The sequence below is a fragment of the Acinonyx jubatus genome, chromosome E2 (assembly GCF_027475565.1).
Source record: "Acinonyx jubatus isolate Ajub_Pintada_27869175 chromosome E2, VMU_Ajub_asm_v1.0, whole genome shotgun sequence".
Classification (NCBI taxonomy): domain Eukaryota; kingdom Metazoa; phylum Chordata; class Mammalia; order Carnivora; family Felidae; genus Acinonyx; species Acinonyx jubatus.
In genome coordinates, this window is record NC_069396.1 from 31731810 (window position 1) to 31875988 (window position 144179).

At 44.2% G+C, this 144179-nt stretch overlaps 2 long non-coding RNA genes across 5 annotated transcripts in view; both read right to left on the bottom strand.

Moving 5' to 3' along the window:
- Positions 1–22438: 22438 nt before the first annotated feature.
- Positions 22439–96932, bottom strand: LOC113595235 (uncharacterized). 3 transcript variants are annotated; one of them, XR_008293504.1, is made up of 7 exons: positions 96600–96932; positions 42403–42491; positions 40250–40557; positions 37010–38335; positions 35138–35277; positions 33567–33747; positions 22439–26049 (listed from the first exon to the last, which is right to left on the bottom strand). It is a non-coding gene; the product is annotated as an uncharacterized LOC113595235 (long non-coding RNA). The 3 variants fall into 3 exon arrangements; XR_003415718.2 differs by lacking the exon at positions 40250–40557 and having other exon boundaries at positions 33567–33750; XR_008293503.1 differs by lacking the exon at positions 40250–40557 and having other exon boundaries at positions 22440–26049.
- Positions 96933–127420: 30488 nt separating this feature from the next.
- Positions 127421–144179, bottom strand: part of LOC128313253 (uncharacterized) — a 20365-nt gene continuing 3606 nt past the window's right edge. Inside the window, exons 2-3 of one of the 2 annotated variants that reach the window (XR_008293694.1) lie at positions 141215–141273; positions 127421–127915 (exon numbers count right to left, since the gene is read on the bottom strand). This is a non-coding gene — a long non-coding RNA (uncharacterized LOC128313253). Of the gene's footprint in view, positions 127916–138572; positions 138900–141214; positions 141274–144179 lie in introns of those variants that run through there. The other variant, XR_008293695.1, reaches the window with a different exon arrangement.

Here is a 144179-nt window from a genome sequence, read left to right on the forward strand (position 1 = left end):
ATAGCAAAGAGGAGCTGCTGAATGGATATACCCGGAGAGGTGAGTGTACAGGCTCATACTGACATTTACGCAAGTGTGGGTACCCCGTGTCCTTGTGCTCACACACCATTGACTCTAAGGCACACCCACTGATTCAATAATAGCCTTTCAAGAAAAAATAAAGAAAAGAGGAAGACGCACTGCCGTATTAAACATACACATCGATCGTAGGGTGCATCCCAGTGTCAGAGATGCTAAAAGGGGGACGCCTGGGTGGCTCAGTCGGTGAAGCATGAGACTTCAGTTCTGGTCATGATCTCATGGTTCGTGGGTTCAAGCCCTGCATCGGGCTGTCTGCTGACAGCTCAGAGCCTGGAGTCTGCTTCCGATTCTGTGTGTCTCCTTCCCTCTGCTCCTCCCCCGCTCACACTCTATCTCTGTCTCTCTCTCTCTCTCTCTCTCTCTCTCTCTCAAAAATAAACATTAAGAAAAAAAAAAGAGAAATGCCAAAAGGTAGAAAACAAACAAAGGCAGATTTTTAAATCTTGGAAATTGAGTGTGTATAATTTTGATAGATCTACTTAAGGCAAAGTAGGCTTTCAAGATGGGTCCCAGAATACAACTCAGCACCTGAAAACCTGTGGAACCATCGTCAAGTTCATAACGTCCTGACTCCTCAGTGGGAAAACTGTCCTTGCTGTAATTCGCAGGGTGGGGGAATAAACACGATGCCCATCTGTAGAAGCTCTGGGCAGGTGCTGTTTCCTGTTCATGTATTTCACTGGATGTGTGTTCTCTGTGTTTGTTTCGTTCTGTTTCTGTTGGACTCAGCTGATTTTCCCACAGGAACCTCACCCCACCTGCCAGTGTCACCCCCTCATACTCTCACCCACCCAGCCTGCTTGGATGATTTGCCTGATAGAAGTGTGTGGACAAGAGCCAATTCATTTAATCGGTTTAGCAAAGCCTGGGACAATTTATTTGCCTGTTCTCAAAAAGACATCCGTCCGCTCCTGCAGAGAAAGCTGAGAAAACCAAGAGAGTTCTAATAGAGGAGGGTTTTCCATTCAAGCAGAGGGGGTGGGGCATGCGAGTATATCAGGCAAGATCTTGGTGACACCATCAGGGACCCTGTGAACCCATCCATTACACAGGATCCCAGCTACAAGAAAGGTGCTGCCTGCTCTAGGGCGGCAGGAAGGAAAGAAAAGAGGCTCTGTTCTGTTGAAGAACAGAGCATGTTAATTACCTCACTCAGGGGATCCTATAAAACATGATGCATATGTAAATGGATACAATGAATATGATTACCGCAGGATTTAATTTTCATAAGGAGGAGCGGAGGAGGGGGGTGGGGTGGAGAGACAAGAGCTCAGATGGCACTCTCTTCAATCTTTGCCCTCATAAGAATCTAACTGGTAGCATCTCTACTGGCCGGCCTCCCTGGTGTTCGTGCCGTCCCTCCCTTGCCTCTCAGTTGCTACTCAGTTATTTGCTTGAGCGAATGAAATCCTTTCGCGCCGTGAAAGATAGGCTATAAGGTCAAGAGAGGCAGGTCGTGGAAGCCAACTCGTGTAGAACGTCTGAGATCTTTTTCGGGAAGGCTACTCGTTGGTGCGGAGAAGTGGGAGTGTGGCAGTGGGCCACGGGGAAACACGGGGGCCAGTTAACCAGAGATGGACAGGGCGGGGGGGAGGAGAGGAGTCATCAGATTCTGATGTATTTTCATTGACATGGGTGGGACAAAACAACACCCAGGGCACAGAACGATGATGCCCCAGGTTTTGGCTTGAGCAAATGGAAGTCCGGTCTTGTCAGTTTTTGATGTGGGAGAACATTCATTTTTTATACGCAGAGTGTAATCTTTGTACCAGTTGAAAAAGGAAACAAGTACCGTTTGGGACAGAGTGAGGCTGACTGACGGAGAACAGAAGAATTCAAGACATGGTGTAGGAGAGAGAAAGCATAAGAGAAAACAAATGTAAGAACGGATTCCAGCTCTTGGCAAATGTCCAGCTGTACGGCGGGCTGGATTCCCCTCGACCCAGAAGGACATACGCACGCAATCATTAAACGTAGTTATTATTGAATTAATTGTGTGTGCGTGTCTCCCCTTCATTCAGGCCACCGTGAGCGCTTTGACAGTTGCCCCCTCTCTAATTCTTTAGCTGACTGTAGTCATTCAGGTAACACTTCTGAACTGTCTGGTTGGGGCAGGCATGGTCACTGGCCCCTACCTGGCCTCTTTGGCTGACTTCCAGAACTGCTTGGAAGGGTGGGCCAAGCAAGGGAGAAAGTATTTTTCTCGTCTTTGCAGGTGGGACCTTCCAGTCTTCACGTTCGCCTTCATGTTTTTCGCCCTCAGAACAGCACGCCTGTCCTGTTCTCAACACTCAGAAGATGCTGCGTGGAATGCCACGATGTCCTTGTCACTGTCTTTGTCTGGTCTGGGTGTCTAAGAGAGAGAGAACAGTCCTGGCATAGTTGTCTTAGTGCACAGTTTGTCCTTGGCGTTAGCGGTGTTAAAGACGAGAAGCCGTAGGCTGAAAAGAAATGTGATCAGCCTTTTTGTTTTTTGTGTCTGTGTTTTTGTGAATGGTGGCTGATGGGATGGTTAGAAGTTCAATGTTACAGGTGACACTGGACTATTTTACAAACCAAAGGCAATCCACATCACTCCTCTGTTCTCTTTCATTGCAAAGGGGATGTGGCAGCCGAATAGATACTGTGATGAGAACTGGTGGTACCCCTTGATTCAAGTTTCCCTTTAGGTCATGATTTTATTGTTCAGTCATTCTTTTAAACCAACGTATTGGGGCGCCTGGGTGGCTCAGTTGGTTGAGCGTCTGACTCTTGATTCTGGCTCGGGTCATGATCCCGGGGTTGTGGGATCGAGCCTCGTGTTGGGCTTTGCACTCAGCATGGAGCCTGCTGGAGATTCTCTTTCTGCCTCTGCCCCTCTTGCAAGCATGCTTTCTCTCTGTCTTAAAATTAAAATTATGAGGAAAAGTCACCCTTTAAAACATAAAAACTAAAATAAAACAATGTATCACTGCCCCCTGGTATGTTTCTCTCATTTTAAGGGGTTTAGTGGAAACAGCAAAGACTCTTCCTGGGTTTCACTTCTTAGTCTGCCAGCGTTGTCCTCATCACTGACTTCCAGGGGGCCCTTTGCGCCCAACATCGGTGTTTTGTGCACGCGGGAAAGAGCATCCTATCCAGCTGCGTGAGACCAAGCATCATCAGGACCCTTGGTCGCTGAGAGGGTTGGGAGACCCAGAAGGCAGCTTTTCTGGCAAGATGGAGACTGTCTACTCCACGGAGTCTTTGCTATTTGAGCCTGTGACTGTTGGGTGTAAGAGGGCGATTTAGAAAGCTATTCCTTTGCCCCAGCAGAAGTCTGCCTCTGAAATTGTGATGCATGAACACCAAGTGCCCAGTTTTTTTCTGGAACGGAGATGAAGGATCAAACAGAAGAGACGGGCTGTTTCCTGTGGACCCTCAACCGCCACACCTTTGTGCCTAAAAGGTATTCGGCATACAAATGTCTTTATGGTTCCCTGGAGTTATTGTGACGAATCGAATCACGTGCCTCCAAAATGCTGTGTGGGGAGTCCCAGTACCTCAGAATGTCAGCTTTTCGGAGATGGGGGTCTTTATAAGACTAATCAAGTTAAGATGAGGACATTAGGCTAGGCCCTAATCCAATACGACTGGAATCCTTATAAAAAGAGGAAATTGGGACACAGATATGCACAGAAGGAAGACAATGAAAAGAGGCATAGGGAGATAATGACCATTTATAAGCCACTGGGAGAGGCCTAGAGCGTATCTTTCCCTTGCGGCCCCCAGAGGGAACCAAATCTGCTGACCCCTTGATGTCAGACTCCCAGCCTCCAGAACTATGACAGAATATGCATTTCTGTTGCGGAAGCTGCCCGTCTGCGGTCCTTTGTTATGGCAGCCCTAGACAATGAAGGTAGTTACCTATGACATTTACTACACTTTGAGTCATTCCATTGGCTCCTCCTAATATGTATCCACTGGTTGGCTGATGCGGTCTTTAGTTCTGTAGGCAGCAGAGTGTGTGATGCCAGGATTACTTCCAAAGACAAATGAAACAGACTACACAGAATGGTTTGCAATGATCATTTTGGGGATCAGCAATTTGGGCTGGGCTCAATTGAGTACTTTTCTGCTGGGCTTTTCTAGGGTCACTCAACTGATTTCAGTCACGGCGGCTCAAAGTTGGGTGGGAAGTCTAAGATGACTTAACTCATAAGACCAGTGTTTGGGGAGCGCCTGGGTGGCTCAGTCAGTTAAGTGTCCGTCTTCGTCTCAGGTCATGATCTCACCGTCTTGTGGGTTCGAGACCCAGGTTGGACTCTGTACGGACAGCTCAGAGCCTGGGACTGCTCTGGATCCCGTGTCTCCTCTCCTGTCCCTCCGCCACTCAGTCTCTGTCTCTTTCTCTCTCTCAAAAATAAATAAACATTAAACAAACGAAAAAAGACTGGTGGTTGGTATTGGCTAGGATAGCTGGGGTTGGCTGTGACAGCTGAATGACCATGTGACCTCTCATCTTCAAGGAGGCTAGCCTGGGCGTCTTTGCATGGCAGTTATAGGGTCCAAGATCTTTATATGCATTCTTAATGATTTCCTCAGGATGGTTTCCCAGAAATGAAATTACTAGGTCAAAGGGAATGCCTCGTTTTCAGGCTTTACCTGGGTCTTACCAAAAACGCATGTTCTTTTAACAGATCCTATGACCAGGTATTGTATCTGTAGTCATTTTCCATTTGTTGATGTTTTCTATAACTCACATTCATGTGTAGAGGGGAAAAAAAGCCACATTCTCTACCTGACTGCATTCAATCAATTCCTAAATTAAGTAGTGCGAGTGGAAATGTAATTCAGTACACACATCCCCAAGGAGCACGTGGACTACAGATTCGTTAAGTGGGCTTCATCCCCCATTATTAAACACATCCCAATTTTCCTAGCTGAAGAAGGGGACGGGACAAGCACTTTTACTCTAATTAAGTTATTGTAGCATTGAAACCAAACAACTGGTCTACAGTTGCCTTTGTTCAGGAAGACCATGAATTTCTATAGTTTCTACACATGTCCCAGACCTGGAGCTCTCATTCATTTAAAATCCAAGAAGACCTGCTGGTGTAAAAACCTGGCTGCCATTTTGTCTCAAGAGCTCGAACAGAACATCGTTCAACCTTATGTCCATCTAGGTTTTCCACTGGTGCACCAGATCGGGTCAAAGTCAGCATAGTGCCAGAGTAGCAAACTTCAGAGACAGTCCTTTCTTTCATCTAAGACCTGCGTAAATAATCATGCCTATCTGCTGGTAGCACAGACACTTAAAGGGGAGAGATAAATAGAAAGTCAATAGAAGAGTTTCTTGGCAACTCCTGGTATCTTCCCCAGGTAGTCAACTTCTCCCAAATTATCTTTGAAGAGGCACAGACAGACATAGGCCAAATATTAAGTGGCTGTGTTTCAATATCATTTATCAGTCAGTCAGAAGAGGAGTTTTAAAAAGTCAAACCTCTAAAATGGATTCTGAAATCCAAATCTTTTGATAAAAGTTCTGGAAAACAGTGCCTAGAAATCTTTTCACCCCATGGTAGGGATGGCGGTGACGTTAGGAAGGCAGGGAGGGCCTATATCCCAAGCTATGTTTTGAGATAAACTGACTTTCTTTATGCTTTTATTTATTTTATTATTTTTTTTCAACGTTTATTTATTTTTGGGACAGAGAGAGACAGAGCATGAACGGGGGAGGGGCAGAGAGAGAGGGAGACACAGAATCGGAAACAGGCTCCAGGCTCTGAGCCATCAGCCCAGAGCCTGACGCGGGGCTCGAACTCACGGACCACGAGATCGTGACCTGGCTGAAGTCGGACGCTTAACCGACTGCGCCACCCAGGCACCCCTCTTTATGCTTTTATAGAATTGAAAACATTCGTTTCCTCGCTGGTAGGCAAAGGTCAAGGCAAACAAAGAGGTAGAAAATACTGCACTTCACCCCAAACCCTTTATTAAGTTTACCTTTAAAATCGCACTGGTGTCTTTCGTCAGTATAAGGCTTTGAAATAGTCTAAGCATTGTGGCCACAGAGACTTAAGTCTCAGTAGAAGTTCAACTACATACCAGTGATGTGACAGGCTAATCACACTCTGTGTCTCAGAGGTACTCATCTTAGGAATGAGAAACTGATCTTCTATTCGAAACGGCTGTTATAGAGTGGATTAATTGCAATTGTATATAAAGCAGGTGATGCCAAGCTAGGCATATAGTACTATGAATTAATCATTATCCTTATTGGTACATTACTTCATTATACTATGTCCTGTATGTAACTAGGTCAGATGTTATTATTCTGGTTTTAGGGGGAATAATAACAGAGAATGGAAGAATTCTCCCAGGTTTGTGCTCCCAGTTCCAGAAAGCCAAAAAGACCTAGCCCCACACAACAGCACTAGCAATGACTTTCATATAGTTGATTGGGCTGATGAACATGACTCATCATGACCAAGACTTCTTTGGGCTGAAACACATATACATATACATATACATATACATACACATATACATATACACATACATATACATATACATATATGATTCATAGTGGAAATAAGCAAGACGCTGAGCATCTGAGTTTAATACAGTATCCCTTGTTTTCCATGACTATTGATATTGGGTATAAGATTCAAAATCAGTTTCAGGACATTGGCCTCCACCGTATCATAAGTGCACCACAGTCTACTTTGGTTCTTTTTATTTATTTTTCATTTTTTAAAAAATGTTTAAGTAATCTCTGCACCCAACGTGGGTCTTGAATTCACAACTCTGAGATCAAGAGTCACGTTCTCTCCTGACTGAGCCAGCCAGGTGTCCCTACTTTGGTTCTTTTTGAAGAATCATCCTAATGTGCAGCCCCCAACAGACCAAATGCAGAATCTGTCCCCATTCCATGTTGGTAGCCGGATGCAGGTTGTTTCTCTCAGCTAGGGCGGCCTATGTGGTAAATCTGATGAAAATGTTAGATCCTCAGTGGAAGCGATGGTATCGTGGGTTAGGCTGGTGACGATTCTTAGGAGTATCTGCTCCTCGTTCGAACATGGGTACTTTTCTTTTGCAAAATCAGAACAAACAACCCGTAAAACTAGATTCCTGGTGTCATTCCCAAATGCACCGTGCACCAAAAGGTTCAGTACTACATTTTGCCTCTTATTGCCATGTGGGTTTTCTTCAACATGGCCGTTTGTACCGGTTGACTCTCACGAGCAAGTCTACTTACTCCTCACAACCACTCTCTGTCCAAGAGATGTGAATGTGTCTTTTTGTTTACGGAGTAGCACAGTCAGGAGCAGAAGCTAGTGACAGAGAAGAAGCGGGGAGCTGTGTTGGTGGAAGGAAGGACAGAAGTTACCCTACTTGTAGGATAGGACAAGTGTGGCTTTGAAGGATGACTTGATCACCATAGACATGCTTTCTGACTCTAAGATGTGGCACATTTCATCAGAAGCTAAAGTAGCATCCTTATCTAGTTCACTTCAAGTTTGGAATGAAATCTTACAAAAAGTAGGTATGTGTTAGGGAGTCATCCATCCTGAAAGGGACATGGAGAAAAGTAGAGTTGTTGATGAAAATGTGTATGTTGGGGCAGAGGAAGTATGGGGGCTTTTTTGACAAGGTAATGGCTAGGCTGAGGGCTCTTTGTGATCCTTCTTTGCTAAACTCCTGGATATGAATCCTGTTTATTACTGAGACAGACAATGCTAGTTACCTAGCCCCCATCTTCCTTAAAAAAAAAAAAAGTGGCATTTTTCCAGCCCCTCCGTGTGCCCCATTATAATTCTTCACTATATCGGACCACTCGCCGTTTGAGGTGAGCGTGTGACTCCGTTGTGGCCAATGAAGCATAAACCAAGAAGTTCGTGGAAAGCTTGTTCTTTCTTGATGGCGATACCGTCCTTCTAATTCCTCTTTTCTTCTTCCTGCCTAGAATAGTGTTGAGGTCAAGCTGCAGGGATATAGCATCCATGAGGTGGTATGTGTATGGGCAAATGCGTTCTAAGAGAGGGCAGAGTAACTAACAGGAAAGATCCTGGGCCACCATCTTGAGCCACACGCTAGCTCTGAGGACCAGTGTTCTGTTATTTGAACTAAATACATTCTGGAGACCATTGATAACATCAGGCAAGACCTGAATTGGTTAGGGTTAAGTATAGCTGCTGTGCACAGCTGCCAAACATCAGTGCATTTTATGCAAAAATTTATTTCTCACTCACGTAACTTCCCAAACTGATATTCTTTTTTTTTTTAATGTTTATTTATTTACTTTGAGAGAAAGCGAGAGCCCACAAGCATGGGAGAGGCAGAGAGAGGGAGAGAGAGAGAGAGAGAGAGAATCCCAAGCAGGCTCAGCACAGAGCCCAATGCAGGGCTCGATCCCATGAACGTGAGATCGTGACCTGAGCCGAAATCAAGAGTAGGACGCTTAACTGATGGAGCCACCCAGATGCCCCCCCAAACCTATATTCTTGATCAACATGGAACTCTTCTCTAAAAACAGTGATTTGGAGGTACGGTCTCGTCCTGTCTGGTGGCTCTGCCGTCTTCAACACGTGGCTTTCAAAGTCACCCTGTTTGTGGGCTTCTGCTACCAGAGTAGGAGGCGAGAGAGTATTGAGGGGTGGGATGGGGGCACTGGGAGGATGTGCGCCAGTCCTCAATGTGGCGCTTGTCACCTCTCCCCTTTGCCCATCGACTGGACTCGGTCCTTTGTCATCAGTGACGACGTGCGAGGCTGGTAAGGCAGTCTATCTGAGGCAGTATGCCAAGGAGGGAGAGAAGATGGTTTTGCGACAAACCAGTTGGCATCTTCGGCGACTGTGAACACCATACATAGTCCATCATTGCTTCATCCTTGGGGTGTTGCCTTGGAGTTCGGAGGGACGGGCTGGCACCTCATTTTTCATATTGGTGATTTACAGTCCGGCTGGTCTTTCTTCGGTATTCAGATGATGGGATGTGAATATAGATAAGCAACAAGGCCTGTAGTTTTCTTCATCTGATAAGGAAGAAGCGAAGGCAGTGGAGGATGGTGGGATCTAGATGCAGGTATTAATTTCCCTGTTTGACTTCGGGGAGGCAGGATGTGGGGGAAGAGAGGAATAAAAATTATTGGAATTTCTTAACTTTCAAAACCACAAACTGTGTCTCACAAAATTGCAAATAGGACATAAACAACAACTATTTGTTTGGCCAGGGTTTTTCACTAACCTTGCTGGAAAGCGGGTGGGGGTATAGTGGTTAGAAAGTCAGCCCGGGGCTCCGAATCCTGGCTCCCCCACTCAGTGGTTCTGTGACTCTGGGCAAATTTCTTAGTCCCCCTGAGCCTCAGTGTCTTTACCTGTGCAAAGGAGTTAGTGAAGCAGTTGCCTTCTAGGGGTGTCGAGAACACTGGATGAGATGAAAGCTATAAAGCTCTCAGGATAGGGTCTGACTTACAGTGAGCATTCAGTAGACATTAGCTGATGGTGATTTGGAATGAATGAAACACTTGATTTAGTTCAGGAAGCACTTAAATGTCAGAAGTCAGCTTAACACTTGTTTGTTTTAAATTTTCTTTCATTGTGGTAAGAACACTTAGCATGAGACCTCCCCTCTTAACTAATTTCTAAGTGCATGATATTGTTGATTAGTATCATTATTCACCCTGGGTGACTGAAACTTCTTGCCCATTGATTAGTACCTCTCCATTTTTCCCTCTCCTCAGCCCCTGGCAACCTTCATTCCATTCTTGGATTCTATGAATTTGACTGTTTCTGATACCTTGCATAGAACCATGCAGTGTTTGTCCTTCTGTGACTGGCTTCTTTCACTAGCATAATATCCTCAATGCCTATCCATGCTGCTGCATACACAGATTTTCGTTCTTTTTAAAGCTCATTGTACTCCATTGTATGTATACAACACATCTCCTTTATGCAGTCATCTGTCCATGGACATTTGGATCATGTCCATACATTGGCTAACGTGAAGAAGGCGGCAATGAACATGGCCACACCAACATCCCTTGTAGATCCCGATTTCAATTTCTTTGGGTAAATGCTCAGAAGTGGGTTGCAATTGAAAGACTTTTGCACAGCAAAGGAAACTGGGAATGGAATGAAAAGGGAGAAAATATCTACAAACCATATGTCTGACAGAGGGTAGATTTCCCAAAAAATAAGGAACTCCTACTACTTGGAAGTAAAAAACAAAACAAACATAACAAAAGAAACTACTGACTAGATTAAACAATGGACTAAGGACTTGAATGGACATTTCTTCAAAAAAGACATGTGAATGGTCAGCAAGCATATAAAAAAAAAAATTGTCAATGGCACTGGTCATTAAGGGAATGCAAGTCAAGACTACAGCGAAATATCACCTTATGCTGGTCAGAATGGCTATCACCGAAAACAAAAACAGAAGCAAAGCAAACAAAAGGCAAGTGTTGACGGATGTGGAGAAATTGGAAACCTTGCACACTGTTGAAGGGAAAGCAAAATGGTGTAGTCACCGTGGATAACAGTATGGAGGTTTCTCAAAAAATTAAAAATAGCGCTACTGTTTGATCCAAAAATCCCACTTCTGAGTATTTGACCAAAACTAGTATTATTATTGAAGAATTACGATTCATCGGCTTGGAGTGTCCAGAGAAAGCCTCTAGATGGTGCTGAAGCAGAGAATCAGCTTGGTACCCAATCTGAGAAGTTCAAACATAGTTGCTTATCATTTCTCCCAAGCCAGGAACCTCCCAAGTCAAAACCGTAGCTGTGTTGGATGAAGTAATCTGGAAAACCCTCTCTACCTCTGTGAGCCCATGAGTCTTTGGAATGGGAATTGTTGGCCATTCTTTGGTTGCTCCCTAAAATAATGTCAACCTCCAACCTAATTTAAATCAAATGAAACAGCATATGTTAAGGACACACAATAATACACACTAAATGCTCAGTAAGTGCAAATTTCCCCTTATTTTCTCTAGCAGGCAAAGAGTATTTCCCTCTATTTCTTTCCTCATCAGCATGGTCGGTGGGCAGCAAAGTTTGAAAATCTATGTATTTGCTTAGTAAAAGTTTGAGGTAAGCAAGGTTTCCCTGATCTATTGATCCGAAAGGCTGTTGGGTGTAGAGATTTCAAGTCTGAGCTCTGGACTCAGACAAGCTTCGAGTTAAAACCCAGCTCATCCAGGAGCTGTGTGAGTCCTCTCTGACCAGCTGAGTTACCTGAGACAAGCCTCGTCCTGTCTCTCAGAGCCAGCTCTTTGTCTGTCGTATGAAGAGGTGGACTGAGTCATCTCCACGGGGCCTTTTGGCCTTAGGCTGTCTTCTTTATGAGTGCAAAGGTGGCTACTGTGGGCAGTAAAAGAGACCATGAGACCACGCGTCCTTCCTAGGGGTGGGAGTGAGTTTTGGTTACTCTCCTACTTATGTATTTGACTATTTTTTCAACCTTCATGGGGCAGCTGGCCCGGTTTGATAGATGAAGACAGAAATCGTCTGAATTGCAAAGTCAGTCCCGAAGGGCAGCGTGGGACTAAGAAACATGAATGTCCCGGGAAAGCTGCTAATTTGGTGCCTCTTTAGACATACTTGTGTGTGTGCATGTGTGAGAACTTGATTTATTACAAAACTTAAAAAATTTCATTACAAATATAATATTCATACACCTCTGCCTTCATGTTCAGATGAGGGTCTTATTAAGGTCCTAAAAATGATGTTTCTTTGAAATATTTGTTCATTAAAAATACAGATAAGTGTGAAGACAAAAACCCCAAAATAATTCACAATTTCCACATAAATCCTGATAATCCAAAAAATAGAAGGATGTGTATACAGTTAGCAAGTGTAAACAGGTCAGAAAGGAACACGATGGAAAGGGAAGTCCCTTCCCCAGTCCTTTTTCACTACCACTAGAAGTTTGCTATGATTCTTCCAGAAACATTTTATGTATTTGCCAGTATACATGTATACATGCACACACACACACACACACACATTAATTGCAGGAAAGGAATTTAGCAAATTTTTTACTTCCACTGAATGTAATCTTATATTTCAACTTATCGTTTTGCTTTTTTTTTTTTGTTTACTCAAAACAGTGTAATGTTGGTTGCTTATAGCCACCAACATAATTTATGCGGGTATACTTAGTAAGTGTTGTTCAAGCTGCCTGTAAAGTTTCTTTATCTAGCCTTTATGATGGTGCAATATTTTAGTATCCCTTGTCCTCTCTTAAGTTCTCTTCTGTAATTTTCTAAATCAGACGTCTTCTTGGGAGGCATATTAAAAGGGTTTAAAATTTGGATAATAAAATAAATTGCTCATTTCCTGTAAACAGCATTCCGGCATGCATTATTCAGTTTCAGAATTATCCTGATTACAACTGCTGACTTCAGGCGCTATGGGTTCTTGTTCTTGGACTTGGTGACATAGATGTATTTCAGAAAAAAAAATCAGTGGGATTTTCAGAGAGGATTTTTGTGTGTTTGTTTTATTTTGTTTTAATCTCCAATTATGGGAACTGTCTACTTTTGTGAGACCAATATCTGTTTTGTCAATTCTGTAAAGAGTCGCATGTGGAACCTTGAATTAACTGGAAGCCACGTTGGCAATCAGGATACGTGGTGTTTTCCGGCCCCTTGCAGAAAGCCAGCCATGGTGACGGCATTGTTGACCTGACCTTAATTAGACTCTTCTTTTTTTTTTAATGGATTTTTTTTAGTGTTTATTTATTTTTGAGAGAGAGAGAGAGTATGCAAGCTTTAGAGGGACAGAGAGACGGAAACAGAGGATCCGAAGCAGGCTCTATGCTGTGAGTGCAGAATCTGACACGGGGCTCAAACTCACCAACCTCGAGATCATGACCTGAGCCAGAGTCAGATGCTTAACCCACTGAGCCACCCAGGTACCGCCTTAATAAGAGTCTTCTTAAGAGCAGGGGCAACCTCTGCATTTTTCTCTGAGTCTGTAGGGAAGGGGTGAGTAGGATTTAGAAGTTCTTGGAAGTATCCAGATTGCTCTGGGGAGTGAGCACAGAACAGAAGGGAAGAAGAAGACATACACGTTCTCCACGTGGGAAGTGCTGTGAGCATGGCACATGGGTCGTCTCCAGTAACAGCCCAGTTGATGCGAAGATTCTGCTCTCAGAATTAGGACTGCGATGCCATGCGGTTCTCACACACCCATCACCTGTGCACCACTTCTGGGATAACCCTGAGACGTGTCCACTCAAGACCCGGACGGGAGAAGACAGCTGTCACTGTAACTCTGAGGAATGCTACAGACACAAACTGTGTTACGTAAAATTACGCATCCGTTCGTAAAATTGTCATAACTGACGGGCGCAATGTGACTTTTCTGAAGCGGGCACTCAGATTGGGCGCAAGGAGCAAGTAATGAAGGGACTTTACAGAGATGATTAACAAGGGCCTCCACTTTTTATTAGACTCATTTTGCTAATCCCTAGAATTAAAGAATTCCAGGTGTATGGAGCCAAGTATGCAAATGATTTCCTTCCGCCTAGCTGCTGATTTCATAAAAGGTTCTCAAACAGAGAAATAAAACACACAGAATGGGAAAGCTTTATGGCACAGTCGAGAATATTGTGCCTTTAAATAGTTCAGACAAGCAGTGTGTGCTGTAAATTTGCCACAGAGACAAATTTGTGCAAAGCTATAAAAAGAGCAGAAGTGAAGCTGTAAGAAGGCGGGGGTGGGGGGGGTGGGGTGCGGAAGGGACTGGAGAACTCTCGAGGCCTCATGGTGGCCAAGGCAGTGTGGATTCAGCTGGGGTGGCCTCCGGGGCAGTGCCAGTGGGGAGCACGTTGGACAGAGTGGGCTTGTCCAACACAGAAACAGATGGAGGAAGAAAAATGGAGACATTTTTATTCAATGTGCTGAAAGCATTGCATTTGCCTGGTGTTTCCAGTTGTAGGGCTTGGCAAACTATAGCCTGAGGGGCCAAATCTAACCACTTACCTGTTTTCCTCTGGCCCAAGACCCTAAGAATGGTTTATGCATTTTCCATCTGTTCAAAAACAAAAACAAAAACAAAAACAAACACCCAAAGCATGGTATCTCATGACATGTAAAATTATATGAGATTCAAACTTCCGGGTCCATAAATAAAGTTTTATTGGAAGGTAGTATGGGTGATCTATGGTAGCTTTATGCGACAATGAGAAAGTTGCATAGTTGCAACAGAAACCGTATGGCCTGCAAAGACCATATTTGCTGTCCAGCCTTTTATAGGAAAAGTTGAAAGACCCCGTTCTAGATCAGTGGTTCTCCAAGCACGGTCTCCAGACAGGCAGCATTAACATCACCTGGGAACATGTTAGAAATGCAGCATCTCAGATCTCCTGAATCAGCCACTCTAGGGGTGGGGCCCAGAAATCTGTGTTTTAATAAGCTCTCCATCCACCACCCCCCCCCCCCAATAATTCTGCTATCCGCTCAAGTTTGAGAACGACTTCTGTAGAGTAGCTTGGCAACTAGAGCCTAATGGGACATGGAAAGTGAAATCCCCATAAGAGTGGGCACAGGTCTTTAGGAATGTGAGAAGTCTTCTGGAGGGATAGTTCACACCGCAGTGGGTGCCCTGGGCTTGCTCCTTAAGGAGCTCTGCTGAAGGAAAGAAGAGGGACCAGATAGATGCTGTTGGAGGGCTAGACTCTCCGCACACATAGGCTTCAGGCGCTATTGTTGTTTCCCATTTTACAGATGGGGCAATAAATAACATGGGCAGAGTCACACGAGTGAAAGGAACAGCTTTCAAGTATGGGTTCTGTGTGGCCTCAGTGTTTGAGTTCCTTCCCCCTTCCCATGGAAACCTTGAATGAGGCATACAAATGCTGCAGGGACTCACCTCGTATCAGGCTCCAAAGAATTACTGGGAGCCGGTGCCTTGGATTTTGGAGTTCACACCCTGCTAAGCACGGCCTCTGCTCTCAGAGCTGGCGTTATGGAGAGAATCATTTTGCCCAGTGCAGGGAGATCCGCGGTCTCTTCGGGAAAATGTCTGGTTATTCACAGTATTTATATGTGTAGAGCACAGAATATTCTATTGTGAAAATATCGAGATAACAACTACTTAGGGAGCATTTTCAGTGAAATATTTACTTGGGAGAACAGGAAACATGTCTAACGATAAAAAAAATGTAGGCACATCTGGGTGAACATTATTTAGCTGCAAGTGTTTGCTTAGATATTTTTAATATACATTTATGCACTTTAAATTTATTTTATTGGGTGAAATAAGGACTTTGGGGAGAAGAGCTAGGGCATAGATTTTTAAATGTTCTGGGCAAATGAATACAGCCTCTGGTACACGATGATGCTCCCAGCTGCTTTTGTTTGACGGATTATCCTGATGCCCTTTGTTTTATTGTAGTGCTAAAGTAATGGGTCTGCCTGGAACAGTTTGCTGACAGATGAGGGCCTTGGTCTGTCACTGAAATCCCAAGAATTTAAAGGGAAATACATAGCAATTCACCCGGGCTCCTACTTATTACCTGCAGTAAAGGGGGCACACATGGGAATTGACTGGCTTTTATTTTAACTTTCAAAGGAGAGATTTCATCTATATTTCTGCAGAGACTGAAGGTGCAGATAGGCAGGTGAATGTCCGCAGACGTGTCACTGGCACATTAATCAGATTTCCTGCTTTTCTAGCAAAGCATCACTTTCCTGAGACAAGTTCTCTCGCAGCTCACATGTGGGATATTTGTAGAGAAGACGTGAGGCAGGGGACCTGGATGGAGAATCTTCCCCTGAGATTTTTTTTTTTAACTTTGCCTTCTGAAAGATTATAGACCAACAGGGAGTTAAGAATACAGAATATTCCCATGTACTGTTCACCTAGCTTCTCCCAGTGTTAACATCTTATGTAACTATAATACATTATCACAACCTGAAACTGATACTGGGACGATACTAGTAACTAGAGTACTGGCTTTAGTGACTATCACCAGCTTCTACGTGCATTTGTGTGCGTGTGTGTGTGCGTGTGTGTGTGTGTGTGTGAGAGAGAGAGAGGATTAACCAGTGAATCTCTTCTGTGGAAGCTTACACTCCTCCTCTCTCCCTCGTGAAGTTAGGCATGGCCATATGACTTGCTTTGGCCAGTGACACGAGAGCAGAAGCCTTCACCAGTTTCCCGTGGCCCTGCCACAGCTACCACAGAAGAAAAGATGCACATGGAGGGGTCATGAGACCAAAGCCACCTTGCGTGGAGATAACCCAACCCGGGAACCTAACTCAACCAGCAACAAAGTTGTCTGGAGTGAAAAATAAACTTTGTTGTGTCAAGCCGCAGAGATTTTGGTGCCATGGTTACCTAAACTAGCCTTTCCTGATTGGTGCAATGCTACAGCCTGGGGCCATTTTGAGAGACGAAGAGAAGTCGCTGGCTACTCTTCTCCCGTGGTGTGTGTGGTCCTTCTAGGATTGTTTGTTCTGTTCTGGTAGAGACTGACCTTCCACCACCGACGGGGTAAAATTGGTCTGGTGTTCCTTCCTGCTTGAGAAATGTCTTCTTCCATTTCCCCTTGCCCCACCTTAGAAAGCCAAGCAGAGCCGAGATGAGGCCCCACCACCTCCTCTGAACCAGAGGCTCTGGAGTATGATCCAAGTTATTGTGATGCATACCTAAGTTTGAGATCCGCAGGCCTCAATGTTCCTTCACTTCACTCTCCATGGCTTATTTGCTGTTTTCTGAATCCTTGAAAGCCTATAACTATTGGAGCTCTGGCTTTTCACCAATATGCGTGGAATCTAGGAATGCCTTTTTTTTTTATTCTCAAGTTAGTTAACATACAGTGTAGTCTTGGCTTCAGGAGTAGAATCCAGTGATTCATCACGTACATGTAACACCCTGTGCCCATCCCAACAAGTGCCCTCCTTAATGCCCATCACCCATTTTCCCCACCCCCACCAACCCTCAGTTTGTTCTTTGTATTTAAGAGTCTCTTATGGTTTGCCTCCCTCTCTGTTTTTATCTTCTTTTTCCTACCCCTTCCCCTATGATCATCTGTTAAGTTTCTCACAGTCCGCATATGAGTGAAATCATGTGATATCTGTCTTTTTCTTCTGGCTGACTTATTTCACTTAGCATAATACTCTCCCGTTCCATCCACATTGTTGCAAATAGCAAGATTTCATTCTCTATCATAGCCGAGTACTAGTCCATTGTGTGTGTGTGTGTGTGTGCGTGTGTGTGTGTGCCACATGCATATATATATGTTCTGGGAGAACATACACCACATCTCTTAATCTATTCATCAGTTGATGGACATTTGGGCTCTTTCCATAATTTGCCTATTGTTGGTAGCGCTGCTATAAACATTGGGGTGCATGTGCCCCTTCGAATCAGCACTCCTGTATCCTTTGGATAAATTCCTAAGAGTGCAATTGCTGGGCCATAGGGTAATTCTATTTTCAGTTTTGTGAGGAACTTCCACACTGTTTTCCAGAGTGTCTGCACCGGTTCCCTTTCCCACCGACAGTGCAAGAGGGTTCCCCTTTCTGCACATCTTCACCAACATCTGTTGTTTCCTGAGTTGTTAATTTTAGCCAATCTGGCCAGTGTGAGGTGGTGTCTCACCGTGGTTTTTATTTATTTTGAGAGGGAGGGAGGGGGGAAGGGCAGAGAGAGAGGGAGAGAAAGAATCCCAAGCAGGCCCCACATGCTGTCAGCACAGAGCCCAATATGGAGCTTGATCCCACGAACTGTGAGATCACGACCTGAGCAGAAATCAAAAGTTGGCACTTAGCTGACTGAGCCAACCAGGTGCTCCTTGAGCAATGCCTTTTAAAGAAAACACAAAACATGTTCTGTTCTGCACTGGTATAAGGGCAAGGATTTATTGAACCTTCATTGATTTTAGCTGAAAGATTCAGGCTGAATGGGACCTGAAGGCCTCTGTCTCATTACTGGGAAGTTCTTCTCCTATGGCCATTTTCTCTCTTTTGCTCTCACATGCTCCAACTCAGATGCAACGTTTAGGATTCATGGTTGGCTGCCTTGCTGAGATTTTCCACCTTAATTCTAGCATAGTCTCAGCATGTAATTATATTTCTGTTTTCAAAGGGGAAGAAATTCTAGGGGCGCCTGGATGGCTCAGTCGGTTAAGCGTCCAACTTCGGCTCAGGTCATGATCTCCTGGCTCGTGAGTTTGGGCCCCACCTCAGGCTCTGTGCTGATAGCTCAGAGCCTGGAGCCTGCTTTGGATTGTGTGTTTCCCTCTCTCTCTGCCCCTTCCCCCCTGACATTCTGTTTCTCTCTCCTTCAAAAATAAATAAACGTTAAAAAGAAATTTAAATGAAAGGAGAAGAAATTCTAATGGTGCAGGCACCAGGGAAAGATTATTATTTTCTACATGAGGATTTCACATCTCCTGGGTGAAGATCCACCAAAGCCACCGTAGCTTTGGCCGTGGTGCTAAACTTCATTCATGATACTGCAGTCCTGCACTTGGATACCTAAACTGCACATTAAGTCTACCCTAGGTACAAAAGGGGGCTGTTCCACAATGCTGTCATATTTATCCACAGGCAGCAAAGTTCTGAGCTGAACTGGTCCCACCAAGCGTCACCCCATCCAAAGCAAAAGTCAATACTTGCAGCTTGGAATCTTCTTAGCCGGCCCAGTGTATAGACCAAGCAGGACCTACAACAACTGAGACTTCCACCCTACTGTGGGCAGCGGGAAGACAAAATGCCATGAGCTAAACTGTAGACACTAGAGTATCATGTTTTGCTTCTATTAGAAAGGAAGAGTTCCAGATGAGGAGCGGTGACATTGTGCCGACATTTGGGTACTGGCTTCTCCTCCAAAGTGATCCTCACACATGGGAATGTTGCAGGTCAGGGCATTATATTGACAGATCCTGGGGACTCTTTACGATATGGCAACCATGCACCGTGGAGGCCCAGTAGAAGAAAGGGCTATGTCTCATTTTTAGTTTTTATCTTTTTACCTGTTATGACAAATGATGACTGTATAACCCAGAAAACTTAAAAGATAAAAAGACATAAAAATAAAGTATAAATTGCCCATAATGGCAAAAATAGAAATAACTCTTATTAAGATGTTGGCACAGGTACTCTCAGTTATATATAAGTATAAGCAAATCAGGATTATACAGAATATACATTATTATGTTAAATCTTTTTCACTAAACAATGCAGAGTGAGCTATTTGCCCATATTATTACAGAATCTCTAAAATTACTTAAATCCCTACGTGATATTTCAGTTGTTTGCTTTTTAAAAAAAATACGTATTTATTCTTTGTTGGACAGGCATTTCCTGGGGCCTGGCTGGGCCCTGGGAATACAGTGGTGAGGAGAGATGCCCTTCAACGTACCGATCTCTCTCTTGTTGGATGTCGGGGTCAGGAATCACACAGACACTCAGGAGCCCCCCACGTCCCACCCACAGGGGCCGTGGCAAACAGTGGCTCATGATTCTTGTACTTTGAGCGAACCTGCTTATACTTTGGAGTTTCCAGGATTCAACTTGCTGCACACAAATTGGAAACTGCGGCTCTGGCTGCCTGCGGGGCGAGGCCTGATGTCTGTATGGTTCCGATCGATGACGAGGTGAGTGTAATAAGCAGACCGCCTCTCCTCCTGGGGGAGCTCACTGATTCATGGCGCCACATCCTGGGTTTCCTTCCAGCTCAGTGCCACTTGCTGGGCCTGGCCATTTATCTTTGACAAAATTTCCACCTGAAGCTTTCCCCAAACTCCACTGTGGCCCACGAGACCCAGACATGTGACGGGGGGAGGCTCACAGGGGTAAATGAAAGGGTCCACGTTTAGAAACTCCCAGCCTCTGCAGCGTGAAAACAGGACACATCACGGGGTGTATTTGGTACCACACCGGATCTTTCGAGGCCCGTATCCTTTTTTTTTTTTTTTTTCAGTAAATTTCACCATTAGTGCTCAATATTCTTTGGGGGCTTGGGCTCATTCTCTGCTGTTTGTTTGGCACAATGGCTGAGGAGTCTGCACTTTCAAGTAAGTTATTCCAAAAGCTAGTATCTTGTTTGATTCCTGGGGATTCAGAATGCATTTCTTTTGGCCCATAAGTATCACGTGAAAAGTAGTGGGTAAGGTTTTGTAGAGGCCCCTCAAATCCACTTGAATGTAGGATGTAGCCAAAGGTAGCATCAGGCGTACAAGAACGAGGTTTCCATCTGGGAGCAGGGAACGGGCAAGAGGGCGTCTTTGCTCTCTGTTCCAGTAGAAGACTAACCCTAATGGAACGTTTAAATAACTTAGACTTGCTTTTGGCTTTTTTCTCCCTTCCTTACCGGGCCCTCCTCCCACCTTCGAGGACTCGCTGACTGTCAGAAACTCTCACTAGAGGACCTCGGCCCCACCTGCCTGCCCCACAACAAAGCCTGCATTTCTTCACCTTATCTGCCTCCTGTGGGCCTTACAAGTACTAAGCTTAAGGGGCTGATGTCTGTTGGCCCTGCCACGGATACAGGATTGTCTCTGGAGGCTTCTGTTTGGTGGATTTCTGGGCGGACCAGCATACCAAGGCAGCACAGTTTAGGTGGAACTTGTGGAAGAGAGTTTTGGCTCTCTTCCTGTGTTGTCTGCCATCTAGGAGAGTTTGCCCTCACTCCTACCTCTTTGTGTCTCCTTCCCTTTCTGCATTCTCCACCAACAGCCTCCCTGAACTGGAGTTAGAACTGGAGTCTGAAGGCTGAGGGGGTTGGGGTCGAGCCAAGTTCTTATAGCTTGTTAGTCACACGGTCATATCCACCGGCGGGGGAGGCCGGGCGACGCAGTCCTTAGCTAAGGGGCCAGGTCCTTAGCATCCTCCTTTACTTATGCAAGTAAGGGAAAATGAATTCTGGAGAGTGTATTAACTTGCTCAGGCTGCCATAACAAAATACCACAGACTGGACAGCTTAAAACAACAGAAGTGTCTTTCCTCGCAGTTCTAGGGGCTCGAAGTCCGAGGTCAAGTTGTTAGCAGAGTTGATATTTTTCTGGGACGTCTCTTCTTGGCTTGTAGACGTTCATGTTCTCCCCGCGCCTTCATGTGGTGTTTCCTCTGTGTCCTGATCTCGTCTTCTGAGGACACCAGTCACACTGAACTAGGGCTCACCTGTATGATCTTAATTGTCACTGTAGAGACCCTATTTCCAAATAGTCACATTCTGAGGTACTGGACATTAAGACTCCAACTCATGAATTTTTGGAGGCACACAATTCAGACCACAGCAGGGGGGTCTGCTATATCCCTTCCCTGCCCTCATGTTGTCCAAATTTGCTTGTTCTCATTGCCAATTAGACTGAAGGCTTTCTGACGGAAGTGGTGATGGCCTTTGGTCTTCATTTCCCTCCACAGCATTTGGCACAGTGCTCTACACCGTGCATGTTCAATAAATGCAGTTGGCTGAGTACCAGTGGTACTGATAATAATAAACGTGGTGATGCGAAATAAGGCAGTAATCGATAAATATATTTACGGATCCTGGGGAAAGCAAAAGCCGATTGGAAAAGGTTGAAATAAAGGAGCAGAAGCCTGAATATTAACTTACTCGTTCGTGTTCTTTGTTAAACAACTGTTGATTTGGTATACATTGCGGAGCATCTTTGTTACAGGTGTTGGGGATACCATGGCGAACAAGGCTTTGTCCTCACAGAAGTTACATTCTGGAGGGACAAACAGTGACAAGTGAATTAATTAAGAAGATAATACCCGCTTGCGATAATGGCTATTCAAGATAGAAGAGAAATAATATGAAATTTAGTTTGAGAACGGCATTTAGGTGTTTCAGAAGGGTTCGCTTGTGGGGAAAGCACTGGAGGCGAGACGTACGGTTGAGAAGGGAGCAGACCCTGGAAGGGTTGAAGGGAAAGCAGCAGGCAGAGACAACAGCGAGGGCCAGGGCCCTGAGCTGGGGACCCACCTGTCTGTTTGAGGAGTAGAAAGAAGGCCGGTGGGGCTGGAGCAGAGTTAGGGAGTGGGGTGAGGTGGGAGGTGCTTAAGCTGGAGGTCAGGAGGACCAGAATGTGCAGGGCCTTGGAGGCCAAAGTGAAGGCATGAATTTTACTCTAAGGAAAATGAAAGCAAAGAACCAATGATGCCCGATTAAACTCGTGGATATACTACTGATAACAACTTCCCTTTCTAAGCCACGGTACACAGAGTACTTCCAAGGCCGCCATTATGGTCATGCTTTTAGTGGATTGAATTTTTTTTTTAATTTTTTTAAATGTTTATTTATTTTTGAAAGAGAGAGAGAGATGGAGTGTGAACAGAGGAGGGGGAGAAAGGGAGGGGGAGACAGAATCCTAAGCAGGCTCCAGGCTCTGAGCTGTCAGCACAGAGCCCAACATGGGGCTTGAACTCATGAACCATGAGATCATGACCTGAGCTGAAGTCGGGCACTTAATTGACTGAGCCACCCAGGCATCCCTGGATTGAATATTTGGATCCCTTGACTTGTGGAGAGGACATAGGTGGGTTATGAGTTCCAGAAAACATCTGAAAATAATAAAACGCCTGCAGTGCTAGTGTAGAACTAGACTGAGTATAGCTAGTATCTGATGTGTGCAAAGGCCCATTGAGATCTGTCTGGGTCTTGGAATTATGATCATTATAAACACCAGCTCTTGTTGTCTAATTAGAGATCAAGTTGAATGTGCAAAGATCTTGAGACAGACCTTAGAAACTGCTTTCAAGAAATATATATGCCGCTGTAATTATAAAATGCTTATTATTTTATAGGTGCATGTATACTTACAAAATTACTTTCAAAAATTATTTTCTGGCGTGACTTCCTTGCCTTTTGTCAGTTAAGCCCTTTCTTGTAAAAGTGCTGGAAAGAGTTCTTGTAAACTGAACCCTTTAAGCATTTGGATGCTGGTGCCTGAGAATTCACTGTGTTGTAATTAGAGTTGGCCACCTTGATTGGCTGCAGAGAATTATAGGAACACCAAGTAACGATGCAACAATTATGCCCCAGCAATTAGCAACCAATAAAGCAGCAGACCTCATTGATATAGCTGTCCTACTTAGTAAAAATATTGGAAAACAAATACCGTGCAAAATAAATAACATGCAGCTAGCTCTGGAAGAGGAGCAAAGTGAACTTGTCTATGGAAGGGGATCTAAGAGCAACGGGGCCTGGGCTGAGGGGGAGCGATTCCTGAGCATGGGGTGGCCGGTCTGACAACCTGGATAACTAATCCATAACCCCTACACCACCACCCCCCCACCCCGTTTGAGTGCTTAGGGTGTATGGAGGGCCATTCTAAGCGTTGGACAGGCTTGGCCGTATTTCATTTTCACCACAATGCACGGAGACAGCTGCACGGTCAGCAACATTTTACAGATGAGGAAACTGAGGCCCAGAGAGATTACACGGTCATAAGGGGCAGAGCCCTGATTTAAACCAGAATTTAAATTAAACCCAGAGTCTGCGTGTTCCCAGCTAGGTCATCCAGCATTTCTAACTGAGCCCGTCTTTGTTGGAGCCCCAGCAATGCTCCCTAAGGATGTCTCCCTCCACTCTCAAAATTTATTGCTACTCAGACTGTGGATAATAGAGCCTTGTTGTAAAAGTAAGTCCTTTTTGACAGACACAAACCATTTAAAGCATGTTTGAAGATGTGTACTCACCACTTGTGTTTTGCCATTTAATTTTCAGCAAACTACACTGGTGATACAGCTGGACATACAGTGGGATCATTGGACTTAGCCACCATTTCTTTTTTTTTTTTTTTAAATTTTTTTTTTAACGTTTATTTATTTTTGAGAGACAGAGACAGAGAGTGAGTAGGGGAGGAGCAGAGAGGGAGGCACAGAATCCGAAGCAGGCTCCAGGCTCTGAGCTGTCAGCACAGAGCCCTCCGTGGGGCTCGAACTCACGGACATGAGCCTGGAGATCATGACATGAGCTGAAGTCGGATGCTTAACCTACTGAGCCGCCCGGACTTGGCCAAGATTTCTATGAATTGAGAACATCCCATTCTGCCCTGGACACTTTACATTGACTCGCTGCCCACTCATCACTGTTCCCCTACTCCTGGACCCATCCAGACCCCTCCCTCTTCACCTCCATTTACCATACTTATTCTCCTTTGTGCCTGGCCCCTCAATACCGTGGCGTCACCCCAGTTTGGTTGTGTCCTTCCCCTAATGTGCTCCAGCTTAGAGGACCTGCTTTATCCTCCTCATTCTAGCCAGCCCTCATAATTCCCTTGCAGGCATACCCCAGATCCACGTAGGAAGAAGAGCCACGTGGTGCTTGAAAGCTTGGGTTTGTTTCTACCCATGTGACCACGGGTGAAATGGTGAATTTCTCTGAGCCTCTGATTCTCCACCTGCAAGATGTAAATATCAATAGCATTTTCTGCTCCGGGTTGGCACAGAGCCACTGATGACATCACGTTCAGTACACGTTCAGGACTGTGCCCTGTATGGTTGTGATATGATTGAACATTGGGTGTGTTCAGTAAATGATAGGTACTAATTAAGAGAAATCTCCGTCCACCCTGTCCTGGCCAGCAGTGCAAGGCTACTCTCCAGCTAAGGACTGAATGGGAAGAGAGTCAGTTGTGTGCGAACAAACATTAAGCCTGTGTTCTTTCTTTTGTCGTCCCCACATCTAGCATAGCTCTCGGAAAACTACAATAATAGCTAGAAGAAAAATCCATGCACATTTATTGAGCACATACTAATTTCTAGGTACTATGGTAAACACTTCATCTGTGATATTTAATCCTCACAAGGATTCTCTGGGGGTAAGTCCTTTAATGTTCCCTGCTTTATGAGAATGAGAAAGCCAAACTTCGAAGAAGTGAAAGGATTTGCACACACAGTGGCAGCCAAGCTGGAATTCAAAGTGAGGATGGTCTGTCTGTAAACCCTGGCTTTGACCATAGAATAAGATGCTTCAGTAAACAGTGTGAAGGAAGGAGGGAGAGAGGGTGATAGGAAGGAAAGAAGAAGGAAGGAAGGGAGGGGGAAAGGAGAAAAGAAAGGACGCCCTCTGCAGTCCCAGGTCTTCTTACACTTGACTGCGCACTGGAAATCCTTTGGCCAACTTAAAAAAAAAAAGTCCTGATACCTGGCTCCTACCCCCCAGAGACTGTAGTTTAATTGGTCTGGTCTGCAGCCTGGTCATCAGGATTGTGAAAGCTCCCAGGGGATTCTCGGGTGCAGTCAAGGTTGAGCCCCGCTGCCTTAGCTGGAGCACATTGCCCCTGTCCTCCAAGGTGGCCGGAGAGCACTTTTCATTAGCACACGTGAGCAGCACCTGAGGCCTCCGATGGCGGCTGCAGGTGCACTGGGCCCCGACAGGGCAGGGGTACATGCAGGGACGGACGGTGTGGTTGATGTAGAACCCGGAGGGGCACAGAGTTCAGGAAGTGGGGTTTATTACAGTCCAAATGACAAAACCTTCTGTGCCGAGCTGCATGCCGACAGTGCTCAGACTGCAGGAGGGGATTGACGCAGTCCCTTCTGGTGAGTGTCCCCCTCACTGTGGTGACAGGGCGCCTTGTGTCTGGAATTTCCTGGAAGATGACTTTTTCAGATTGCCCCAGGCTGGTTGCCCCGATCCACCTCCCGGTCTGGCTCGCTGGGGCCGAGCAGCTGGGCCTGGGGACTCCCGAGCCGGGCTGGGCAAACCCTGGGACTTGGCACCGGGAGGGGAGGAAAGACAACAGCCTGTTGTAGGGGGCGGTGTCTGAATCACTGTGGGAGTCGCTGAAGTTATTCGGACTGCACTGCCAAGGGATATAGCATTTCCTTTGATTCAGGAAGGAAACAGAGCTTTTTTTTTTTTTTTTTTTTTTTTAAATACGAGTTGGTGAGTATTCCTCAGATTCACTGCCAAGCCTGGAACTGGAGGCTGGTCTGCACAATTCCCCAACTTTGCCCTCCATGGAGAGCCATGCAGGTGGTCTGTTCTGTGTCTCTTGGCTGCCACAAGATGCATCAGTACATGGGAGATCTGCCCTCTGCAGAAAGAAACAAAAAATAATCAAACAAAAATAACCATTCTCCGCGCTTGGCCTTGCCATCGGCTCAGAATGTTCTTGAAGCGCATAATAAAAGTGGCTATTTATGTTGCCTGTGTCCCAGATCGTGTGCTAAGTGCTTTTCGTTATTAGATCATCTCACGGTCGCTTGCTCTCCAAGTGGTACATGATATTACCCCCATTTTATAGAAACGTTACTTGAGTTTCCGAGAAGTGAAAATGCATGACTGAAGGTCAGAGAGCTTACATGTGTGTAAAACAGGATCTGGACTAAGTTCTAACACAATACATGTACTCAGTGACCTCACTGCATGGCATGTGTTTCATCTGTCTCTGAATTTCTGGCCCCTTGCACAGAGTCCAGTGCCTAGAAGAGTCACAATAGTGTGGGATGGACGGATGGATGGATGGATGGTCAAAGGAAGCCATTACAATCATTCTGTCCTCAATTCTTTATCTGTGGAGTTGTAAGAACAGAGAAATGATGTGTGTGACCAAGCTTTTAAGTGGGGATGTCCATAGGTAAGGAAAGCTTGCTAACATTCACTAACACACTCAGAAAAGTATATTGAAAGGGTAAAATTTCTCACTGTGGCTATTCAGAATCTACCTATTTCACTGATCAAGCGCACACACACACACACACACACACACACACACACGTCGGAGTGGTGAGACATCAGAGATGAAGGATCTAGAAAATTTTCCAGATGACAGAGGGTGGACGTGAGAGAAGATTCCATGTCAGGACATTCTTTTTTTTTTTTCTTTTTTCTGTGTAGGAATTCAGTGCTTGTGGGGATTGGAGCTGGAGGGGAATTCTGAGGCTGTGTGTGCAATGCCTCGTGCCAGAGATTAGGAAACACAGAGGAGGCTAGCCACTTAGCCTAAGTCACAGAGAAAGTCCGTGAAAAGCTGCAAGGAGCATTGAGGTTCGGATCTGCAGCCTCGCTCACCCCCTTCCTCCTGCCTGGAGCTGGGCTGAGCCTCGGGCCTGGCAGACCCACAACAGCCTGATTGATGCTTCCTCTGCTTTTGTCATTTATTTGCCGTGGGTTTTTTTTTTTTTCCTTCCCCCAACAGAGCTGATAAGGAAGGTGTTGCTAGAGAATCCTGTATCTCTTCCTTTTTTTTTTCCCTCTGACCAGGGAGATGCAGTTTTCATTACTCTGGCCACTTTTCAAGGGTAAGCAATCTTGCATTATTTAGCACCTAAACTGGGCCTTGAAAGAGACTCAGCGGAGGCCTCCTAATGTTGGGGTGTCGTGCTCCATCCCAACAAAGAAACCCATCTGTTCGGCCGGCCGAGCTTTTCCATCTGATCGGAATGTTTTGTTGTTGTTGTTGTTGTTGTTGTTGTTGTTGTTTTGTATTTTTGCCTTTGGCTCCAAACGCTGATGCTGACCGGAATTTGCAAGTTGACAGCTCGTCTGTACCCTCACCCTGCCCCTCAGGTGGTGTGATAAGAGGGAGCCACAGGCAGTGGGCCGGGGAGGTTGAGAGCCCAGGGTCTGCCAGTGCTGTGCACGGTGGCGGCCGGCAGGTTACTTTACTTCCCTGAGCGTCAGGTTCCCACATCAGAGAATCTGAGATCTGGGTGGAGACGAGGGTGAGGCAAGAGAGGCATCCCGGGTACAACGTTTACAGAAGCACCATGCGTGGGCCTGAAAGCGAATGCCCCTTAGACGTCGCACCCAAGACTCCTCTGCCTCCCGTAGTCCGGGCCCTGGTTGAGATGGTTAAGATAATAGCCACTAACCCTTGTGAAGCATTTACTGTATGCTTACCACTCTCCCAAGAGCTTTATGTAATGTGCAGCCTTATACAGTAGGTGTGATTTTACCCCCATTTTATTGTTATTTTTAAAATTTTTTTAGTGTTTATTTATTTTTAAGAGACAGAGAGACAGAGCGTGAGCGGGGTAGGGGCAGAGAGAGAATGAGACACAGAATCCGAAGCAGGCTCCAGGCCCTGAGCTGTCAGCACAAAGCCTGAGGCGGGGCTCGAACTCACGGACCGTGAGATCGTGACCTGAGCCGAAGTCTGACTCTTAACCGACTGAGACTTCCAAGCGCCCCTATGACCCCCACTTTGATAAAGAAACTGATCTCGAGATTGTCACCCTCCCACGATCACAGAGTCTGTAAGTGATAGAGCCTAGATTTCTACTCTGACACTTAGTAGATGCTTAAATAAATGCTCGGCTGCTATTTGTGCTGTGGCTGTTATTCAGGTGTGAAATCAGCAGCCACGCTCCTGCCCTGTAGCAGCCAGAATTTTGCCCAGGACGTCAAGTGGCGTCTGACTGCCTCCACCAGTCTTGGAGGTGACAGATCCGTTTACAGCGCTGCTGAATGGAGTCATATTAACTTATCCATCTCTGCCAAATGCTATTCATTGTGAGATCTGCCCCATAATGAAGCATGATGGATTGCTTCTTTTGGCCAGAGAATAACTTAACCTCTGACTCGAGATGGAGGTATGTTTTCCATGAAAAGGTGGTTAACAGCCTCTTCCACCCATCAGAAATACTGGCCAAGGCTGCGTGAGGTGCCAAAAGCCGTATTCCATCCTCAAAGTCTGTGAAAATAAATTCCTCTCAATATATTATGTATTTGGTTCCCCATCTGGGTTTCCAGGAATTAGGGCTGTTATTGTACAGTCTAATTTTAAATCTGGAGCTTTATTATTCAAAAGAAATGTCTTTTTTTTTTCTTCCCTTCTTGTTCTTTTCCCTCCTTGCTCTGTGTGCATTCTGTAGTGGGTTTAATTGAGTTTTCCCCACAAGGATTCCATTGCAACTTCAGGGCTTGAATATCCTGATAGTCAATGGAGCTTAAAAAAAAAAGAGAACATTTGCAGCCGTGACTGTATTCAAACAGAATCCCTCATTTCCGTGGAGAAGTACAATATGTCCAAGTGAGCCGGTTTTATATTAACTTTGGGGCGGGAGGTGGAATCTGAGAATTGAGGATGTGCTGTGTTGAGGCTGTCCCCGTGGGGAGCTCTGTGGCTGCGAAGGTGCTTGTCAGGTGTGGTCGTGGGCAGAGAGTCTGGGTCCAGGCACACCTCCCCACTAATCTTATCCTCTCCTTCCTCCCTCTCTGTCTTTCCTCCACCCAGGGGTGGACGCACTCCATATCAGATGGACATTACCCTTAGGACTCCTAGGTTGTGACATCTTTACACACCAACCCTTTCTTTCCTCCTTTCTAGGTGGGTGTGTTTTGGGGAGGGCATAACATGGGACTCACGGCTGAGTTCATGTGCTCTGTCCTCTTTCACCTTGCTCCTTTGGAACTGGTCTCCTACACACTGATCTGAGCCTTCTTTATTTGTGCCCTGTCTTTGACAGGGGAACGCTCATGCCTGAAAGAGATTTGTAACCTACAAGGCACATGCAAAATAAATGAAAATCAAATTGAATTTTAAAATATTCTTAGATACTGTAGTCGGTTTTTTAAGATTTTATTTTTAAGGGGAGCCTGGGTGGCTCAGCCAGTGAAGCGTCAGACTCCTGATTTCAGCTCACAGTCTGTGAGTTCAAGCCCTGGGGTCAGGCTCTGTGCTAACAGCGCAGAGCCTGCTTGGGATTCTCGTTCTTTCCCTCTCTCTCCGCCCCTTCCCTACTTGTGCACTTCCCCCCCCCCCCAAAATAAATAAGTAAACTTAAAAAAAAAATTTAAGTGACCTCTACACCCAATGCAGGGCTTGAACTCACAATCCCGAAATCAAGAGTCACACATTCTGGGGCGCCTGGGTAGCGCAGTCGGTTGAGCGTCTGACTTCAGCCAGGTCACGATCTCGCGGTCCGGGAGTTCGAGCCCCGCGTCGGGCTCTGGGCTGATGGCTCAGAGCCTGGAGCCTGTTTCTGATTCTGTGTCTCCCTCTCTCTCTGCCCCTCCCCCGTTCATGCTCTGTCTCTCTCTGTCCCAAAAATAAATAAAACATTGAAAAAAAAAATTAAAAAAAAAAAAAAGTCACACATTCTACCAACTGAGCCAGCCAGGTACCCCTCTTAAATTTTCTAAAGAGTGTTGGCATAGGGCATGACAGTGCTTCGGGGCTAACACGCTGCAAGCCCAGCTCTTTCTCCTCTTAGCTGGGTGATTTGGGTCAGGATTTTGGTCCCTTGGGTTCTCAGGTTCCTCATCTCTGAAATAAGGCTAATACCATGTTTATTTCAAAGGCAGTCATGAAAGTTTAATGAGATGTAATTCTCAAACTCCTTGCATGGGGCTGATGTTAACCCTCGATACTTACTTGTAGGCCACGTTGACGAGGGGGGAGAGGGATATGATTGTTTTCTACCATCTCTCCACGCGGAGCCTCACCCTTATTCTGGAGTATTCCATTTGAAGGCGTGCAATTTTTAGAGTGGAAAGTGACTCCTGTTACTTCTGCCGCCTTTCAGTGGCACCAGAACTGGTTCCTTGAACTGTGGACTAACGCACATGTGGTCTCTAGTAAAAGCCGTGCAAGGAGTGAGAGTGGAAAATTCCAGGTCTGGCTGCTGTGTGGGTGGCTGACCCTATTAACCATTAACAGTTTATCTTGAATCTGATTCTGATTCCATCCCATTTGTTCTCCCTGCCCCTTCGTTCCCTGGTTCCCTTCTACAATTTACATTAGAAAATGAACGGCAAGTGTGTCCCATTTGTTAGTGTTGGGGCCACTGGCTGTTCTCCCGTGTCGGCTTACCTAGGCATTCTCTTGGGTTTTTTTTGCTAACTCACCACCATCAGGGATGGAAGAGAGACGGCCTTTTCTCTGGGCCTGTTACTCCATCTATGAAATCAGGCGACTGGCTCCCTGCCATCCTACATCATTTTGGCATTCAGAGGCAATGGCTTTTGAGCTCCTGAACAGAAAGGCACTTCAAACACAGTGGGGCATAGGAGTGTTGCTTCTTATATAGAGGGGAGGCGGGTGCAAAAGACCGATCAAAATTCAAAAGGTCATAGTTACCCCTGTAACTGTTGTAAATTGCCCAGTGAGGAGGCACAGAAATCAGGCTGTCAAGCTATAACTCTGGATGTGTATAACATTGGGTGTGTCACCGTAAAGTGTATACAGGCTACACATAACCTATAGAATACAATAGAGGGATGCGCCGGGTGTAATTGTATGCTGTTTTTGAATTATCTCAAGAGAGAGCGTGCGTAGCTGGATTTAGGTATCCAACACATGCTTGATTCTGCACCCCTCTATCACAACTGAATTATTTCGCCTTTCTGTAAAAGAAGTTCTATGAAAAATGGGGCGCCTGGGTGGCTCAGTCGGTTGAGCACCCGTCTTCAGCTCATGTCATGATCTCACGGTCTGTGGGTTCGAGCCCCGCGTCGGGCTCTGTGCCGACAGCTCGGAGCCTGGAGCCTGCTTCGGATTCTGTGTCTCCCTCTCTCCCTGCCCCTCCCCCACTCATGCTCTGTCTATCTGTGTCTCTCAAAAAACGAATAAACATTAAAAAAAAATTCTATGAAAAGAAATTGTGTTTTAAGATTGAGAGAGCTTAGTTTCTCCACTATTATGTAAGCCTTATCAGAGGAGGAGTTCGCCTATAAGGTTGGCCCACAGAAATTAGGGAGAAACCACCACAGAGCAAAACCTTAGCCTTCCTTTATTGTAAATAGGATAAGAACTTGATTGGCTCACACAGTGGGCCCTCAGACCAGTAACCATCTCATACAGACTCATGGAGCTCCTTAAGTCTACAATCCTGTTTACTCTGGGCCAGTTACCCAGAGAAAATAGTACCGACAAGAAGAGGAGTGAAAGCCGACAGTAACCGACTGCTGTCTGTGATCCAGGTTCTATACTGAGCCTTTTGTATGTGCTGTCTTCTTTGAGCTAGGTACTTTTACCATCCCCATTTCACTGATGATGAAACTGAGGCATAGCGGTGTTAAATACCAGGACTGACCACACAGGTCGGGAACATAGCTCCCAGGATAAAAATGCTAGCCGTCTGATTCCAGAGCTCATGCTGTCTGCCATGGTTTGAATGCGTGGGTCCCCGTAAAATTCCTGTGTTGAAATCCTACCCCCCAATGTGATGGTATTCATAGGTGGGGGTCTTTGCAAGATGATTAGGTCATGGGAGTGGAGCCTCCGTTAACAGTGTTAGTAAAAGAGATTCTGCAGAGGTCTTTAGCCCCGCAGCAAGACGGTGCCATCTATGAACCAGAGAGAGGCCCCTCCCCAGAATGCAATCATGCTGGACCATGCGGGCACTTAAATCAGAGACATCCAGCCTCCAGAAGCGGAAGAAATAAATTTCTGTTATTTATAAGCTACTCCATCTGTGGTGTTGTATTATAGCAGCCCAAAGAGACCAAGAATCTCTCAGAAGGACACACACAAAAACCAAGGCTTCCATCTTGGTGCCTCTCCTGCATGCTTGGGCGAGTCATGTTCTCTCTCCACGTCTCCGTTTCCTCACCTATGAACTGAAGACAGTGGAATCTGAATGGGAACTTTGAGCAAAGACATTGAAACAATGCATGGGGAACTGGTGTGCAGTTTCATAGTGATAGTTTATAGGTTGGTGCTGATTTAAAAACTCAGACGGGGTAGATCATTGGACTACCAGCTTCTAGTGCTTCCTCCCAGTGACTGCCGGTCAAGACCAGTTGATAGCATCTCATTCATCTAAGCTCTGGCATTGCCCCTTCATCAGAGGCTCTTGGTCAAAGGTGGCAGGGGGTAGGATGGACATATCCATCTAATCTTAGAATTTTTTTCTTTTTTTTTAAGTTTTCTTTATTTTTAATTTTGAGAGAGAGAGAGAAAAAGAATGAACACGGGAGGGGCAGAGAGAGAATCTCAAGCAGTCTCTGTGCTGACCGCACAGAGCCCAGTGTAGGGCTCGATCCCACAAACCATGAGATCATGACCTGAGCCTAAATCAAGAGTTGATCGCTTAACCAACTGAGTCACCCAGGCGTCCCTGGAGTTTTTCTTTCAGGGGTGCTTCTGACTTTTTTTCTAATATATGAAGTCTTCAAGGAGTGCCCTGACCCACTATTCAGAAAGGGCAGGGTCAGTACCAATTAAGGAGACGACCACTGAATCTGTTGACTTAAAAAAAAAAAAGTGAGTCCCTGCCTTTGAGACTCATTGCTTAGATACCTATTCATCTGTGATAAATTGCCTTAATAAATGCCATTGAGCCGGGGAACAATGAGAATGAGGGCGAATTAAGAATAGAGGGCCCTCTTCTCCAGGGAGACGAGACATTATGATATGCAGTGTCCTGGGACTTTTACAGTGCAATGATGCTGATTCTGGAAAGCTTGTGAAAGGAGGGGAGACACTTTTCTGCTTGCTGGGGAAAAAGACACCAGCTCAACTCATTCATGCATCGAAGACACATTTTGGCACATGGTAAAGAGGAAAGAAGGGATCTGGCGTCTGGCTGTGATCGGCAGCCACCTCACCAGGTGTCTGGCAGAAAGTGCTGGAAGTTGAACAGCACTGGGTCATGGCGACCTTACCTGATGCTGTTTGAGGGAAGCCAGCAGCACCGGGGGGTCAGAAGCTCTGAGCTGGAGTGCAGGCTCCTCCTTGGCTGTGTGACTCTGGCCTCATCTCTTGGTGTCTCAGCCTCCAATCACCTCACTGGGCTGCTGGGGGCACCGGTCAGATTTGTGGGAGGACCTTATGAACTGCCAGCAGCTGCTTGTAAATGAAAAATCGTCCTGTCGGGGTTCATCAAGCACCTACTTTGTGCGAGACACTGCTGGGCTCCTGGGGTATGACACTGAACAAAGAAAGCCACATGGCCCCATTCTCAGGGAATTTGCGGCTAGGTGATAGAGATAGACAATAGCAAATAAATACCTAAGACGGGAAGGGGGAGATTTGAGCAAGGAACCTGGGGGCTCCAGGTTCGCTGAGGCTGGAGGGAATGGAGTCAATGGTTGGGAAGCTGACCCTGGACCTAGTGCAGGTTACAGCCGTTGGGCACAAGCAGAAAAATTTCTCGTGTGGGAACGTTTGCGCCTCCAGGCCGGGAGGGCGCCCCCAGGCTGGCTTGCTGATGCCGATGTGAGTTCCTTGGAGAGCAAACCCCAGGGGATCCCTGATGTGTGTCTCCTTCCCTTCTAGAGAAAGATCTTTCTCTCTTCTCGGTATTTTCTCAAACTTCCTTTGTTGCCTGGACATTTTTCATTTTGACTTTGTACTTGGCACTATGTTTAGATTCATAGAAAAGTGGTAGAAGCAGAGAGTTTCCATCTCCCCCCTTGCCCGGCTTCCCTTTCAAGGTAACGTCTTCGGGGATCACGGTGAAATAGCCAAACCAGGAAATTAATGCCAGGACACTACTATTGACTAAATGGCCGGCCTGTGTGAATCTCACCGGTGTTTACCCCGCGTTCTTTTCTCTCTTCCAGGATCCAATCTAGGATCCCACGTTGCCTTTCGTTGTTATTTGTCTTTAGTCTCCTCCACTCTTTGACCATTCCTGGGTCCTTCCTTGTTCCTGACCATCTTGAAGGGCACAAAACCCTTGGGGTCACTTTAAAGAATGTCAGGGCTATTGGGTTTTGCTGCTGGATGGACAACCTGAAATAGTGAGGCTCCAATCATCAGCACCACTGGATCTAGATTGGGGGGATTTGGCTCCACTGCAGATTTGCAGAGGGAAAAGGTATAGGCACGGGGTTGGGCTCTAACAGGGACGGGGGGGAAATGGGGTGTTTCATTGAAGTATCTTTCTCCTGAGCTGCATGTTGTGATCAGCCCACCTGGTTTGAATCTGGGCAAAGTTATTTCATTTTTCTAGGCTTCAGTGTCCTACTCTGTAAAGCAGAAATCAGACCAATGCAAATCTCAGGGGAGGTATCAGGAATAAATGGGATAAGGCAGGCAAAGTATCTGATCCCATGTCTGGAACATAAAAAACATTTCATATATCTTATTCTTATTCTTTTATTCTTATTTTATTCTTATTCTTACTCTTATTCTTATTCTTATTCTTATTCTTATTCTTATTCTTATTCTCATTCTTACACCATGTTAGTATTCCCTGGCGGGCATGATGCTAAGCACTTTGTCAGCATACCTCGCTTCATCCTGGCATCTCCCCTATAAGGTAGTTGTCTGCACTTTCCAGATGAGAACCGGAGGCGCATAAGTGGTTTCACACCTAATTCTCTCCAGCCTGGTGTCCATGTCCTTTGAAACACTGCCCTGTTGCCTCACCTGGAATAATGGAGGAGATATTTCATGCGTATGTTTTAGAGCTCTTTCTCATGTATGGGTTTGAATGTATCTTGAGAACATTCTAGGGATGGGATGGGGCAAAGACATCCCATTTGATGGGTAGAGAAAGTGAGGCACAGTTTCAGAAGGAAGTGAGATACTTCTCACCCATGCACATCCTTTTGGGCGAGATGACACTAGAATCTTGACAAGATCCTTCCAAGCCCTTAATAAGCATGCCCTGGTTTTCACAAAGCATTGTGCTTTGTGCAGTCTTAGTACAGATGATGCCTCCAGGGGGTGGGTTGCAGAGACTTCATGACCAGCTCAGGGTAAAGTCCTGTCTTCTCTCTCACCCCCAGAAAATGCCCCGCGAAAGAGCCTTGAAATTGTCCCACATTGGCCAAACAATGCTGTAATTTAGAATTTGTCTTTTCTCCCCAGTTGAGACCCCCAACCACAAAGCCAAGATCTCTTGTGGCTTTGTTTGGATTTTCTAGCTTAAAAATCCTTGCGTTTTAGGAGCAAACACTAGCCATGATTCTAATGTTTGGGGAAAGGCATTAGAGACACTTAGAGAATATAAAAGTAAGCACTGACATTTTTAATTCCCATTGAAGAGAACCCGATCCAAATAGTGGGTTAAGCAGGGCAGAAATCCATTTAGTTTAAAATAAAACATATTCTCTGAGCACTGTGCGTATTGGGGGGGTCACAGAAAAATGAGACCTGATTCCTGGAGATACAGGAATGATCACAAATGAACCTGGTATGTGCCAGGTAAGTCATGTGTGTGTTCGGCCTTATTGTGTTTCTTCACAGACAACTCTGCAACTCAACAACCCTCGTGAAGATCCAGAGGGATTGAATAAACAACCCAAGTTCACATAGAAAGTAAGCGCAGATCCAATATTCGAACTCAGAAAGGCCTTGCTCATGTATTGTCACAAGGCCCTTAAAGAACATATAAGATCAATGTGCAAGCTAGTTTTTGTGATATGGTGGTTCGACTACCGATTGGGTTTCCCCTCATAATTCTGTGAGTAGACACCATAGCGAGGTTACCAAATCTGCTCTCAGAATATGCTTCCAAGGGTCTTCCCAAGCCCCGTTTAGCCCCGCTTCTCTTCCTCATTGGCTTGAGCTGGACATACACATGATTTCTTACCTTGCCAAGCCAGAATGGAGACAACAGAGAAGGGAGTGAATAAAATGTCTGCCTAGGAATGGACATGTGTTAAAACCAGATAAATTCAGTTCATCATTAAAAAAGTCGAGCAGGAAGGCATCTGACTCGTGGGAGGCATTCGATACATGTGAGTTGAATGAATTGATGGGTGAGGGAGTAACTTTTGAGACCTAAAGTGGTTAGTAGAATGCCCTGGCAGAAGACACGCTGGTGAATCAACTCTAGCTCTGTCCCTTTTTGCACACAGGTGGAAAATGAGGTAAAGAGAGTTGCTGTCACTCAGCCTCACCATACGTCGAGGGGCAGGTAAGGAGCTGTGCCCACATGTGCACAAGATATTGCACTTCTGCTTATTACACAAGACTATTTCTAAGAAAAGGGCCATTTTAATCACTACACATCCATTAGAATGGCCAAACCCAGAGGACTGCCAACACCAAATGGGGAGCCGCAGGAGCTCATCCATAGCTGGTTGGGGTGTAAATGGCACAGCCACTTTGGAAGACAGTGGGTGGTTTCTTACATACCTAATCATACTCTTACCGTGGGATCCGGTGACCTTGCTCCCTGGTATTCACCCCAAAGAGCGGAAAACATGTCCACACAAAAACCTGCACCCGGATGTTTACAGCAGCTTGATTCATAATTGCCAAAACTTGGAAGCAGTGAGGGGATAAACAGTGGTACATCCAAACGTTGGAATATTATTCAGTGCTAAAACAAAATGAGTTATCAAGCCACGTAAAGACGTGGATGCTTGTCAAATGCGTATTACTGAATGAAGACAGCCAATCTAAAAAGTCTACATACTATATGATTCCAACTATTCTGGAAAAAGGCAAAGCTATGGAAATAGTGAAAGCATCAGTGGTTGCCAGGGCGGCAGGGAGGAATCAATGAATAAGCAGTGCACAGAGGGTTTTTAGGGCAATGAAAGTATTCTGTGATGCTATACTGGCAGGTGCGTGTCCTTATACGTTTGTCCAAACACATAGAATGTCCAACACCGAAAGTGAACCCTCCTGTCAACTGCGGACTTTTACTGATTGTGATGTGTCAATATAGGTTCATCAGCTGCCACAAAAGTCCCATTCTAGTGGGAGAGGTTGTGTATGTGTGGGGACAGAAGGTAGATGAGACACCTTGTCTTTCAGTTTTGCTGTGAACATAAAACTGCTTTAAAATACAAAGTCTTTAGGGGCGCCTGGGTGGCTCAGTCGGTTAAATGTGTGACCTCGGCTCAGGTCATGATTTCGTGGTCCATGTGAGTTCGAGCCCCACGTCGGGCTCTGTGCTGACAGCTCAGAGCCTGAAGCCTGCTTTGGATTCTGTCTTCCTCTCTCTCTGCCCCTCCCCTGCTCACACTCTGTCTCTCTCTCTTTCTCTCTCTCAAAAATAAATAAACATTAAAAAAAATAAAAAGTAAATTACAAAGTCTTTAAAAAAACAAAAACAAAGACAAGAAGCTAAAAACCCTAACAGAGGAGAATTTCCTCAGCGTGGCCAAGAATATCTCCCCAAACCTACAGCTAAGCGCCTACTTCGTGGTGAGAAACGTGAAACTTTCCACTAAGATCAGGAGCAAGGCAAGGATGTGCCCTCTCACCACCTGCTTCAAAAGAAAGAAAGAAGCTGAGGGAGAGGGAAGGAAAGAGAAAGGATTTTAACGCTTTGAAAAAAAGGATTAGAGAGGAAGGTTTGGGAATCTTAACTCTTAAAACTTATCTGTGCTGTTGTGCTGTTCATCGAAGAAGACCGCACCCCGTGTCTTTCTCTAGTGTTGTGGTTCTGGGAGCTGGAACACAGTCCTTCAGCTCCAGACAATTGAAGACCATCCGGGCTCAAGCTTGTTGAGTGACAAACCATGAACTATTTTATATTTTTCACCAAAAAAAAAAAAAAAAAAAAAAGCCTGTGAGGTAATGAACATGAACATCGTGTCTCACTTATGATTACTGCGTAATTAATTCATGTGAGTAAGAAAAAACACATTTAGGGGCTGCCATATGTGGCTTTGGTTTCTTTCATTTTTCATTTGTTTGTCTCTGAGACTAACAATGTATTATTTACCATCCGAAGGCCGATGAAAAAGGCTTTTGCCTTGCGAGCGTAAGGCTGCCTTGCGTTTCAGGCTGTTGAACTTCCACCGGGAAAGAATATAAGAGAGAGGATCATCTGTTGTGAGTGGACAAGCAGAACGAGCTTCCCTGCCTGGTGGGCTTGGGTGGAGGCCAGAGCCACAGGGAGCAAGGTGGGCCTTGATGGGACTCAGCTCAGCGATGACACGGCCCAAGCTTGTCAGATCTCCATAAAATTGTTTGGGAGAAACTAGGAAACTCGTCTTACAGGTGACACCTCCCAATGTTACATTTTTGTCAGCTGTTGGTATTATTGAACATATTGTTTCAAATCGTGAGATCCGAACAAGGCATAAGCATTGGCTGGTGTCTGACATCTAGGTTGGCATCGGCGTAAACGAGGATGCGACAATGGCTTCTCGTCTGTTGTTCACCGCTGCGGCTCTGCAGAGAGCCCACAGCTCTTTCATAGACATTCACTGTTGTGTGGTCCCCGGGGGACTCTGGGTGCTCCATGAGAAACAAATGGGGCGATGAATGTGATGTGCTACCCGTTTTAACATCCAAAGGCAAGAATGCAACCGGGAGGCCCCAGCTGTCCCCAGCCAGCAGAAGCCATCGCTTTTGGTCTACACAGGAGGCCTCTCCACTCCCTATCCCCCCTCCACGCATGCCCTGGGCCACACAGCTGGCCAGCTGCCCATGGTCTTGTCACCTGCTGGATCCTTGGAGGCATTTGAGTTGTAACTCCTTCCTTAAGCCATTAGTTACTGCCATCTCAGGAAAAGAACGCATGTGCTGCTGGCTTTAGGACTCCCTTGGAATGAGACAAAGAACAAGGGAGGCCCTGAGCCAGAATGGAGAGATGTAATTTTCCTACGTTCCAGTTCAGAATTCCTCAAAGGTTCTCCACCCCACTGTTGCCCGGTCAAGTCTTAACTTATTTCTAAGGCTACAGCCTCTAGGTCCCTGAGCAGGATGTATGTGTTCCACTTCCGGGTTCCTGTCTGAGTGTGTGGCACCAGCTTGGCGCCCCCATCATATTCTTCTCACATTTTCAACTGAGCTCTCTACGACCACGAGCTGCTAGAATAGGGGTGTGTGTTTTCCTTGGTCTCCTCCGGACCCGGGCTATTTCGTGGCACACAGCTGGGGGTCAAAGATATTTGCCAGTGAAGAACTGACAGAGATGAAGAACGTCTTCCGAATGGATGCACGGGTACCATGGAAAGCTGTTCTGATTTTGTGCTCGTGCCGTGGACCCTTCCCCACAGGACACTGTGATGAGGTAGGGGTGCTAATTTCCCTGCTCCCCTTTTATTCCTGTTTCTCACTGGACAGGCAAGAAGAAGGAGGTGAGAGAGAGCGTGGAAAGACCAGCTCGGAGACTTTTCTCCTCCGCGTCCTCCGTGCCATTGATGGGAAATTGAACCCCAGCCTCCTCTTACGATGGCATGTTCGGCAAACCCTCTACTGCTGGAATCCAATCCATCCGTTAAATACCAGAGCAGCCGATCTGGATCTGCTGTTCCCTTCAGCTGACCACTGCCGGCTGCATGGGAGGCAGGGCCGGGGGTGGGCGGGAGGGCCAAGAGGGAGCCAGAATGGGGGGGTGGGGAGAGAAGGAAGGAGGGGGTGGGGCACTCTCCTTGCGAACTTCTCCCTCCCCCGCCCGCTTCCAAATCATAAATTAACAACAGTGGACCTTGTGAAGTGCAGCTTCGCAAATTAATATGAAATACGGGGCTTTTTCATAAGCTTGAGAACCAGATTTAAAAGCATATTGGTGTTTGTACACAGCAGGCCGTAATGATCCATTATCCTGCAGACAGAGGAGCTCGCAGCAACACATAAAGAAGATGCAGTTGGGCCATCTGCTTTGATTTCTGCAGCGTCCCCAGAGATGCAAGGGAGGGGCTGACAGTCCTCTCCATCTGCCCTTACATTATCAATTACAGTTGAATTATGCCGGGAGCTGTAGGGCTGGCAGATACGGATGGGCGGCTGTGGCACCTGAAAAATATAGAAGAAAATCCATATGTTGGGAGCCAGCTGTTTATTTACAAGTCCTTGACATATTTCCTCACTTTCTCGGCTGCTGCCTTTTTTAAGGTTCCTAGAGACGTTTCGGTTCAGTGTGAACTTGAGAAGAAATTAGGTGTAGCAGCATAGCACCACATGAATAATATTTCAGTTTCCTTTTTTTTTTTTTTTTTTACAGTCGAAATGTGCGCGGAGCAAAAAAAAAAAAAAAAAACACCAACAAAAACCATCAGGTCGAACAGATTTTAAATTATGAAAAAAAAAATAGGTTGTGAAAACATCTGGGGTGGCTGCTACAGCTTGTTATGTTTATAAAACATGTTGGAACCGGCGGGGGCCACGCACACTGTACATTTTTTGGCAGCTTAGAAATCATGTGTAAAACTGTAACTTTTATGAAATGGTAAGTGTTTATGGAAGCTTAAGGGGCGGGGAGGTAGACATCGGAGCGGGCCCTGCACTTCCTGAAGTCTTTTCCCACAGTTTCTAGGGCAGGGTTTTGTTTTGTTTTGACCGGTATTTTTTCTTTCTTTTCCAACAAGGGGAAGTGCCTTGTCCCTGGTTCGATTCGTTCTAGACCGGGCAGGTGCAGGGCTGCCGCCCTGATTCGGTCGCGCTTGGGTTTTACGGTGCGGTATTGCTTCCAACCGTGTGGGGGTTTACCCTTGGTTCTTACTTCACGCCATGTCCTCTCCCCACATCCACTCAACCGGAGAGTCTATGCGCGCGTGTTGGCTCAGCTGACTTCCAACTCAGTGCGTCCGGAGGGTGGCGGCAGGTGGGGGGGGTTGGAGTCGGAATTCAGCAGTTGCAGGCGACAAGGGGCCTCGTGCTGGCTGAGGGGAGACTGTTTCGGAGATGCCCCAGAAGCAGAGGTCTTTGCAGGGTGAACGAAGAGACTCAGACTAGAAGTCAGGCCCCAATTGTCTCTTGCCCCTTGGGGCCGATTCAGGGGACCTCCTGGTCTGTAGGCTAAGTCGGAGATCCTATGCTTAACACTGTTTCTTGCATTATGCTTTAGATCAGTAAGTGAGAGCTTCCTGAAGGAAGGGATGAACTTCCCTAGGTCTGCTTCTTTCTTAAGACCAGCATTCCGAGCGTTTGTCAGATGTTGGATGAATGAACCCATCAATGAACGGTACCTTAGGATTTACTTTACGTTACGTAAGACGCTTAGCAGCAGCAAGTGCGAAATCTAAGAACTACAGAACCCCGTCGTTCCGTGACATGGCCATTGAGATGCCAGCTCTTTGTTACTAAGGATGCCTTCTCAAACGTGACCACTGTCAGCCGGCCAGGGTGTCTCAGTCTCTTTGTGACCATTGGGCAGCTCCCTGGAGAAGAGAGGACCCCCACGGGGGTTGTGCTCACAGGCGGTGCTGATTGTTGTTCTTCTTTTGTCTTTTTTTGTCTTTTTTTGTTGGGTCCATCTCATGGAGATGACGTCATGTGTGCACGGTGATGCCCACGCCGCTTCGTCGTAGAAGCTCAGTGCGTGAGAGCTTTCATACAACCGCATCAGGACCCTGTATGATCATCTGTGGGGCCCAGTGCAAAGGGAAACTGTGAGGCTCCTCGATCACAACTGAAGAACTTCAAGGGGATGACAGCAAAGCCTTAACCAAGCACAGAGCCCTTCTGAGCAGGTGCCCCCTCTAGGCAGGGACCTCGTGCAGCTGCTCAGGCCACAGGCCCAGGAAGCCGGCCCCGCCGGTGTTGGCACCACATCTGCTGGTGGCAGGCCCACTGCTACGGCCTCTACCTCCTTCCCCATCTTCTTCTTCCTCCACAAGGCATTATGCAAGAGTCTCTTACCCGGCTTCCTGTCTCATCATTCCCTTTGCCCCAACTCTTTCACTTAGGTACTGAATGGAGCCTCAGGATGGTCTCAGCATTTTCCTTTCCTATTTCTTTAAAAAAAATTTTTTTTAATGTTGATTTTTGAGAGAGGGAGGGGGAGGGGCAGAGAGAGAGAGAGAGAGAGAGAGAGAGAGAGAGAGGGAGACACAGAACCCGAAGCAGGCTCCAGGCTCCGAGCTGTCAGCCCAGGGTCCGACGCGGGGCTTGAACTCGTGAACCGTGAGATCATGACCTGAGCCGAAGCCTGATGCTTAACTGGCTGAGCCACGCAGGCGCCCCTCCTTTTCTCCTTCTGACTTCTCTCCTGATTGACTTGAAATGTCTCAGTCAGTTTTTGATCCCCCTCTCGAGACCGAACCTAACAACTCCTACTACAGCAGGCTGCTGCATTGCTGCAATAATGATACGAACGTATACATATTAAAATATAGATTTTACACGTTCCTTGGAACCTGGTAGGTGCACCCAGAATACCAGCCCTCCTTACCTTCTCCTCGTCACTTGCTGGAATTGATTCCATCATACGTCCAGCAGGAATCCTTGGATGTAGGCAAAATTCCTTCCTTCATTCTTTCATGTGTCATGATAATTTTTCTCCCCCACTCATGAGTTCTGATTTTTTTTTTTTTTTTTTTTGCTATTTGTTCATTCAGTCATTGTGTTACTCAGCTTCGTTTACTGGTTCTCAGAATACACAAAGATGGAAAGAAGGCCAGGGTAGCCTCCATGATATTTTATGATTTCTCCATCCTCTCTTCCAGGTCTCTAATCTCTACTCCTCATATCATACTTAAGAGAAAGGGTGTAGCAATAGAATGACTCAGAGAGGTGAACTGAATTGGCTAAGACCACATGGAAGGTTAGTGGCTGCTATGGACTCAGTTGTGCCCCGCCCCTCAGTTCGTATTTTGAAGCCCAAACCCCAGTGTGACTAGACTCAGAGACAGGACCTTTATGGAGGTAACTGACGTTAGAGAAGGTCGTAAGGATGGGGCCCCGATCCAATAGGACTGGTCATTATAAGACAGACACACCTGGGGGCACCTGGGTGGCGCAGTCGGTTAAGCGTCCGACTTCAGCCAGGTCACGATCTCGCGGTCCGTGAGTTCGAGCCCTGCGTCAGGCTCTGGGCTGATGGCTCAGAGCCTGGAGCCTGTTTCCAATTCTGTGTCTCCCTCTCTCTCTGACCCTCCCCCATTCATGCTCTGTCTCTCTCTGTCCCAAAAATAAATAAACGTTGAAAAAAAAAAATTTAAAGACAGAGACACCCAGACAGCTCTCTTTCTCTCCATGTGCACACAGAGGATAGGCCATGGGAAGGCCCGGCGAGAAGGCACCTGTCTGCAAGTTAGGAAGATTTCTCATCGGAAACCAAATTTGCTGGCCTTGATCCTGAGCTTCTGGCCTCCAGAATTTGGAGAAAATCAACTTCTGTTGTTTAAGCTTCCCAGTCTGTGATATTTTATGCTAGCAGTTCGAGCAGACTGATAGAGCGGCAGAGCTTGGATTGCAGCCTAGCAGGAACTTCTGAGTTTGCCTATAAAGTCCGTGCAGATGGTGACCGAGGCTTTTACTTCTCCTGCGTCTTCCATTGACTCCAACTGAGCATGCAGGAGAGGCAAAGTGACAGCGAATGCACGCTGTGCATTCATGGAGAGGACTCCATGAGCATGGAGGAGAGGCAAAGTGACAGCGAATGCACGCCCGAGGGACAGAAGAAAGTCACTGATGCTCCATTAGCTGGTATCTTTGATAACTTCGGTTCTGGATATCTAGTCAGGGCTACTTAACAAATCACCGCATAACGTAATCTGATGGCTTAAAACAGCGACAACTATGCGCTTGCCCAGGATTCTGTAATTTAGGCAGCACGCCAAAGGGAGAGCTCATCTCTGCTCCATGTGGCCTCAGCTGGAATGGCTCCTAAGTGGCTGGAGGGTCCACCTCTCAGATGGCTTACTCCCACGGACGGCAAATTGGAATGTTGGCTGTCTGCGAGGAGCTCAGCGGGGGCTATCCACCGTGTCTGGTTTCTACCTCACGGGTCCTCTTCCCCCCTGGGCTGGACTTTCGAGAGCATGGCAGCTGGGAACCCAGAGGGAGCAGCCTAACAGCAAATGTTCTAAGCGGACAAGTCCCAATATCCAAGCTTGCACTGCCCAATAGAGTAACCACCAGCCACATGTGCCTACAGGGCACTTGAAGGTTAGTCTGAATCAAGATGTGCTTTAAAGGCAAAATACACACTAAGTTTGCAAACTTACTCTGAAAAATAGAAGGAAAAATGTCCCTAGGACCTTTTTTCAATATTGATCACATTTTTGAATAATATTTTAGATATATTGGGTTACATAAAATATACTACTAAAATTGACTTCATCTGTTTCTTTCACTTTTGTTTTTTAATGTGGCTGCCATAAAATCGGAAATTATGTCTGTGGCTCACATTGTATTTCTGTTGCGCTGGTCCCTGAGTTTATCAGGCCTCTGCTTGTGTCATCTTGTTAGTTTTCAGGAACCAAAGCTGGTCACATGGCTAAGCCAGAGTCATCCTAGGAAGGGGCTCCACAAAGTTGTGAATATTGGGAGGAGGGGTTCATTGGGAACCACCCAAGTGACGGTCTACCACAACTGTCAGATTTCCATTTTGTTCAACCTTAAAAAACAATATGATACACTTTTGTAAAGTGACCTGATATAAAAGCTCTATAAAAAGTCAGAAAACAACTTCCAGCATCATACATAGTAGGATATAGTATTGTGGGTGTTTAAGCAGTGACCATGCAAGTAATAACTGCCTGTTGTATGCAAAGCACCAAGTGCTGAGGAAGAGGCTTAACAGGTTCCCATGTGGCTTGAAACCTGAGAAATTCACAATGAATTTCTTGAATGGAAGAATGAATAATACAAAACTGTGCTATATTAAGACCTAGTTGTGTGTTACAAAATAAATGCCATGTGAGATACCTGCTTGTCCGTTGTCTCTCCAATTATATCATGTTGTGTGTGTGTGTGTGTGTGTTTCCCTATCTAGGGTTCCTGAGATTTAATTCAGGGGATTGGAAGTAGAACAAGTATGGAAATGTTTGATGAGTATAATTTAACAAGATTATTTTTCTGTGCATTTCCAGTGGAGAACCACAGCAAGGCATGTCTCATGGGTGTTCCAAGAAGACGCAGAAGGAAGAGGAATGAGGTCAAGGGTATTTCTCAAAGAAGGGGTTCTTAGTGGTGGGGTGGGTTTCAGCCCCTAGCGAGAAATCAGAGGACCCTAAGACTTTCCCGATGTGTCGTATCAGCAGACAAAGCTTCTGAGATTGCTTCACCCTCAGGTGAAGTGGGATGAATTTCATATTTTTGGTCTCAACCTCAGGGGCCTGGGTTATGACATCCACACAGGGATAGAAGAGAGTTGTAGGCAGTTTGCTAGGGCCACCATAACAAGGTACCACAGACTCTGTAGTGTAAAGGACAGAGACTCATTTTCTCACAGTTCCTGAGGCTGGGAGTCCACGACAGCTTTGGTCTTTTGTGAGGCCTCTCTCCTTGGTGTGCAGACAGCATCCTCTCTCTCCCTGTGCCCTCACACAGTCTTCCCTCTATTGTGCCTGTGTCCTAATCTTCTCCTCTTACAAGGATACGATTCCGATTGGATCAGGGCCCATCCTAACACCCTCACCCATACCACCTCTTTAAAGGCCGTGTCTCCAAATTCTGTCACGTTCTGAGGCACTAGGGGTTAGGACTTCAGCATATGAGTTTTCAACATTTTTGAGGAACACAATTCAACCAATAGCAAATTATTTCTAGGATGGGCCCTCTCACTGACAGAATAATTTCTGTTATTCAAAAGCATAAAAATTTGATTGAAAAGTAGAAATAGATAGAATATCCCAGATGCATTACAAAGGTGCCTATTTCTTACTTTCTGAGGCCATCTTTATGCTACAAAACGGGACCAAAAGGCAAAGTTGCAAAATTAATGGGAAAACTGAGAATTTTAGGTGAGTGTTACTGCTTGTGTATACACGTGCACACACATTTGGAGGGCACTTTCTGATCCTTTTGTTTCCCCTCACTTGGGTCAGAAGCAGTGCCTTCATTAAAACAAGAACACAGCCCTGGGGCTTTGGACAGAAGGGCCTTTTCTTTTCTTCTTTTTTTTTAAAATGCTTATTTCATTTTGAGAGACAGCATGAGTGGAAGAGAAGCGGAGAGAGGGGGACAGAGGATCGGAAGCGGGCTCCACACTGACAGCAGCAAACCCAATGTGGGGTTTGAACCCATGAACAGCGAGATCATGACCTAAGCCACAGCCAGATGCTCAACTGACTGAACCACCATCCGAGAGCCCCAAGAAAGGCCTTTTACGAGAAGCCAGGTTGGAGCTGGGCTGTAGACCCAAATATCACAAATCCTACAGCCAGTGAAGTTGGGAGTTAAGTCATAACCACATGAGAATTCTTCACTCCTCTGCTTCAGTGCCTAGTGCTTTGCCTACTGTAGGTGATTAGTACTTATTGTGTAATCACTGCTGAAACACCTAAAATTCTCTCTCCTGTTATGTACTGAAGCTGGAAGTTTTTGCTCAGACTTTTTATAGAGCTTTTAATATCAGATCATTTTATATAATTGCCTTATATTGTTTTTGAAATCACACAAAATGGAGGCGTTGGAAGATGTGGTATAATATTAAGGACGTGTCAACTTGACTAAGGCAGGGGGAAGAGCATTCCAGAAAGAAGAAACAATATGTGTTGGGAGGTAGCAGGGTGAATCCCAGGAATTGAAAGTTGCCCAGTGGGACCACAGGAGACAGTGAGGGGTTGTGCACTGGGATACATGGTCTGGGACATCAAGAGAGTGTCATTTGGGGAAGGGTTGAGTCCCAGAGTATTCCGTCTCTGTCTTGGAGGGCTTTCCAGGTGGACTGGATGTTTTCTTTCACTGTGTTGTTTTTCATGCCTACCACCCTACATCAGAAATTTTCATGGGTTCAGGTGAGTGGGTGACACCTCCATGTGTCAGAACTCCTCTTTTCTCCTTGACCCCCAGTCCCCATGGCAAGGGAACTTCCTAGTAGGTGGTTACAAAAAGTACTTGTTTCTTGGCTACCATGGCGGTACCCTAACCTGCTACCTACACATTTTCTGGAACCCCTTCCAGTGCTGCAATGGGGGTGCCTCCCCTGTCCTCTGATAACAGTCTGACGGCAACAGCTCAACTTGACATCTTCCATTTTTTTTCTCTCTGTCTCCGGTTCCCCTTTCCAGAAATCTTAACGGTGAGGTTGCTTGAAGGTGTCCCAGCCGATAAAGCTTGAGGAAGTCCTACTCAGATCTGTGCAGAGGGTCTTAAACTCAGGGGGTGACGATCCCATCGTTCCACATCTTCAGGAAAGAAAAGAAATGGGAACCAACCGTAACTCACTCAGGAATTACAGCAATTTGTCGTCCCTTCTTTTTCCTGGGATGCTTCTTCCCCAAATATCTTTATGGCTCCTTCCCTCCTTTCCTTCACGTATCTATTTAAAAATCAGAAAGGGCTTCCCTGGCCACCCTCAAATAAAATCACCCATCACCGATTATCTTCCTTACCCTAACTTCTTTATTTTTCTTTAGCCTGCTTTATTGTGTTCTGGAAAGTTAACGTCCTCTGACGCTGCGGAAGTCATAGCTCATCCAGCATCCATTCATTGTATAAGTGCCTTTTGAGCACCTACTATGTGGCAGGGACCATGCTGTGTGGTACTAATGAAGAGCGGAACACGGAGAAGACTTCTGCCCTCTTTCTAGTCTAGACGCAACTAACGAAGAAGTGATTAAATCCATCCAGCCATCTCACCATGGAGACGGGGAGACCTATTGAGGATTGCCTTCACTTGAGTGGTCACAGGAAGACTTTTGTGAGAAAAAAGGGAAAGGATCAGAGGGCGTGGGCTGCACCAGCCTCTGCTCTACTGGCTTCCAGCTCTTGCTTCTCTCATGGCATGGGGTCTCACCCAGGGTTGGAGTGGGCTGGGCACAGATGCTGTGGCATCCCCCCCCCCCCCATCACCCTGTCTTCCTCCCTCTCCACTTGGACCTTCTGCCAGTTCCAAGACAGACACTTCCGTGTGTGAATGTTGATGGGCACAACAGGTGGTCCCGGTGTGGGGGGCTGGGAAGAAGACGGGCTCATTCCGACCATGTGCCATGACATTTCAGAATGTTTCACACACCCCCCCCCCCCGGGGACTGCTTGCCCAAGCCTAATTTTGCAGCCCTTTTCATCTGATGAAACCCCAAGTCTTTTCAAGGTATAAAATAGTGATCTTTTCAACATGCAGATCTGATCATTCCACACCCTCCGGCCCGCCCTAGTTTAAAACCTTACAGTGGCTTCTCTCCGCTTTGGGGATAAAAACCACTTCTGAACCCTGGGTTAAGAACCTTGCGTGGTCTGGCTCCAGCCTCTCCAGCCCTATTTCCTCCTAGTGGGTCACACTGAGCACCTTTCAACCCTTTGGATTCGTCCTGCTCCCTCCCAGCTTTTGAATATGCTGTTCTTTCTTTCTGGAATGCTTTTCTCTCCCTCTGAACCAAATTCACTCACCTCTGATATTTAACTCAAAGTTAGTATTTCTTCAAGGAAGCCTCTCACGATCCCTTGTGTTTTTCTTTGATAACATGTGGCCTGTAGCTGATTCCTGTCATCTCCCCCATTAGAGAGTAAGCTCTGTGAGGTCTGGCACTGTGACCATCGCTGCTGACCCCTGGATGCCCACTCCTAACACAAGACTGACCATGTAGCAGCTACCTGTTCACGTTTGTTGAATGAGCGAACGACTGAACAAATGGAAAACTACACATCTTTCTTTGTACTCCCCTTTGGGCATAAACAAGATCAATTAGCAATTATTGGAGAAAAAGTTCCTGTCCAGGCACACGGTCCACTATGTAGAAAATATTGGGCCACTGATCCCGCGGAGGCAATCCCTTCCTGTTGCAAGTGATTTGTTGGTTGCGCTGGAGGAGTCCTGCTTCAGAGACAGTGATGTTCGTGTTCAGAGTGGATGAGATGGGGGTGGGGGGTGGGGGGGAGGTCGGAGGAAGAACACGCTGGGTGAGCTGACCTCTCTGTCTGGATCACGGCTTTGTGTATGAGTCCTCATGTGCACCCGTACATGTACGAAGCCTACTTCTACGGGTGTTTGCCCACTCTTCTTCTGCTGTTCCTTCCTTCTCAACCCAAGTGATAGTTTGTTTTTCCAAAGGTTGCTGGTGTGAATGGAAAATTGGTTAGGGTCATAAATAAGATTCAAGTGGAGTAACTGGCCTAGATTTGGGGGATGACTGCCCCTCCCTCCCCCCTCTATAATTTATTGTTTTTCTTCTGTGGAAAGCCAAATGATATTTCTCTAATTAACAGACACAGGCGACTATCGTATAAATCAACCTCACAGCCTTTTTAGTGATGCAATCGCTTTATGATCACGGGATATAAATTAAACATCACAAATGCATCTCAAGCAGCAAGACACAATGGAGTCAGAAAGAGGGGTTTTCTGGCTCTGGGGATTGTAGACGCTGAGGGATCTTCACTCAGGAAGCTGCTGATTTTGCCCCAATATAACCGGGGTCGGGGTATAGCCTGCTGATGGACGGGGACACCGTCCATCCTTTCTGCTGTATGTTGAACACACATCGTTTCTGTTGTATGTTTCCGTATGTTGTATGTTTCTGTACAGAAACATCCTTTCTGTTGTATGTTGCCTGTAAGTGTGATTTTATGTACGCACACGGAGAGCCCAGGATCTGGCCTCAGCCTGCGTACCTATTCCCTGTGTGACCTTCCAGAAGTCACTTGTTTCCATGAGCTCTGTTTTTGCCTCTGTCAATTGGAGACAATCACAGTACTTACTTCATAGCATGACTGAGGGCATTCGTACATGAATACATGCAAGGCACTCAGGATAGTGTCGGACACGTAAAAAGAACTTTAACTCATTTGAACTCTTACGACTGTGGTGACCATTATCACCACCCCAGCCTCATATTTCGCGTCTCCCTGTTTTATTTTGCACCATCGCTTGAGATGCTGACTTCTGGGCCACAGACCCTGCCACTGGGGGTCGATCCTAGGACTCCCCATGTGAACATCGTCCTCGATGCTTCTGATATTGGCAGTCTGTGAATCACGTTTCGAAAAGTATGGATGCCATGCACAGCAAGTTGAGGCTTTTGCTAAGCACGTAGCTAACGTAAATTCTACCTGCTAGGAATGAGACAGTGCCAAAAACCATCCAGAGAGCAGATTTAAACTTATTTTTCTACTTCCTGCTAGGGCATGGCCTCTAGATGGAGTGGCTTTGCTGAAGGCACTATCCTTCCCCTTCTCCCTCACCCAGAGCCAGGTTTCTGTGAGTGTGGGGGATGCTGGGAGATGATACCCCATCTGGAGATAAGGGTGGGGGAAGTGAGCTACAAGAGATCCTTTCTATTCACACACCCTTGGATATGCTGCCTTCCTTTCCATCTCTTACTGTTTCCCCAAACTTGGGAGGTTTTTTGTTTCTTTTTTTTTCTAATTTCTCCTCCCCACACAGAACCTTGGGGAGTTACAGCTTCTAACACATGTATATATTCATGATCTTATGTAAAATGCTAACATGAGATTAGCAGCAAGGAGAGATTCTGATCTCTATGCAACAGATAAGAAGACTGAGGTTCCAAAATAAAAGGGATCTGGGGATCTGGGTGGCTCGGTCGGTTGAGCGTCTGACTCTTGATTTTGGCTCAGGTTATGATCCCAGGGTCATGGGATTGAGTCCCGAGGTGGGCTCTGAACTGGGCATAGAGTCTGCTTGGAATTCTCTCTAAATAAATAAATAAATAAATAAATAAATAAATAAACAAATAAATAAGGATTTTCCTGAGGTCACACAGTTCTTAAGCGATACATCAGTCTCGATAAATTTTAATCTTAAAGCTACTACTGTGTCTGGCACTGTGGCATAGAGGCTTTGGTCTGTTTCCTTGCTTAGAAAGAGATGGCTGTGGTGAATGCACAGTCATGTATAGACTACCATATTTTGGGATGAAGTGCACGTGAGTCTGTGTCCGTGTGTCCCTCTGTGTGTGTATTGGGGGCAGTGGTTCAAAGCCCCCTCTTACAGCTCTTTGCCCTGCACTTTCTGGGTGCCCCCAGTATTGTCCCACTCACCCCAACCTCAGGGACTCAGCTAAGTTCTCCATGTCCAACTAAAAGAACACTGTCTTGAGACTATTACGGTCATTTTAAGCATGTTCCGTGGCCATAGTCTCTAGAAGTCATGGGACATTTTGTGGAACATCATGACATTTTAGAAGTTGAAAGAATCATGTGTTTGAGGACACATGGGCCGTTTCCTTCTCCCCTGTAGCCCTTCTGTTCAGTCGTCCAGGCATTTCTGTGGTTGCCGTTCAAGGGAAGGGTGAGCCAAACACACGGAGAGAAAGAAAGGAGGATTCTTGTATTGGTTTTTACATTCTCAAAGCTTGGGCTGCAGGGTGAGGGGAAGATCCACAAGCATCATTTGAGCGTAGATCTGGGGAATGCTTATTAAGCAAGGAATCCACGAAAGCCCTGGACTTTGGGAAGGGAAAAGGTGGCAGGGAGGTAAAGAAGGAAAGAGTTTGGTGGGCTTTAGAGTGGGCTCTGAATGGAGGGAGCCTGTGGGGCAGGGCAGAGCCAACATCCAAAGGTTCCTCGGCCTCTGCCAAAGGCCTTGTTTGTGGTTTGCTCTTGAGAGGCAAATGGGGGCTTCTTCTGTCTCTGCAGGAGCCCAGCCCCTACTTAGCTGAGTGTAACACAGAACCTGCCCTGGGGATCTAGAGTGGCTGCCCTTCCCATTGGATGAGCCCCTTTAATCCAGTCAGTATGCTGCGGGGTGACTGGCCCACAGTTCCCATCCAACTTATCCCATGTGACCAACCCCCATTTCAATACCATGGGAGACACTTCCTTACATGTGAGGCAGAAGATATGCACCGTGGACACCCACAGGGTGGTGTTGTGGGTTTTGTTTTGAGGGTTTTTTTTTTTTTAACGTTCATTTATTTTTGAGACAGAGAGAGACAGAGCATGAACAGGGGAGGGTCAGAGAGAGACGGAGACACAGAATCCAAAACAGGCTCCAGGCTCTGAGTGGTCAGCACAGAGCCCGATGCGGGGCTTGAACTCACGGACCGTGAGATCACGACCTGAGCCGAAGTCGGACGCTTAACCGACTGAGCCACCCAGGCGCCCCAAGGTTTTTTTTTTTTTTAAGAGTTTATTTTTTAAGAACAGTTTTAGGCTCACAGCAAAGTTGAGGAAAAAGTGCAGAGATTTCCCATATACATCTTACTACCATAGATGCATAATCTTTCTCATTATCAACGTTGCCCACCAGAGTGAGACATTTGTGACAATCGATGAACCTATATTAACACATCATGATCACTAGACACATCATGATCACCAGGAGTCCATTGTCTACATTAGAGTTCACTGTGGGTGTGGGGCATTCTGTGGGTTTGGACAAATGTACGAGAGCATGGATCCATCCTTTTAGTGTAACGGAGACTATTTTCATTGCCATAAAAATCCTCTGTGCTTTGCCTGTCCCGTGTATTTCTGCCCCCAACCCATGGCAACAACTGATCTTTTAACTGTCTTTTTCCAGAATGTCAAATAGTTAGAATCATATGGTTCCTGGCCTTTTCAAATTGGTTTCTTTCACTTAGCAATATATATATTGAAGGTTCCTCTTTGTCTTTTCATGGCTCAATAACTGATTTCTTTTAGTGCTGAAAAAAAAAATCCCATTGTCTGGATATACTACAGCTTGTTTACCCATTCAACTCCTGAAGGAAACCTTGGTTGCTTCCAAGTTTGGGCAATTATGAATCAAGCTACTATAAATATCATGTACAGGTTGTTGTGTTGACATCAGTTTTCAACCACTTTGGGTAAATACCAAGGAGCAAGATGGCCGGATCGTATAGCAAGAGTGTGTTTAATTTTTGTAAGAAGTCTCCCAGCTGTCTTCCAAAGTGGCTGTACCATTATACGATCTAACCAGCTATAAATGAGAGTTCCTGTCACTCCACGTCCTTACCAGCATTTGGTGTTGTCAGCCTTCTGGATGTGGGTCATTGTAATAGGCTTGTAGTAGCGTCTCACTTTGTGGTAGTGGTGTTAGAAAGAAACCCTTCAGCGCCAGTTCTTGAGTGGGACCAGTTGAACCATCTCAGCCATCTCGTCTACCTCCAAAGCCGAGACGGTGGTCAGTAAATCCGTGTTACATGTATATACCTGGGAAATAAGGCCGTGCAATCTTGTGCCAGGTCCAATGGGATTTTATACTATATTTGAATATAAACACGTGAATACAAGTGCCAACAGTTTAGAAAAATTATGGGAGGCAAAACTTGAACTGAGAAAAATCCATCAATTCTTTTTCCTGTATGCATGTATGAATTGGTTGATACAGTACCCATTGGCTGAAAACCTGAAGAGTAGAGCCAGTGTTTGATTACAGGGGTAAGATCCGGGCCTGGGCTTCTAGAGCAGCACTTTCCAGGCATTGTGTCCTGAGAATCCCTCCTCTTTTCCTCTGGAGTACTGTCCGGTTTGCTTCCAGACAATCCTGATGCCTGACACTGGGGCTTCAGAGCGGTGACAAAACAGGGGAGCACAGGGGCCACGACAGCGTCCTTTCCGCAATGGCCACCCGTGGCACTTTTAAAGTCACGGGAAATATACCGTGTCCTAATTACCCTGTGTTGCTCAAATGTGAGCCACAGGCCATGAGGCCAGGCTATCATGCTGCTGCTGCCCATCCAATTCAGCTGAAATCCACAGCTATTGAAAATCTTCTCAAGGAACCTTGAGATATAACATGGCTGCCAAATTTCTGCTTTTACAGCCACGTCTTTTGTCCCCTGCTGCTGTTCTGAACAGTGAGTTCCATCCTGTGTCAGCAATCTTCCTGTTAAGGCCCTATTGATCTGGAGACGGATGAACTTATTTTTCTTTTCAAGGTATAAAAGTACACGTGGTCCTGGCACTTAACTAACTCGATGGTGGGAGGAAGTCGGCTTCTGGCGCGCCCTTCCCCTTCACCCACCGTGTCTAATTAACATGGAGTCTACCTTCTTTGATGAGTTCATAAGTGTTTCACAGACAGGCGGGATGTAGCAACTTTGCAAGACACTGTTTAAAGATCTTCGACATCTGAGAAAGCCACAAAATCCAATAATCCTACTTTCAGAACTCCAGGGTGTCCACTGAGATCAATCTCATATCTAAACATCACATAAAGAGAGTGCATTGCATTATAGACTGGTTTCTATTGAACACCACCTAAGAAACAGCATTAGACAGTTTTGGGGGGGAAAAATGGAGTCTGTACCAGAGGGAATGGAAAAAAAGGTTGTTAAATTCTTGAAAATTTTCCCCTTGATCAAAGCTGCACTTTCAAAATCGTTCCATTATTAACAAAAGTCAGCTTAGCTGCAGTTTCTCTTCCGGACGATTTCTTGACGGAGTAAATGTTGGGAATAAACTGGAGGGGCTTTTATATTCTTCTTTGGACACAAGCAAAGCTGTTAGGAATTCCTTCCTTGGCAACTGCAGTATACCAGCACAAGGTCCTGTCGAAGGGGTGAACGGGGGTCGAAGGTTGTTTTTTTCTTGGTGGGAGACACCTAGTCCTGTGCCCATTCTGGCATATGCCCCTCGATGCAAGGTGTGTCCGGCATTTATAAGGAGCCAGGACCCAAGCATCAGAACAGGAAACATTGGATTCAGATGTAGCAGATCTTCCTTCGCTGGGGCTTAAGGAAAGAGTGAAATCCTCTAGAAGTGTTCTTTCTTGAAAAATAATAACAGCGAGACATGCTTTCTATTTTTCTTCAGGAAAAAAATAGATTTACTTAGCATAACATATTTTATTTAATTTTCTCAGTGTTGTTTTTATCGCCGTTAATATTTCCAAACCTCTGCTCTATGGAACACTAAATCTTTGTTATGAGGAGGAGATATTCTTACCCTTAATTAAGCTTGAGAGAGGCTGAAGTTTTTTGTAAATTTTTTTATGTTTATTATTTTTGAGAGAGAGAGAGAAAGCAGAGGAGGGGCAGAGAAAGAGAGGGAGACGCAGAATCTGAAGCAGGCTCCAGGCTCTGAGCTGTCAGCACAGAGCCCAGTGCGGGGCTCAAACTCATGAACTGTGTGATCATGACCTGAACCAAAGTCGGATGCTCAACCGACTGAGCCACCCAGGCGCCCCGAGAGAGGCTGAAATTTTAAAAGGCTACTTCACTGCAGGACTTTTTGGAGCTTTAAACATGGTCAGGTGTCCTATGAGTTGCCAAGCGGTTGGAGAGAGAAGCTAATGTGAATTTCCAAAATCTATTTGATCGTGAAATTCTTTATCAACAAACCTCTCTCTCTTGTGACTGACTTTTTGGGAATATGCTCTTGGGGAACGCTGTTCCCCCCGGTGCACATCACATTTCATTAGCACCTCACCTTTTAGTCTGAAAAGGACGGCTCCGAAAGAAAGGAACATCAGGTGGGTCAGGGTTTCCCTTAAAATGCCCTCCCGCATCTTCTTTGAGCCGAGCCTGGTTTTCCAGAACCGCAACAATTGCCCAAGCCGCCAATTCAAAGGCAGCCGTTGGTCATTTGGCTACATCTGAGCTGTCATAGATACAAACAATAGCTGGGGATTTAATTATATTTCTTCGAGCAGCTCCAATTTCCTCATGCCTATTCTGTTTCTGTATACTTGAGACGCTCGGAGTCGAGAAGTCTTGTCTATTTCAGGCTCCACATCCAGATAAAAAAGGAAAAAAAAGCACCTCAGAGGTGTAGCTATTTTAGTTTTTCGCAATCACAAAACTGCTTCTTTCTCTAAGTATTTTACGCCATCTCTTTTCAGCCAGTGTAGGCACCTAAAGCTTGGCCCCCAGTATTTTAGCCTGTATTACGCTTACGAGTATCACTTTATCTGACCTGGCTCCCTGTACTGCGCCTTCTCTGTCTCTGTCTCTCTGTCTCTCTCTCTCTCTCTCACTGTCACTCTCTCGCTCTCAAAAAGGGCTTAATCTGAAATTTTTGCTTACTAGGATGTGGACCAGTGCCCCTGGGACATGTGCAGATGTGGGACTTGGGAACAAAACCGATTAGAGGAGAGTTAACTCAGCAACCCCTACGTGAAAAATGTAAAGTCCTCACACTGCTCTGTGGCCTCTCTGTTGTACCAGTTCCAACGTACGTGCATTCCATGGCGTTGAGTTGGTGGAGACACTAACTCTTTTATGGCCAAATGAATTAGTGGGTTATTTATATATTTTAAACTTACTTAGACACTCCCTTAAGGCTCACAGCCAAGTCAATAAAGTTATGTTTGAAGATGGAGTTTGAAATTCTATTTTCATTCATTTTAATGGTTTACAAGCAAATTGCATTTTCTACTTCATTCTGTGACATAAGTCAATAGGTATCCAATGTAAATGTAGTTCATTTATATCTGAATTGATGTTCTGTCCACCATTACCTTATGTTTCTAATGCATTCTGATACATTAGTAAATAGGCTTGTCTGATTAATCATTAGCACATGAAAAGAATTAGCTGCTGCCTGCCAAATGGAATTATTGACACTGATAAGAAGACCAATGATGGTATCACCTGGAAATGGAGTATGCGGGTAATTTAAGAAAGAAAATGCCTCAATAAATAAGCAGAACCTTGAAAGTATTTCCTTAATTTTTCATATGATAGACATTCTAACTTCTACTTAAACACACACACACACACACACACACACACACACGATTTCCTAACATTCAAAACTCGCTGAAAGAAAGTCTAGATTTCCTCCACGAACTTAGTTGCCTAAAATCTACATCTCTTTTCAGTCTGGGAAAGAAACTGCTTGGTCACTAACGCGTGGAGGGTGAGAGAGGTTTTAGCACCTTTGAGAAGAATTCAGAACACAAAGGAAGTCCCTTGAAACCCTCTCTATTGTGACTCACAGCCTGAAGTTGAGCCTTTTAAAAAAAAAAGTTTATTTACTTTGAGACAGAAACACAGGAGGGGCAAAGAGAGGGAGAGGGATAGGGAGAGAGAGGGGGGGAGAGAGAGAATCCCAAGCAGCCTTGGTGCTCTCAGCACAGAGCCTGATGTGGGGCTGGAACTCAAGAACGCGAGATCATGACCTGAGCCCAAACCCAGAACTGGATGCTTAACCAACTGAGCCACCCCTGCAGTTTAGTTGTATTTAACCTGACTACCTACCTACCAGATGGCCCGTCTTAATTTTGGCCAGCGAGATCTGTGTGTGCGCACACGCAGGTGCACACAACACAGGTGCGAATTTACATGCTCCTTTGGAGAAACGTCCGGCTGCACGCAGTCTCCACTTAGAGCCCCCTAAGGGTGGACCTTGGGCAGGGGGGACAGACTTGAAGTCTGTGCCTGGGATAAGGCAGCCTGGCATACCTAAAAGGGTCATGGCCCCATCATTCTGAAAATGCTCCTATAATTCTGCTTTGTTATGGTCTGAGCCATTAGATTTAAAAGCTCTTCTGTGTGATTGCCAAGTACATTAATGGGAGCGAATGATAAAAGTCGAGCTGCCCGAGCTGCCAACACTGGTGCAGCGTCTTCAGGCAGCACCGCGGTGTGGCGGCGAGTGGCAGGCACTGTTGCCGAGATTTGCTTTATTCCGGGCTTTGGCGCGGTGCAGGCGGTGGTGCGACAGAGTGCTGTGTGTGGTCACCCTTGCTCCCGGAAGACCCGAAGCCAGCGTGCTGAGTGCTTTTGCAGTGTGGCTGACAAAAGGGCGTATCCCCTTAGGAGATTTCGTTATTGAGCAAGGATGCTGATGAAATGAGTCAGGAGCCTGACTTCTGACATGTCTTTAGTGATGTACATTCTGTTTCCTCAGTTTCCCCGTGGGTCGAGTGCTAATAAGCATTGCTGTCCTTCCTTCCTTCCTTCACTCCTTCCTTCCTTCCTTCCTTCCTTCCAAGGTGTTTGCTTTTCAAAAGGTTTTGAAACCATTAAGGGATGGGGCGCCGGGTGGCTCAGTCGGTTAAGCGTCCGACTTCGGCTAAGGTCATGATCTCATGGTTCACGAGTTCGAGCCCCCACGTCGGGCTCTGTGCTGACAGTTTGGAGCCTGGAGCCTGCTTCCGATTCTGTGTCTCCCTCTCTCTCTGACCCTCCCCCCATTCATGCTCTGTCTCTCTCTGTCTCAAAAATAAATAAACGTTAAAAAAAAAAAAAAAGAAACCATTAAGGAAAGGTGTATGAAATACCAGATGGCGGAGGTCCTGTTTTTATTGTAGTATGTCTTCTCTCTTTATTCTTTTTTTAAGTTTCTTTATCTGAGAGAGAAAGAGTATGTGTTGTGTTGCACCGTCAGTGCAGAGCCTGATGCGGGGCTTGAACCCGTGAACCATGAGATCATGAGCTGAGCTGAAACCAAGAGTTGGACGCTTAATCGACTGAATCACCCAGGTGCCCCTGTCTTCTCTCTTTAAAATCAAAAGCCACTTGAAGACCTGTACTGTGGGTTCCCAAGCAGCTCGGATTGAACAAGTATTTATTTAAATTTAATCAGTCAAAGGACAAGCATGTATTTCGTTTGCTCATGTCACGTTTTGGGGCAGAACCTTCTCTCGTGTTTAATGTCACCTGCAGACTCATGTTTTGCTCATTCATTAGTCTACGTGCTGGATCACGCATGGGTTCCTTTTGAGGTTTGTGTCGTCTCAGAAGGCAAGATAACCAGAGGACCTGTGTGGGACCTCAGTCCCATATACTTTCTTAGATATGGGTTCTAGTGGGAGGCTTTCTCTACTGTTTCCATAGGAAAAGTTTTCTAAGACTTAGCAGAAGACAATGCATGCAGGGAAATGAAAATGCGTGGTTCCCTGGGGGTTGACCTGCTGCTCGAGAGCCGAGGACATTGGAGAGGTAGAACAAGACAAATCGTAGTTACAACAATGAGCTCAGAAACCTGAGTGCCTGTGTTCTCATCTGGGGCTTTTCAGTTATACATCAGATGGCACTGGGCGAAGTTACCGTTAGCACATTCTCCCTCTGTTTCCTCGTTGGTAAAGCGAGGATATTGATAGCACCTAACTCGTGGGATTGTTAAGAAGGATAAAGGAGTAAAGCACACAGGGCATTGAGTATAACGTCTGGCTCATAGTGAGCATTCAGGTGCAGACTTAGTGGCGGGTGGGTTTGGCTCCCTGTGAGATAGGATATGAAGAGTTCTGAGCACTGTTCTTAGATTTCCTTGGGTGTCAACAAGGTGATCGGGTCCTCAGGATGACTCCAGCATGGACACCTGAAGATTTCTTTCCCCAAACTCTGAATTTTTTGCCTCTTTCATTTTTTTTTTTAATAGTGCTTGTCCCTCTCTTTCATTGCCGTGTCACCGGTGCCAAGAATAGTGTCAGTGTCTGGGCGACGCTCAGGATTTGTTAAACATGCGAATGACTCTTCTAGTCCCCAAAGTGTCCCTTTGCTTTTTCTGTTGAGTTGGAGACATAGTTACCAGATTCATTGCAACTGACTTCCTTTTCCTTACACCTAAAATAAGAGTAATAGAGGACTATTTTTTCTCTTAATAAAATAGTGTTTTGAGTGTGTCAACACCAGGCCCTATAAATACCACCACACTACACATCTGGGGATCCATTGGAATCACCCTTCAATGAAGCTGTCACTGAGCAAGCACTCGGCTGGGACACAAGGACTTTCTTATGCCTTCTTCCCCAAGCTCGATCTTCGGGTAATCACTCTGCTTCCTAAAACAGCACCCAGAAAGGTGGCAGCAAACCAATCCCTGGGCAGGGGCAAGAAAGCCAAGAAGTGTGATATTTTATTAATTATTACAAAAATAACCTGCAGGGCTGAGGCTCGCCACCGCAAAGCACAAGTGTGAAAATCCCACTTTGCTGGTGAACAAAGAACTCCTCGTTAACTACAAAGATCTTCCCTCAGCAACATGTAAAGTAGGAGGAAAGAAGAGAGTGCAGACGTTATCAGCATTTAAAGAAATGAAAAAGTTTACCTCCGAAAGGTGATGTTGTAAATCATATTTCCTTCCAGGGTAGTGGTATATTCGACAGTCTTGGGCATTTTCCCAAGACTTTTTTTTTTTTTCCTGCCCCAAAAAGAATTTAGGAAACAGGTTGACCATTGATTCATGTCTTCCAGTATGTTAGCTATTAATAACGCTCTCATTTCATAATTTTTCCCTCTTTTGAATGCATTCCAGATGTTCACCTTGCAAATGTGAATTTTAAATGCTTACTGTTGCAATCATTTTGTGTCCCAGGGACTTTAAACACATTTGTAGCCCTCTTTTCAGAACCTTCAAGAGACGGCGACAGGTTAAGGAGAGAGAGGGAGTGAGAAAACATACCTGTGATAGAACACAGAAAAATGGATACAGATTTGAAAATAGATACATCTTTTTGACTTCTAGGCATTTTATGACTGTATGTCTGCACGCATTTGTTTAAGAAACTGATCTTATGCTTTTATTTTTCATAAGTATTTTTTCAAGAAATCGATCGACAAAATGGATTTATTACAGAGTAACAGTAAGATAAGTAAAACTTAGCTTCAACTTGTGGTTCAGACTGCTATTTTCACACACAAAAAATGGCAAGTGATGAAATTCTCAAGACAGTCCACCCTCTGTCTTACATGGTGGCATTTTAACACAATGTAGCATGACAAAAGTGGTCATAGAGGAGATGGTGAGAACAAAGCAACTTTTTTTTAATATCCATTTATTTTTGAGAGAGAGAGAGAGAGACAGCACGAGTAGGGGAGGGGAAGAGATAGAGGGAGACACAGAATCTGAAGCAGGCTTCAGGCTCTGGGCTGTCAGCACAGAGTCCGACGTGGGACTCGATCGAACCGACCAACTGTGAGATCATGACCTGAGCCGAAGTTGGACGCTTAACCGACTGAGCCACCCAGGCGCCCCCAACAGCTTTTTTAAACAAAATGGATTTTTTACCAATTGCCTATTTGTTAGGTCAAAACTAGGCTGGAATTTTTTTTATCAAGAAATGATTTTAGGTTCATGTGATTTGATGCATGAGAGTAAATTTCTCTTAGAACAAAGTCTATGGTTTAGAGTATTGTTTACGACTATCTGGTCCATTTCTGGAGAATAACGTGGACGCTTAAGATGAGCAAAGCTCTGCATGCCCTACATCTGTTTGCTGTATTAATCAGGGTAAGGTTTTGCTGCTATAACAAAGAGATCTAACAATACAAGAGATGTAAAGAACAAAGGGGTTCATTTCTCTCTCCCGTACCAGGCCCCACGCGAGTAGTCTGGTTAGGCAGGCAAGCCCTGTTTCCACAAAGGCATGCACGGATCCAGGCTCCTGTCAGGTCATTTCTCCTTGACACCCACAGCCTTGTCATCATCTCAGGGTGGAAGCTGGGTTGCCATGATACTCAGGTTCCAGCCAGTGGGAAGAAGAAAATGGAGATGAAGCATGCCCAGTATTTCCATAACCAGACACATGACTTCCTGGCACGTTCCACAGGTGAAAACTTTGTCACCTGGCCAACGAGCCACAAAGGGGGGGGGGGGGGTCTGGAAAGTGTGGTCCTGAGGAGCACCTGGAAGCCCTGTGGCAATTCTATGCCTGTGAAAGGAGGAGGGGACACATTGGATGGCCTTCCAGCAGTCTCCATCACAACCAGCTTTTCCTATCCCAACACACGCCGCTTCAGGCCTGTGTACCCATGGGCCGTCTCCTACCCCATTGCACAGGGTTATAGAATTTTGCCAAGCACCAGGCCTCAATTTGGTAGCCCTTTTCCCTTGCTCAAGGTTGCCAACTTTTTACATCAGCTCTCTTTCTCCACCCCAAACCTTCAGGGTACAAACAAACCAACAGACGCATATTGACTCTTCCCCACCCACTCACTCGTTGTCTCCCAACTTAACCCCAACTTCCTTTCTTGTAACCTTTTCTACTTCGCATAATCTGGAGCCTGCCTTGAAATAAACCAACTAAATAAACCTAGGCATAATAATACTGGCTAAGTAGAAGTCCTGTATCTTCCCCCCTACCCCCCATGTCAACCTTTATAGATGGCATTTCTTCTTTGGTCCTTGTGGCTTAATTTGCAGGACTGATATAGGCTGTGAAAATATCCACTGGTCATCTTCACAATGTCAGCCACTAAAATCAATATGAGTGTGCTCTCCTGTGGGATCCGGCATGTGTAAAGAATATGGACTCTGGAGGAAGACTGGTCTGGGTTTGAGATTCCTTTGCCGAGTGGCTGCGGCTCCATTTCCAATTCAATTCAATTCAGCCTCAGTTTACTTGGTTTACTTGGAGGAGAATAATGTGATTGTCATGGGCATCAAAGCCCACGGAGTTCACAGGGGTCAAATATCTGGCATGTGGGTAGTCCCTGAGTTCCTGAGCCTCCTTTGCTGTGGACTTGTTATTCTTATTTAGATGAACCATTTATATTCCTTTAGGCCTCCGGCTCCTCACCTGTAAATCAGGAATTAGGCTTGCCTTACTTGTGAAACAGTGCTAATGGGAGGAACGAGGAACACAAGGGATGGGAAGACACTTAAGGGGAAAAAAAGCAACAGATCTTAAAAAGTGCTCTGGACTACTATGAGGTATTTCTTGTCAGTGTCCCTATGCTGAGATGTCGGCCGCTCTGGTTTCCAACTAAGGGATGGTATTCTTCCAAATACACAGCTAGAGCCAGTGTGTCCCATAGAATTCACAGAATATGAAAGACCCTCCAGGCAACTATTATTATATCAGTTTAACGCCAAGCCCTGCACCTGAAGAAATAGGAAAAATAATTTGTTCTCTAGTTGGGGTCAGACTGGTCTAATATTTTCGGCCTTTAATCTCCCCCAGTGGAAACACCCTCCATTAAATGGACGTACTGGAGAAGAGTGGAAGGAACTTAACAGAATGTTGCCAGTAGCTCAACCCCGTGAAAAAATATTGTAAACTTGTTCTCTGGTTTCCTGTTGGTGACATGATCTTATAGCCAATTGGGAGTGTTAGGGACAAGAGTTTGTCTATTCTTCCCTGTGGTGTGGTCTTCCTTGTGGCTGTAGTTGGTTTTATGTCCTGAGGTTGGCCTTGGCAACTGAGTATCGACAAGTCAGCTTGTCTATTTTTTTTTTTTAATGGGTGATGTTTGTTTGTTTTTGGTTTGGAATTATGAAAGTGTTAATTACAGAAAATTTGGAAAATGGAGTAAGGTATAAATAAGAGATTTATGGAAACACCGTGACTCTTAATAAATCGGTTTATATCTTGCAAAATATGTGTATTTCCTAACTAGGGATGTGGAATGAAATGGCAGAAGCAGGGAGGAGAGGCATGAAGGGCTTGAGGTTACAGAAGTATTTTTGAATTCTCACTTTGTGGCGACAAGGATTGGGTAGGTATTTGTATGGTTGCTGTGGCCAATGTAAAGGAAGTAGAGGGCTAGAAGGAAACTGTGAAGTGTGTGTGTGTGTGTGTGTGTGTGTGTGTGTGTGATTCTCACGTTCTTCTTCTTCCATCTCTTCCCTCAACATGGCCTTCCAATCTGAGCAGTGATATTGGCAGGACTGGTGGGGTGGGTCACTTACATGGTGTAGGTCCCCAAATGTCAGTGGCTTAACATAACAAAGGCTTTTTTTCCCCAGTACAAGTCCCCCCACAGGTTGGCAGGAGGACTCTGCTCATCACGGTGACCCAGGGATTTAGGTTGACAAGAGGTTCCACTTGACGAATGTTTCCATGACAGTCACAGGAAGAATCATGCACTGGCTGTTTAAGTTTCTGCTGGACATGACAAGCATATCATCAGGTTATATTTTATTAGACAAAGGAAGCTACATGGTCACATCTCATTTCATATTCCCAAGAGAAGAGAACGAGGATGTTTGTGGAAAGTCCTAATGACACCCTCAATGGGCAATGAGAGCACCATGTGCCTTCCAGAGAGTTCCTACCATGCTCAGCCAAGATTCTGCCAGATGTGGGCAATAGGTGTGCCTTTTATAAATTCTGCTTCCATAAGTCCTAAACCCTTGCCAGTATGATATCACCCTGGAAGGTACTAGAGAACAGGGCCTGTCTGCTCATTTTTCTATATCAAGCCTCCAACTCCTATCTGCCCAAGGCGATGGGATGGTGCCCTGACCAGAATCCATTATTCTTTGGTAGAATTACCTTGGGAAAATATTATTATCAAAAACTGTGGTCCTTTGTTTTTCTTCAATGTACAAGTTGTTTTTTGAGTTAAGGCAACCTGCTTTGATGTCACAGCTTCACGTTGGAGGGATCGTACAAAACATACATGCATACATATTAAGCACTTACTACGTGGCAGGCACTCTGTTCTGTACTCCTGATGCAATGTTGAAAAGGAAGAGAAGAAAAATACAGTCCTTATCCTTATGGAGCTCTTACCATGTTAGGAGAGGCATACACTAAGGAAATAATGATGACACAAATGTAGAATTTCAACTACAATAAAGGGCTATGAAAGGCACTTTGCCCTGGTCTGATGAGGAATAAATGTTAATGAGGTCCAGGGGTACGGGTGGGAAGGGCATTTAGGCCAAGGACACAGCATGGAAAAAGCTTGGTGGCAGGAAGTTAATGATGGCATTCTAGAGTCTGAAAGAAGACTTGGCTGGGTGGACACAGAGAGGACAGCATGGTTGGCATACAAGACCTGGGAAACCCCGTTAAGGATTACTGTTTTAAACTAAAGAGTAGGAAAACTAGATTTGCATTTCAAAACAAGTGCTCTGGAGGCAACGTAGGAAATGGAGGGCCATGGGGTGCATGCTGAGTATACTATGAGTTCAACGGCATTGCCCAGATAAGACATGAGCTTAGACTAGGGTGTGGTGGCAGAGACACTTAACAGACTCCTCGAAAACGTTGCTCCACGTGCAACAGGAATGCTAAGAGCATGATACAGAGAAAGTCTCTCTCTCAGTCACTGTATCATGGGAAGAAGGCTACCATGTTGAGGGGACAAATGGACAGTTTTCATATTGATTCGCATGTCAAGGGTAGAAGCATGGGGGGGGGGCGGGTAGCAGTGGGTACAAAAGGGTCGCGTATCCAGCTATTAGCGAAGATTGCTTTGTCTCTTGCCCAGACATTGCTGGATATATCAAAAAAGAGAGCTAAGTGCGTATCTTACTTTGATCCTCTAAATATTTCTTTTTTAGTGCAGAAGGTATTGTACTATTTATATAGCTCCTGATGGGGACACAGGAACCTCCTGACCATTGTCCAGACACTTCATGGCCCCACCATTGAGGTCATTTGACTGTGTTTTACCTAACTAAGTAGAGGAGTTGTAATTGTTCTTTATGATAGAGAACTAAGCCCTAAAACTAAACTCTGGGCATAGACATCTGGCCCATACTCTTCGAACAGACCAGATGTTTAAAATAAAAATGAAAATTTCTGCATGACTAATGAGATAGGGTCACAAAATATAGTCAGTGGGGGAGCGGATGTCAACTCTTCACTGATTCCCTCCCTAAAGACAAAAAAAAAAAAATTGCTTCCAAATAAGTCTAGCCCTGTGTGTGTTTTCTTTACTTCCATAGTTCATTATGCACACTGCGGTAATTTGTTGACAGTCCAAGGCAAATCCATGATAAAACCAGAGAACTTCTCCAAAGTAAATATTTGGTGCTACAAAATAGGGCTTTTTTTTTTGCACATTAATCCAATAATAAAATGTAGTCTGTGGGAGGAATAAGGAGTGCTTGCTAATTTCCTAAATTGCTGAAGGTCACAGAAGCGTCTCATTGATTTGAAAAATTATTTTGTTTATGGAGAAGTAATATTCCCAGTCAGGAAACCCAGCTCCTTAGTGCTGTGGCCAGCTGCGGAGGCCTCCAGATGCCATGGATAGGGGAGAAGGAAATGGGGGTTCAGCCTGCCCCAGTCCATGTCCTGGATTTTGAAGGCAACATGGGAGGACAGCCAAGAGGACAGATGTAAGTGAGCTCTCAGAAGCTAAAACTCTGCCCGAAGCGTTAGAGTCTGGAGCAGCAAGTGGCCTTTCCGCTTTGGTTAGGGCTTACCAGTCCCATCCGTGCTTGTGTTACAGCATTTCTAGACCTTGACTTTGCCCTGCAAGTAGCTCAGTGAGCAGACGGTGCAAAAGCAAGGGATAGATGGATGTGTGACACTAACATCAAGGAGAGAAGGTGTGTGTAAACATTAGTACTTACAAGACAGTGGCAGCTCCCCTTGTGGAGGGTTGGGATGAAGGAGAACCCAGGCCTAATGTGTTCTCTCTGCCGTGGTGACCCAAAGGAGTGTTGGACTCAAGAGGGTGGGGGAATTCAAGAAGAGCTTCTCAGAAAGGGCAACGCTTTGCCTTTGGAAGCGGGAGGAGGGATTTGCTACGAGAAAATTTTTATTCCTGCATCTGTGAACTTAATAAGGTAGCCGTGTAAGCAAGCTTACAGCTACAGCCCTATCAGAGTTGATGCATAGAAGGAGATGAGATGAAAAGTAGTAGATATTATCTTATAAATATTTACAAGGTGCCAGGCACTGTGCCGACCGCTTCCCATTCGTTGTTTCAGGTAGATGGTATTAGTCTCTGGGGTTGATGAAAAGACTGAGGTTTAGCAAAGCTAGACGGTTCTCCCATTCAGCATAACTCGGGAGAAAATCTCAACTGGAGCCACTTAGATGTGGAGCGCGATGCTTGAACTCAAATGCCATACTGCCACTCATTCATACTGCCATACTGCCACTCAAGCTGACCGCCGTAACGTCACTTGAGGCTGAAGGTAAAAGCAGGTGCATGGGTTTCCCAACTGAAAAAGTTTTAAAAACTAGGTCGTATGAAAACAGAGTTCACCCTGGAGAATGGGAAGTGTGTGACCTGACCCTCGGTGACTGCCTCCACCAAGCTGCCATGTGGATATAGAAGCTTTGTGATTCTACGACGTTGTGTCTCACGACGCCTGGATTCGCAATGGTGCTTTGAAAACTACTGATCAAGGAAGTTCCAAGGGGCTCATTTAACAATTGGTTAAGAGTATACTGAGGTCCAGTCTCACTCTTGTTAATGGCACATATTTTCTTACATCTTGTGACTTCCTGCTTAGTTCTATGTGGCACGCCACTTAGGTGGGCACCCCATCGGGGGAAAATCCATTAGCTTGCTTCACTAGTGTCTTGTCGACACGGGCGAAATAGACCTTGGCTTTCTCAAGAGCTCTAGGAGACTCAAAGAGCCCAGATTTGAAATGGAGACCAATGAAATTCAGCTTGTTTCGCTCTGACGGGAATTGTGGGCCACCCTTCTTTCTAATTTCCGGGGTCTCCTTTTTCAGAAAGGATTTTCGGCGACGTCTCTCTCTAGCGTCGCTGGTGCCCCTTTGTATCAGAAGGAAATTAGCCGCAAGAAAAATCGAGGTTTGACAATAGAAGACCAGATGCCACACCTTGTAAATAAATTTGAAAAAAATAGAAAGCATGCACTGCAGGCAGCTGCACCATATAAACTCAGGTTTTTACACCACAGTGTCGTGTTCTTTGTATCCTCATTTGGCTCCAACATCTGTTCACCCTTGTCCATTCCTCCCATATATTAGTTTTAATTACAGACACAGGAGTACAGCTTCTGTGATTCTCCTGCTTACTCTGATAGAGACATTGGTGGTGTGTTTTTTTGTTTTTTGTTTTTTTTTTAGGGATCCAGCTCTGGCTGAATTACTGGAGAGCACAAACCCAGACTTGTCTGTCACCTCCCTGAAGCAGACAAACGCTTCGCTACTTTTCTTTTGTTCCTCATTCCCCACAACCTGCAATCTCCTGGCTGTGCCTTTGCCCCATCCCATGCTTTTCGATGTTCTATCAAAATATTACTCAGTTTCCCTATCTTCCCACCTCACCCAGCTGAAAGACATCTTTCTTCCCTTTCTCCAAATTTCCGTTGAATTTACTACCTGTAATGCATACTGAGTGCTTAGCTATTTTTTTTTGCTGGAATTATGTTTATTTGTTTAAAGTCATTACTTCCTGGTGAATTCCAAGAAGTCAGAAACTGTGATCGTATGTCTCTTGTTGAACCTAGCACAGATTTCTATGAATAGTGAGTATTTAAAAATAGTCTGTGAATAAATTAAAATGGGCATGTGGTCTAGTAAATAACAGATTTTCCAAAAAAAAAAAAAATAGGAGAGATTAGCAAATACCAGTTTATGGTTGAACATAGTCTGGAGACACATTTCCAGGCCCAGTTTGGAAAATTTTTCTAAAACTGACAACATTTAAAACTCAGACAATTGCACAGATATCTCTATATATTTCAGTTCGACTCTTAAGTCCAAAGGTGGCTAACATACCACAGTTTCCTATTTAGACAGGGTAGGTCATTTGCACTTTGATAGTCCTTACCTGGCACATTCCCCCCATTTATTTCACCTGCCTAACCTCTGTAGAAATCTGAGTTTGTAATTCTTGCAATAAGATTACAGGTTTCTATGATATCTGATTATTATTATAACCAACCTCCCTTCCCACTAGCTTGTATCACACTGACCCACCGACTGAGAACAAGTAGAAAAGCCGGATAAATGTTTGCGGAAATTTATTTGAAGGTACTGGAGAGCTAGTGAGGCAAGCAGGATTTAAAGAACTGTGGTTCCCGAGAAAAGGGAGATGCGTGGAGTTAAACCTGAAAGTCCTTAACTTTCAGAAAAAGAAAGCACTTTTCTACCTGAGGCACTTGCAGATTCATAAGCAACAAGAAGTAAGAGAATATACATATCCTAAGTAGAAAATATCACCTACAAGAAGAATCTGAGCAAAAGGTTTTGCTTAGGAAGATAAAAAAATTGGAATTTAGAATTTGCAAAATAGCCAAGCTATGAGAGGGCAAAATCCTAGAGAGAAAGGAGCCAAGAAATCCACTCAGTATCCCACATGACTTTTTTAGTTGAGGCATGGGACAATGTGTAAGCAGCAGCCCACAGACTAAGATACTGGGCAGAACTTTTGACAATCCCATGATGCTAGGGAGACAAATTGGGGTTTGGAGCTTTCCAGGAAGAGAAGGGACTTTAACAAACATCCCTGGCTTTCATTGGGCACCACTGAATATCGCATCCTGGGCATGAGGGGCAACTTAGAAGTAGTCTCAGTGTCAAATGTGCTTCATTGGAAACCACCCCTCCTTTAACTGCCTGATAAAGCAGAGTAGAACCTCTTTGGGTGTAGACACCATCATTTGGATCGTCTATAGATTTTATAGGCAGTACGTGACTCTCGGTAAAATGGGGCCAGACTGAAAGGACATAGTATTACTAAGTAAAAGCCAAAAGAAAAGAAAAAAAAAAGCTGTCAGTAAAACAGATCCATAGGTAATTCAGACATCAGTGTATTAAGATATAGATTTAAAATCATGGTGACCGATATGTTCAATAAGGTAGACAGCAAGATAAAGAATATCGTCAGAAAAATAGAATCTATACAAAAGAAGTAAATGAAAGTTACGTTACTGAAAAATAATTTACATTAAGAGCTCAATCTATAGGTTGAATGGCGGATAAGACAAGCTGAAAGAAGAATTAGGGAGATGAAAGACAAGTAAGAAGATGTTCAGTCCGAAGGTATTTAGGAGCACAATAAAAATGGATAATGCATACAAAAATCTAACATACGGGGAGTTGGAGCGTTCGTGATAGGAGAAAAAGAATGGAGCAAAATCAGTATTTGAGAAGATAATGACCAGCATTAACCCAAACTGAAGAAAGCACCATGCCAAAGATGATTTAAACTCTATGAACTCAAGCAGGGTGAACGTAAAATGAAAAATAAATAAAAACAACACATGCTGAGGTGCACAGTAGTAAAACCGCTAAAAATCCAAACCAAAAAGAAATGTAAAGGCAGCTGTTTGGGAGGGGGTTGGTGGGAGGTATGAGAAAAGAAAAGTTTACCAGCAAAGAAACAAAACTGACAGCAATTTTTCAACCACACAATGGAAGTCAAAACACAAAGGAAGACATTTTTAAAGTTCTGAAAGGAAAGACCGTCAACTTAGAATTCTATACCAAGTGAAAATACCCTCCCAAAAGAAGGGTAGAATAAAGACGTTTCCAGACAAACAAAATCTAAAATAATTAGCCAGCAGTAGACTTGTACTAAAAGAAATAATAAGGAGGTGGTTTCAGATCGACACGTAAAAATGAGTGAAAGCGTTAAGAACAGAAAGGCTATAAATATGTGGGTAATCTACATTAATATTAATGTTTTGTGGGGTTTAAAATATAGGTAGAATTAAAACCTCATAGTGATTATACAAGCCATGGGACAGAAGATGCAATTAAAGTTTTCGAAGATCTTTGTGTTAGGCCGAAGTTGGTAAAAACACTTTTATTGTCTCTATCAAATCAAGAATCCATATTGTAATATCTAGTTTAACCACTGACGGAACAGTGAAATTATATGTCACCAACAATTAATAGGGTGAACACCAGAACAGTCTAAACTGCTTTATTCGTCCAAAAGGAAACAAGAGAAAAGATACAGAGGAACATAAAACCGGTAGAACAAATAGGAAACAAAAACACATATGTCAGTAATTTCATTTATTTATTTATTAAAAAAAAATTTTTTTTTTAAACGTTTATTTATTTTTGAGACAGAGAGAGGCAGAGCATGAACGGGGGAGGGTCAGAGAGAGAGAGAGACACAGAATCGGAAGCAGGCTCCAGGTTCTGGGCCATCATCAGCCCAGAGCCCGACGCGGGGCTCGAACTCACGGACCATGAGATCGTGACCTGAGCTGAAGTCGGACGCTCAACCGACTGAGCCACCCAGGCCCCCCAGTAATTTCATTTAATTTATTCAGATTCCATGTCCCAGTTAAAAGACAAAGATAGTAAGACTGAATAAAACTTCAAAACCTAATTATCTGCAGCTTACGAGACAAGACTTAAATGCAAGGTAACACATAGGGTGAAACTATACATTGTTAAAGACATACCATTCAAACACTAACCAAAAGGAAGCCGTTGTAGCTAGGCCGATGCCAGAAGGGTAGATGTGGTGCAAAAGTGAGTAATAAAGGGGGGTATTTCATAATATTGAATGACGTAATATGTCAGGAAAATAGAACCATTCTAAACTTGTATGTACCTGAAACATAGCCTCAGAATATATAAAGCAAATATCAACAGAACCAAAAGAAGAAATAAAAAAAAAAACCCATAAGCATACTTGGAGATGTTACTGTACCTTTCTCAATGGCCGAAAAGATGAATATTTAAAAAATTATAACACGAGAGGCCTGAACACCATGGCACGCATGGTCGTTGCACCCACAACTGTAGAGCTGCAGAAATACATATTCTTTCTTAAGTGAATATGGAATATTTACCTATTTGGGACCATAGAGCAAATAGGATGATATTATCTATGGAACGCTCCTTGCAGCGAAATTAACCTAGATATTATTTTTTTTTTAATTTTTTTTCAATGTTTATTTATTTTTGGGACAGAGAGAGACAGAGCATGAACAGGGGAGGGGCAGAGAGAGAGGGAGACACAGAATCGGAAACAGGCTCCAGGCTCTGAGCCATCAGCCCAGAGCCTGACGCGGGGCTCGAACTCACGGACCGCGAGATCGTGACCTGAGCTGAAGTCGGCCGCTTAACCGACTGCGCCACCCAGGCGCCCCATAGATATTTTTTTGATTATTGGAATATCCTTACATATTTGGCTATTAAGGAAGGCGTGTATAAATCATATATGTATCAAGGAAGACATCAGAGTAAAAAATAGAAAACATTTTGAGCTTAATAAAAATACAATATAGTAAACATTTTGGGATGCGGTTACCTCCATGGTTGGTACGAGGCTGACAGCCTTAAAGACACTTGTTTGAATAAGGTAGATGGAGGGACACCTGAGGGGCTCAGTCCGTTAAGCGTCAGACTTCAGCGCAGGTTGTGATCTCTTGGTCTGTGAGTTCCAGCCCCGCATCGCACTCTATGCTGACATCGCGTAATCTGGAGCCTGCTTCAGATCCTATGTCTCCCTCTCTCTCTGCCCCACCCCTGCTCGTGCTCTGTCTCTCTTCATCTTTCAAAATTGAATCAATGTTAAAAAAAATTTTTTTTTAAGAAAAAGGTAGATGGAAAATTAACATATCCATGTTAAGGAGTGAGAAAAAAAGAAAATGATGCTCAAAATAAGAATGAGAGATAAATGGCAGAATGTAATGAAATTAATGAAAAAATATAAAATAAAGAGAACCAGCAAATCCAAAACAAAGAGTTTCCTTAAAAAGATCAATATAGGGGCGCCTGGGTGGCTTGGTCGGTTAAGCATCCAACTTCGGCTCAGGTCACGATCGCATGGCTTGTGAGTTCGAGCCCCGCGTCGGGCCCTGTGTTGACAGCTCAGAGCCTGGAGCCTGCTTGGGATTCTGTGTCTCCTTCCCTCTCTGCTCCTCCCCAACTTGTGCTCTGTCTCTCTATGTCTCTCAAAAAATAAATAAATGTAAAAACAAAAATTAAAAAAAAAAAGAAAAGATGAATAGCAGACCTGGGTTGCTCAAACCCTGCCTATTTGTAAGAAAGGCCCGTGTTCAGGACAGGCTCTTGGCCAGCTCCTAGGAGATGAGCTCTGAGTCCTTAGAAGATTTTGCTTGATGAGGGTGTTAGAGGTCTGAGGCAGTGGGCCATGAAGTACCCGTGTGACCCGACAGTTTACACTGACAAAGTAATTTTGGGAGAACAACTGTTTTTCGGACCCAGGGCAGGAATCTGACCAAGTAGCCGAAGTTAGTCACACAACTGCTGCAGGCCTACCGAACTGACATCCATTAAAAAGCCTGGTCACCAAGACTCACACGAGCATCTCTAGTTGATGACACTTTGCACATGTTGTCGCGCATTGTTGCTGGGGGAATCGGGTGCCTCTGTGTGAACCCAGTGGGAGGAAGCACTGGGAAGCTTTACCTGGTTTCTCTTGAACTCTTCCCCATACACCTTTTCCTTGTGCCGATTTCAATCTGTATCGTTTCACTATAATAAATTTCAACCATAGGTATCACAACTTTAGAGTCCCGTGGGTCCTACTAGCAAATCGTGGCCTCTGAGGGTAGTCTTGGGGTACCCACCACAACACACACTCGCATATACACACAGGTTACAAATTACTGATGTTAGGACGCAAAGGATAATAAGAAATTATTCTGACGATTTAAAATATAAGAAATTTTAATTAAAAAAATTTTTTTAAGTGTTTATTTATTTTTGAAAGAGAGAGAGAGAGAGAGAGCACAAGCAGGGAGGGGCAGAGAGAGAGGGAGACACAGAATCGGAAGCAGGCTCCAGGCTCCAAGCTGTCAGCACGGAGCCCGACGCGGGGCTCAAACTCACGAGCTGTGAGATCATGACCTGAGCCGAAGTTGGACGCCCAACTGACTGAGCCTCCCAGGTGCCCCAAGTATGATAAATTTAAACTAATACATTTAAAAACTTGGACAGAATCAGCAAATTAATACAAGGCACCACTAAAAGAATTAGAAATAAAGTAGAATATATGACTAGCCATGTATCTACTAAAGAAACTATATGCACAACCAAAGATCTACTTACAAAGTAAAGCAATTCCTCTTGAGGGTCAGTAGTAGAAGAAAAAGAGAATTAAAGAGCTTACATTTCCAGGTACGAATCTCATTACAAAGCTGTGGTAAATAAAAATTATGAATTTTTTCCCCCGATAATACACAAACAATAAAACAAAATGGAGGCCCCCAAAATCCCATGTCCACACAGATACACAGATGTGATAGTGTAATGCAGTAGAGAAAGAGTAGCCTTTGCAGTAAATGGTGCCAGGCCAAGTGAGTATCCATGAAGAAAAAGAAGCGAATCTTGGCTTCTGTTTCACATCAAAGTCAAGAATGAGTTCCGTGTTGAGCACATTTTCAATGTAAACGGTAAAAATAGTTTTCTAGAATTTATATAGGAGAATTATTTAGTGACCTAGGGGTAGGCAAATATCTTGTAAAAGTGCACAAAAAAGCACTAACCTTAAGGGGAAGGAAGACCTAGAAGTTGGAATTTTACAAATAAAGAGCAAAAAGGAAGAGTGAGAGAAGATATTGCAATCCATTTATCTGATTCAGGGCTAGTATTCAGAGTGAACAATCACATGCTACAAATCAATAAATAAGACGGACAACCCAATAGCATACTATGCAAAAAAAGTTTGAGCAGGCACTTTACAAGAGAGGAAATTCAAATGGCCACTAAGCACATAGAAAGCATCAGCCTCCTTGGTCGTTAGAGAGACACAAATTAGAACCACTATGGTTTATATCCACATACACTAAAATAACTAAAATTAAAACAAACTTAAAAATACTAAATGCTGACAGAGATGCAGAGCAATGGCTATTTTCCTACACTGGAGTGGATGCACATAGTCTACATACTTGTACAACCACTTTTGAAAACCGGTAATCTCTGCTAAAGCTAACTGTATAGACACCTTATGATCTAAGAATTCCTCTGACAGAAATGTACTTAACAGAGACACATACGCACGTGAACAAGGGCTATCTAAGAATGTCCATAGCAGCATCTTTGGTGGCTAAAAATTGGAAACAATGGGAATGGCTACCAAGAGTAAAACGTAAAAATAAATTGTAGTATATCCATACAATGAGATGTTTTAGGTCAATGAACAGTGAACAGATTACCGCTACCTTCAAAAACATGGATGAATCCTATGGATCAATTTTGAACGGAAAAAAAAAAAAAGCCAAACACACAAAACGACACCTGTTACGTGATTCCCTTCAGACACACTGAAAACAGATTACATTGATCTGTGTTTTAAGATGTCTAGAAAATGGTTACCTTTGGGAAGAGGTGGGTTTTGACGTGGAGGGGATATAAAGGGCTTCTGGGGGTTCTGATTATATTTTGCTTATTCATCTGAGTACTGGTTACATAGGTGCGCTCACTTTGTGAAAATTTACTGAGTTCCACATGTGTGATTTACGTACTTTTTCTCTTTGTTACACATCAATTTTAGAAGTATACTAAAAAGAAAAAACATTTTATATAGATAAAGGTTAACAATGTCATTCCCTACGGTTTTGAGTTTCCACAGTGCTTGGTGGGAAAAAAATGGCGTTCTTTCCCCCTGGAGATCACTGAGAACCAGCTGCTGTCTAAGCAGCACAGGGCTTAGAGACTGCCTTCCACCATCAGGACCATGTAAGGCTTAACTGTAAAAACATCTCTGCTCGTGCCTTAACATTTTGACCAGGATGAGACAGGTTACGGTTTTCAAAACACTTTGCCGATATTTTCCCCTTGAGATGAAAGGAAGCTAAGCCAAGGATTCAGTTATTCGTATTTTCTCTCTTACTGTTGAGATACTCAACCGTGGTCACTGGAAGATGGCGGGAAGGAAAGAGATGATACATCTGCACTTGGGGCAGGTTTGAGAGGTGAATCAGCCGTAATTGACCTTGAATGAACTAATTGCCAACAGAAGAAAACAAAATTTCCGTTAGAGGGAATTCCTGGGAGATTCAATTCATTAAATTTTGCCGCTCAGATCCTTGTTGGGATTATTGTAATACTTACTCCATTACTTCAGATTTTCTGTGGTTTGTGGGAACGACCTCATGGTCTATCAATTATTTCCATTTTTGCTATATGTTAGTGGAACTCGTTTCTGATACTTGCAACCAAAGAAGCCTAGTTGATGGGCCATGTTACCATTTTGCACAGCATGGAGACCCCTGGATTTTGCATAGCTAGTGTCTAGCCGGCAAGCAAACTCTCGGAGCAAAGGACAGTGAGAGCCAAGTCTCATGTGGTTTCCTCAAGGCCCAGTGATTCCCTTTAGCCAACAGGGAGGGCTTGCACTGCTGAATTAATGTCACTTTTCCCTTCCTTTTATATATATCCCACAGTGTGCTGGCACTTCCACACAAAGCCCAAAAAATGTGGGATACTCTCGGGACAAGCAACTTTCCCTGCGGCGAGTTGGGGGTGGGGTGGAGTGCAAAAGGGTCATCAAGTGTTCCGGGAGCTTGGAGAGACTCTGACAAAAAATAACTAACATTTAGGGGCACCCGGGTGGCTCTGTCAGTTAAGCGTCCGACTCTTGATTTCAGCTCAGGTCACGATCTCATGGTCCGTGAGTTCCAGCCCCACAAGAGGCTCTGTGCTGACAGTGTAGAGCCTGCTTGGGATTCTCTCTCTCTCTCTCTCTCTCTCTCTCTCTGTCCCTCCCCAGCTGGTTTTCTTTCTCTCTCTCTCAAAATAAATAAACATAAAACAATGACTAATATTTACGTTTGGAGCTTCTTCTGAAAAGATTCAGTCTGGGATTTGGGAATATGAGTTCTTAGCAGTAGGCAGTGCCCAGTGGGAGAAATATATCCTCCCAATAGCAGTTAGGAGGACATAGCCAACTATACCCACAGCTATCGATAATAACATCAACAAAAACTGACACTTCTTCAGCACTTACTGTGTGTCAGGCACAGTGTGAAACGTGTTACAAGCATCATCTCATTGATGCTCACCCCAGTAGGGTGCCAAGATGGGTAGAATGTCAATTTCATGAGAGCGAGGGATTTTGTCTGCTTTGGTCCTTGTGTTCAAGGCACCTGAAAGACTGCCTAGTTTGTTAGTAGATAGTTGGTGCTCCATAAGCTGGTCAAATGAGCTTGTTGGCTCTCATCATTGCATAGATTACATGCGGGCGAAGTAACTTGCCTGCATCTAGGAAGTGATAAATCAAGGGTATTGTTCAGGTCATTAGGCTCCAAAGACAACAGTCTTCACCATGACCCAATTTTGACATTTTGGGAAAACAAAACTGGTCAGAGAATAGAGAACGTCTTGGCGGAGCAGTGCATCCAAAGGGTTTTGCTGACCCAAATCTTCCATGGCTTAGGAGCTGTCCCCTTGTTTCAAAGCCAAGTGGTGATGCTGTTAGGATTTGTGGAGAGGCAGGAAGGAAGCAAGTGTGTCACTCAATACTCCTTCACAGGATGAAATGAATGAGTGTAGAGAACTTTGTTGATCTTATTGACGATTCCCTCAAGGAGTCAATGGAACCTGTTCATCCGCTCACTTTACTTTTCAGAATCACAGAAAATGTTCCTATTCAGACTCATTAAAGAATGAAAACTGTTATGAAGTTGAACAGACCACTAAATGGTACATATTGAGGGAGGAAGAAATGGAGTCACAAGTGGACTCTGGTTCCTAAGTTGCCATTTCTTTTGGATATTCAGTCCATGGGGACCAAACCGTCAAGATCAGTGGCAATTTCACTTTCCCAGGAAACTGTTCCCTACATTTGGTTGAAGAAATTCTGCATCTTGCTTTGCAAAAACCACCAAAAAAAGACCCCAACAGATCTTACTAAAACACTGCTTATGATGTCTAAAATGATTTTGTAGCCAACAATGAACTGCAATAGCAAAAACGACAACAACAACAATCTCTAAGTAGCATCCTTCGGAGAATGGGCCTCTGAGAATGTTTCGGGGCATTCCTGAATTCAAGTGAATGTCAGAATCTGCTGTTAGAAACTGTTAATGTTGATTTCTGTTATCTTCTTTTTCTGTCTTATTCTGATTCCCTTCAGATGCGAATGGCAGAAACCTGACTTATTACCATCTCAGTGGTTCACATAACTGAAAATTCTAGGGTCATGTAGCTCAGCTAAGGATACATCCCAGAGTTCAGATGATGTCATGAGGATTCCTTCTGTGTTGTCCCAGCTTTTAATTCTGCTTTTCTGTGTGCTTCAGTCTAGGTAGGTCCTCTCAAAGGGGTGGCCTCCAATAGCGTCAAGCCGAACGTCATCCCTCTGACTCCCAGTTGCAACCAAAGTCCAGGAACTTAGGATCTTTGGCTTGCCTCGAGCGACATGAAGCTCCCTAATCTGAAACCATGACTGGACAGAAAAAATAAAGGTACCTGCTCTGGGAACTTACCTTCCCCTAAAATGTCTCTCTGACATCACAGACCATGGAGAGGTTTGCAACTATGATTTGGATTATGGCATTTCACCTCTGGAAGCCAATCTTTTTGATAGATTTGATAAAGTGAGACCCGTCGTGGTCACAGCCTACCATTGTTTTGCTGGTCTAGGCCAGGCTGGTTCCTTTCACAGCTGTGGGCTTGACTTCTCCTCCTTCAGAAACTAATGGCCCCAGGAGAGGTGATCGTAGAGTCCCAGTGGCCACAGTTAACAATAAGAGTAATGGAAATAAGACATGGCTGGAAGGTGAGGACTCTATCTGGAGTCCCCCCGTAGTATATCATTATTTTCTTAAAAAGTATTAGACCTTATGATGTAGGGATAAATAATACGGGCTGAGGAATAATATGGATCAATATTTATGTCAAGTCTATGATCTAACATAAAATACTTAACAGAACTATAAAATGAAGATATTAAAAATATCTACGCCACAGGGGTGTGCCTCACTCATGACCAGGGTAGGTGTCACTATTGTGCCATCTTCCCAGTATTTACCTTCATGACTAGCATGCTCCCCCTTCTCCCTGAGTTGTAGGATTTTCAAAATGAGAAGGTTTTCCCCTCCTAAATCCTAGACTTTACTCTCCCAGCACATCTCATTCCTGTATAATAACTTCTCAGATAACCCTCAGTTCAAATCTTTCCTCTTCTTCTCACTTCTTGGTTGACCCGGACCAAGAAAAACACTCAATCTCCTCATCTGTCAAATGAGATTATTTGTATGTACCTCCCAAGGATGTAGTAAAGTTTAAGTTAGTGCATATATGGCATCTGGAACACAATAGATGCCAATTAGTTTTCTTTCATGTAGTGATTACTTGCATACATGTGCCAGTCTTAGTTTTAAGTACTTTGGAAGTTTCAATTCATTTAATTCAGTTTTTTTATTAATTTTTTAATGTTTGCTTATTTATTTTTGAGAGCGAGAGAGAGACAGAGTGCAAGCGGGGGAAGGGCAGAGAGAGAGAGAGAGAGAGAGAGAGAGAGAGACATAGACTCAGAAGCAGGCTCCAGGATCCGAGCTCTCAGCACAGAGCCTGTCGCGGGGCTCAAACCCACAAACTGTGAGATCGTGACCTGAGCCCAAGAGAGACATTTAACCAACGGAGCCACCCAAGCACCCCAATTCAATTTTTTAAAGAATTAACCCTACCATTATTACCTTACAGACAAGGAAATGTTGAGACGTTTAGCGAGCTGCCGAAGGGAACCCTGCTGGTACATGGTGGGAGTGAGATTTGAACTCAGGCAGTCTTGCCCAGGCTCCGTTACCTTAACCACTTTTTCCTCTCTCACCTGCTTCTTACCAGAAGAAGATGACGGATGTGTGGTCAGCATTGAATGACAGGTTGGGATGTCATCTCATATCTATTTAGCGGAGCTTGAGTTCATCCTACCGTTCAACAGCGTATTTGCCCAAGGAAGTACTTAGTTGTGGAGAGTGGCAACGGTTTTCTAAGAGATGCGATTTTCCTTTATGCATCCCGCTGAGTAGTATACTCAGTAGTATACTCACTGATTCCTCTTCGTGGAAGGCTCACTCAGGGCAGGTACCACATTGTGTCACTGATCACACATCGTCAAAGCTTTACAACTACCCGGTGACCCAGCAACAACCCCTAGTGTTGCTCAGCCAAGATATGGCAGATCCATGACTCTTGTGTTCAGAGGGCTTGCTTTTAATGGGCATGCCATACCATCACTGGTGTAACAAAGAACACCGAGAATACAGAGAAATGTCCTCCGCATGTCTGTGATGGTCCCTTGTTCTTAGAACCCACAATGAACACTTTTACTTACGTCTTTAACCTGCCTTTGTTACTCATTTACCATAGTCTAGACAATAACTATGTGACGCTTGAAGGAGAGATCACTTTTGAGCTGTTTCACCCAACTTGGAGACGTTGCCCAGGTCACATCATCTCACCATTCCTGCCAGCCTTGCGTGATAGGATGTACTGGTGTGACTGTGGGGTATGTCATCAGTGTCACTGATTGTCCTTGTTACAAACCTTAAAATAAATTTGTGTTTCAAGCTCCTGAAAAACAATAGCTGAAACAGTAAAAAGACTTAAGATGAATGCAAGAATTTTGGGTTCACTTTCCTAGTGGTGGTCACTTCACTGTAATCATAAGCTTTATCGCAAGGTGGATGAGGAAGGCGATGGTCAATCTCACAAATATTGGACCTCCCATGGTCCTCATCACCATACACTTTAGATACCGTAGTAGCCTCAGGGATATCAAAGTTTTCATAGATTTGAGAATGAACATAGCTAAGACTGATTAAGAAGTTATAACTTAGACTCACACTTAGAAGGTAAATATTGTACCAAATTTGACCAACGTTAATGAGCTGTGTCTGCCAATTCAAAAATAGGAAAATGCCCCTTTCTCTACTCTTTATCTCCTGAGCTCCACTTGTTTCTTAGCCCACTTGGGCCATGGTGTGTAAGTTTGGGGGAGAGAATCAATAAAATCTTGCCAGAACAAATAGTTACAGTTTACTAATTTCCTGATAACCCTGTGTAGCATTAGTCTAAAGTTTCTCACTATTAAAATCTGGGCTCCGCTGTCTCAGAAGTGACCCCTCTGGCTGAAAAGACCATCAAGAATATGTGGCGTCTCAACCATCTCCCGCCCACAGACCAGCCTGATTAATCCCGATCGAGTCTTTGGAAAGCGCACAAATATAAACTATTCATTTATTTCAAATCGGCGGGCGCCGTGGGGAAGTTATCACATATAATCTAGTGTTAGTCTATCCACTGCATCATAAAAATTAATTTGTCTAATTAATGACATTAGTACTTCTATACATGCATAATTCATATTAATTGATAGGTCTGCCTAAAAAGAATACCTTTTGGAAGAAAAATGATCCCATTAGCGCAAGTTTAATCCAAATCAGGGCTGACAAAGCATGGAGCCTTCAAGGCGTATCTTCAGCTTTGTTAATTGTCATAAACATTCTAAATTGATTATTCTTACATTAGCATGAGACATTTCATTCATCAATGCTTTGCGGTAAAGGAAATTTGTCTAATGGATTTGGGTAGCTTAACTAAATAAGTAGTATTTTTTTTTTTCCAGGGTAGCTAGAGGGGCATTCGAAGCATATTAATTCACTAATACTGGAGGGAAGAAAAATTAGCAGTGGAAATATATAGAAATATCATACAAAATTAGATTTCTGACACTGAATAATTTTTGTGATATCTATTTCAATGGTAATTGAGTGAACGCGCCTCCACTTTTATTGCTTTTCTGTTTTGCAAGCTCTGTGATAAACAGCTCATGTTAATATTTCTTATGAGTTATGTTCCTGCACCTGGTAGGGCCACAGGGGGATGAACTTGAGGATGAATGAGAGGAATATGCATTTTGGCGGGGGTGGGGGGTACTGCTAGAAGGCACAGGGATTATACAAGGATTGGCCATATAGCGCCATGGACCTTGGGCTTCTGGGAGAACCATTTCCACAGACATGTGCAGCCAGCTAAGCCATGGAAAGACAGTACACCTAGGTCTGATTGTGTCCCCATTCCGACACACTAGAGATCTGGAGATTCATTAAATTTGGGGGCTGCCTCTCCTTTTTTTTTTTTTTTTTAAGAAGTCATCGAGGAATTCTTTTTTTTTTTTTTTTTTAACGTTTATTTATTTTTGAGACAGAGAGAGACAGAGCATGAACGGGGGAGGGACAGAGAGAGAGGGAGACGCAGAATCGGAAACAGGCTCCAGGCTCTGAGCTGTCAGCACAGAGCCCGACGCGGGGCTTGAACTCATGGACCGTGAGATCATGACCTGAGCCGAAGTCGGACGCCCAACCGACCGAGCCACCCAGGCGCCCCGAGGAATTCTTTTTCATGGCCAAAAACAAAATTACCGGCTCATAGCCAAAGATTTACACAAAGCTGGTTTGGAATTCTCTGTTTGGGAAGCAAAAAGTTATGAATGAGCTAGGCAGTTAGATTTAACAGTTGCTTCTGTTCTCTTTTTGGACTGTGTAGACAGCTTCCACACTACGGGTTCTGGGCTCACCTGAGAAGTTTGTCTGGGTGAGGCAGGACTTGTGCCATAAGGATCTTAGTTAGCCCAGGACATTGTCCATGATAGTCTCCTACTTGGAGTATCTCCTTCTCCTACTTCTTCTTGGCTTTCTCATAAGGGTGGATTTGAGATATGTCTAATACTTTAGACTATCAGAGGCACTGGGAGACAGTACATCTGTGTTAGAGTCTTAGCCAATCTTAGTGCCTGGGTGGCTCAGTCGGTTAAGCGTCCAACTTTACCTCAGGTCATGATCTCACAATTCATGGGTTTGAGCTCTGTGCTGACAGCTATCTCCCTCTCTCTCTGCCCGCCTCCTTTCCCCATGCTCTGTGGTTCTGTCACTCTCTCAAAAATAAATAAACATTGAAAAAATTAAAAAGAAAGAGTCTTAGCCAGGTACTCAGAAACTATGTGACCTTGGGCAAGTGTCTCAATGTCTTTGACCTTCAGTCTCTAAGAGCAGCAATTTCATTGTGTTGTTCTGATGATCATGTAAATGAGATAATGCACACACAAAGGGTTTAGGAGGACACATGACTCATCACAACTGCCCCCAAAATTGAAACAATTATCATTCACTATTATTTGGCTGAACTAGATGGAGACAAAGAGATGCTTTCTTGTGTTCTTACTACTCTTTTTAATTTCCCTTCTTTCCTGAAGAGTTTTTGACTCTAAGTGACATTTTTTCATAATCTCGATTTCCTTCAAGTTCAGAGTAGTCTTTTGCTCACTTGGCATCCACAGAAATTCCAGGCAAGTAAAAAGTGCTGGGGTGCCTAGGTGTCTCAATCAGTTGAGGGTCCAATTCTTGATTTAGGCTCAGGTCATGATCCCAGGGTTGCTGGATCGAGCCCTATATTGGGTTCCATGCTGAGCTGAACGGGGAGCCTGCTTAAGATTCTCTCTGTCTCTCTGTCTCTTTATTTATCTCTTTCCCTCTGCCCCCCTTCCCCACTCTCTCTGTCTACAAATAAAAAAATGAAAAAAAGGATTTCTTTAGAAAAAAAAACAGCTAACAAACCTCCCATCAACCTTCCAGAACGTTGCAATAGTTGTTATTCCAAGTGTATCACTTACTTCAAAGCCTCTGTGCTTTGTCAAAAGAGCCAGCCTTGTGGGGTAGATTAAACTCGGGTTTCAGATTTAGATAAACCTGAATTGGAAACCTCTCTCTTCATTCATTCATTCATTCATTCATTCAGAAGACGTTAAATGAGTACCAATTGTGTTCCAGGCACTGTGCCAGGTCTTGGGGATACTGACATGTGCTCAAGGAGTTGGCATTCTAGTCAAGTTGATGGAAAATACACCAGTGAGCACCAACATAGAGAATTGACAGAGAGAAGAGCTGAGGAGGGAGGTAGACCAGGAATGTGGTGCAGAGTGGCTGGGCTGTGGGCAGAGGGGAGACTTCTTTAGCAAGGATGGTCAGAAAAAAACTCTGCTATAGAAACAGATCCATGAAAAGGAGCCATCTTTCCAAGAAAAGGGAACATCACAGGTGAAGTGCCTCTGCAAAAGGCAGGTTCTTGGCACATTTGAGGTCCAGAAAGGAGTGTGTGACTGCAGACTCGTCATCAAGGGGGAGGGTGGTAGGAAATGAGTCTCAGGATGGGCAGGGACTTGAATCAAACCCATCTCTGCCATTTTCTAAACTATTTTCTTGGGAAGGTTTCCCAGACTTCTCCAAGCTTCACTGTCCTCCTCTGCGAGATGAAACTAATCATGTTTGCTTTCTCACAAGGTTTTCTTCATGAATAAACAAGGTATCTCAAGATTAGAGATAAATCCGGACTCATAAAATGTTGTTCCCTTGTCTCTTTCCACTCCCTGAGTACTATTCCTTGATACGTATCGAAATATTTCCATTCTGTTGAAGGGCCCTTACCCGATTTATTTCGGGGTTTTCATACAATCCACTAGATAGTTGCAGATTTCCTTCAACCAGAGAAACCTTCTTCTGCTTGGTGACTGTATGTCTCACTTGACAAGATTGGTAGAGTCTGGAATAAACAGTGAGGACCAGAAAGAACTCACCCCCATCCCCCAACTTCTGAGGCAGAACTACTCACAGACTACATTCTATCTTTGGGTGTGTTCACCTTCCAGCATCTTGCACTCACTGCTGGCTCTTCCGGGATGTTTTCAGAAAACTCCTAACAAGCCCCATGTGTCTCATGATGTTCTCCCTGACCCTTCAGAACTGGAATCATTTCTTCCCTAGGCTCTAATCTCGAATCTTCCTGTTCTAATAGCTAATGATTTACACATCCATTTTCAGTCCGTTCACCAAGCTTTCTGTTTAGGTCTCAGTTTACGACGGAAAGGAAACACTTCCTAAAGTTGTTCATTTTGGTTTCCAGTAGACAGAATTTGGGAAGGATAGAGATATTGCGTATCCCACAACTAAAATATACCAGATGTGTCACTTTATTCTGGTTTTTAACATATTATATTCCTGTTTTCCTAAGTGTAACTTAATATTGCTTTCAGCATGGAATGCGATACCCAAATTAGACAAAACATAAGCCATACCACTCCCCGAATATATATTTGTACATAGACTAATGGATGGGACTAGGGCAAATGATCTGTGTTAGATATTCCAAATGTGAAAAAAAAAGAGGTTTGTAGCGATAGATTTAATAGCTATTGGGGGAGTGCTTACAATAATTGGTTATTGTTGAAAAGAAATGTCAGATATCATTATTGGCATTTACAATTTTAATTAGCTCGATCGCTGAGTCCGATATGTTATATTTTCCTCTTTTCAATTTCTTTTTTTTTTCTGGAAGAAATAAAACCAATAAGCTTTCACAGTTATTTAAGGAAATGTTATTAAGATCCACAATGCTGGGATGTACTAATAGTTTAATGGATAAAGAATAAGGGTCATTTTTCATGCTAAAACACAGCCTTGAAATGAAATACTTGCCCCATTTCCTACAGAGACAGAGCGGCAGAATGCACGATTTCCTCCAAGCCCTTGCTTTATTCAAGGTGTCCTGTACTTTTTGATCTTTGTGCCACCCATTCTCCACCACCCACCCTTGTTTCAAGGAAGAGGATGAATGGGGGACAGCTCCAGGAGATTTTGAGTTGAAGAACTGAATTCTGTGCGAGGCATGGCTTTGGAGCTTAAAAGGCAAGGCATCTTTCCTCCCAGGCACCTCCAGGGTTAGAAGTTTCCTGTTTACCTGCAGGTGATTCTAGACACTTTTGGTAGCATCCTACACATGCAATTTCATTCTGCAAGGTGTTTCATAAAACTGAAATATACATAATTATTTGAGCCATCTCTAATCGTCTCCACATAGAGCATTTTGCTGGTGATGTGTAAGATCGGCTTCTCCTGATGTGTAATAGTCCCAACCCACATATTGCCAACGATCACAAGGTAATCTCTTTTCTGAAGCAAACAGCCCGGAACGTAGGTGGGTTTTCAGAGACCTCTTAATTATTTATCGATTGTGATATTGTGACATAAGAAGAAATATGTATTTTGATGTTCACCCCCAGCTCTTGGCCAGAGGTCTTAAAACCTTTGAAATTTCCTACACAATGCAAGTACTAGGGGCATCTTTTGGTCTGATGTTTGGTCTCTTCTTTGGTTCCTGCCACAGAGCTCCTAAATTCCTTAGGAATTGTAAGGTGATAGGATAATTTTTATTCTACTGACGTGACGCTTGAGGCCCCAGATACCTTCAGGATGGAGGCTGGTCGTCCGAAAGACAAAGTTATGATTGGAAGCTTAGACATTTCAACCCCATCCTCGGGGAAGGAGAAGGGCTAGAGATTGAGTTAGTGGTGAAGGCCTGTGTAATGAAGCCTCCGTAACAATACCTGAGCTACAGAGTTTGGAGTACTTCCAGTTGGTGAACACATCTACATGCCAGGCGGGTGCCATGGCGAGTGTTTTGGGAGTAGAGAACAGAGGAAAAATGGAGACTTTTTCCTTTTCTACACACACACACACACACACACACACACACACACACACACACACAATGTATATACTATCTGTATCATGCACAGTATATACTTGAATAACCTGTTCAAACATCATGATGCGTGGAATTTTAAATATTTATCTTGAGAGAGAGAGAGAGAGAGAGAGAGAGAGAGAGAGCACAAACAGGGGAGGGGCAGGGAGAGAGGGAAAGAGAGACTTCCAAACTGGCTCCACACTGTCAGTGCAGAGCCCAACACGGGGCTCGATCTCATGAACCGTGGGATCATGACCTGAGCTGAAACCAGGAGTCAGACACTACACCGACTGAGCCACCCAGGTGCCTCTACGTGGAATTTTAAATGCAAAATTCTGAAGTCAGACAGAAAAGCTTTTAAATCACTCTTGCTTGGGGATTATCAGTGCCACCTCATACAGGTGACTAAGGATGATATAACTAACGTGGACACTCTGGGCTCCCTCGTAACATGTGTTGGGGCTTGGAGAAAGGAGGCGAAAGAGGCCTATACGCCATATGCCTCAATATGTAAAATTATAAGGCAAGCTAACAAACTGCTTAACATATTCTGTCCTTGACAAATATAAATCACAATTTCGCAGAGTTGCACGATGGCGTGTGGCTGTTCCCTGAGAGTGGAGTTCTAGCTCCTCCTGTGGTACTCAGTAATATCTACCTTCGTTTCCTTCGCCAGCTTCCTCCCACATAGAGGGAGGCTTTAGCTCTTGAGTGTGGACAGTCTGGCCTGCATTTCTAGTCTCTTCCTCTGTCTCTTTAATGAGCTACCCCTTCAGGTACAGGGGTATATACTTGGGGTAGTACCATCCCACCCTCGGAAAAGCAGATCCCCAGAAGCAGATCAGGGGTGACTGATTAAGGGTGTTTCAGGGTCCTGGGGATGTGGAGTGTGGTCCAAGGAGGAGATAGTATTCTGCACAGATCCAACTCCTTGGCCTCAGTGGTATTTTGGCCAGAGGGAGCCAGAGTAGAGACACTTTGAAGGATGAGGCCCAGGGCTAAGGGTAGCACTGAAAATTCCTTTGCATGGTTAAACTCATTATCTGGATGTTTTAGCTTTAAAAGCTCCCTACAAAACAGGTATTATTAAAAATTAGAGATGAGGTTCACTTCTATCAAATTATCCAGTAAACAAGTTGTTTCTTTGTTGCCATTTCTTCAAAGAGACCCAACCAGTATAGTCATGGCTCATTTTTGGATGGGAGGATAGGAGATCTCACACTATTGGAAAGAGTAGAAGAGAGAGAGAGCGAGAGAGAGAGAGAGAGAGAGAGCAAACATTCTACTATTGCTTATGGAAACAGTAAAAGAAGCTAAAAGATCTTTGTATCATACTATTGGCTAGAGGAGACAAAAGTTTTGGAAAAGCCAGCCTGAATTTTAGCTCTAATCAAAAATGATACCATCATGCTTCAACAGGGGCCTTCATCTCGTACAAGTTGGTTGCGTGTGCTTTGATGGAGTTTCTGTGCCTTCTCACTTAATGGTCCCAAGGAAGTCACATAAGTGAAGGTTGTTTGTGTCAGTATCTAATTTCTGTAAGTTCAATAATGGCCGAGCTCCATTTATTTTCCCCAAGTGTAATGAATACTGTATAAGCCCGTGTTCTCAGTCATCGACGTCAGGTTTCTCGATGATCCGAAGGAAAATTGAACCTCTTTGTTGGCTCAGCGTCAGCAGACATTTTCTCAGCACATTGTATCTCTGCACAGGATTGGTGGAGAAAATGTTTGGTAAATTTCTTCAAAGCCACATACATCCTCTTGGGCAGTGAAGTTGAGAGGGCCTGGAATCCCTGGTTGAACTGAGTGGATGAGTTCCTGGCAGGAGTTTGGAAGTACCTGCTGGGGCCACAGTGTCCTTGTGGGGACACTGTGCCCTGTGTCCTTTCACTTAAGAAGGATAGAAGTGGAGGCAGGACCTGGGAGCAGCCTGAGGCCTGCCAGTCTATGGAGGAGTTGGCACTGGGTGGTTGAGTATTAAGTATTTTGAAGCCAGAAAACTTCAGAAACATTCTTGATAGAATATCTGGGCTCAATTCTCTCTTCAGGAGACCTAGAAAATAGCAGAGTACTCACCCTCCCTATCCCCCTGTTCTTCTGGTTGTGTGTGTCTGAATGAGACAAAAAGCTCAGGGAAGTTCTTGCTCAACCTTTACATCTTAAAGCAAAAGGATCTATGGGTATGTCAAGTCTCCAGGATCCTGTATGATCCCGGGCTGTCTTTTTTACCACCCTTGTCTTATAATACTTCCCCTCTTGTTTTGTTTTGTTTTTATACTTTTCTAGACAAATGGACCTTCTTTTATGTCCCCCTAAAGCTGTGTCAGCTCCCACCTCTGCGCCTTTGCACACGCAGTTTTCTCTGGAATGATCTCTCTAGACACCACAGGCCTCCCTCCTCACTTGACCCTTGTCTTCTCACTCACCTCCATGCCTCAGGTCTAAATGTAGGAGCCATATCCTCAGGGACCCTTTCTATGCCTATCTTTCATGTTCCATCGGGTCCTTCGTGATGTGCTGCTTGCATAGAGTTCTTGAACATGGACTTGGTAGCGCTGTGCCCACTTGGAATTATCTGATGTTGCCAAGCAGGCTGTCGGAACAATGTGAGTACGCCGTTCACTGCCTGGGACAGTGCAGGTGCTCTGTATACATACATGCGCATTTGCACATGTGTATACACAGTGTAGGGATTGATTTGAGGGCTGACAGCCAAGTGGAGGACCATTTCTGTCTTTGGAGGGAGGCATCAAAGAATAGTGTAAAGGACTTTGGTATGGAAGGCAAGAATCCTAGGCCCTAAACCCAGTCCTAAAATTAATTTCTTGGGTGACTTTGAAAGGTTATGAGAAGAAAAAGTGCCTAGAAATTCCCAATATCATGGCAAAGTAAGACAAGAAAGGAGAGGAGACTTATTTGAGTCAACCATATAAAATTGTTGATTTTGACTTTTTTTTTTTTTAACTTACTCAAGTGGCCATTTCCTAGGTTTTAAACCAACTGAATAGAGAAGGTCTCCATAGAATCCGTGGAATTTAGCTCTGTCATGGGGTTGTTGGGTTTTGTCTGCAAAGCCGGAGGTCCCATTTTGAAGGGAGTTTTCTTCTAAGATGGTTGGTCAGATGGTGAGGAAGAAAATCCATTCTGTACAGGACACAGAGAACCGGCCCTAACTAATCCTTTTGGGCAAAAAAGGCGGACCGTGGTAGCTACTGCCCCACAATCACATTTCCTCACTCCTGGTCATAAACCCCAAATCTTCCCTTTTAACATGCTTTGAAACGATGATCTTTTTCCATGTTCGCACGCCTGCCCCTCGGCCTTTGTGAAGCAATTTCCACGGAAACAATGGTCTGCCACCAAATAAGAGTTTACTAAGAATAAAAATTGAATTTCGTCTGCCAGTTGACAAGCTGATTGATCTGGGGGCTCCCGTGACTGAATCCTCTCCTAAGCACATCCTCATTTATCATGTGCAAGATTGTTTCAGAATCAATAGCAGCCCGGCGCAGACACGTCTCTGCTGGGGACCCGTCAGGGCCCACAGCCATCCCTATAAAACTGCTAATTTTTTGGACACAATTACTTCCACAGTTAAATCCTTCTACATCTGTCGTCCTCGGACTCTCACTAGAGTTATTTGCTGAGGTCATCATTTTTAATACGCTTCCTGTAAACGCTGAACCTTAAGGAGTTTGCCTTTTTTCCTTGTGAGGTTAATTTCTTGCCCCCGCTATTCTTCCTAAAAAAAAAAAAAAATTCTGTGTTTGGGAGTTATGTTGTATGTTAGGATGGCAGTCGGGTTCAAGTTTCCATCTACACCTGATATCAAAAGATGTACCATATACGAGCAGGAGTGACACAACTTGACTTCAGGGCTAGCACCGTTTGGATTAGCTGTGTGTCTCTCGTGGTTGTCTTTCCCTCTCTGGGCTTCATGTCAAGAAATCGGGTCACATCAAGTCTTAAGTACAGTCTGTCTTGAACACACTACTTGTCCAAGTCAGAGACTGTGAACTGGAGTTCCATGGGTGGGATTGAGCCTACAGATGGGTCTCATTTGGCCTCTAACGTATCTGTGTTTTGTGTGTTTAATTTGATTCAGGTTTATTTTTGCCTACTTTCTGGAAGTAATTTGGTAATATTTTAAATTTGCCGACAGCACAATTCACTTTTTTGTTGTACACTTCTTTTCATCTGAATTTTGACACATGCGTGTGTTGTTAGACGCACTGCACCCAGGATATAGAACAAGTCCAGCATCCTAAAGAACCCCTTCATGCTTCTCTCTTACACCCAAGCCCCTCCCCCACTCCTAACCCCTAACAACCAGATCTGCTGTTTCCAAAGTTTTGCCTGTTTAGGATGTCATATAATACAATTTCACAGTTATATAACCTTTTTGATGACATTTTTAAAAAGTTTATCTATTTATTTTTGAGAGAGAGAGAACAGGGGAGAGGGAGAGAGAGAGGGAGAGACAGAATCCCATGCAGGCTCCTCACTGTCAGCATGGAACCCGACGCGGGGTTCGATCCCACGAGATCGTGACCCAAGCTGAAATCTAGAGTCAGATGCTTAACCAACTGAGCCCCCCCCCCCGCCAGGCGCCCCCAGTCATATAACCTTTTTAAACTGAGTTATTCTACTTAGCGTAATGCATTTGAGATCCATCTATGTTGTAGGGGTCAACAACTTGCTCTTTTTTGTTTCCGAAAAGTATTCCATTGTACGGATTTTACCACTGTTGGTTTGTCCATTTGTCCACTGAAGGATATTTGAGCTCTTTCAAGTTTTGGACAATTATGAATAACACTCCTATAGACTTTGTTTTGTATGTACATGTTTTCAGTTCTCTGCTATAGATTTCTGGAAGTAGGATTGCTGGGTCATATGGTAAGCGTGTTTTTCACTTTTTCAGGAAATGCCAGAGCGTTTCCCAGAGTGACCGTGCCATTTTGTACTCCTTCCAGCAAAATGTGTAGGAGAATTCCTGTTTCTCTATATCCTCACTGACACTTGATATTGCCAGCATTTTTTATTTGAATCATTCTAATAGTAATATAGTAGTGTCTCATTGTTTTTTTAATTTGGGTTTTTCTAATAAGTAATGACACGGCACATCTATTCTTGTGTTCATTTGGCATCATATATCTTCTTTGGTGAAGTATTTGTTCAAGTGTGGTGTCTGGTTTTTAAATTAGGTTGCTTATTTACTTATTCTATTTTCTAAGTCGTTTTTCTAAATGTATTTTAGATGCAAGCCTTTTGTTGTGTATATGATACACAAATAATTTCCCCCAGCCTGTGGCTTTCTTTTTACTCTCTTCATCGTGCTCTTCATGGAAAAATGGGGGGGAAAAAGAAGTGTTCCATTTTGATAAAGTCCCTATCATTTTTCTATTTATCATTTTTTTTTGTATGGTGCCTTTGAGGTCAAATTTAAGATGTCTTTGCCTAAGCCAAAGCCATGAAGATTTAGTTCTGCCTTGGCCTCTAAGAGTTTTATAGTATTATATTTTGTATTTGGGTCTCCATTTCACATTAATTGTATCTAGTGTAAGGTGTGAGTCAAGGTTTTCTGTTTTGTTTTGTTTTGTTTTGTTTGCATATGGATGTCCATTTTCTTACAGCACCATTTGTCAAGAGGGCTATCTTTCCTCCATTGCATTGTTGTCAAAAGGCTAAAAATCTGCTGATATTTATGTGCACCAGAGAACTTCTGGATTTTTGAATGCTATTCCATTGGCCTGTGACTATGTTTTCATAAATGCCATCCTATCTTGACTACCATAGCTTTCTAGTACCTCTTCAAATTTGGTAGTGTGAGTCCTCTAACTTTGTTCTTTTTCAAAATTGTCTTGACTATTCTAGCTCCTTATCTTCCCATATACATTTTGTAATCAGTTAGTGTGTGCCTACAAAGAACCTTGCTGGGATTTGGATTGGCACTGCATTAAATCTGTGAATCAATTTTGGGAGAATTGGCACGTTAGCTACATTGACTCTTTTGCTCCATGGGCACAGTATGCCTTTCTCTCTATTTGGGCACTTTTTGTTCTCATTCATCAGCATTGTGTAATTTATGAATTCTGACCCGGCACCTATTTTGTCAGATTTATGTCTCTATTTTCATTTGGGGGAGCTATTCTAAATGGTACTGTTTGAAAATATTTTATTTACAGTAGTTTGTTCATTGCTAGTATCTAGTAATGCAATCGATTTTATATATTGATCTTTTATTCTGCAACCTTGCTAAACTCACTTGGTGCTAGGAGCTTTTTTTAGGCTCCTTGTGATTTTTCTGTGAGGAAAATTATACTATTTGTGGATAAGTTTAGTTTTATTTTTTTGTTTAAATCTGGACACCTTTTATTTCTTTTTCTAGACTTATTTAATTTGTTAGGGCTTCCAGTACAATATTGATTAGGAGTGTAAGAGTGGGCATCCTTGACTAGTCTCTACTCAAGAGAAAGCATTCGATATGATGTTGGTTTCATAGATACTCTTTATTATGTTCCCCTTCTATTCCTACTATTCTGAGAATTTTTATTACAAGTGGATGCTGAACTTTGCCAAATGCTTCCTCTGTATCCATCGATAGGATCATATATTGCGATGAATTGCAGTGATTGATTTTTGAGGGTTGAATCGGGCCTGCAATCCTGTGATAAACCCCACTTGATTATGTAGCAGATTTTAAAGGAACGCTTCGAATTTTTAGTTTCTCTTGAAAATTCAGAAGATCTTGCAAGACTGAGTCAGAAATCCTGCCTGGCCACAAGCTAGAATCGAAGAGAGGCCATCCTCTAGCCAACTGGCAGGTGCCCTCGGTAAACCACAGTGGAAGCCAGAGTCGAGACCTATTTACCGTGGCATGTGCACGCTTGTTTTTGTTTTTTTTTTTTTTTTTTAAGCAAAGAAGTATTTACGACAATGTCTTCGGACAAGCGGGAAGTAAAAGATAGACAAAGAATGCTGTGTATTTCAAGGAAAATGGAAGAAAGCACATAATTTCTGGCATGTCATCAATATTCCCAGGCATTTTTCTCACACCTGCCTGCTGCTATCCCAGTTGTCACACCTGCGTCCCTGTAGGCATCTGGATTTGAAGCTGTAAATGAATAATCTAGGCATTGCTCCCGTATATGTCCAGTACACAACCATGCCAGACCTTAGTTGCACTCATGATTCTAAAACTAATTTCAAAAAGCAAATAAGTACATAGTAAACAAAAAGTCAGAGTTTCCGAGAGGAGATGCCTGAGAACCCAAGTCTCCGCCTCACTTTTAAACCCTCCTACCCTGCTGCTTCTCCCCCAGAGAAGACCACTTTCCCCATTCTCTCGACTGTCCCTCTGGAGGCCCTCTGTGCAGCACATACATCTGTGACACTGGTACCCAAATGAGGATGCCGTACACATTTCCTCACCTTGCCTTTTCCCCTAACTACAACACAGTATGCTAAATGCATTTTCTCTTCCTTATGATGTTCTTTTTCAAAAAAAAATTTTTTTTAACGTTTATTTATTTTTGAGACAGAGAGAGACAGAGCATGAACGGGGGAGGGACAGAGAGAGAGGGAGTCACAGAATCTGAAACAGGCTCCAGGCTCTGAGCTGTCAGCACAGAGCCCGACGCGGGGCTCGAACTCACGGACCGCGAGATCGTGACCTGAGCCGAAGTCGGCTGATTAACCGACTGAGCCACCCAGGCGCCCCTTCCTTATGATGTTCTTAAGACATTTTCTTTTCTCTAGCTTCTTTTATTGTAAGAATAGAGGACGTAATACAGAACATGCAAAATACATGTTAATAGACTTTATGTTATCAGTAAGGCTTCTAGTCAACAGCAGGCTATTAGTGCTATAGTTAAGGTTTGGGGGAGTGAAAAGGTTTACACAGATTTTTGACTGTGCGAGGGGTTGGCACCCCCTAATCTCTGCACTGTTCAAGGATCAAACCCATCCATGTATATTTAATGCATTATGTTAGATAGCACAATATGCATTGTGACAGGCGGTCCTGAGTGTTATTGTGGAAAATAAAGTGGAGTCAGAAGACAGGAAATATTGAGAAACGGGGTTGCAGTCTTAAACTGAGTGGTCAGGAAAGGCCTCACTGAGAATACGGCCTTTTGGGAGGGAGGAAATTGTACACCTGGATATACAGATGACTTCCTTCTTTTTAAGTGCAGCATAGTATTCTAAATGTATGGTACATGGTACGTTTCCCAATCTGTGATAAGCGACTACTAGGCTGTTTCTGCTGTATGGCCAATAAACAAGGCGACAGAGATTATCTTTGCAACCACCGTTCGGATATATGTGCAAAATTAACTAGCATGGGAAAAATCTTAGAAGTAGAGCAGCTGCACCGGAAGAAAGAATCATCTGTATCCGTTCCCGTGTTGCCCACTAGAGAGAGTTTCTTACGGAGAGGGACCAAATCTTAGACATCACTGGATTTCCTGAGCTAAGAGGATATTTTTGGTTTGAACGCACAACGGCTCAGAACTGACACAGAGCGAAATGGCTGGAGTAGGGCTGTCCATTCTTCTAGTAAGCACACCAACTTTCCCTGTTCCCCAGACTATATCCTCCAGCTTCAATACACAGCCACCACCTTGGACTCTAACTGACTTGGCGGAGCTTATCTGGGGAAACTACCAAGGATAGAAAGCGAAAAATCTCTTCCTTCGGCAATAAACAGTATGTTTTTTTCCTCTGCATAGAATGAACACTGTGCCTTCAGGGTGTTAATCCTTGAAGACTCACCCCGAAGGCAAAACGAATAATTCACTTTACACACTTAGGTACTGGCAGACTTATAAACGTGTCTGTCTTTGGGGTATCCAAAGGAGTCTACACGTCCTGAAGGTCAAGATAACTAAGAAAGCTGGCACATTCCAAGGACTGTTAAAGTTAAAATCAGCCTCGTTTGGGGGGGGAAAAATAGAAAAACAAAAACTCTCCTGGCCAAGACATGATGGATATGTAGCAACTTAGAGCCCTGATAATATTTCCGGGGGATGTCAGAACACTTACAATTATTCAGTGCTTAGAACTCATTTGCTCCCCGGCATTATCTTTGTTGGTCACAAAAGGAAGTATCCTTGAAGTGTATAGGGAAAGGTCAGCTCGTAAATATAATAGGCAAGCTCTTTGCTTTTAGTTTGGTTAAAGAAGGTAAAAAATATATATATACAAATAAGCAAGTCAACTATAAACAGCTGGATGGTATGCCTGAATTTGTAGGGCCAGAGACCCTTGCAGGTGCCAGGGCCCCGTATTCCCAGGTAGAGCGACAAGAAACAGTTCCTATTAAGCCCTCATATCTTATTATTTTTATATCATAAATTGCCGTTAGGCCTTCCCGTGGAAGAGGCGATGATGATCATTTACACATGCTGGACAGATAAATGATTCAATTCTTAGTTACAAGAGACTGTTGACAGTGATTACTGATGCTCATTTCTTTCACGCGCATTATATAGGGCAGGAAACTCCAGGTTTAGAGGCCTTTCATGTTTTTTCAAAGTAAATCAGTCACTCCCATAATAATTATTTATTATTCCACGTTGGCAGACGGTTGGATGCATTTATGACAGTTAAGAGCTTTCGACAAAATGCTGCAAAGTGATGCAACCAATAAAATATTTTATAGCATGGGAGATAGCAACAATAATTAGAAGGCCTGGGTACACAATGAGAGAAAAGACAGCGAGGTTTTCCCAGTGACTCCTGGTGAGTCTCCACCTATGTTTTCGGCTTGTTCAGGACCAAGGAGCTGGTATTCACCTAAGATTTGGATTCAGACCACCAGGGATCTTTGCAAAGAGCTTTCTTCCCGAAATATCGTCCACCCTTCGATCTGTTTGTATAGTTTACTTTTTGTTCTTAATCCCAACTGTTACCAAGCATTTTCTATGCGCCAGGTATCCTACCGACACCTGCGTAGACTCTTACCTCTCTGGAAGGACCCTTGACCGAGAACGGCATGCCTTCCAGCTGTTAACTGTGAATGATGTCCTCTTCCTGCTCCGTGTCTAGCTTTATTCCAGAAGTTTCTCAGAGTTACGCTTCCATGAAAACAGAACGTTTCAAAAATCTAGGTTTGTTTGTCACAAGGGTTGCTTCACGTTACTTTATTTCTTAAAGCTATCTCTCTTTGAGAACACATTAGGGGAGAAAATGCCGGGAAAAGTTAAGTTTTAAACTTCACACTGTTGACTGCCAATCACCTCTCTGAGGTACAGGTTGCTTAGGTCACCTCTCAGAGGTATTATGTGAACAGTCAGTCCTGCTATGATTCCACATATGCATTCCTGAAAGTCACCACACTGTGAAAAAAACCAATAAAACCCACAGGCCTTATGGGAAAAAATGGGGGTTGGGTGCAAGACTCAAAAACATCAATAACAGGTTTTTTTTTTTAAAAAAAGTAAAAAACGTAAGAATATAATGAAAATCCTAGCACCATGTTACAGGTGTTAAGTGGTTACAAAATACGTAAAATAATATGGCACTTTACCTTGAAAAAGACCTGAAGTCTGCTTGTAGAAATGGATGTTGGAAGGATTGTAGTTTGTTTCTGTGAATTAGCAGAAGCAGGGTCACCTGAAATCTGATGGAAACTTCAAACACCAGATGTGGGTGGGTATGGCTTCTAACACGGAGTGAACCACGGTAGCTGGTAGATGTCCGAGGTGTGTGTATATGTGTGTTTGTGTATTCTTAAATGGCTTCCACTGGCAGAGTGCGGTTTTCTGTGTTCACCCACCATTTCTTACATAAGAAATTGTGCAGAAGCCAAGTTCCCACGATGTTCAAATTGTTCCCTAATAGATCAGTCAAATCTTGTGTTCTCAAAACATATATTATAGCAAGGCTGAATGTATATATGAGAATGTGTTTTTACTCTCAACATAAACTGTTAATGTAGAGTGGCTCCTTTTTGAAATGTTGAAAATATATAAAATGGTAAAGATATGTCGTCTTTAATCCCAAAGCAATCATGGTGGGGTTTTTTTGTCTCTTCCTTTATTTTTAAGAGATTATATATATATACATATATATATATATATATATGTATATATATATACGTGTGTGTGTGTATATATATATATATATATATGCGTGTGTGTATATATATATATACGTGTGTGTGTATATATATATATATATATATACATTGTATATGTATATATACCTGTGTGTGTGTATATGTGTATATATATATATATATATATACGTATATATATACATTGTATATGTATATATACGTGTGTGTGTGTGTATATATATATGTACATATATACACATATATGTATGTATGTACGTATATATACACATATATGTATGTATGTACATATATATATGTATATCATATATGTATATGTATGTATATATATACATATATATATATATATATGTATGTATATATATTAAGCTTGACTGAGAGAGAGGGTCTACTAAAGGGATTTGTTGAATTCAAGTTGAGTCGTTTCCATGGTAAATGGTAACACTTCCTCAAGAACTAATTTCATTTTAGATGGAAAGAACCCAAATGCCCACCAACTGGTGGCTGGATAAACAAATGTGATATGTCCATCCAGTGGAAAATTACTCAGCCACAAAAAGAATGAGGTACTGACATATGCTATAGCACAGATGAACCTTGAAAACCTTGACACTTCAGTGAATGAAGTCAGGCAGAAAAGGCCACATATTATATGATTCCATTCATATGAAAATCCAGAATAGGGAAGTCTGTACAGACAGGAAGAAAATCAGTGGTTGTCTAGGGCTGAGGGCGGGGATGGAGAATAGAGGATTGCTAGCTAAAGGTACCGAGCTTCTTTTCAGGGAGACGAAAATTTCCAAAAATTGACTGTGGGGATGGTGGCCCATATCTATAAATATACTAAAAACCACTGGATTGCACATTTTAAGTGGGTGAATTGTAAGATACGTGAAACAAAATAAAGCTTTAAAAAAAATGGAATTTCATTTTAGGTTTTATCCAGATGGTTCTGTGAGAGGAGGCACTAAGACCTCCATGTTCTTCGAAGCTCACGAGTGTGATGGGCTCAACTAAGTCTGGTGCATGGAGGTGAGGATTATCTGCAGATTTCTAGATGTTTGGATGTTGTGCATGTTGCTGTCCAATGAGGATGTTTGCCGGTCCCTTTACACTACGATCTCTCTCTTGAGATTTTGTCCGTCTTCATTCTGATAAGCTTCGTGGCCACCTGCGGCATATCCCCGATCTGTTTAAGAAGATCACACCAGAGCCTTGTCTTCTGAACTCTTCCATATCTGAGAATACCTTTCTTTTGTCTTCCCCTAAGTAAGACAGCTTAGTTGGGTAGAAAAGTACTAGGTTATTTTCCCTCTGAAGTCTGCAGATTCGGTAATGCAGTCTTCGGACTTCAAAAATTTCAGAGAAGTTTAAGAGCAGCCTGATTTGGTTTCTCTGAAGAAATCATGAGTTTTCTACTTGGGCACTTACAGTGTTTTTCTTGGTACTTAGAATTTGGAAAAGTTTCCAAGGTGAGATTCAGTAGTGGTCTTTTCCATTGATTTGTGCTGGAATTGTGGTGAACCATCCTCTCTCTCTCTTTCTTTTTTTTAAATTTTTTTTGCATTTATTTATTTATTTTGAGAGAGAGACAGAGAGAGAGTGAGCAGGGGAGGGGCAGAGAGAGAGCGAGAGAGAATCCCAAGCAGGCTCCACGCTCTCAGCGCAGAGCCTGATGCGGGGCTCGAACTCACAAACTGTGAGATCATGACCTGAGCCGAAACCAAGAGTCGGACACTCAACTGACTGAGCCACCCAGGCGCCCCTGGGTTGAGCCATTCTGATATGCATGTTTTATCAGCTCAGAGAGGCTTGATGTCTGTAAGTACTGGCTATAGTTCCAATTGTTTTGATTTCTTCCTTTAGAGGATTTGTATTGTTAATCTCTTAAAAATGTGTATTTCTTTTTTTTATCCTCCACAGCTATGATCTTGAGCATTGTTTTTACCCTTGTGTGATTTTTAAAGTTTCAGGAGAGCTTCGCAAGTTCATCCTCCAATCACTGGCATATTTCACGCTGCCCCAATTCTACTTTGAATAACCCTTGTGAGAACTTATGATGCTCTATTTTTAATTTTTCCTTTCATCCTAATCTACTCTGGTCTTTATGACTTTATACTACAGCTTCAGTGAAGCCATGTCTTATGGTCTCCTTCTAAATAGAAAATGGTTTCAAAAGGTTATGGCAGGGGGCAGGGGGTGGGTGGCACCTGGGTGGCTCAGTGGGTTAAGTGTCTGACTTCAGCTCAGGTCTTGATCTCGTGGTTTGTGAGTTTGAGCCCCACACCGGGCTCTGTGCTAACAGCATGTAGCCTGCTTGGGGTTCTCTCTCTGCCTATCGCCCACTCTCTCTCTCTCTTTCTCTAAAAATAAATAAATAAACTTTAAAAAAGAGGTTATAGGGTTTTTATAGTAAATAAGCTTCTAAATCCTCTTTCCTTTACAGCTTCGGAATAACAAAGCTTTATCGTCTCCCCATCATTTCACATATTTTAATTTTCTTGTGGACTCAAATCACAAATGAGGCAGTAGGGCAGAGTTCTTAAGATTAAAGCTCAGATATTTGACAGACTGCATCCAAATCCTAGCTCTCAGTTACTCTCTGTTCACCTTTGGGCTAGTTAATTATGCCCTTTTTGTTTAAGATTCATCATCCATATGACAGGACTATTTATACACATAATGGAGTTCTTCTCAGTGCCTGACATTTAGTGCATGAAAAAATATATATAATTTTTCAACTGAGAAGAAATCTACCTGGATCCAGAATATGACTCCGGCTGGGTCAACATATTGTTTCTAGTCCTCCTTCCCCTTTTATATTCCAGTAGTCTCCAGAAGTTATAAGCTGTGAATGGAGATCAAAGGAGGGTCGTTCATACGAACTGACAAAGGAGATCCACAAGTCCAGTTGTTTTCATCTAGAAATTCTCACGGAAGTAAAGAGATGGCAGTTTTCTGGTTGGAAGAGCCCTTGGAATTCTGAACCAGTGAAAAGCAGCAAAAACTGGGATGAAAAATCTTCCTATCCTTGAGTTCTTCAATCCTGGTGTGTTGCCTTTGTTCTATGGGAGTTTCTTCTAGATTTTGTCTGTTGACTAGAAGACCTAACTATCGATGGTGGTGGTGGGATTCTTGCCTTCCCCCATCTTCTGCTCAAACTTGGAGTCAGAAAAAAAGGCTTATGAAAGCCTAAACGTGTGTGCTATTGGGTACTTCGGTGTTTGCTGAGTCCCGAGAGTTCTTTTGAGGGGCTGATTGTCTCTTGCCACAAACTCACAGGGACTACTTTCAAAGGGAATCAGTTGTCCCCAAATCAGAGAATCTCAGAGTTGGACAGGTCATTCGAAATTATAGACACCAAGCTACTGCCTGGTAGTCAAATTCTCTTCCTACCATCCCTTTCATATGGCTTGTCCGATCTCTTCTTGAACTACCTTCTGTGATAGCTAGCAAGCTCACCAGCCATCAGCATGGTCCACCCCTTGTTGGACAAGTTCCTTACCCAAAGTGAAATCTGTCCCCTGTGTATGCTTAAAAAATTTTTTTTTAATATTTATTTATTTTTGAGAGAGAGAGAGAGAGAGAGAGAGAGAGAGCACAAGCCACGAGCAGAGGAAGGGCAGAGAGAGGGAGACACAGAATCTGAAGCAGGCTCCAGGTTCTGAGCTGTCAACAAAGAGCCCAACATGGGGCTGGAACCCATGAATCATACGATCGTGACCTGAGCTGAAGTCAGATGCTTAACCAACTGAGCCACCCAGGCGCCCCCTTTTTTAAAAAAAAAATTTAATGTTTTGCATAATGCTTTTTAAATGAAGAAGAAATCTATTATACTGGTGAGGGGGTATGTACAAGAAATGGAAAGCCCTGGAGCTATTACAAGCAGAGAGGTATTTAATAAATGGACTTAGCTACTTCAAAATTATTTTAAAACTTAGGTGGGTCAGAAGTCAGGGGATTGATACCAGAATTTTTTTCCTAAGTTTAACTTTTTTTATTGAACTATAATGTACATACAGAAAATGAAATTGAGTTTTTACTTCAGAATCAACTGACGGGAAGACTGTTTCTATCACCACTTCCCCACAGCTGTCTCACATTCACAAATATGGTTCTCAGGCAATGGAACATGTAATTGGGCAACTACAAACACACAGGCCCATCATAGGTTGTTTGTCCACCAGTCTTGCCAAAGAAACATGGCTCTGCCCTCTTTCTACCTTCCACATCTCAGAGGATCCATCCCATCCACAGAACTCAAATCACAGTGAGTGCTCTGATTGCAAGGTGTTTTTGCAAGTTTTTCATCTTGCCAACCTCTTGACAATGCAGGCCAAGGGACAGTAGACAGTATTAAGAAAGTTATAGAGCCAGACGGACAGAAATTTCTTACCAAAATATTTCTTCCCATGCCTTTACTCATATAATCTACAGTAGTGGGGCTCAGGAAGAAAAAGCCTTTGACAAGTTATCAGTGCCTTCTGGGTAGGACAAATGCTTAACCCTTGGAAGATATTAACGGCCAAGTTCAAAATAGTTTTTTCAGGTTAGTCAAGGATCTGATGAGCGAGGTATTCCTGTCCTGAGGTTCAGGGTCCTGAGATTCAATGAGGTAACTGAGGGAAAGACCGGGAAAGGAGAATAAAATAGTAATGAATATATATGAGGTTTTGTTCCTCAGGAAAAGAGAGCTCTGATGCTTTATTTTCATGAACCTTCATGAACATAAAAGCAAAGGACCCCAAAGATAGGACCATCATGTAGACCTTCAAAACCATTCGTCTCCGGCGGGCATATCATTTATCGTTGTGCCAATAGGCAAGGAGAGATCACCATGAACAACCTACCATGATCACACTTGACCAGTGGAAAATAGAATGACATTATGGGATACCAAGGACCTTTGCCTGTTCCTTTTCCATCTCTCTGGAGACTAGCAGTATGATCAGGAAGTTTATTCACTTGTAAACACACCTTATTTTTAACATCTTAGTCATATTCGGCTGGGTTATCATTGCTTATGTTATTCAAATGACTCATTTCCTCCAGCAGCCTGCAAATATTAGACATTATCATATCCCATATCTGTCTTATGCTCTGTGTCCCTGAGGACTATTGTGTAGTTTATCCGAAAGAAGAGTTTTGGAGGAAGATCATACCAAAGGCCAAGCTCATGCAAGAAAGAAAAAAGCAAATTGCACATGTAGCTTTTTATTTGAAGCCTCAATGCACCAGAAAGGTTCTGTTAGTGGTGGTTGTAGAATGTAGATAGATGGCAGCAATAAAATCAGATATAAGGAAAAAGCAATCACATCACTGAATAGGTCACATTCAAAGTATATTATATCAGAATCGGGGGAAATCTACCTTAGGGTGTCTGTTGCTTACCCCAAAAAAGGCTTCTGAGAAGTGTCCATACATCCTTCCCTTCAACCCATGTATGCCTGATTCAATACTACATTTCAAATCTTTTCCTATAATCAGAGTGTATTCTTATTGTTCCATGAAAATTTTATATTCACCTACGTTTTTTTGTCTTTGCTGTTCATAATAGGTTCTAATGGGGTCCCGTCCAAATTCCCTTTACCTGGCCAGTGCGCCCATCCTCCGCTGCTGAGCCGCCGTGCTCATGAGGCCACCCCTCATGTCAAGGGACATCCATAACCAGTGACTGACTGCCATGGTGTTCGGGAGTCCTGCTCCCTTGCCTTGAAGGGGAGAAATTCCACAATGCATCCAAATCTGTATGTCATGCTTTCCTTTCAGGGAACCTGACCCCAGATACTGCTAAGGTAGCTTTTTTTTCTTTTTCTGTTTAAAACTCTAAGCCCGGGTCTTTTCTGCTTCTCCAAGGTAGTCAAGGTCCTCTTGAGTTTCCACTTCCTTCCAGCAGCCTCGCCTGATAGTCCCATTCTAGCTCTCTCTCCCCTCCTCTGAGCTGCTGAAATCATTCTCAGGTAGTGATACTCAAGTTGAATGCTCTTTTGGCTGCCATCTTGGCATATATATATAAATTGCAAGACCTTTAGAGTGGATGCTGTTGAGGTATGCCACATGTGGTCAGTAAAGGATGTCCATCTAGCTTCGTGTGCAGTAGATTTCCCAGGAGCGGGTGAACTTTCCAAATGAACATCTATAAACTGAGACCTTAGGCCCAAGAACCTGGTTCTGGAATTAAGAGTAGACTATGCCTGGGGGACCCTGCTCCAGGTATATGGATTGGTCCTTTTAAAAGCAAGGTAGGGTTGTCACTTGGCAAGATGGGAATGGTTTTCCCCAGGGTTTCCCAAGCTATTTTTATGGAAACAGAATATTCTCTAGGTAAACTGAGAATAAACGATTCAATCCTCAAGTGTATTTGGAAACACGCAGTATAGCCAATGGAAATCCCCAACATACACCAAAGGCTGTGAAAATTCCTACACATTAAAAAAAAAAAATCTGTCTAACTTTGTTGAATGTAGTATTGTTCCAGATTTGTGTGACCATAGCATTTATGTTAGCATAATAAGAATTATCTCATGGAACTATCCTTCTGTGGGCATCTTTAGGAAAATGCTAGTTGTGGTAGTGGTGGTGTTGGGGTAGGAAGGAGGAGAGCTCGTGAGGGTCCTGGTAACCTGGGAGCATGTGAAATTTGGAGGAACCCATTCTAAATTTGTGGCAGATTGCACATGAAGCCGGTCATCTTCCAAATGAGAAAACTCATTTGGCTACAGCGGCGTGCGATGCTTCAACATTGTTCCCATCCATCCTGTAGTTGATAACAAGGGGCTGTGTGGGGATCCAGAGCTCAAGAAACCCATCCTACCCCCTCTCCCCAATGTCAGAGACTCCCGTGGTAAACTTGGCTTTGAGATTCTCCTTAAGCGGGCAGAGTTGTTCCTTCCTGACTTGTTGAAGACAGACTTGTTGGTTTGGTGTGGGGTTGACCATGGGAGATGGCAGCTGGGTGGTAGTAAAAAGGGAGTCTGTTTTATTTCAAGGATTACCAGTTTCTAAACACATTTCTCAAAATGGCATTCCAGGAATTTATTCCTCACAGGAATCCCATGGAATCTATGAAACAGGTATTAGCATCATCCCCACATTGCAGGCGGGGAACAGGAAGCTCAGAGAGCAGATGAGTGTTTGGACCACATGGTACATTCAGTTTTCTATCCATCCATCCATTCACTCAGGAAATATTTATCAACTACCAGCTCCATGCCAGGGCCCCTGCCTTTGCGTTCTGCCCACATTTGTTCTGCTCAGAAAATGAACAAGCCACTCCTAGTGGGCAAGGTGCTTGGTCTTGGCACAGTAGCAAGATGGTGTTCAGTTCAGCAAACACAGGTAAAATCCCTGCCCTGGGCAGATCCTGGGTCTGGGCCATTTCTTTGGGGAACTTGGAAGATCTATAAAGTCTAAAAACCAAACTCTTGACTCTGTTTTTCATGGACTGGTGTTCTAACCAGTTTGACCCACATTTTCTTTGAGTACAAGCATTATTAAGTTTTAAAAGGTTTATACTTTTCCCAGCTGTCAGATTTTCATAAGGTTGACTTTAGCTCAAGAGAAGTTGAGGCAAAACCAACTGGTATTGGTACTGTTGACATTTTGGGCTGAGCAACGTTATTGTGAGGGCCTATTCTGTGCATTGTAGGATGTTTAATAGCATCCCTGGCCTCTACCCGTTAAATGCCAGTAGCCTTCCCAAAGTTGTGCACCAAAAATGGCTCCAGACTTTGGCAAATGTCCCCTGGTGGGGTGGGGATTGGGGGACAGGATTAGCCCCAGTTGAGAGCCATTGTCCTAACACGTCATCAGCGTACCACATGGCCTTTAGGTCTAGGACCTGCAGGCTGGGGAGGTAGGAAAAAAAAAGTTGAGGAAAGTGTGACAAGTTGTAAAGCAGCTTGCTGAAGGTCGGGCTAGAATTAGCTACATGGTGAAGGTTAGAACCCATGACTTCTGATCTCGACCGAGTGCCATCCTGCGTGTTCTACTGTGGCAGTGGCCCTCAGCTGGGTGGCCCCTGCCAAAGCCCGTGCCCTTTGCAACCAGAGGTGAGAGGAAAAGTGGAGGAAGGGATCCTTACTCCTAAATGGAAGGACCACATGACTCTGGAGGTGAGGCGCTCGTGATGTGTGCTTCCTGGTTTCACTGCGAATTAGGACCGTCTGCACTTGAGCAGCCCAAAGATTGTAATGTTCCTCCGGTCGAATTGTCTTAACCCACCATGGGGTTTGGGGATTATGGGTGTTGGGCTCACGACAAGCAAACTGCCCCTTTCCCAGACTTCAGGTCAAAGATGATCAAGTTGACTCTCTTCTGGGCAGCAGATTAACTCTTGCTTTTTACATCTGTGTACATCCTGCCTTGGGTTAAAAAAAAAAAAAATTGTCGGGGCAGGACTTGGGGTTGGTTGGGAGCCACGGGCCTAAGCCTCTGTTTATGACACATGTCATATTTCATGGACCGCGTCTGGACCCCACCTGCCTCCTTAATCTCCTCGGAATGCTGGTGCTCCCTCTGTGGGCTGTGTGTTATTCTGATGATTTCAGTGGGTACTGCAGTTTCCAATTTCCTAACCTTTCTATTAAAATTAATATTTAGATTTTATAACTTTAAAACTGGAAGAGCGATGGAAGCAGTATTTGATGTTTATGTCCCCCAGTCACGAAAATGCTCCCACTCTCCCTCACGCCGGGCCACACACATGTAGTCACAATAAATAGCATTTAACATGTTTACAGAATGGAGAGGGTGAGGAGGGCTTCTGTTTTTATATTGATGGGCTCAGCTGGGCTGGGGATACTATTGTTTACAATGAGCTACATTTTTTGTTGTTCTGATTTACCCTCAAATTAAATCTTTATTTCAGAAACCAACCCCAGGGAGTCCCTGTAACGAGGGAATGTAATAAACAGCATTAGGGAAGGGCCCGTAGCCGCTGCTCCCTGGTAATTAGTCCAAATGTCTCAATCAGAGTAGTTTTCAAAGTTTTATGGCTGCAGTTTGGCCACAAGTTTATTTGTAAAAGCTGGTCTGCCATTTTGCTCAGGGTGGCCTTTGCCCTTCGGGGAAGGGTGTTGGGGCTTGTCAGCGTGGGACACGGGGCAGTCAGACTTTCAGGTTTGCTTGGGGGCGACGCCCAGCTTCCTTCTTAGCATCCGTCTCTAAATTAAAAATTGTCCACGTTTAAAGAACCTGGGAAGGGAAATAATATCGGGCCTCAGTCTGGGGGACAGGCAAGGGAGGAGAAGGGGCCGAGGTTGGGACCGAGCGTGCGGGAGCATTCCCACCCGGGCAGAGTGACTGTCCTATAAAGCCTGGCAGAAAAGTTATTAAAAAGCTCTGGGTACCTGGGGTGGGGCCCGGACCCGGGCGGTGCGCCCCCCTCCACGCCCAACTTGGTGGGAAGAAGGAAGCTTGGGCCTCGGCAACACCCTCAGGGATCTAGAAGTTCCCTGGGGGGCCTGTAAGCTGCGAGACCTCCAGGCCTCCCAGAAAAGGGACCAGAGAGTGCACAGCGGCAGGACCAGCTGTGGTCAGACTCCCATTTCACCCTCGCTGGCAACACAAAGCAGAAAATGCAGAGCGCCGGCCCGGGTCTCCGTGTACATTTCCCCTGCCGTCTTGACTGTGTCTTCATAAGGCCCGCTTATTTGCTCAGTTATTAACTCAGTACCATGGTAACATAGCGATATTCAGCCATCTCATTTTCTGAGCCGAGTGGTTAAGACAGGGGCGTGGATGGGTCAGAGGTTTCTTGGAGCATGATAGATGGACATCTTAAATCAGAAAATGCAGAAAGCATGATGTCAGTGTTTAAGAGCCTCTGCCTGCTGCTAAGTCGCTTAACCTGGTTGGGGGCGGGAGGGTTGCAGTGGGGCCCGGAGAAGGAGGTGGTCAGGCAGATAGATATACCTCTCCATCTGGTGGGAAGGAGAGTGTGGTTGGGGGTGCGGGGGGGGGAAGTGCACAGGGTGAGGAGTTCAAGTCGACTGGTCCCTCCTCACACACACTGTCGGATTATTTCTTTACTTTTCGAAAACATTTTCTATCTCCTGAGGAACCTAAGAAATCAGCGTTCGCTGAGTCCAAGGGTCTGCAAAAGTTTTCTGTAAAGGACCAGATGGTAAACATTTTAGGTTTTGTGGGCCACACGGCCTCTGTCACAACTACTCACTGTGCTCTTAGGGGGAAACAGCCATCAGCCATACCTAAGTGAATGGGCGTGGCTGTGTTGCAATAAAACTTTATTTACAAAATCGGGGGTGCCTGGGTGGCTCCGCTGGTTAAGCTTCCAACTCTTGGTTTAGGCTCAGGTCATGATCTTGCAGTTCGTTGGTTCGAGCCCGTGTCAGGTTCTTTGCATTGACGGTGCTGAGCCTGCTTGGGATTGTCTCTCTCTTCCTCTCTTTCTGCCCCTCCCCTGCTCTCTCTCTCTCTCTGTCTCTCCCTCTCTCTCAAAATAAATGAATCAACTTAACAAAACAAAACTTTATTTGCAAAATCAGGTGATGGACAGGATTTGGCCTGTGGTTTGCTTGGCCTGTGGTTTGCTCACTCCATAATAATCTTTGGTTCCCCCTTCTGTGTTAACTTTTACTCTTTCTTTACTCTCCCTTTCCCTGACTTCCTTCCTTTTCTCCTTCCTCTTTCCTCTCTTCTTCCTCTCTCTCTCTCTGTCTCTCTCTCTTTTCCTTTCTTCTTTTTGTCCTGAACTATGCCATACACTATGAAAGGTGCATGCACAGTCTTGTCCCTTACCCCGCTTCTATTAGGGAATATTAATGAGGAAGCAGATCATTAAAATAAAATATTGTAGCTGATGCTAGTTACCCAATATCTATCTCCATTTCTTTCTCAAGATTAGGCAATTTTGTTCAGAGTGGCAATGTCCCAGATTTTAAACAAAACAAAACAACAAAAAAAAAAATCACTTCTCCTGATTTCCTTGTAGCTAGAGGTGGCCATGTGACAAGGTTCTGGCCAATGAGAAACAGGTAGGAAGAACTTGGAGATAGCATCCCTTAAGCAAGCCCCTTTGGCCTCTGACTCTTGGCCTTTCCATTTTCTTTCCACCTGGAATGCTGCTATGATTCCTGGAAGGGCAGCAGCTCCATTGAGAGCATTAGGATAAAAGCTATGCGCTGAAAATGCGAACAAGAAGGTGCCAAGAGCCTGGGAGGGTCCCTGATGGCATTGCCTACCTCTGAATTTCTTATTGCTCAAGCTAATACAGCAGGCTTTTGTCTTACATTCAGCCCAAGGAAACAGTAATGGACTGAATTATTATTAGCTGTGGATTAACATTTCATGCTCAAGAATTATTTACAGAGTCTAGAAAAGAAAATAAGCATGACCACTCTAAGATTATTGAAGTGTCACCTCACGCTGTGTGCCTCAACACTTGGCAATGTTCCCCACAATTAAAGGAGGCACTTGGCTAACAATGCAGATGCAGCATTGTTTTAAAAACGATTTATGATGGGGGCGCCTGGATGGCTCAGTCGATTAAGTGCCAGACTCTGGATTTCGGTTCGGGTCATAATCTCACGGTTTTGTGAGTTCGAGCCCCGCGTGGGCTCTGTGCTGACAGCCAGGAGCCTGCTTGAGATGCTCCCTCTTTCCCTGCCCCTCCCTCACTTGCACTCTCTCTGTCTCTCTCAAAATAAGTAGATACGCTTAAAAAAATGTAACATGACTTATGATGACTGGGTTGTTGACTCACTCTGGGAAACCAGTGCAGTAGGTTTAGATGTGAGGTAGAGGGAAGCAGATCTGGACTCACTTGTAGAAATCTGCCATTGTAAAAGGTTTCTTTCCTCGTGCGGGTAAAGACAGTCATGGACTCAGGCTGAATTGTCAACAGGGTTAACGCCTTGATTGTGCCTTTTGACTGTCAGGGATGTTACACATTTGGGGACATCAGTAAATTAAAAATAACTTGTGGGTGAGTGTATTTGTGTGTATATACATGCAGTGGGGAGGGGGATCAAGGAAATCATGACCACAGTAGCACATTATCTTTCACCAGATTCAAAAACACCATTTAACAGGTCTCCAGAGAGACCTCAGTCATCTGAAGCCTCCAGTTGAGGCTCCCAGTCCAGCTTGGCAATCGGGGAAATGGATGAGTTTCCACATTGCTGGTGGGCATCAGTTGGTTGATAAACTCCTGGCCTGATACTCAATTCTCCGAAAGCACACCGCTCAAATTCACCTATCATGGGGGAAGTGGGGAGTGGGACGACGTGAGAGAGGGGCTGCGAAATGGAAAACTAGACAGAAAGTTCCTTGAAGGAGTTTCTTCCAAAGGAGGGTTCTTCAGGAACGAGGGAGAGCATCGCTCTGCCTGCTTTTGATCGAAAGCCTGTTGCATGGGTAACATTCCTGAGACATACTCACTGGGATCCCTTCTCAACGCCAGATTCAAACAGCGTTTAGAAATCAGGGCCTTGGCTTAAGCGCCTGAAATTCATGGACTCGTATCATCCATGGGCCATACCTTTGGTGTAGCCCTTGGGTGTCTCTGGCTCTCTTCCGTCTGCTTGACCTCCTTCTCCTACCTTCTTTCTCAGTTTCTTGATACCCGGAACACATCCTGGCCAGTGAACGTTGCCGAGATGCTTTTTTTTTTTTTTTTTTCTTTTTGCGGAGAATTGTGACATTGAGCCATACCTGGACTGCAGTCAGAAGCTTTCTAGGAAACTTCGCTGCACTTTGCAGAAGCCCTCTGCTTTTGGGTCAGCATTTTGGAAGGAGAGACAATTGATTCTTTCAGCCTTGCCGAGGCAGTTCTTTTTGATGTGTATCAAGTGTGTTTTGACACAATCCCCTGAGTCATTGCGGTTTTCAATATTCCTGGGCCTGTAATGAAAGTCAAAGAGGGGGATCTGTTCACTTAATGTTGATTTCTAATATCGATGGCACATTAGCCCATTTGTGTTTCAGAAGCTTCAAGGGATGGAATTAACCCCTTGGGTTTCAGATTAGGTACACCTCTTGTGGGACTGTGGCTGTCAAAAGCTGATACTGTCACCAGAGACAAAAGGACTTCTTGAGAAGCACGTGTCATGCTTATTCAGATAATTTTTTTTTCTTTACCGTTATCAGTTTTATGGTACATACAACAGCTGCAGAAGAATTTGTGGGCTTTTTTTTTTTTTTTTTTTTTGGCTGTAAGGCATCTTAGAGAGTGTTTGCCGATTTTCTGTCTCAAAAAAAGGTGTCTTCGCATCTTGATTTAGCCCTGAATAATTCAACAGAATCTCTAATAACAGACTTGCATGTTGCAAAACCCCAAAACATGTTGTAAGCTTAAAGAGGCAGCAAGAAATTTAGCATCACAAACAGACGTCAAGGAATCAAAGCTAGGAGGTCTTTAAAGGGTAGGGGTTCATGCTTCACACATGTGCTGATGCTTATTTTTTGCTGACAGTTTCCTTGTTTTTCATAGAGCAGTGGCTTCTAAAAGGGCCAAAAAAAATTCCTGGATGTTGGCCGTTGCTCTTAATTTCCTTTTTATAAGAATTCCCTTCTTATGGCTTCTTCCTTCCTTCTTCCTACTTTCCCCTCCTCTACCTCCCTCCCTTCCTTCCTTCCTTCCTTCCTTCCATCTATCCAACACATTATTATTGAGTGCCTACAATTTGCCAGCCAGTGGTTAGGGCTTGGGGATCTGATGATTAGTAAAGAAAAAACTAGCCCCTCATCTAGAGTAGAATAGTGTTCTCTCTCCCAAAGGCGAGGTACTTTTGTTGTTCTCTTGGATTCTGAGATAAGCCGACGTCTTTTTAACAAGTCCATGTCATCTTCCTGCCCTTCCCCACCAATTCCTCCCTTAATCTTTTTAAATGGCTTTTGTTTTGTGGTTTTTCCGCCAAAATCATGAGGAGTGTATTGGCAACCCTGACATACAGGGGAGCATAGGGAGGGACTGGGGGTGCTGGGTTTGGGGAGATTGTAACTTTGGAAGCTGTCTTTATATACTTGTTTTAGGCATTGAAGGGTTGTCCTTAGAAGTGGAATTAATTTGATCTATATCTTTCCAAGGGGCATATGTAAGACTAAATGGGAAACAGATTTTGGCCCAAGGGAACCATACGTTTTCTTTTTAAAAAATTTTTTTTGTTTATGTATTTATTTTTGAGAGAGAGAGAGAGAGAGAGAGAGAGGGATAGAGAGTGAGGAGGGGAGGGGCAGAGAGAGAGGAGCGGGACAGAGAGAATCCCAAGCAGGCTCCACGCTCCCAAGCAGAATCCCAAGCAGTGTAGAGCGTGATGCAGGGCTTGAACTCACGAACCGTGAGATCATGACCCGAGCTGAAATCAAGAGTCGGAATGTTAACCAACTGAGCCACCCGGGCACCCCAAAGGAACCATACATTTTCTAACAATCAGGGTAAAGGGAACTGTGCCTGACTCTGAGCTAAGTATGTATGTGTGTTTGTGTTTGCATATATTTCTCTGTAGGTATAGGCCATGGTTTCTCAACATCACCACTACTGACATTTTGGGTCAGATAATGGGGGGACTTTGTGGGAAGCTGTCCTGTACATTGTAGGATGTTTAGCATCCTGATTTCTACCCACTAGATGCCAGTAGTATCCCCAGTTATGACAACCAAAACATCTCTGGTCTTTGCCAGATGTCCCCTGGAAGGCAAAATGGCTTTCGGCTGAGAAAGGTATATAAATATATAATAATTACATAACAAACGTATCATGGTATATTTATTTTAATATTTATTATTATTGAATATATGTATTATGCTATTATATAATGATATTTATATATTAGTTATAATATATAATGTATTTAGAATATGCATTTACCTATTATATAAATATTTCTATATTATATGTTCATATATATAGCATATTATAGTATGTGTAGTATAATTTATAGACATTGGGTGGATAGACAGTTAGATGGATAGACAGGCTTTTCTGGTATGGAACTGGGTCTCTGACTTCAAATGGACAGATTCTCTGGAAACCACATAGCTTCTCTGGGGGTGTAGGGGCTCCTCAATTCTAGAGTTACTGAAAGGGACCACAACTTGTCAGGCAGAGGAGAAAGGGAGGCTCTTCAGGTAGGGGGTCAGACTGTGGAATCTGTAAGCCGCGCACCCCCCACTCCAACTCACAGATTTTACCATTCTGTTAAGACCAGCTTTAGGTTAATGAAACTGGTGTCAGTTTCCGAGGGAATATACCAAACTGAGGGTATGCCAGCGCCCCCCCCCCCCCGCCCCCGTGCTGTTTGAGACATGAGGCGGATTTGCAGGGCAGGATGAGTGGAAATGGTTGGACTTGTTGGGGTTTAATTGGCAATCAAACATTTGCTTCCTGGATGCAGGCGTGTCACTGTGAAAGCACACCCAGGACGTTCCTTTCTCTGGCTGAAGTTATTAATATGTGTTGATTGATGTCAAAATGGGAATTAAATCATAAACGTGCTCCAGGGCCTCGGTCTGCTGGCTTGGCAGCTTCCTTAGCCTTGTCACTTTGGAGAGACAGCTTGCGTGGCCCTGCCTCATTTTTCTGATGATTACTTAAGGATTTCACTTTATCATCATTTGTCCACGAGCAGGTTTTGTTCTCCCTCCCATTAGTATCGCCTCCACCGTGGCGCAGTTGGAACACAGTTGTTACCTGCAAAGGAACCCTGGGTGGGTTTCATACTCGGGTGAAACAATGGGGTTGTACGCTCTATAAAGAAAACAAAACAAAACAAACTGTTCCCAATTAGTGCTATTTACAGACACGTAACACCGCGGCTGCCGATCAGGAGTGCATGGTTCTTTCCCATGGGGGTCCCAAAATTCCTAGCACCCGCTCGCAGGCATAAAAAAGCATGGTCTTTCTCATTTCCAAGTTAATCCGATTTGAGTGTGGGCTGAGAGGGACCAGAGCTTCCCGAAGGGCCTGGCAGAACCGGGCAGATCAGCATCATTACCAGACCACACACATTATGTTTAATAGCCAGACTGTGCACTGGACCAGAGAAAAATCGGCGAATTAAAAATTCCTGAGGAACAGCCTCTCTCTTCCTCCGCGCCGTGGAGGCTTTCGTTCTGACTCCATCATCTCTTAGTTCAATTTCGACAGCCTCCTAAAGGGCGTCACCGAGTCTAGAGGTGCCTCGTTGCCATTCCCGTTCTCCAGTGTTGGTGAAGTGACCCCCTGAAGCCCCCGTAGGAGCAGGCCATTTCCCTCACTTCAAAACCATTCTGGTTAGGGGCTCCTGGGTGGCTCAGTCGGTTAAGCGTCCCACTTTGGCTCAGGTCGTGATCTTGCGGTTCTTGGGTTCGAGCCCCGCGTCGGGGTCTGTGCTGACAGCTCAGAGCCTGGAGCCTGCTTCGGATTCTGTGTCTCCCTCTCTCTCTGCCCTTCCTCGCCGCCCACCCCCCCCCTCAAAAATAAATATAAACATTAAAAACAAAACAAAACAATTCCGGTTCTTCGGTGCTTAGAGGACAGATTTCAAAATCCAAGTGATTGTGATAAATGACCCTTCAGAATCTTCAAACCCAGCCTCTGCCAGGGAAGCCATCCTGTCCCCATGGATCTTGCCCCATGACACAGTTTCCTACAATGACCCTCTGTGTTTTGTGGTTTCCTTGGCTGTGACGGCTTCTTCATGTCCCAGTTGGAACACATTTTTACTCTCCAAGGGTCCCTCAACACAGTGTATCCAATTCATCATGTGATATTCCAGTTTTGTCTAATTACACATTTGTTTATTTATCTGTTCATAAATCTGTCTCCTTTTTTCCCCTCTAGCCTTTTGTCCCCTCTAGCCTTGGTAGAGTATAGGCCCCTCGATACCTGGGACATAAATAGTTGCTCATTAAAATGTTTCAGAACGGGGGCTCCTGGGTGGCTCAGTCGGTTAAGCCTCCGACTTCGGCTCAGGTCATGATCTCACAGTTTGTGAGTTCGAGCGCCGCGTGGGGCTCTGTGCTGACAGCTCGGAGCCTGGAGCCTGCTTTGGATTCTTTGTCTCCCTCTCTCTCTGCCCCTCCTCCTCTCACACCCTGTCTCTCTCTCTCTCTCAAAATAAATTAACATTAAAAAAATTTAAATGTTTCAGAACACATGCATGAAGACATAATTGAATAGAAGTGTGAATAAACAAACAGGCTCTCCTCGCTTCCAAATCATTCCTTGGAATAAATGGGCAAAACTCATATTAGTATAACGTTGAATCGTGGCCGAGAGCCCAGATTTTGGATTGAATCCTAGCTTCGCCACGTCACTAACTAGATATTTGACCTTGACAAGTTACTTACCTTCTCTCTGCCCTCAGCAGCTTTACCTGTAAAATGGGGATAATAATGTCCTCTCATTCTCAGACTTGTCAGGAGAATGAAACAGATACAAGTAAAGAAGGTAGAACCTGGCCAGCAATAGTATTGTGTTAGCACTGTTTTTGGAGACACCAGCATTTCGCAGAATCTCTCTCAAGCAGGGTTCTCCACCTATCCAATAGAATCATCAAGAGTGATTAACAAATATACAGCTTCTGGGGCCTTACCCCAGGCCAAGTGAATCAGAACCTCTGGGGTGGGACTCTGGCCTGAATTCACTATTTAATGAAGAAACTTCAAAGTGTTTGTTCACAGAAGGAAGGTGGTGAGGCACCCAGAAGCTAGCCACAGTGAGAAGCCATTGGCACTGGTGAACCGAAGAAGAAGCAGGGATGGTGTCCCTGGAGCCGGGGAGAGCTGGGGCCCTGGAGGATGGGCTGCAGGGGACTGTGGTCACTTACACCCAGCCTTGAGGACAGACGCAACCCCAAGGCAGGGAAGCCAGGGGAAAGAGCCACCGGACCTCTTTCCTCTCCTGCCCTTCTGTCTCCAGGGGAGGACAGAGTCCAGCCATAATCCAGCTGGCGAGAGAGGTCAGGGACCCCATCATCCGGAGTCAGCATCCATGGGCATAGACCAGGAAGAGAAGTACAGAGAGTGGCTTCGAGGAGACAAAGGGGGTTTTAAAAGCCGACATATCAATTCTAGGCAGGGGGGAAATCCCCAGGGGCTTCTCAATCTTGTGGAATATGACCCACTGCCTCCATCGGGCCTCCCCGTGGACCCCTCGCCAACCCCTCCAGCAGCCAGTGCGAGAGGCATCCACGGGCAGAAAGCACACAGACAGCTTTCCTATACCCCAGCTCTCAGTAGTTACTTCCTTCGGGGTCCTTATTCCAGGACACCAGCGACTGGAGGAAATTGTTTCCAGGAAGTACCCTGGGCACATAAACCAGATGGCTTCATGTCCAAGGTCACAGCTGCCTTTCTTTCTGGGAATTTGGGTGCTGGACACCCAGGAGCCTCCGTCAATGGGAATTTGTAATGCTCTCCCTTCGGTGTGGGAAGGAGGCTCCTGGCTCTTGCCTTTTTATTTTTAATCCAAGCAAACATGCCAGAGGAGACCCTTGAGATTTCTACCATATGTCAGATCATCTGACTCAGCCAAATTTGCATAACCCCATGGTGGAATTTGGGAGTGGAAGGGTGCTGGGTACCCCAGACAAAGTGCTTCAGTTTGCACTGAACCCACCAGCTTGTTTTCCCATCGACTGTGTCGGCACGTTGCAGAAGACTGCCGCTTCCTTTCCAAAAGGAGGAAGATATAAATCACAGGCGCAGAAGTAACTAGCAGTTGTGACATTTTGTTACAGAGTTTAATTACATGAATCATAAAATATTGCTACAATTTTCCAAACTGTTAAACCTTAATTAATATGAACCCACAGGGACCACCTTGATCGTTCTAAATATTCTGAATCACAACTCCTACTGAAGGCTTCCACCCGCCTGAAGTGCTTTGTAATTTGCAAAAAGTGATTAATTATTAGAAATGAAACCAGACAAATTAATTTAATATAAATGAGGCTGTACATGATTTGATTAATTCTTTTTAATTACCTATATGTTATTTTTTCAATAGTTGAACAAAGGACCCTATTCTTCTCCTGCGTGTTCATATTCATTAATCTCATTAGCACAGAGTATTAATATAATTTTATCACACATTCCAGAAGTACGGCGCATTGACAAACCATAATGAATCGTGGCATTAGTGTCCTATCACTACATTAATTTCAAGACATGCTTGGCTCATCTGCAATTTACTTTGAGACTTAGTTTAAAATGAGCTGAATAAGCGTGTAATTATGACATCTGCTTCTTTTCAGGTACCTCCTTTGTAAATCAGTGACAAAGGAATAGCAGGTTTAAATATGTGTTAACACTTGGATAGCATGTATAATTGCAATATGGCGATGTGTAATGAAGATTAAATTAGACTGTACTATACCTGACATATGCAAGAACATAATTGAACTGTAGTCATTGTTACAGTAGAAGCAGCTGCAAAATAGCAATATTTGAATCGAGGAAAGTAAAAGGAAATTAGGAAAGGTAAAGGGGCTATTCTCAATGAGTTACCAAGAAAAGAACCAGGCTGCAAATCCTAAGATTTCAGCCTCTTTCTCCCTTTGTGGTTGATGACAGTTGGTCATGAATTTCATGAAAATTTCCAAAAGGGTCCATTTCGGATGTCGCCGGGGCATGACCTCACGCTGCATATCTTGGATGTTCAGCACTTCTGCTCCAGGCCATGGGGTCGGCACCATGCCCAACCTTCCCATCTTGAGCCTCAGGCAGGGAACTGGAATTCTGGGATTGGTGTCTAGACTCTCCACGTGGTTAACCCTAGATCTCCCTGAGTAAGACCCTCAGAATGACAAAATGATCTGAGGTTGCCTGGGGAGCAAAGGAACCCTGGAATCTGCACCTGGGGGAAACTTAGGAGGAAAGATTTAAGGGTCTGTGGTCATCGGTGGGCCATCCCAAGTTGGGATAGAGAATGAAACCACATCGTCTATCACAAACCCTCCCCTATCCTTCCTGACAACAAATGCTTATGGCAGCCCTTGCCCTTAGGATCTGTGCAATTTTGGGTAAGGATTTATCACATGCCAAATCTACCGGGTGCCTTGGGTATCCCTGGGCAACGTGGGCCCCCCTCCCCCACCCAGCTGTGTCTATGGATTTTCTCTCTTGCCAGCTCCTAAGTGCCTGAGTGTAGAGTGTGACAGGAGCCAAAAAAATATTGCTTGTGAGTTTAACAAATACTCCCAAGGAATTTGGGGCCATATCTCAAAGCAATTTTAAGAAATTGACTTACCCAACGAAATCCCCATGTCGGCCTTATTAAGTTGGTGGTAAAGAGACGGGAAGAGGCAGTAAAAAAAAGAGATAAAAGGAACAGGGCCTCATCCAAAAGTGCTGGCAGGGAACTGCCGATGTAGGGGCTGGACAAGACGAAGTAGGGGGCGTCACTTACCCAGGTTGAGACGTTCAGCTACTCGAAGGAATCTTGTACCAGAAAGGATTGACTTCTGTGTTTATCACCTAAGCATACCCTCTGAGAGAGAACGTGGTATTTGCAAAGTTACTGTGATAGAACCATTGCATGTTAGACTTTGGAAGTGACTTGGAGATCGTCTATGAAAGGGTGCTGTTGAGTGCCGAGCGGTAGGAAAGATGGTCATGGAGAGTTTTCTGCAAAGTTTTGGAATAAGAAAGAAAGGCGTGGCTTTCAACTTGCAGAGAAGGGTACTTCAACGTCAATCTTTTTCTCCCCTCACCCATTTATCCTTCAGTGTATCTAATAATATTATAACCCATATCCAGCTCATCCTATACGCCAGGTATTACACTAAGCACTCGGATTACAAGAGGGAACAAGACAGAAGCAGTTTCTGCCCCCGGTAGGAATCATGTAGATCCAGCCTGTTTGGCGGTCAAAGGCAATCTGAAGGAAAACAGACCTAGGACATGGGTTGTTTCTCCTTTTTCTCTGTGCTCGAGACGATGTGAACCTAGACTTCCTGTATATAAAGGATCATGTGGGCGCGCTCATTGTTTCCTTATCCTTCTGCCCTCCCACTTGCCCCCTTAATGTGAGTGAGAAATGGTCTTTGAGGACTGTCATATACTTCCTAAATGCTCCCCACTTCTGCTTGTCCACACCTGCCAGAAAGCCCCTGCGTGGGCATCTCCCGGCCAGCACCTTCAGACGAAGCCCTGTTCCTTTCAGCTCCCTCCCTTCCTCTTCACGTTACCTTACCAGTTACGGACACGATTGCTTGTTTAACAAATGTATGTACCTCTTGTTTAAATATTAAGTCGTCGATGCCACACTAAGTACTACATTCAGAGTTCTCATTCTGTATTAGAGCCTATTGCTAAAAACAAGCCCTATTTTAGGGGCACCTGGCTGGCTGTCAGTTAAGCGTCTGACTCTTGATTGTAGCCCAGGTCAAGGTCTCACGGTTGGTGGGACTGAGCCTCCCATCATGCTTCATACTGAGCCTGCTTGAGATTCTCTCTCCACACCCTCTGCCCCCTCCTTGCTTTCCCTCTCTCTCTCTCTCAAAAACTAACCAAATAAAAATAATAAGTACATAAATAAAATCATAAATGAATCAATAAATAAAGATAATAAATGAATCAATAAGTAAATAAGCCCTATTTTAGGGTCTCCAGTTCCTTAAGGATTGAAAGGAAGCAAGCCAGCGCATATTTATTGATTGATTGATTTTTAATGTTTATTTATTTTTGAGAGATAGAGAGACAGAGCGTGAGCAGGGGAGGGGCAGAGAGAGAGGGAGACCCAGAATCCGAAGCAGGCTCCAGGCTCCGAGCTGTCAGCACAGAGCCCGACGCGGGGCTCGAACCCATGAACCGCGAGATCATTCCCTGAACTGAAGTCGGATGCTTAACCAACTGAGCCACCCAGGCGCCCCACAGCACACATTTAAATCAGGGCGTGAACTGAAGGAGAAAGACAGTGCATCAACTGGGATAGACGAAGCTGTGCTGCAGCGACAAATATGACAAAAGATCTCAGGGACAGCAAACAGCGTAGGCTCTGTTCCACGTGGCCAGAGCAACCTCTGGCTTCAGAGCTGCTGTTACCATCCAGATACTGGGCGAGCTCTGAAGGGTCTGAGGCCACAAGTGAAAGTTCCAGTCCAGATGTGGCTCCGGCCACTTCTGCTCACAGCTCCTTGGCCAGAGTCAGTCCTCCGGCCCCACCCAGACACGGGGGCCGGGAGCACAATCCCATGTGTGCTCAGGAGGGAGCAGGGTGGGAAGCTTGGGCAGACAGCCCGAACGGCTAGCACACCGGGTGATCGGTTATTAACATCCTTGTAGAGGTTTTTAAGTCCACTTGCTAGAATGAGGCTCCAAATTGGGTCAAATAGATCGCCCATCCTGAATTTCTTGGCTCAACATCAAGCATCTCACCTGACCAAAGACACTGAGTCTGTCCCCCCGAGTAAAAGTGGAGTTTCTTGGAAAGTTGCAAGGAAAAAGCAAATCCACCGTGCTTCTAACTAGCCAGAGGTATGAGGCAGTGCGTTCCCAGTCGGCTTTGAATCATCTCTTCTTGGGGCACCTGGGCGGCTCAGGTAGGCGTGTGACTCTGCATCTCGGCTCAGGCCGTGATCTCACAGCATGGGGGATGAAGCCCCCCGCGCTGGGCTCTGTGCTGAGAGCACGGAGCCTGCCTGGGCTTCTCTGTCTCCCTCTCTCTCTGTTCCTCCCTCTCTTTCTCTCTCTCAAGATAAATAAATAAACTTTATACATACATACATACATACATACATACATACATAAATCGTCTCTTCTTGTATACGGAAAACCAAGAAAGACAGACACCTGTCACTGGTATGGGATACTCCTTGCACAATGATAAATCTTTGTCTTGAAGATTTAGGTGACAGATCAGCAGGTCAAATAATATAAAGATGGTTTCACGGAGCAGCTGCATTTTTGTTGTTGTTGTTTATTTGTTTGTTTTTACCCTTTGGAACTTTAAAAGTTCCTTTGGAACCACACAGTTCTCTAAACAAGGCATCCCCTGACAGCAAGAGCTATTTCTGCCCAGAAGAGGAAAGGTTAACATTTTTCATAATAATGGGTTTCACCCCGCATGACACAGATGAAGCCTGCAATTGTTTTTTATCTCCTCCGGGCTTGCCTAGCCATCTAGAAGTCTTCGTTAGTGGGAGGGAGCCAGGGGGGAAATCACTCCCGAACTCCAAAGCAAAGCTGCTGGCCTAGGCTTTTGTGTGCTCGGTGTGAAAGGTCCGTGATACTGCTCTTGTGGATGTGTTACTGCAAACTCGCGTCTTACGACTTAAATCCCCTGAATTGTCTCCATGACCGGGGTGTGAAAGGAGACCCTGCAATCTCATATGCTGCTGGCCAGGGCCATGATTTTGCACAAGGACTTTGAAAAACTGTAGCAATATGGACTGCAGCCAAACGCATGCTTTATCTTCGACGTAGCCGTTTCACTTTTGGGTATCTTCGCAATAGAACTGAAGATACGTACTCACCAACAGACATGTATAAGAGTGTTCGTAGAAACAGTAGGCACGAAAACCCCAAACTAGAAACATATGCTCTATCAAGAGTTGAATGAATGAAATGTGGTCTATCTGAATAATGGCATGCCATGCAGTGATGCAAATACTGAGCTCGTAATGAGTGAATCTCCAGACTTAATGTAGAACAAAATAAGCCAAAAAGAAAAAGAGTACCTACAGAATGACTCAACTCCTATAAAATGCAGAAAACAAAACAGGCAAAATTAATCCCTAGTGATGGAGGTCAGAAGAGTAGTCCCCTCTGGGGAGAAAGAGGGGGCAGGGAGGAACCTTCTGTGATGCTGAGATTTTCTCTGCTTTCATCCAGGTGGGGATGATGTGGATGGAGAACGCACAACGATACATGCATTTACTGCATGTACATTATATGTCCATTAAAAATAAATGGAAGCTGAGCCTGGGTGGCTCAGTCGGTTAAGCTCAGTTGCTATCAGCTCAGGTCATCATCTCACAATTGGTGGGATCGAGCCCCACGTCCGAGCTGTCAGTGCAGAGCCTGCTTGGGATTCTCTCTCTCCCTCTCTCTCTACCCCTCCCCGACTCACACCTGTGCACGCTCCCTCTCTCTCTCAAAATAAATAAATAAACTGAAATAAATTAAATGGAAGCGAAAAGCAGATACGCTGGGTTACCTAAGTACTGTTTTCATTTAATTGGTACAAAGCATGTTGACATACAGGGACGTATATTTGTGGTTTTGTGTGTGTGTGTGTGTGTGTGTGTGTGTGTGTTCACATGCGCGTGCGTGCATACCTTAATTAGCTCTGTGACCTGGATGTTTAGTAACTTACTTACCCAGTCAGTTACTTGCTCAATTTCCTTAACTGTAACATTATGACAACAATAATGATATCTGCTTAGAGGATTATTGAGATGGTCAGAATAAGGGATATGTATGATATATGCGAAAGAATAACATATATGTGTGTATAATGGGAGTGTGTACGTAGGCATGCATATCACACACACACACACACACACACACGCACACCTTCTATGTGAAAGAAGGAAAAGAACATTTGCTGGTTGCCCATTCATTCTGTTCAGTCACTTGTGCATCAAATACATATCAAGCCAAAGGCATACCGTGCTGAGGTCCCTGTAATGGAGAAACAAAAGAACGGACACTAAATGTTTGTGCCCCCTGAGGTAGCCCCTCTCCTAGAGATGACTAGCGACATACTCAGCTTCTAGCTTTCTGAGCTGTCTCCTCCTTCTTCTTATCCAAGTTTTTCTGCAGGCAGGATACGGGGCACTAAACTGAATTGGCGTTTACGTAAGTATCATCACTTTTTCCCTCCCAGAGATTCTATCTAGCCTAGATTGATTAGGGTCCCTGTAGACCTCCACTTTCCATGTACGTTTAGAGATGGTCCAAGGCCCAGACTCTGGGGCCAGACTGCCTCGTCCAGATCCCACTCTGCCTCTTACCAGCTGAATGACCCTGGCAAGTTATGGAACCCCACCGTCTGCTCAATGTTCTCATCTGAAACATGGGGATAATAGTTAGCTACCACATGGTATTTTTGTAAAGATTAAATCAAAATGTATATTTATTTATATATAAGTACCTTCAAAGCTATTTTATATAATCTATGTATATATTACAACATATATACACAGTCACTTACTGTATATTTTAATTACAATATCTACTTCACAAGGTTGTTGTAAAGAGTAAATGAATATATAAATGAATATAGGTCTATATTCATTTAAATATCTTAAGTGATTTTATACATGTTGCAATATAAATAATCACTCAGTGCATGTATACATAATACATGCATGTCATACATCTATATGCATATACAAATATATACACACACACACACATCACTTAGAAAGTTGTTGCCTGGAGGGGCGCCTGGGTGGCTCATTCGGTTGGGCGACCGACTTCAGCTCAGGTCATGATCCCACCGCTCGTGCGTTCAAGCCCCTCATCAGGCTCTGTGCTGACAGCTCAGAGCCTGGAGCCTGCTTCGGATTCTGTGTCTCCCTCTGTCTCTGCCCCATGCCTCACTTGCACTCCGTCTGTCTCTCAAAAATAAATAAACATTAAAATAAATTTTAAAAAAAGAAAAGAAAGTTGTTGCCTCGTAAATATTCATAAGTTTCTACACCCAATTATTGTTACTGATGGACTGTATCTGGATAGATAGGTAGATAGATGATAGATAGAGAGAGAGAGAGAGAGAGAGAGAGGGAGAGAGAGATGGCTACAACAGAAGGATAATTATGCCTGAATTTTTGTGGTTTGAACTCAGCACAGCCCCATCTCCAGGCTTTTTGTTTTTGGTGCGTTGGGGTGAAGGTATGTAAAAAGACTGGAATCCCAGCCTTGTCCCCCGCGCACCCCAGCAGAGACACATTCCAGAGTCGGGAAAGCACAGATACCAAAGGAAGGCTGCCTTTTATCCATCGCCTAATGTGAAATATAAAACAGTCCAAGTCATTGGATAGGCAAAAGAAAACAGAAATCGAAATTCAACCAACTTGCCAATGCTCTGAAACAAGAATAAAGAGGGACAAAGTGAGGAAGGCATACACGGCAGAGAGCTGGAAGAGAAGGCCTGTGTGGGGTGAGAAGTGAACACAGCATCTCATTGAGCAAGTTTAATAGGCTCTAGGGGCCCCCGAATCGGGGTAGGAACACAGTTTAAAAAGGGAGCGTAAATGAAACTCTGATAGACTGTGTAGAGGGGATTATTCGTTGGTTCAAATTTTATTTGAAAGAACTGAAAGACAGGGTCCAGAAACCCCAGGCTTTGGCTGATGAAAAAATAATCAAACAAAACATTTATTTTCACTAATTTAAAGGGACTTCCGTGACTCTGAGGCTGAGAAATAGGCAAGCAACTGAGGCCCGAGGCCGCCTGGTCTGGGCAGGCTGGCTCTCCAGGGGCCATAGAGAAGCGATTGCCAGCCCCTTTGGCGAGTGCCTCTTGAAGGAATGTCAGCGGCTCCGCATGGGCAGAAAGATGATTCGGTCACTGCCAGTTGAGTAAGGCCACAATCCACGGGTAGGCGAGGTTTCGCCAGAAAGGGATGGGCATCCCCGGTCTCTGTCTCCCAGATGAAAGGCAGGTCATGATGCTGAGTATCAAAACCTGACAGCCTGGAAATCTGAAGGCCAGAGACTGCCTTATGGTCCCGTGGGTCTGCACTGAGGAGTCTACAGGGTCCTAGGGAGGCTTTAAGGACAACCCTTTGCCACCAGCGCTGTGTTGAAGGCTCCAACACAGAGGAGGGTATATCTGAAAGCCAATTAGCTAGCTTGAGGTTTCTGTTTGTTTCTCACAACAGCAACTGGACAGTATGTCCACCGCCCCATCTACCACCAAGGCCAGCGTTGTACGTGTGCAGCCTGCGCGGTTGAGCAGAGCCTGGCACTTAGAGGGGCCCTGGGCTTAGTGCTCTGTGTTGCCATCTTGAAATTCTCAATGACTTTGAACAAAGGGGCTCCATGAAGTATGTGGCTGGTCCTGGCTCCCACTCTGGGATCAAGCCACTCGCTCCCCCAGCTGCCAACACTGTTGGCTAATGAGAGTCTGTAGCTGAGGCTTTGACCTTGTCTGAAGACAGCCGTCTTGCCCAAGGTTAAATCCTCTTTCCAGAATCAGCGCAACGTAGGGCAGATTGGAGGGTATGGAGACCCAGCCCCTTTGTTCCATCTGGGATCACGAGAGGCCTCTTACTAAACTTCCTGTATGCAAATCTCCATCTCAGGCTCCCTCTCCAGGGATCCAGAACTAAGACACCCTAAGGTTTTGGTAAAGTGTTGCCTACGTGTTCCGTTCTCATCTCAGGTGTGCTACCGGGATTCAGGGAAGGGATGTTGCATCCACATGCGGACCAGGAAGCTAGCATGGCGGTAGCGGCAATAATCGGTGAAAATCTCCCCAGAGTAAGGTAGAGAAAATGGGGTCAGAGAGGTTAATGAGTTGCCCCCCCAAGGCCATACAGATGGTAAGAGCCTTAGCTAGGATTCAAACTTGGGATTCCTGGCCCCTAATTAGATTCCTTTGAAATAAGTTGTCACACTTCTTAACCCCACAGGGAGCCTGGCAGTTCTGATTTAGCACTACATGCAAAGGAGTTATGGGCATCCTCTCCTTCTTTGAACTTCCAACATACTTTCCTGGGAACTGGCTGGTGGCTCTTTGTATATTACCCTTTATAACCTAGAAACCACTCTTTCCTTTGAGTTTCAGATAAAATTGGGTTATTTCCTCACCCACAGGGAGTAGGAAATCCAGCATGGCTCCAGTATCTCTAGGATTTTTCCTTCGCTAACGTCAGCTCAGCTGAGGGCATCAGGAAGGCAAAATTTTCAAGTCCCACTCAGACCAGCTGAGCCAAACTCTGGAGACGGTGTCCGGGAAACCTTCCAGGGGATTCTGCTGTGCTAAAGTTCCACCGCTCCACAGAGCTGGTCTTGGGAATTTGCCTAACCACACCTGACTCTGACTTTTGCCAGGCAGGAAGTAGTCTCACCTTATCTGCAAAGGACAAGTCCCAAGACCTTCCAGCGGATGCCTGAAAGTGTAAATAGTACGGAACCTTATATATACTATGTGTTTTCCTATGTGTACTTAGCTGTGATAAAGTTTAATTTATAAATTAGGCACAGTAAGAGATTACCAATAATAACTAGTCATAAAGTAGAATAATTACAACAATATACTGTAATAAAAGTTATGTGAATGTGGTCTCTCTCTTGAAATATCTCATTGGGATATTTCCTTCTCTTGAGGGAGATTGGGAGATTGCCCTTCTCTTGAGCTTCTGACCACATGTCCGAAGGAGAATTCTCTGCTTCCGGACCGCGGGTAACTGAATCTGTAGAAAGTGAAGCTGCGGAAAAGCGGGAATTGCAGGATGTTTGATGCCAGTCTCCCTCACGTCTCCCCTCTTGTAGCTTTTCCTTCTCGTTGCTTCCTGCAAACCCAAGCCAGCAACTGAGCCCCATTTTCGTGATTTCCCCTCAATTCCATTTACACAGGCAGTTGAATGCAGCACATTGTAACCCCAAACGAAGAAGAAAACGAGGAAAATGATGGGGGAGCAAATTGCCTCTAAACACAACCCAGTACACACGTGGTGCTAACTGTCAGGCATTCAGTCCAGGGCTTTAGAATTCCTCAGCCACGGGGAACTTTCTCTGGTTGCCTCTTCTGGGCCCATCTTCCTGCCAGGTCCCTGTCTCTTCATTGCTCTTGGGTATCCTTGCTTCTGATCCTTTGCTGGTCTCCCCCTCCCCTACTCGCTTCCTCTTCACTTATTTTCCTCTTTGTTTCTTTCCGGGCCCCTCATCATCTCACGCGAGGATCATCGTTTCAAAGCCAGAATGACCCATCAAGAGGAGTTTGATGTCAGTGCTTCCAGTAGCCATGACTCCTCGGGCACATGTAATTCATTCTTACTGGTCTTTCAGCACCACCCAGATTGTGGCTTTGTGCCACCTGTGTGCCCAGGACAGGTGCCGTCACTTAGGTGAGGAGTAAATCCCTGTCGGCTGGGGTTGACCTTGACCCAGTACTGCTGGGGATGGCTTTGGTTTTGATGTTCTCTAAGGCCAAGGTTTTAAACAAATGGCGCCTTGAGCTTTCTGGCACCTGCTGAACCATAGAATGTGAGAATGTCCAAATCAAGGAGATCCAGGTAACCCCCTCTGAACATGAAGAGCTGAGAACAAACCCTTTGAATCAGCAGGGCCAGCCTTGACAGAATTGTGCTGGAGACCCATTAACACCTTTTAGTCCTGTTTCATCCTGTTCTGCACTCCCTTCCCCATAATTCTTCTCCAAGAGCCTTTGTCTCTCTTCTCAGGGCTCTCATTCACTCTCAGGAATCAGAGAATCCCTCTGTCCAGAGCCTCTTTCTCTGAAGAGAGAGACAACAAAAGCTTCCCCACCCACCTGTCCTAATTCTCCTGTGCTCAGTAAGACCTGATCCAGTGAAACTAGTTCATGCTATACAGCTAAGGTGGATGAGAGTTTAAATAAGATCCCTTCAGGAGACCTCTCTGTTGTTGTTATTAGAATTTCTTTTTTAATCAGGAGACCTCTTTGGTTTTTTTTTTTTTAATGCTTATTTATTATTGAGACACAGAGTCAAAGCATGAGCATGGGAGGGGTGGAGAGAGGGGGAGACACAGAATCCGAAGCAGGTTCCGGGCTGTGAGCTGTCAGCACAGAGCCCGACGCAGGGGCTCAAACCTACAAACTGCAAGATCATGACCTGAGCCGAAGTCGGACGCTTAACCAACTGAACCACCCAGGCACCCTGAGACGTCTTTGTTTTATTCTAGGACTTCGGAGGCTTCCATTAAGACCTCAGCGGGCTCATGAGACCCTTTCTGGGTGCTCGTTCGTCATTTTATAGCGTTTTCACTGGGAGGCAGCATGCCCAGAGATTAAGCCCACGGGCCAACATTTAAACTGGGGCTCACCTCCTGCTTGCTAGCTGTGCAAACTTGGAGACGTACCTTAATCTCTCTGTCTCTGTTATTTCACCTATGAAATGGACATGATACTGATAGGTAAGCAAAGCAATAATTCAACAACAAACGTAAGGCTCAGTGACGTTGCGGTTTTATGATTGTTCTGTACGTGCATGGTCCTGTTTGTGAAGGTTAATGCTGGCGTGACTGCAGGAAATCAGCAGCTGCCTCGGAGTGTAGTCCGATCCAAGATGACCCAGTGCAGCCCAAGCAACCTCGTGGTACTCTGGAAAGCAAACGGGAAGTCTTGGTTTTGTGTATGAGGTACCCGGTTTCAGGAGGGCCTGCTTTTATTCCATCTTCCTCCCCAGCCCAGCTACCCCCTTAGTTCCCCTAGCGTAGCATATGTCTCCTTGCCTTTTACTGCTCCGCAGGCGCCTTCCCCACAGCCTGGCCAGGATGCACAGAGTGACACAGGATGTCAGTTGAGAAATGAGTGGTTAGTGGTGATGACAGGCCACACCGCAATTCTGTCGAGAAGCCCTCCCTGGAGGGGCCCCCGGGAGCAGGCGAGAAGCCCCACAATCTCCCTCTAATTTGTACCACACCAGGGAAGGGCAGGATGGCTCCCACATGAGGAAGATCCCTCCTGTTCACACACCCACAACCCATTGACGGAATTAACTCCGGAGACCGGCTCCGGAAACGTTTCCAAGGGAAATGATTAATAGTAAAAGGTTGGGATGCTTAAGAATGTAGCTTCACACGCTGCAGATCAAAACCCAGTGCCTGCAGCAGCAAATGATTTATATTCCACGGCAGTATCGTACCATCTGCCTTGTTCTGATCCAAATAACTGAGGCTGAGAAGTTATTTCATAGTAATATAGCTACCATCTATTTGGCTGGAATTATGTGCCAGGCCATATGCTAAAATCTGCATGGGTAACTTCTCTTGGAATTCCGACACTTGTCTTGTGTGGCATGTAGTGTTATTTCTTTTCGCCGATGAGGAAATCGCTCTGTTGGAGTGGGATCTGAGCCTGCCTCCAAAATCATGTCCTTAACCACAGCTCTATCTTGCCTCCTAATAGCCGATGTTCTGGAACCTGGTTGAATAACACAGGTTATTTAATCTGTGTTTTGGAGTCAAACCTACTATCTCAAGAGGAACTGGAAATTTTTTTCCTTCATACTCCATAATAGCCTTTTTTTAATCACTGTTCCTAGTACACTATACTACAATTACTTGGTTCTGACCTTGGATGTTCACCCTAGCTTGAACTTCCTGAGGATCTGGGGCCAGATGGTTTTAACATATTTACATTCTAAAGTCCATTACCCTCAACAGACATGAATGAAAGAATGATGAATGAATGAATGAATGAATGAATGAATACAAGTCCTTCTGACTCCCAGCCCAGTGCTCCATCCACCATTTTCTGCAGACTAGCCTTTTCTTGTGACCTTTATATGGTTTTTCTCTTGGGATTGTCAACAAATTGAACTAGAATTAACATTTCTTCATGAGGTTTAGGAATAATAAAACTAATTCTCCCTGAGATCTCACAGGACACTGACCAAGTTCACAAAACAAAGCATCTTGTTTTCTTTCTTATCTCCTGAGATACATGCAACTCCCTCTTACAGTGCAGTTGGTAGAAGGGAAAAAAAAATGATGATGATGCTCTCAGGCTATTTGAAAATATTGGCCAAACTATCACCTTCTTAAATGATTTTAAGCTACACATATAATTCTAGGACTGACATCCCCCAGTGATTTATACAATTAGGGGTGGTTCTCTCAGAGTCACTACTTAACATCCCTGTAATAACCCGACTGCATGAGCTTTGGGGGGCTGCTTCTAAGTGTCATGCTAAGCCACTTTAATCTACTGGTTGTGCCTCTGTCTTGTCTTTTTCTGATCATTTTCACATAAAGGTACTCATAGAATTTAGTTTTGTGTACTGTGCTATTCAATTAACATTGCAATACGAGCATTTGACAGGGTACTCTAAAGAGTTGGATGCCTCGATTTTAGTCTTTCTTAATATTTCCAAGTGATTGTATCATAATTTATTTAGCTTTTTCTCTATTGTAGGATATTTATGTTGTATCCAGTATTACAGTCGCACAACACAGCAATGTGATAAATAACCCCAAGGAGAGAGCTTTCTCTGAGCTTCTCTCTTTGGACTGTTTCCTTAGGGTCAATTCCCAGCAGCCTGCCATTTATTCTTGATAACTGGATTTGTGAACAAGAGATGAGCTCACCAGGGGACACCGAATAAGAGAAGAAAGTTAACTCACTAGTCCCTGAACACTTTGAAGATGATTATCTAGCCGAAATGCCTGCCCTAGTCCAGAGAAAATATTGCATTTTATTTTAATCTTTGTTTGCCAATATATTTTTATTCAAAAGCAGGACTCCCGTTGGAAAGAGTGAAGCAGAACAAATGTGTATAAAGGAGAAGTCAAGGACTAGCTTCCACCACAACCCCTCTATTCCCACCCCACCGTGATGACAGATTTGAACAGCTTGGTGTGCATCCTTCTACACATTTCTCCATGCGCATGCAAATAGACACACGCTTAGAAACGCATTTTTATTTATTTTAGTTTTTTTTACATTTTTTATTCTAGTTAAATCCAAGTTAGTTAGCATAGAGTGAAATGATGATTGTAGGAGTAAAATTTAGTGACTCATCACTTACATATAACACCCAGTACTCATCCCAGCAAGCGCCCTCCTTCACGCCCATCACCCACCTTGCCCATCCCCACCCACCCGCCACCCCTTCAGCAACCCCCCGTTTGTTCTCTGTATTTAAGAGTTTCTTACGGTTTACCTCTCTCTCTCTTTTTATCTTATGGTTCCTTCCCTTCCCCTGTGTTCATCTGTTGTGTTTCGTAAATTCCACATATGATTGAAATCGTATGATATTTATCTTTCTTTGACCAACTTGTTTCGCTTAGCACGATGTACTCTAGTTCCATCCACATTGTTGCATATGGCAAGATTTCATTTTTTTTGATCACGAAGCAATATTCCATTGTGTGTGTGTATGCATGTGTGTGTGTGTATATATATATATATATATGCATGTATGTATGTATATATGCATGTATGTATGTATATAGGTATAGATATAGATATAGATATAGATGATATAGATATAGATATTCTTTATGCATTCATCAATAGACATTTGGGCTCTTTCCATACTTTGGCTATTGTTGATAGTGCCGCTATAAACATTGGGGTGCATGTGCCCCTATGAATCAGCATACCTATATCTCTTGGATAAATACTTAGTAGTGCAATTGCTGGGTCATAAACACATTTTTTAAATACAAATGTAAACACATTTTTAAATACAAATAGGCTTTTATATATCACACTGTATTCTGGATAACTTATGTTATTTATTTATTTATTTATTTATTTTTGCATGTAACGATATACCATGGAAATCCTTTCAGGTCAATAAGTAAAGAGCTAGCTCATTCTTTATAAAAAACTGAGTAATATTCCATAATAGGAGGTTTCACAGTTTATTCAGCTATTTTTAAGTTCCATTTATTTAAACTAAACTAAAACAAAATTCACTCATTTCTCCCACCCCCAACTCCCTGCCTCTGACAACTACCAGTCTGCTTTCTGTATTTATGAGCTTGGTTTGTTTATTTTTAGATTCCACATATGACAGATCACATACAGTTATTTGTCTTTCTGTCTGATTTATTTTACTTAACCTTGAGGTTCATCCATGTTGTCACAAATGGCAAGATTTCTTTTTTTGATGAGTGAATAATATTTCATGACACACATGCACACACACACACACTCACACCACAATTTCTTTTTTTTTCCTATATCTTGTAATCACTATTGTAATTTCCTATATCTTGTATCGCTATTGTAAATAATGTTGCAATGAACATGGGGGAGGTGCATACATCTTTTTGAGCTATTGTTTGTTTGTTTTCCTTAGATAAACAGCCAGAAGTAGAATTGCTGGGTCATATGTTTTTCTATGTCTAATATTTTGAGGAACCTCTATATTGTTTTTCACAGGGGCTGCACCAATTTGCATTCCCGCCAACAGTGCACAAGGGCTCCCTTTTCTCCACATCCTCATCAAAACTTGATATTTCTGGTCTTTTTGATAACAGCCATTCTAGCAGGTGTGAGGTGATATTTCATTGTGGCTTTGATTTGCATTTCCTTGATGATTAATGATGTAGACCACTTTTTCACGTACCTATTGGCCATCTGTATGTCTTCTTTGGAAAAATTCAAGTCTTCTGCCCATTTTTAAGACAGATTGTTTTTTTTTTCTGACTTCTATGAGTTCTTTACATATTTTGGATATTAACCCCTCATTAGATATATAATTCACAAATATTTTCTCCCATTTTGTAGGTCGCTTTTTCATTTCGCTGATGGTTTCCTTTGCCCTGCACAGGCTTTGTAGTTTGACTTACTTCCACTTGTGTATTTTGGCTTGTGTTGCTTTTGCTTTAGGTGTCATAGTGCAAAAATGGTTGCCAAGACCCAGGTCAAGGAACTTACTGCCTATATTTCCTCCTAGGAGTTTTATGGTTTCAGGTCTTATGGTGAAGTCATTAATCCATTTTGAGTTCACTTTTGTGTATAGTATCAAGTAATGGTCCAGTCTCATTCTTTTGCATGTGGCTGTCCAGTTTTCCCATGGACAATGGATCTCCCAATGGAGATTGTCCTTTCTCCATTGTTTATTCTTGCCTCCTTTGTTGTAAATGAGGCATATATGTGTGGATTTATTTCTCTATTCTATTCCATTGATCTCTGTGTCTGTTTTTTTTAAATATTTATTTATTTTTGAGAGAGAGAGAAAGAGAGAGAGAGAGAGAGAGAGAGTGTGTGAGTGGGTGAAGGGCAGAGAGAGAGTGGGAGACACAGAATCTGAAGCAGGCTCCAGGCTCTGAGCTGTCAGCATAGAGCCTAATGTGGGGCTTGAATTCATGAACTGCGAGATCATGACCTGAGGTGAAGTCAGATACTTAACCCACTGAGCCACCCAGGTGCCCCATGTGTCTCTTTTTAAGCCAACACTATACTGTTTTCATTACTATAGTTTTGTAATATAATTTGAAATCAGGGAGCATGATGCCTTGAGCTTTGTTATTCTTTCTTAGGATGACTTTGGCTATCTGGGGTCTTTTATGGTTCATTCAATTCTAAGATTGCTCCATTTATATGAAAAATGCATTGGAATTTTGGTAGGGGTTGCCTTGAAGTTATATATTGCTTTGGGTAGTATGGACATTTAAAAATGTTAATTCTTCTAATCCATTCTAATCCAATAAATTTCTATTTATTTGGTGTCTTCTTCAGTTTCTTTTATTAGTTTATGAGTATTAGTCTTGCTGTTTTCATTGTACAGGTTTATCACTTCCCTGGTTAAATTTATCCCTAGGTATTATATTATATTTGATGCAATTATAAATGGGATTTTTTTCCTTCTTTTCTTTCTTTCTTTCTTTCTTTCTTTCTTTCTTTCTTTCTTTCTTTCTTTCCTTCTTTGATAGAGCGTGCAAATGGGAAAGAGGGGCAGAGGGAAAGAGAGAATCTCAAGCATGGAGTCTGACATGAGGCTCGATCCTACGACCCTGGGATCATGACCTGAGCCAAAATCAAGAGTCAGACAGATGCTCAACCAACTGAGCCACGCAGGTGCCTCATGGGTTTGTTTTCTTAACTTCTCTTTCAGATTGGTCATTATTAGTGTATGGAAGCACATATTTTTGCATATTGATTCTGTATCCTGCAATATTATTGAGTTCATTTATCAGTGCTTACAGTATTTGGATGAAAACTTTAGGGTTTTCTATATATAATATCACGTCACTTGCAAATAGTGATAATTTTACCTCTTCCTTTCCAATTTGGATGCCTATTATTATTATTATCTTTATTACTTAATTGCTCCATCCAGAACTTTTAATAGTAGGTTGAATAAAAGTGGAGAGAGTGGGCATCCTTGCCTTGTTCCTGATCTTAGAAGAAAAGCTTTTAGCTTTTTACTATTCAGTATGATGTTAACTGTAGGCTTGCCATATACGGACTTTATTATTCTGAGGTACACTCCCCCTCTACCCACTTTGTTGACCGTTTTTCTGATGAATTGATGTTGAATTTTGTCAAATGTTTTTTTCTGCACCTGTTGAGATGATCATATGATTTTTATCCTTTGTGTTGTTAATGGTGTATCACATTGACTGGTTTATGGATATTAAATCATCCTTGCATCTCTGGAATAAATCCTACTTGATCCTGGTATATGATTTTTTAATGTATTATTGAATTTGGCTTCCTAATTTTCTGTTGAGGATTTTTGCATCTATGTTCATCAGGGATATTGGCCTGTCATTTTTTTGTGTGGCCTCCTCATCCAGTTTTGGTATCAGGGTACTACTAGCCTTGTAAGTGAATTTGTAAGAGTTCCCTTCTCTTCTATTTTTGGAAGAGTTTCAGAACGACTGGGATCAACTCGTCTTTGAAAATTTGGCAGAATTTACCAGTGAAGCTGTCCTGTTTGTTGGACGGTTTTTGATGACTAATTCAGTCTCCTAACTAGTAATTTGTTAGTTCAGATTTTCTATTTCAGTATGTTTCAGTCTTGGCAGGTTGTATGTTTCTAGGAATTTATCCATTTCTTCTAGGTTCTCCCATTTGTTGTCCTGTCATTGTTCATTGTACTGTCTTATAATCTTTTGTATTTCTGTGACATCAGTTTTAACATCCCTTTCATTTCTGATTTTGAGTCCTCTTTTTTTCTTGGTGAGTCAAGCTGAAGATTTGTCAATTTTGCTTACCTCTTCAAAGAACCAGCTTTTAGTTCCATTGATCTTTTCTACAGTCTTTTTAGTATCCACTTCATTTATTCCTGCCCTAATCTTTGTCATTTCCTTCCTTCCACTAACTGTGGGCTTTGTTTCTCCTTTTGCTAGTTTCTTGAGGTGTCAGGTTGGGTTGTTTACTTGAGCCTTTTATTTCATGAGGTGGGCATTTATCGCTGTGAACATTCCTCTTAGAACTACTTTTGCTGCATCGCACAAATTTGGGTATGTGACACTTCCATTTTCATTTGTCTCAAGGCATTTTCTGATTTCTCTTTGGATTTTTTTCTTCGATCCATTGTTTATCCAATAGCATGTTGTCTAATTTTCACACATTTGTGAGTTTTAGTTCTCTTCATGCAGTTAACATCTAGTTTCATACCATTGTGGTCAGAAAAGATGCTTGATTATGATTTCAATCCTTTTAAATGGTTAGGACTTTTTTGGGGGCCTGACATTTAATCTATCTTGGAAAATCTTCCATGTGCACTTCAGAAGAATGGGTGCTATTGCTTTTGGATGGAATGTTCTAGAAATATCTGTCAAGTCCATCTGGTTAACATGTCATTTCCGGCCAGTGTTTCCTTCTTGGTTTTCTGCCTGCATTGAGATAAGTAGGATATTAAAGTCTCCAATTATTATTGTATCCCTATCAATTTTTCCCTTTAAGTCTGTTAATATTTGCTTGATATATTCAGATGTTGCTATGTTGGGTTTGTAAATGTTTATAAATGTTATATCTTCTTGTTGGATTTGCGCATTTATCATTATGTAACACCATCTTTTGTCTCTTATTACTATCTGTGTTGTAAAGTCTATTATGTGTGATATAGGTATAGTTAATCCAGCTTTCTTCTTGTTTCCATTTGCATGGAATATCTTTTTCCATTCTTTCACTTTCAGGCTGTGTGTGTCCTTGCATCCGAGGTGAGTGTCTTGTAAGCAGAATGTAGATGGGTCTTGTTTAACCCATTCAGCCACTCTGTCTTTTGATTGGAGAATTTAGTTCATTTTCATTTCAAGTAATTGTTTTAAGTTTATTTACTTAGAGAGAGAGAGAGCTGGAGAGGGTCAGAGAGAGAGAGAGAGAGAGAGAGAGAGAGTCCCAAGCAGGCTCCACACTAGTCGTGCACTGATGCGGGGCTTGAACTCATGAACCGCGAGATCATGGCCTGAACTGAAACCAAGAGACAGATGGTTAACTGACTGAGCACCCAGGCACCCACATTTAAAGTAATTTTTAAAAAATGTTTATTTATTTTTGAGGGAGAGAGAAAGAGAGAACATGCGCAGGGGAGAGGCAGAGAGAGAGGGAGACCAAAAATTTCTGCTCTGACAGCAGTGAGCCTGATGTGGGGCTCATGGGGGCTCGAACTCACAAAACATGAGATCGTGACCTGAATCGAATTCAGATGCTCAACTGACTGAGCCACCCAGGTGCCCCTAAAGCAATTATTGATAGGTCTCTGCTTATTGCCATTTAGTTCATTGTTTTTTGGCTGTTTTTGTAGCTCCTGTCTGTTCCTTGAGTCTTCTCTTACTCTTTTCCTCTGTGTTTGATGGCTTTCTTTAGTGGTCTGCTTATATTCCCTTCTCTTTATCTTTTGTGTGCTTACCTACTGTAGGTTTTTGCCTTGTGGCTACCCTAAGGCTTATATAAACAACTTCTATTGGTAACAGTCTATTTTAAGTTGATAACTTAAGTGTGATCCCACTGTAAAGCTCAACATTATTACTCCCTCTCATGTTTTACGTTTTTTATGTCACATTTTACATCTTTTTATCTTGTGAATCCCTGAACTAATTATTTTAATTATAGTTTTTACTACTTCTGTCTTTTAATCTTCATACTGGCTTTATAAGTGATTCATCCAGTATCTTTACTATATATTTACCTTTCCGGTGAGAAATATTCTTTCATATGTGTTCTTGTTACTCATTAGCTGCCTTTCTTTTCAGCTTAAAGAAATCCCATTAGCATTTCTTGTAAGGCCAGGTTAGTGGTAATGAACTCCTTTAGCTTTTGCGTGTTTGGAACAGTTATTTTTGAATGAATGGAAATTCAGGTTGTTTCCAGACAAAATTTCTACCGAGCTGTTAGAAAAAAAAAGTTCAAATTTAAATATCACTAGGATTATTTCCTCCTTCGTTCTTCTTAGCAATTCCTAATTATTTTCATGGGGCGTATGTGTCTTCTTAACTGGGCACATCGATGCCTATGTCTGATGACTGTCACGGAATGCAGAACTCAGTGCAGCCCTTCTTGAATTGCCAGGTTTATTTTACAGTTTATATTGCAGGATGGGCCTTATTTGGGTTGCGACGAACATTTATTGAGCGTCCACTATGGCGTTCCAGCAGATACAGGTGGAGAACAGAGAACCACAAAGAAACAAAGAAAAACGATGTTGGGACAATAAGGAAGTCAGTCTCTCTAGATCAAAGGGGCTTGTGTAACGAACGACTTAGTTTTACTTAAAGGAAGGTGGATTAATGCCACCTAGTGATGCCTTCAAAGGAAGTAGTAGTCTTTGGGAGAGATAAACCCACGTACAGATGACACAAGGCAAGGAATGAAAATTGGGACATAGGACAAGTTAAGCGTAAGGATTGAGTATGGAAGTACCTAGCCGCAAGCCTCCCCCCAGGATACCCACTGCAATATTTAGAGCGGTCTACATTAAAAAAAAAAAAAAAAAAGATCACGTTGGGGTGAAGGTGCAGGGCAGCGTTACAAAACACTCTTTGGAGTCAGTAGGGTTTCCTGCTCATGTACCCAAGCATCAGTGTCTAGCTTAACTCTAATCGCAGTTATGTAGCAGACAGCAGACCAGCTTTGGAGCTACAGACACCTAGGTTCAACTCCGTGACTCATTGGTTCATCTCTCCTTTTGCTCACGAGGCACCAACCCTAGGCAAGGGACTGTGCGGGCGTTGTGGATACAGCAGAGAACAAGATGACATCCCCGCCCTCTTGGGATGCTCATACTAGTGGAGGAGAACGGATAATGAGCACGAGCCTTCAGCTAGTGTTGAAAGCTATAAAGACAACACGAAGGGGGGATGTGATGGAGAGGCCTGAAGGAGGAGTCCAGGCCAGACCGGATGATGAGAAAGGCCCGAAGGTGGCGGGACCTGCCTGAGTGGAAGGAGCAGGTCACGCACACGCATCTGCGGGGACAGCCTCCAAAGCAGAGGGAACAGGCGTGGTGTGCACGGGCACAGAGAGAAAAAGCCTGCGTGGCCAGGACGTGGGAGGGGAAGAGGCGAGTGGTATGAGGTCAGAGGCAAGATCAGATAGGAGAGTCCGGATTTTATTTTCACTGCAGTGAGAATCCATGGGGTGTGATGGGAAAGTGGTGGGTGGCAGGATGGGGGGGCGTGATGTAATCCAATTTAAACCTTCCAACTCCTGTTCTGATTGCCGTGCTGGAAACAAATCACGGAGAGGCAAGCGTGGACGCAGAGTGAGCCACGGGGGGGGGGGGGGGGTTCATGCTATGGACCAGGTTGGACATGATGGTGGCCTCAGCCCTGGTAATGACAGGGAGATGACAATTCCCGAAGCCATGAGCCTCCCATAGGCGGCAACTTTACCTCTCAAAGCCCGATGTGTGTTCATCTGTGAAGCCGGGATGCCATTGGGAGGGGCATTCTGGAACTTGTACGCCAACACCTAGTACAATGCCTGGCACACGGTCCGTGCTCCCTGCGTGGCACCGACACTCACTCTGCTCTACCTCACTTTGGCTCGTTTGCAAACAATGAGGAGTGGTGGGTAATCTCCAGAGGCTGATAGGACGCTGACCATTCTAATGGATTCGAATGAGATGAAAACCCAGGAGGAAACAACAAAAAAGAAAAAAAAAATACAAGGAAATTTACATCGAGGTGTTGAAGAAGGTCCCAAGAAGCAAACGCAAATGGTGGTTTTGATTCCTGTCCATGCGATGGTCACGTACCTCAAGGAGCTGTGCACACAATCGCTAAACTTAGGGAATCCTATTAACGAGGGACAGAGAGATAGCGGGCAGAATGGGGCTTTCTGTTTTTATCCCCCCCCCCCCCAATGGTCTGCGAGTGGGAGAGGCCCTTTATGTCCCTGGTAAACATGAGCTTCTACTGCAGGTGTTTGAGTTTATCACAGAGAGGAAATGACTTTTTTTACACCTAATTTAATCTGAAGCTATTCACAGTTTAAAATGTTTAGTAACGGTGACCTTTTTAATGACTAACACATTGCAGGTGGTCCTGTTGTAGCCAGCAGTTAACGTTTGCCATCAGAAAGAGAGGGAGAGAGAATTAAATGACCACTCCATGGCAGTTGTCTTTGCCTTGCAGGGTTCAAAGGACAGCTGGTTCTGAAGGGGGCCATAGTTACGAGTCTGTGAAAAAAAAAAGATGGGGTCATTGCTCCTCAATGGGAGAGCAACTCTCCTTTTCTTGGTCTTTCTTGGAACTGAGGTTTGGGCAGAACGTCTCAGAAAGAACCACAAACCGGGTATCGCTAGCTGTTTTGTTTTTCAAAGGACAGATGGGTCTGTGATATTCCAATGGCCAACAACGGACAAGGAATTGTTTTGGTTGCTGACCGTTGGCTGAATTCTTGGACTTTTCCCACCATCTCGCACGAGACTGGGGGGTCCATGGGATGTCCGGGGAAGAACTACCATTGCAGATGAGTGACGGAGGCCCAGGGCGAGAGAAGAAGGAATCGACCCAGTGGCTTATGGCAGATCTTATCCCACACACCAGCTCGCTTGACAATGTACTAGATCCCATGCACCCGCAAGGGGCTTTCGTTCTCAGTCAATCCCAAACGCGGTGATCGGCTGGGCTGCTTGATTATCCAAGTGGCTTAGATAAGGGCCCATAGCTTGTGTCTAAGTCACCTTTCAGGGCTCTTGCATCTGTGTCAACACCCTAAGAGTTCTGCTTTATGGAGACCAGAGCGGTTCATATGTCAAGGCAAAAGTATCCCGAGTGTGTACTTGGCCCACAGGGCAGTGCGGCCTCGGTGTCCGCAAACATCACCTTTAGTTTAAAACTAAGGAAGCAGATACCTAATGCAGTGTCTTGACTCTCCCAGGAAGCCCTCTCTGGAGTGAGGGTGTCTCTGTCCTTTAAGCAGTGGGTTTCACTGTTTTAGCCTTTTCCTTCCTCCTCCTGGCCCCCACGCCTAATAGCTCCTGGAGACTATGCACACCCCCGCCCCCACTTTTATGGGAAGAAGCAGCTTTGGGGCCCAGGAGAGTCTGCTTTGCTGACTGGCACCTTACGCCTCACCATGAGCACGGGTTCCCCATCCTGGGTGATTTGCATGGCACCTGTTTGCCCAGCCCTACGAATTTTATTCTGAAGTCATTAACATCCCCCCCAGTCATTTGTGTTGGGAGTCAGACTTCTGAGCTCTGTGTTCACCGAACTGATTCTGGCTCACTGTCTTGTTAGGTTGCTGGGACCACAAGAGTGCTTATAACAGAAGCCTTCTTACTGTTTACACCTAAGGAAGTGTAGAGGAGGTGGAAAGACAGAGGTCTGCTGGTATGTTCTCAGGGCTTCTAATGAGACATCAGTTGGTTCTAAGGAACCTGCATGGTCTTTAATTTTTTCCACACACGTGCCGAGGACTAAAGCCATTCAGTGTCACACATGAGGCTTCGTCCTCAAGTGCACCCTCTTTCAGAGGTTTTCCTGTATCCCACCCCCTTTCTCTTAGTCATTATTGTTTAAAAAAATCATTCAATTCTAAAAAAATAGACTGGGATGGTGGTTGCACAACTCAGAAAAATCCACTAAAAATCACTTAATTCTACACTTCAAATGTGAAGGAAAGTTAACTTCAAAAATTCTGAGCCCAAACATTAAAAAAATTAAAAGAAGAAGAAGAAGAAGAAGAAGAAGAAGAAGAAGAAGAAAGGGGAGGAGGAAGAGGAGGAGGAGAGGAAGAAGAAGAGAAAGAAGAAGAATGACACCTGGGCGACTGACTTCAGCCCAGGTCATAATCTCATGTTCTGTGGGTTCGAGCCCTGCATGGGGCTCTGTGATAACAGCTCAGAGCCTGGAGCCTGCTTCCAATTCTGTGTTTCCCTCTCTCTCTTCTCCTCCCTCCTTTTGATTGTGTTCTACCAAAAATAAATAAACATTCAAAAAACTTTTTTTAAAATCTGAGCTCTACGCAATTACATTTGGTGCATTTTTTCCCTTCACGTTCTCTCTACCTCAGCAAGAGAGTTTATAAAATGAAAAACTCACCCATAAACAAAAAAAAGATACTGGAGAACGCAAATTTGCATTTCGTGCCTTATTAAAATTACATCTCCCCGACAAAATGTCAGAAACAGAAAAGGTGGTTCATTTATAGAGCATCTTTTCTTTGGCTTGCTAGTTATACCAGAATCTTTAGGCTGTTAGGGGGAATCAGAATTGAATATGATGTATCAACAGACTCAAAATAATACGAGAAAATAAAACTACATGTTTCAAAATATAGGCAATGAACTGTTCTTCCCTGGCGACATTGCATGTGTTTCTAAAGGTTATATTAGTGATCAATGTACGTGGTGTCGCTTATTCATATTTAAAATGGTGTAAGGAAACAAATCGAAAAACATTTGAATTCTCTCCTTCACCCTACCACATTCTCACCCTGAACGCTCTTTTTTTCCCCCCTGAGCTCAAGAACAGTTAAAGTTGGTACCTATATTAATGTGAGTACTTTATTGTCCTGAAATTACGGCTTTTGAAGTTTCTTCCTTTCTGAAACAAAAAAGAAAAACCATGGTTGACATCAAAGAGGAGGAATTCTCCTCACTAGCAATTATGGTCCCTTAATGTTACTCAATATCCACCCCGTTGCAAACTGCCTTTGCTTTTTGTAACATGTACTTATTTTGATCAACACCTTTAGAAAAAGTACCTAAAAGTACCCAACTACCTATAAAACCCTTGCTGGATTCTTCCCGGTGGTGGTTGTTGTGAATCAAAATACCCCTTAATAATGCATTCTGCCATATATGATTGTGGGTGTTTTTTTCTTTTAAAGAAAACATTTAATTACTATTGGAGAGTTCTAACTGTTAGCTGTGAGTTACCAGATGTGAAACCAGACACAAGGGTGAGATTTTACAATTTCAGCACAGCTGCTTACGACCAAATCTGGTTTAGGACACCGTCGATGGATTTAAAAACATTACATTTATATTAAAAATAGCAGGGCCTCATATGCAGCCCAGCTGAAGGTCTTCTTGGCAAACTTGTTAAAATCAGAACGAGTCCCCCAATCAAAGTCCCAAAGCAGCCTGTATGCAGGGGCCAGTGACACGGGCTGTCACTGCCTGCCCCCCCCCCCCCGCACCCCGACCCCCCCACCCGAACACTCTCATGGAGACACATGTGTCTGGGCCTTTTGTCCGAATTCTAAATTAAACCTCCGATCCTTTTCATTTGTATGTTATGTGCGCTCAGCGCCAGAATGTGAAGGCTTAAAAGGCATCAGCAGTTTGTGCAGCCTTGAAAACCTTCGCTTGCTGCACCGAAGATTTAAGACAAAGGTGTTGTTTCGTCTCTCTGCCCACCCCCCTGCACCCCCCACCCGCCCCGGCATTTGAGTTGTTACAGTGGAAGAAGAAAATAGCTCTCCAAAGCTTATTTTTTTCTCCCTCTCCCCACGCTCCCCCCATGGGTTCCTGAATCGGCAGCTGTTATTCTGGGCCAAATTGTCGCCATGCTTCGCGGAGCGTGCGGAACCAGGCAGGGCAGCTGAAATAACTGTGAGATGCTGGGGACCTGGACCCCCGCGCCCCGCGCATTGGAGAGCCGGCCTTGGCCTCGCCTCCATTTCTGCCGCTATTTCAACAAGAGTTTCCGAGCGTTCCCAGGGTAGCGGGAGGACATGGAAGACCCTGTCGGCATCTGTGAGTCTGAAGCACTCTTGGAGTGCTGACCCTTGAAAACCTGCGCCCCGCCCCGCAGGAAGTTACACGAGGACAGCGTTCAAATGCATCCAGACTGTACAACAGGATACCCGGTGAAGGGCCAGCCTGGAGCCTTCTCTCCCCAGACCCTCTATGTACAGCCACCACACCCCCCTCTCAGGAACCTAAGACTTTTTTGCACCCTCTCCATTTTTTCCCTATACACGGGCATGTGTGTCTGAGCGTGACTTCATGTGTGTGTGTGTGTGTGTATACATATGTATATATAGACATATGTATGTAAATCGTGCGTGCATGTAGGTATATGTAAATCGTGCGTGCGTGCGTGCGTGTATTATGTAAATTGAAGCAAACCGTGCACATTGCTCTGTACCTCCCCCGTCACTTCCTAGGGTGTCTTGAGAGCTTCCCAGATCAGGTCAAACAGCTTCCTCCTTCTTTGTAAGGTGATACAGTTTTTGATCAAATGGACATTTGGGCCATATTCCGTTTTGTTCTTACTGCACACGGCGTTAACGACGCACATCCTTCTTCGGGTATCTCTGTTCGTACCTGTGAGTGTCTCTGAAGGACGAGTTCCTAGAACTAGAATTGTTGGCTTAACAGGTGTGCCTATACATCTTTCAAAAGTACATCGATCCACGCCTGCGTGCGTGCTTGTTGCCGACAGTCTTTTGGTTGTTTTGGTTTTAAAGTGACGGGTCCACACTGAGATGCCCTCGGTACAAACAAACTGTGCTCCCCTCCGGTTTGAAGCTTCGGGGCCCCCTCAACATAAATATGCCACCCACGCGCACACCCACGAGCTCACGCGTGCACTCATAGGCTCACTCAGTCTCACTAGTATTTTGGGAGTTTTTCATATAGGTATGTGGGATGTCTCCATCACGTTGTCAGCCAACGATACCAAAACTGGACTTAAAATGTTAGGATTGCCGGTATCTGCAGGTGTGACTATTTCTTATTCTGGGGACCCTTTTTAGGGCTTGACTCCTGCCTCCTGGCTCCGTACTGACGCTCCTCATCTCCCCAGCCCCCTCCTGCAGCTGCAAAACATGGGCTGAGCAGGCTACAAAGAGCACCACCCTGGGGTTACCAGCCTTGTGCTGGGACAGACAAATGGTAACAGAGCCGGTCTTTGCCACAAGTCAGTTTCCGCATGTCCCGTGGAAAGGTGACAGCAAATCTCTAGTGCTGAGTGGGGACGGGACGGGTTTCAGCGTGTGTCCCCTGCTTGTCTGCAGCCTTCACTCCATCCTGTTTCGCTATGAACATTCTGAGTAAATCCATTTCGGTCACGAAGCTTAACGGGGGTGGTGGCCAGAAGTGGAGGAGGCTGAATGAGGCTAAAAGGGTAAAATTTCATTTCAGTCCAAAGACAAGCCCTTTGTATATGTCCGCTTGAAGAATTGGAATTTCTTGGGAGGTACAGATAAGTAAATGCTGGGGTGAACTTGAGGAGGTCACTTCCCCTGGTCTCGGGGAAGGAGAGTTTTCACCTGTACGAGGAGTGGGATTTGACCACATCATCAGTTCCCAGAGTATGTTCCATGGTACCCTCTTTGGAAGCATTCTCCCTGAGAATATAATTTTATAGTTAAATAATTTGAGGAAAACGCTTCATTTCAGCACCTCCTGGAGATTCCGGAAGTTTAGCAAGTTAAGGACTGAGCAGTCCTTCAGCAAAGAACCATTAGCTTTTCTTAGTTCAGTGTTTCCCAGTCGTAT